The sequence below is a fragment of the Ovis canadensis genome, chromosome 13 (assembly GCF_042477335.2).
Source record: "Ovis canadensis isolate MfBH-ARS-UI-01 breed Bighorn chromosome 13, ARS-UI_OviCan_v2, whole genome shotgun sequence".
Taxonomy (NCBI): domain Eukaryota; kingdom Metazoa; phylum Chordata; class Mammalia; order Artiodactyla; family Bovidae; genus Ovis; species Ovis canadensis.
In genome coordinates this window covers 20,518,325-20,662,503 of record NC_091257.1, presented here as the reverse complement: position 1 = coordinate 20,662,503, position 144,179 = coordinate 20,518,325, and the positions used below count along the sequence as shown (strand labels likewise).

At 43.5% G+C, this 144,179-nt stretch overlaps 2 protein-coding genes across 5 annotated transcripts; one reads left to right on the top strand and one right to left on the bottom strand.

Moving 5' to 3' along the window:
- Positions 1-74,217: 74,217 nt before the first annotated feature.
- On the bottom strand, positions 74,218-107,807 carry BTBD3 (BTB domain containing 3). Of its 4 annotated transcripts, none has more exons than XM_069547096.1 (5): positions 107,604-107,807; positions 82,448-82,730; positions 81,871-81,961; positions 81,197-81,315; positions 74,218-78,165 (listed from the first exon to the last, which is right to left on the bottom strand). In XM_069547096.1, the coding sequence occupies exons 2-5, from the start codon at positions 82,588-82,590 to the stop codon at positions 77,133-77,135; spliced, it is 1,386 nt and encodes a 461-aa protein (XP_069403197.1). In that variant the 5' UTR covers positions 82,591-82,730; positions 107,604-107,807; the 3' UTR covers positions 74,218-77,132. The 4 variants fall into 4 exon arrangements, with proteins under 4 accessions (XP_069403197.1, XP_069403196.1, XP_069403195.1 ...); XM_069547095.1 differs by having other exon boundaries at positions 82,448-82,863; positions 107,604-107,736; XM_069547094.1 differs by having other exon boundaries at positions 82,448-83,209; positions 107,604-107,734.
- LOC138417272 (collagen alpha-1(I) chain-like) lies at positions 102,671-115,660 on the top strand. The gene is made up of 4 exons (XM_069547078.1): positions 102,671-102,782; positions 106,901-107,741; positions 110,423-110,481; positions 113,481-115,660. Exons 1-3 carry the CDS (start codon positions 102,671-102,673, stop codon positions 110,448-110,450), a joined length of 981 nt encoding a protein of 326 aa, XP_069403179.1. The 3' UTR covers positions 110,451-110,481; positions 113,481-115,660.
- Positions 115,661-144,179: the final 28,519 nt, after the last annotated feature.

Here is a 144,179-nt window from a genome sequence, read left to right as displayed (position 1 = left end):
CCAATGCAGGAGATTCAGGTTCAGTCTCTGAGTCGGGAAAATACCCTGGAGAAGGAAATACCAACCCACTCCAGTATTCTTGCCTGGAAAATTCCATGGACAGAAGATCCTGGCTACAGTCCAAGTTGCAAAAGGGTCAGACACGACTTAAGTTGCAAAAGAGTCAGACACGACTTAGCAACTGAACAACAATGAAATCTAATGTGCAGCCAAGGCTGAGAAATATTCACCTAGGTGAGTGTTTCTCTAACACTAATTTACCCAAGAATTAGGGAAGATCTCACCAAATTGCAGGTTCCAGTTCAGTAGATGGGCATCCAGCTAGAAGCGGTGCATTTCCAACAACTCCCTGGGTGATGCTGAAGCTGCCGGTCAGAGGACATTATCAGTCACAAAATCTCAGAGGGAATCAAGTGACAGGTGTTCAGATCCTCCTTTGAAGGGAGGGTTCATCACTGACAGATGGAGCAGATTCTAGACACAGTGGCTAGAATGCCAGCTCCCAGGGTGGGCAGTTGGATATATGTGGCATCATGAAGGTAGAACAGCATTTCTTGGTCCCATTAGCTTCCTCAGCGTCTAAGACTTGAACTGAGATGTTTACATCCAAGTACTTCCTTAAAAAATTAGACCCAACATTTATGTCTCTTTGCTTGTTTCAAAGTACTTACCAGAGCAACAGCTTGGTGGCCTCATCCTCTTTGGAAAATATACAAGAGAGTTACGTGTCCCCGTTAGACATGTAACTGAAGGTCGGGTCTGGCTGCTTGCCGCTCCAAAGCCAGAAGAGTCAGGTTGGTGGAAAGGAAAGTTTGTTTTATTTTGCATACTAGCAACTGGGGAGAGGGGAGCGGGGGGACTCCTGTCCAAAGGCTGACTCCTTTCCCCTGACGATCAGTGGGCAAGTTTTTAGGCTGAGGGCAGGGGCTACATGTAGACACAATACAGGCAGCTTTGACAGTCAGCTTGCAACTGGCCACTGGTGGTCTGAACAGCGGCATCTTGATTGTTTCAGGTACAGTTACTCTTCAGTTCCAGAGTCATTTTGCTCACATTTCCTTGAGGCCAGCTCTCAGAATTATGGCAGCTTATGTCACGGCTACAGACTGGTCATCATGTAACCTCTCCACCTGGGTGGGGGTTTCAGTATCTACAAGACAGCTCACAGGACTTGGCTCAATATACTATCTCTAGCCCTTGGGGAGGAACTAATAATCCCTGACTTTGCCTACTGCCCAAACTATTGTTGTTTTGTCCTATTTGAGTACTTTCCTTTGTTTCTGCATTTTCTCACTTCTCTGATTAAACTTATTCTTTGGTTAAAGTTTTTCCACAGACAAAAGGCAGGCAGAGGACATGGGGTGGGGTGGGCTGGGGGAAGGACCATAACGTCTTGCTCCATTTCAGATGGATGTAAAGAAGGAGGCCCGATGATAATAGATACAGGATCATTATTAAAGATGTTTCTATTAAAGCCAGATGTAGCCTCTAATTTATATTATGATTGATGATGAATCAGTGCTCCTCAAACACTCCTGTGCACACAAATCCCTGAAGTCTTGAGAAAATGCAAACTGATTTAGCAGGTCTGGGTGGAGTCAAGGGTGGGTGGAGATCAGCTTTCAGGTGATGTGATGTCCATGGACCTCACTTTGCGTGTCAAGGAACTCATCGTCAGGCCAGTGGACTCTGCTCTGACATTGAGTGGACTCGGCTTTCGCAGCTGTGGCCTTCTTCTCATTATTCTCCTGTAAGATTAAGCATTTAGCCAACCTAGTGGCTGAAAGATGGACTGAGAGTTCTGTTCTCTAGCACTATTTATCTCCATTAAAAAGTCAGACACAATGCTTTGGAAAAAATGTGTTTTTTCCTCAACGTACCAGTGGGCTGTAGTCCATGAGGTCGCTAAGAGTCGGACATGACTGAGCAACTTCCCTTTCACTTTTCACTTTCATGCACTGGAGAAGGAAATGACAACCCACTCCAGTGTTCTTGCCTGGAGAATCCCAGGGATGGGGGAGCCTGGTAGGAGGCCATCTATGGGGTTGCATAGAGTTGGACACGACTAAAGCAACTTGGCAGCAGCAGCACCCTAAGTTATCTTCCAAAAAATAAAGTGATATGTAGTCTCAACATTTCAGCCTTCAGAATGTTATCTCAGTGCTTCCTATGGGACATGATCTTGCATCACTTGTGTGCAAAGGAAAAGATTTACAAACTCAGTATTGATCCACATCTTTTACTATACTATCACCACTTGAACACAGGTCTCTGAAAAACTCACAATTTCTACTTTGCAAGCATAACCAATCTATATTTCTTCTTAAAATTCACTCTCACCTTTAAAATAAATGCATTCTTTTGGTTTGTGCCAGGAAGAAAGAAATGGCTAACTTTTTAAAAATGAATTCCAAGTTAAGAATTCAGGCAGCTCTTGATGTCAAAATCAAGATGTCAAAAAGGAAGGCTGTGTTTATCTGGCGAAAGATATCAGTTGACAGTGTCCTTAAAAATCAACATCTTACAGTTCCCCAAAGAACTAATAGAAAAGTTTCTCAAAGGTCTCCAAAGCTCTCTTCCCTCTTGTTTTGGGAGGGAGAGAGAAAAAAATCAAACATCATCTCTTCCATACACACCATGTACTCAAACACTCACACTCATTGTTGTCTTTGACTAGGGGAAGGTACCACATTTTTCAGCAATTGACAGAATAATGGTGCTTCCTTTCCCCTCATACAAACCATTGCCTTCCTGTTTGTGAAAGATTTATGGCATTAATAGCCCCAGTTTTGCACTCCTCCCTGTGACTTTGGTAGTGACCTCACACACTGACTCTGGACTTGGCCATCTGACTTGTCTTGGCCAATGGGAGAGCTGCAAACTAGACGCAGACACTCATGAAAGCATAGTATCTGCCTTCCCTCTTCTCCCAGTACACGCCTCCACTGTTCCGTGGGAGCATTATGAGACACATACAGGAGGGTAGAGTGATACTGAGGCAGACCTACCCCGACCCTCCCCCACCTAAGCATGAGAGAGAGCCCAGGGAGGTCAGCCGAACCCAACCCGCATCAGCGGAGCAGCCTGGCTGACTCCTAGACTCAGAAGTAATGCATGACTTTTTTCAAACCACTGTGTCTTGTGGGGCTAGTTCCACAGAAACTTACACTAAAAACACATCTGACATAATCCTCTGAGAGTGGGAGAGTCACATTCTTTTCCGAGTCTGACAAGACTTTTGACTCCTCCCATGAAGGGGTCATAAATCTAAACACCTATAGATGACAAGTAGGAAATTTTAAAATGTGAAACTACTCAATCAAAAGACAGCACAGTAGTCATCTCAGATAAATGAAAACATACAATATATCAAAAAACATTCATACACGGTGCTGCTTATGTCTTTAAAAAACTATATAAGCCAATTAAAAATGTATCAGTTAGCTTAGTATGGCCCATGGGCCCCCACAGCTGAAGTCTAATTTTTAGAAACTCTAGAAAACAGGAATGTTCTGTCTCAGAAACAGGGATGTAAATACCTTGGGCAGATTACTACAAGTGGTTGAAGATCAATCCAGGACTTGAACCAGCCCTCTTTCCACCACCGTACAAGGTGCTGATTTTATTAGCATTTTATTGCTAAAGTCAGTAACTAGTCCAAGATCACACTCCTGGTTAGTGGACAATCTAGGATTCAAATCCAGACCTGTCTAGTGAGCATACTTACTATTCTGTCCCTCTGTACATTAACCATGAATGTTTCAAATGTCCCATACCAGAGGTCAGTGAACCATGGCCCAATCCAGCCACCTGTTTTTATAAATAAAGTTTTACTGGAATACAGCCAATTATTTCCTATGGCTGCTTTCCCACTGGGCTTCCCAGGTGGCTCAGTGGTCAAGAATCCACCTGCCAATGCAGAAGACACAAAAGACACCAGTTCAATCCCTGGGTCAGAAAGATCCCCTGAAAGAGGAAATGGCAACCCACTCCAGTATTCTTGCCTGGAAAATCCCATGGACAGAAGAGCCTGGTGGACTACGGTTCATGGGGTCACAAAGAGTCAGACATGACTGAGCAACTGAGCACAAACCCATGTTTTCCCACTGCCATCCAGAGTTGGTCATTGTGACAGAGACCAACAAAGCTGAAAGCATTGCCTCTCTGGCCCTTCATGAGAAGTCTGTCAATCCCTGGCCTGAAGGCCTCACATCCTCTCTTCAAAATCACAAGGTCTCCCAGATAGCTGGGGTCTCCTGGATAGCTGAAGTCTCCTGGATAGCTGGGGTCTCTGGTTTGCCTACTGATGGAAGCTATAATCCAGGCTCCCTATGATTCTAGGGACATGACTGGCTCAAGGACCAAAGTGGGCAAAGCTGGAGAGAGAAGACAGTGAAAGAGCATTTTAACCTAACATTCATCCTAAAGTTCCATAATCTCAAAGTTCGCAGCAGGAAGCAACCCATTCCCTAACAACCAAATAAACAGCAGCTATAGATAGCATCAGCATAAACATACCTGCCTACTCCTTGGCACTTGAAGCTTTTTGTTTTGTGTTTCATTCAAATATGGGAAGAAACCATCAGCAGGACTCCTCAAAGTTTCCTGTGTCTTTAATCAAATAAATGATGAGGAAAATCTGTCAGTCTTACCAAATAGTAAAGCCCCCATTTTTTTTTTTTTAACTAAAAAAAGGAGACAAAATTGTGATTTGAGCCTACACTGAAGAGAAGGGAGGGAAAGACTTTTAAATAAAATGGTCAAGTGCTTTCACTTTTAAATAAAATGGTGAAGAGTTTTCACTCCATTCTGTGTAAGGTGAAGAGCCAAGTCCAACTGGGTACTCACTCTGGACAGAAACAGATTGCACCTGATAATTCTATTTTCATTTCTTAGAGTAAAGTATAGCTGATTTAGCATGATTCAGGTGTACAGCAAGGTGATTCAGTTATATATATATATATGGAAGTACATATATATATATATATATATATATATATATATGTATATATATATATGAAAGTGAAAGTTGCTCAGTCATGTCCAGCTTTTTTTGACCCCATGGACTGTAGCATACCAAGCTCCTCTGACCATGGGATTCTCCAGGCAGGAATACTGAAGTGGGTTGCCATGCCCTTCTCCAGAGATCTTCCCGGTCCAGAGAATGAACCCATGTCTCCCAGACTGCAGGCAGACTCTTTACTGTTTGATCTACTTGGGAATCAACCACAAACATGTTGCTGAAGTTCAGTCACTCAGTTGTGTCTGACTCTTTGCGATCCATGGACTGCAGCACGCCAGGCTTCCCTGTCCTTCACTATCTCCTAGAGTTTGTTCAAACTCATGTCCATTGAGTCAATGATACCATCCAATCATCTCATCCTCTGTCATCCCCTTCTCCTCCTGCCCTCAATCTTTCCTAGCATCAGGGTCTTTTCCAATGACTTGGCTCTTCGAATCAGGTGGCCAAAGTATTGGAGCTTCAGCATCAGTCCTTCCAGTGAATATTCAGGGTTGAGTTCCTTTAGAATTGACTGATTTTGTCTTCTATATATATATTCTTTTCAGATTATTTTGCATTCTAAGTTATTACAAGATATTGACTACAGTTTCCTGTGCCACATAGTAAGTAGGTCCTTGTTGACTATCTATTATATACAGTAGTGTGTATCTGTTAATCCCAAGCACCTACTTTATCCCTCCCCTTCCTTCCTCTTTGGTAACCAGAAGTTTGCTTTCTGTGTGTGTGAGTCTGTTTCTGTTTATCATATTAGAGAACTGGAAGACTGTGTACCAGGTCCCAAACTCATCTCCACCCAAAATGGCAAAATTCCTACAAGGGCGTAGATTCTATTTCCTCCTTTAAGAGCATGTCCCAACCAGGGTGGATAACGAATTTGTTCTGGAAGGGAGAAGTGGTCTATATTTTGTGAGTAAATCTCCTATTTTCACTTCCCACCTCTCTTGCCCTCTAGGCCCCAGATGGCCCAAAGCTTTGTCAACCAGAGTCTAACATTTCGCTGCCTTGAGGATTACCTGGGTAAAAACTTTAAAATACATCTCCCTGAAAGTGAAAGTGTTAGTTGCTCCGTTGTGTCAAATTCTTTGCAACCCCATGGACTGTAGCCCACCAGGATCCCACCAGAATTCCTTGTCCAAGGAATTCTCTGGAGTGGGTAGCCATTCCCTTCTCCATGGGATCTTCCTGACCCACGGATGGAACCTGGGTCTCCTGCATTGCAGGCAGACTCTTTACTGTCAGAGCCATCAGGGAAGCACGCATCTCCCTGGGCCCCGCCTCAAACTTGTGTCATCAGAACTTGTAATGAGTGAGTTGTAAAGCTTGGTATTTTTCAAATGTCTTGCAGGTCATCGGAGGCCATAGCCTGGTTTTAGATTCAGTCCTCTCAAAATGGTTCCTCCAGCTCACAAATGACTTTAATGAAAACCCACCTACTCTTTCCTCCTTAAAAATAAACAAGAGGTTGCAGTGAGAGGCAGCTTCTCCCCCACGTAAATAAATAGAAAAGCTTTGAGGTTCCACTTAATGCAAATACTATGGTCCTTATTCATTGTTGTTAACTGCTAGACTTTAGAAAATCATGTAGCACTTTCTGGGGCTTTCTCCCTCAGCTGGTTAATTGGCAAGGTTAGCTTAGGTGCTCGAAATGTTTCTGACTATATCGCCCTCATACACCCAGTCATGGAATAAACTCTAGACTATTTGTTTTTATTTATATCCCAAGTCTTACCCACAGACCTGCCACTTTCAAAAGACTCTCCTTGAAGATGGCTCAGTCATCTCTTCCACTCTCATAGCTCAGCTTGGACCTAATGCAGGAAGGAAAAAAGTAAAAGAGCAAAGAGAGGGAGACAAGGTTGGAGGTAGAAGAATTTTCACTCTAATTCAAATCAATTCCTCAAGGTCCTCTGTCCCCTGGGGTCAGTAACTCAATGGTACATATTTACATGTGTATGGCATGCAAAAGGTAGTCAGAGAAGACTCGTAGGTAATACATGTTTGACTATAACTAATGAGAAATTACATTTAAATATGTCACAGAATAACTAAAACCCCAGAAAGGTCTCTGTTTAGGCCAATGAGCAAAGAAAGCTGCATCAGGATAGAGTTCAGCTGGTCTCCACTGATGAAGAGTCTGACAGCCAGACAGACCACAATGAGGCGGAAGTCTTCCCCAAATAAGGGAGGTATCAAAAGGCTCCTTGTGATTGGCGGCAGAAGGGGATGGGTCATTACCACTAGAGTATGGTATGGAATATGCCGTCTGCATTTGTAGTTTACTCTTGGAATGTGGGTCTCAAATGGGTCCAGTAAGATGTGCTGAAGAGTCAAGCAGGCATTGAGTTATGCAGGGGTTAAGCCGAACCAGAAATTTCCTTTATCTACTACAAAACTGACAATAGAGAAGACCATGCTCTGTTGATTGCTTTATGACTTGCCTTTGCACCTCACGATAACATCTTCTTTTATCAAAATATATTAATATTTAACATGCTTTTAATGATGACAATATATGCCATTATAGGAGTGTGCTATCATTTCCACCTACCCTGTTGTTGATACCTAGGTTGCTTCCATTTCTCTGACATTAAAGACAGAGCTTCATTGCAAAGCATCAAATACTGCACAGTCTCTCATCTATTCTCTTAAAAGCATTTCTAGAAATGCAAGTAAACCAAGAATGATAAGCATCCTCAAAACTATATTTACTGCCAATGTTGCCCTCTAGAAAAGGATGACCATTTGGGACTTTCACCCTCAAAGCCATGTGCATCATTCATGTGTGAGATCACTGGCAAGGATAAGCAGAGACTTGTGGGGCCCTGATTCTTCTCTAATGGGGAATAGCTGACCACTGGGAAGCCTGATTTTGTTTTAGGTACAGTTGGGTGCTCTCATAGTCAAGGATTCCCCAGAAGCAGACCTTGAGACAAGGATTCAATTAAAAGTGCTTATTTGGGAATTGATCCCAGGAAATACTATTTGAGGGGAGGAAGGAAAATGCAAGACAAGATATGAAAGACAGTGAATAAAGGATATTGTATCAAGCAAGTGGGGCTTCCCTGGTAGCTCAGCTGGTAAAGAATCCACCTGCAATGCAGGAGACCTCAGCTCAATTCCTGGGTCAGGAAGATCCGCTGGAGATAGGGTAGGATACCCTCTCCAGTATTCTTAGGTGTCCATGGTGGCTCAGAGGGTAAAGAATCCGCTTGCAATGCAGGAGACCTGGGTTTGATCCCTGAGTTGGAAAGATCCCCTGGAGGAGGGCATGGCAACCCACTCCAGTATTCTTGCCTGGAAAATCCTCATGGACAGAGGAGCCTGGCGGGCTAGAGTCCATGGGGTTGCAAAAAGTCTGATACGACTGAGTGACTAAACAGCCCAGGACAGCATCAAGCAAGTGACCACTCTGAGCAGCTGAGACTGATCTTGCTGGATAAGTTGGAAAAGAATGTAGAGTGAGTCATCTTCCTGAAGAGAGAAGTAGCTACAGTATCTGTGCACCAGCTCCCACCAGCCATTGCTTGAGGCTGCTCTGGGAGGCATTGATTCTCCAGCACTTCCTGCCCACTGGAAGCATAGCCAGACAAAGCCAGCAAATTCTGCCATGATATGAGCTGTAGGGCTGCATGGGAGATGCAAGCATGCAAATGGATAAATAATATACTACTTTGCAGTTTGTAGCCAGTCGGCCCTGTTACCTTCCAGCCCCCATATAGCAATGGCAAAGTCTTACAAAGCTACCCTGAATGTATAGCCTATGGTGCAGCCTCATGAATGAGAATGCATGGTGACCTCTATTGAAGTACAATGTACACGAAGTAAAATGCACCCATTTGGAATTTCAGCTTGTAGCTGCCATGGAGTGACAAGGACTGGGATGCCCACCCCCCATCAACTTTAAGTAACTAAAATCTAGACAAAATATATGAAACTATAGTTTTCAGAGATTTGACAACAAACAGTGCAAGGCAGTGGTCCCAAAGAGAAGGAAAACAAATGAGGTGAACCTATGACTGCCCCAGCTTACCATCTAGAGAGAGTTTTCAGGCTCCCCTTTTCATCACTGTGCAGTATCCAGTTGCAGGAAGATGCGATTATTAGTTTATCTATTCAACAGCTGATGAACAGTCAGGTTGTTTCCAGTTTTGAGTAAACACGAATAAAGCCATTCTGAACATTCATATACAGCTTTTTGTTAAAGAGCTTCACTTTTTTTGAGTAAATACTTATGAATGGAATGGTTGGGTCATATGATAAATGCACATTTAACAATATAAGAAACTGTCAAACTGTTTTGTAAAGTAGTTGCTTCATTTTACCTTCCCACCAGCAGGCATGAGAGTTCCTGTTGCTCCACATCATTGCCAACACTTAAAACTGTCAAGTTATTTTTTTTCTTTCTGATTTTAGACATTCTAATTAGTATGCTGTTGTTGTTCGGTCGCTAAGTCACATCTGACTATGCAACCCCATAGACTGCAGCACACCAGACTTCATTGTCCTTCACTGTCTCCCGGAGTTTGCTCAAACTCATGTCCACTGGACCCATGATGCCATCCAATCATCTCATCCTCTGTCATGCCCTTCTCCTTTTGCCTTCAGTCTTTCCTAGCACTAAGGTCTTTTCCAATGAGTCAGCTCTTAGCATCAGGTGCTCAACGTATTACAGATTCAGCTTTAACATCAGTCCTTCCAATGAATATTCAGGGGTGATTTCCTTCAGGATTGACCGATTTATAATAGTATTTAATTATGGATTTAATTTGTATTTTATTATGATTAATGTTGTTGAACATCTTTTCATGTGATTATAGGCCATCCATACATATTCTTTTGTAAAGTGTCTATTCAAGTCTTTTACTCCTTTAAAAGTTAGATTTTTTAAATTATTGAGCTGTAAGAGTTCTTTATATAATCTAGATTCAAGTCCGTTGTTACCTATAGTCAGCAAATTTTTCTCCAGCTTGTGGCTTGCCTTTTAGTTTCTTTTATGGTGTCTTTCAAAGAAGTAGCGTCTTGTGCTTTTTTTTTTTTTTAATGCTGACAATCTCATTTTACTCTCAAAACAGTTACTTAGATGAGTCTGGTATTGTTTTAACATTTTAGAGATAAGGAATCTTACAGGTTCACTGTTGTGTTCAAAGTCACACAGCTTTTCAGAGCAATGCCAGTATGAGACCTTCAGTTCTCAGATTCTAAGTCTATACAGAATTTGATGTGTTGACTCAGGAGCAGTTCAAGGTTTACCTTCTTGTTTGCATCTAAAGAGAACTACTTTATGGGATGACCTAGTCCCTGGCAGATGGAGGATTTCAAGGCTCTCGTGTGAATCTGTATTCCAGCTGCAGCTGTGTGTTCCCACCCACGAAGGGAAACATGGAGAAAGAGCAGGAGCTACCAGCAATTTTAAATTCCTTCAAGCTGAAAGCTATTTATTAAACCAGACAGATGATGGCAGAGCAAGATCCTGCTCCCTCTCATCCCCTCTGACCTCCCATCAACTTCTGTTCCTGTCTTGGTCTTTTAAAAAAAGTGCTTTTTAATGATATCCATAATTCATAAAAAGAAACGATAAAATCAAAACATATTACTACTGGCTTATAAATGCCTGTGCTATTAATTATTAACAGCCCAAGAAGAAAGTCGGGATGGATCCCAAAGGTGAGAGAGATAAAGGCAAAAGTGGGAAAAAAATTGATTGGGAAAAAAAATAAAGTTGATTGGAAACCTTTGGGTACAAACCTTTGTACCCAAAGGTTTCCAGTTTGGACCATGCATATTAATTAGGGATTTAATCCTTTTCTCAAGGAGCAAGCAGAAGTTTAGTGAACACGGGGCCTTAGCAATCACCTAATGAAAAGCTCTCATGTCACATAGGGGAAAAACCTGAAGCCCAAAGCAAGGCCTCCCTTGTTTCTCAAGAGAGTCGTGGATGGAGCTAGCAGTGAGACATGTTTCCTTTAACTGCCAGTCCTGTTCTGTATTCTATTCTGTCTCTTTCATTGCCACACTTGACATCAAGGGAGGATAAGTGTTTTCCAAAATAAAGGGACTCATTTTCTGCAAAGCCTAAGAATCAGTCCCCACTTTCACTGTTTCAAACTCAGGGCCATTTTTCCAATTCAAATAGAACCACTCTCTCCTCCCCTGGAGACAGGGAGCAAGAACCAGCCTGCCTGGGCAGAACAAATCTAATGGTGATTTACCTAAAGAAGATCAATATTCTTAATCCCTCCTAGCACCTGGAATTCTCTTATGGGAATATATTCTTTAGGATGAAGTGAAGTGATGTCAATTTCCCTATAAGTGAGAATTCATGATGTCAATTCCCCTATAAAAACTACTCCTCCCCCGAGTAGTGAAGACTTCTGCCGTGTCCCGCCCACTGTCTCCCGCACATAGTAATGTGTTGCTCCAGGACCCTTCCTGTAAGATCCCATTGTCCAAAACTATGGATGTCCCTGCCCCTGTCTCCAGGCTCTTTCTCTGGTCTTGAGCCTGGGCAACTACAAGGCTTGCAGGGTGCAGCCCAACTAAGGGATGACCGTCAGATGCTAGAATTCTGCTTAGAGATGTTTCAATTGAATAAGGAATTCAGAACGTTGACTACCCAGACTGGATACACCTCTCCCCTTTTTCTTCTTTGCCCAAAGGCAAAATTAACTCCAGGACTTTCCAACAGGACCTCAGCTCTAAGAGGCAGAAGACTGCGGCGTCAGCACTTTCTGGCAGCCTTTCAACCAGGCTTTCACTTCTAGCCACGCTATGATACCGTCTTCTATTTTTATTTTTAAAGTCAAAATGTATGAGATGTTTTCTCTTCACTGTCTCTATTTTGATTTTGAAAGGTACACAAATATGTAACAGCATCTTTTTCTTATTCCTAACATGCATAAGAGAAGACGATCAAACTAAACAATAATGATAAAGACACACAGGTACGTCCACTTGGGACCAGACACACCACCTCCCTGGAAACTCCCACTCACCCTGGTTTCTATGGAAGGTCTGGCATCAATGAGAAAGGTACTTAACACTCTGTGGGGCGGGGGTGGGGGAGCAAGGGCCAAGTTATGTGCTGATGTGCCGGGGCTTGATTCTTAGTGATTTCTCCAGTCACTCCAAGATAGATTGTGTCTTCTATTTTTGGATTCACACTGGAAAGACAATTAAATTAAAGGGCTATTCATTTCACTATGTTTGTCTCCAGGCTAATCAGACAGAAATGCAAATGGCTTCTATTGAGTGAGTTTTCCGCCTCAACGAGAACAAGATTGTTAACACCAAACCCTGTGTACTTCAGAGTTCCACATGCATGAAGGGGGAGAAACACAAATTCCAACCCTGGATGCTACCTGAAAGCTCCTGTGAATGCAAATAGATATTATCCTAAATGAAGGCGTACTTAGCATCTATGGCCACTCATGGGTCCTTAGAACAGTTGTCAGAAATGGGTCTGCTTACTGATATGGACATAACTGGGAGAAAGGAAGAAGAAATTCTTTTTTTCCAACTTCACTCAGGAGAGTGGAGAAATGACAGAAGGTACATACATTGCTCTGTATGATAATAAATAATAAACATAAAACAAACAATAAGTACATAAACATCACTTCTTTAATGTTCCTTCCTTACATAGCAGCAGGTAGCCTTGCATCAAAGAGAGTTGCCAGCAAGCCTACGGCTCCCAGCTCCCAGTTTCAAATCCCACAAAATGGAAACAGTAAACTGTCTCAAAATTTCAAACCAAAGGTCCAGAAATGAGTTGTGCTGGCATGATTGGCCTGACTTACAATGACCAGATCAGAGGCTGAAGAGCAGCTGACTCAACACGTCAGGGCCCACGGTGAAGCCGTGAGAGAAGATGGACGGAACTGGGTCATTAAGGGCTCTTGAGAAAGGATGGGTGGGGAGTGGTGGCTGAAGAGCTGACCCCACCTGTTCACTCCATGTGTATATGGCCAGGAAGGACCTTTAAAAAATAGGTTAACTGGTGGCTTGTCCACAAAAAGAACTAGAAGCAACTAGAATTTGCAATGTTTTCCCTTAGAGAAACATGTAGCATGTGGGACATGAGATTGCCCTCCAGTAGTCCTTGCTCAAAAGTAATTTCCATATTGAACAGATGACCTTCCTTAGGGAAAAAGTAAGACTTTCAAACTAGCCTATAGTCCATAAAATAACAGTCTGCAACCTGCCATTTGTAGATCATTTCAGGGCCTGGCCGGCCCAAATTGAAACTTGCCCATCACCAACGGCAGATGAAATGTGAGGTTCCTCTAATAGCAGGGCCACCAGGGCCTCTGCGATGGAGAGGACGTGGGTTATGACGGTTGTTGTGGCCTTCATTATTTACAAAGACCTATCTGGCAGGATATAATAAGCAGAACAAAATTTGAGACAACAAAAATGTCTCAGTGTTTATGAAAGCCCAAACTATTTCCCAGGAAAAGAAGTCATTTAGAGCAAATTGAAAGCACTTGACTTCATCTTCACTTTTATGAAAAAAAAAAAAAAAATCCCCAACTGAGGACAATTCAACTCAGTCTTTGAAATTCACATCCATCTAAAAATGATTGGAAGGAAGGAAGGAAGAGGGGGAAAGCAAAGAAAAAAGGGGAGGGAGAAAGGGATCAAAGGCTGGTACAGAGCCCAGAATGTGAACAACATTTGACCATCTTGGTAACATGCCTCTCAAGTCTTGAAATCCACTCTTTTTTTTTTTCTCATATAATAAAACAAATGTAAGTTTGAGGCCTAATCTTCTATCAGGTAAATTCTCCTCTGAAAAGTCTGTTGTTTTTTGGCAAGTGCCCCAGCTAGTAAATTGGATCAAAATGAACGGGCAGTGTTTGATTCTCTTCTATTCCTACTACCCACAAACAAAAGCAAAGATAACGGAAAATGCAAGCCAACACGTATCAGAATGTTCACAGCAGGTCTACTCATAATAACCAAAAACTGGAAACAACCCAAATGTTCATCAGGAATAGAACGGATAAATAAATCGTGACACGTGTGCACAACGCAATACTAGCAACGAGAATAAACAAACTACAACTACAGGCAACAACAGGAGACAACCTCATGAGGATGATGTTTAACAAAAGAAATCAGATGGAGTGGAATATTTATCACAATACTTCAATTACACTAAAGTTCAAAAGCAGACAACCAGTTTATGGTGATGAAAGCCAGATCGGTGGTTAACCACCGGGGAAAGGGGACATGCAGGCACCCCTGGAATGTTCGTCAGGTTCTATTTCTTGATTTGAATGACAGATACACTTTGTGAAAATTCATCACGCTACACAAGTATCGCTGGTGCTTCTTTCTGCATGTATATTTTACTTCACTAAATACCTTCCTTAAAATTGTGTATGATATGAGTAAACTTTGGGGGATGATGGAAATGTGCTTTGTTTCAAGTTCGGTGGTGATTACAAGATCATACTAACCAATCCACACAGTTAAAATTGATGAATTTATTACCTGTAAACTATAGTTAGTAAAACTTATTTTTAAAAAGATTTTATGAAGAAGAGTTCTACTCTCTACACACCGAAGCAGTTTGAGAACAATTCAGAACAAAAGCAAGTACTTGCTTTTACTCCTGAGCTTTATTCTGTAGGAGGAACAAATCAAAGCCTCAAATGCTTAAATGTGTATAAATTAACAGAATTGTTGTTGTGTAGTCACTCAGTCATGTCTGATTCTTCGTGATCCCATGGACTGTCACTCGCCAGGTTCCTTGTCCATGGGATTCTCAAGGCAAGAATACTGGAGTGCGTTGCCATATTCTTCTCCAGGGAATCTTCCTGACCCAGGGATAAAACTGGCATCTCCTGCACTGGCAGGTGGATTCTTTATCATTGAGCCACCAAGGAACCATAAATTATTAGAAGTCCTCAAAGGCAGAGATCCTGTTTATACTTGAATCCTGTTTATACTTCGTATTAGCCAGTTGGAAAACTGAGGCTAGGGATTCTCCTTTCAATCCTTATAATCCTCTAAATTTCTCCTAGTGTCACCAATGTGCCTGTTCAGTTCAGTTCAGTCCCTCAGTCATGTCCGACTGTTTGCGACCCCCTGTGCATCACCAACTCCCAGAGTTTACTCAAACTCATGCCCATTGAGTCAGTGATACCATCCAACTATCTCATCCTCTGTTGTCCCCTTCTCCTCCTGCCTTCAATCTTTCCCAGCATCTGGGTCTTTTCAAATGAGTCAGTTATTCACATCAGGTGGCCGAAGTACTAGAGCTTCAGCTTTAGCATCAATCCTTTCAATGAATATTCAGGGCTGACTTCCTTTAGGATTGACTGGTTGGATCTCCTTGCAGTCCAGGGGACTCTCAAGAATCTCTTCCAACACCACAGTTCAAAAGCATCGATTCTTCGGTGCTCAGCTTTCTTCACAGTCCAACTCTCATATCCATACATGACCACTGGAAAAACCATAGCCTTGACTAGATGCACCTTTGTTGGCAAAGTAATGTCTCTGCTTTTCAATATGCTGTCTAGGTTGGTCATAACGTTCCTTCCAAGGAATAAGCATCTTTTAATTTCATGACTGCAGTGTCCATCTGCAGTGATTTTGGAGCCCCCAAAAATAAAGTCTGACACTGTTTTCACTGTTTCCCCATCTACTGCCATGAAGAGATGGGATCATCCATGATCTTAGTTTTCTGAATGTTGAGTTTTAAGCCAATTTTTTCACTCTCCTCTTTCACTTTCATCAAGAGACTCTTTAGTTCTTTTTCACTTTATGCCATAAGAGTGGTGTTATTGGCATATCTGAGGTTATTCATATCTCACCTGGAAATCTTGATTCCAGCTTACGCTTCATCCGGCCCAGCAAGTTAAATAAGCAGGGTGACAATATACACTTTGACGTACTTCTTTTCCTATTTGGAACCAGTCTGTTTTTCCATGTCCAGTTCTAACTGCTGCTTCCTGACCTGCATACAGGTTTCTCAAGAGGCAGATCAGGTGGTCTTGTATTCCCATCTCTTTCAGAATTTTCAAATTTGTTGTGATCCACACAGTCAAAGGCACTGACAGTCAATAAAACAGAAGTAGATGTTTTTCTGGCACTCTCTTGCTTTTGCAGTGATCCAACAGATGTTGGCAATTTGATCTCTGGTTCCTCTGCCTTTTCTAAATCCAGCTTGAACATCTGGGAGTTCCCAGTTGAAGCTGTTGAAGCCTAGCCCAGAGAATTCTGAGCATTACTTTACTAGCATGTGAGATGAGTGCAATTGTGTGGTAGTTTGAGCATTCTCTGGCATTGCTTTTCTTTGGGATTGGACTGAAAACTGACCTTTTCCAGTCCTGTGGCCACTGCTGAGTTTTTCAAATTTGCTAGCATGTTGAACACAGCACTTTGACAGCATCATCTTTTAGGATTTGAAATAGCTCAACTGGAATTCTATCACCTCCACTAGCTTTGTTCAAAGTGATGCTTCCTGAGGCCCACTTGACTTCACTCCAGGATGTCTGGCTCTAGGTGAGTGATCATACCATCACGGTTATCTGGGTCCTGAAGATCTTTTTTGTATAGTTCTTCTGTGTATTCTTGCCACATCTTCTTAATATCTTATGCTTCTGTTAGGTCCACACTATTTCTGTCCTTTATTGTGCCCATCTTTGCATGAAATGTTCCCTTGGTATCTCTAATTTTCTTGAAGAGATCTCTAGTCTTTCCCATTCTGTTGTTTTCCTCTATTTCTTTGCATTGATCACTGAGGAAGGCTTTCTTATCTCTCCTTGCTATTCTTTGGAACTCTGCATTCACATGGGTATATCTTTCCTTTCCTCCTTTTCTCTTCACTTCTCTTTTTTTCTCAGCTATTTGTAGGGCCTTCTTAGACAACCATTTTGCCTTTTTGCATTTCTTTTTCTTGGGGATGATCTTGATCCCTGTCTCCTGTACAATGTCATGAACCTCCATCCATAGTTCTTCAGGCACTCTGTCTGTCAGATCTAATCCCTTGAATCTATTTGTCACTTCCACTGTATAATCATAAGGGATTTGATTTAGGTCATACCTGAATGGTCTATTGGTTTCCCCTACTTTCTTCAATCTATGTCTGAATTTAACAATAAAGAGTTCATGATCTGAACCACAGTCTGCTCCCGGTCTTCTTTTTGCTGACTGTATAGAGCTTCTCCATCTTTGGCTGCAAAGATTAAAATAAATCAGATTTTGGCATTAACCAACTGGTGATGTCCTTGCGTAGGGTCTTCTTTTGTGTTGTTGGAAAAGAGTGTTTGCTATGACCAGTGGGTTCTCTTGGCAAACCTCTATTAGTCTTTGCCCTGCTTCATTCTGCACTCCAAGACCAAATTCGCCTGTTACTCCAGGTGTTTCTTGACACTCTACTTTTGCATTCCAGTCCCCTATAATGAAAAGGACATCTTTTTTTGGGTATTAGTTCTAGAAGGCCTTGTAGGTCTTCATAGACCCGTTCAGCTTCAGCTTCTTCAGCGTTACTGGTCAGGGCATAGACTTGGACTACTGTGATATTGAATGGTTTGCCTTGGAAATGAACAGAGATCATTTTGTCATTTTTGACATTGTATACCAGCACACTGTGGTGACTGTGCCCCAGTGATGCTGCCAAACAACCAAGCACAGAATCTTCTTTACTGCTCACTCTTGTGGCTCAGCTCTGCTGATTGTCCAGGGCTTGCTCCTCTGTCTGGGGTCAGGCTAGCCACTTCCTGATACAAGTGGCCTCAACTGCAATGACCAGGGCAATGTGGCACGGTCGTGGTCCTCCCAGGTGGTCCTGGGGATACTCACCTCCTGAGGTCCATGCCTGTGTGCAGTTGCCTCCCACAGAACAAAGAGCTTCCTGTATAGAATAGAATCTTCCAAAGCTAACATGGGTATTTCAAGGCTTAGTCACAAAAGGCAATGTAACATCTGCCTTGCTCATTTGCATCACATAGTAAGTGAAAGCCAGACAGCATGGCATGGAGATAGACAATGAGCCCAGTGGAGAGAATTGGATGGTAAGGAACCAAGGCCTGAACATTCAACACCAACTCGCTGGACACATTCAAGAGCTGTCTAGCCCCAGCCAAGACTTCAGATGGCTTTAACCCCCGAGACAGCACCAATCAGCTAAACCACACCTGAATTCCTAATATCTTCTAGAAACACCAAAAGATAATAAATGCTTATCATTTTATGCTACTAATCTTTGGGATAATTTGCTATGCTGTCATAGATCACTAGCATTCTGAGCCTACAACACGTAATCCTCATTATTCAATAGACTACCCTGGGTACATTCTCATGAGAGCAGAGATGCAGGACAGTCAGTGAAGGAAGGCCTGCCAGCACTTTCCAGGTCTCTACTTGAATGCTGTCTCCAAAGATCCTTTTGGCCAAATTAACTCAAAAGGCTCAGGTCATCTACTGTAATAAGGCATTATAAAGTTACATGGCAAAAAGCATGGTTGGTGGTTTTGAAATGTGTTCACAAAGTCCTTGACACCACCTTATTTATTTATTTTTTATTGTTGTTGTTGTTGTTTTTTTCCTGCACCTCATGGTATGCAGGATCTTAGTTCCTCGGAAAGAAATCAGATCAGCACCCTCTGCAGCAGGAGTGCAGAGCCTTAACCACAGGATCACTAGGGAAGCTCCAGAACTGCCCATTTAAAAGCAGGGACTATTTTCCTTCCTCTTGAATGCAGGTTGGTCTTACTAACTCTGTTAATTGCAAGTGTCTCACTTCTAATAAATAGAAGGATGGCACGTGAGCTAGGTCATAAAAAGGATAGCTTCTGCCTGGCTTTCCCTCCTTCACATTCACAGGTTTCTTGCTCTGGACAAACCAGCCGCTTGTCACAAGGACAGTGGAGCAGACTTGTAGGGAGTCTGCATGGAGAGGTATGTGCGTGTGCTAAGTCACTTCAGTTGTGTTCAACACTTTGCAACCCCATGGACTGCAGCCCACCAGGCTCCTCTGTCCATGGGATTCTCCAGGCAAGAATACTGGAGTGGGTTGCCTTGTCCTCCTCCAGGGGATCTTTCCGACCCAGGGATCGAACCCGTGTCTCTTATGTCTCCTTCATTGGCAGGTGGTTTTCACCACTGGCACCTCCTGGGAAGCCCACATGGAGGGGAACTGAAGCCAAATACCAACAACTAGCACCAACTTGTCGCCACATTGGAAGTGAATCCTCTAGCCCCTGCTCACATCTTACGTGCAAATGAGATCCTAATATCCAAGCTACTACAGAATATTCCTGACACACAGAAACAGGAGAGGCAGAGGTGTGTTTGTTTGTTTCTGAGAGTTATGTTTTATTCAGTGGGAATTTTTGGAACTTTAAGCCTGGCAGAGAGCATCTTGGTAGCCAGATGCCAGAATCTCTACCATTAATGTCCTAGAAAGCTGGATGTCTTCACAGCTCCCTTCACCTGAAATGGAATCTGTGCCCACTTCATCTTGCTGCTCTCTTCCAGTCACAAGTCTTGTGCAGGTAAACATTGTTGGCAGAGTTTCTTTGCAAAGAAAGATGGGGACGTGAACTGTGAGCTCCCTTCTTAGGAAGGTGTTGTTCAAAAGATTGAAAATATCCCAGGAATAGGCAGGGTGTTGAAATGGCGCTGAGTAGGAAAATTGGCGAATTCTCACTTTTCATCCCCAGAAAAAGTCACCATTACATTACTAAAACATAGATAACTAGAGAAACTACTCACAGGTCTTTCTGTTTCCTGGAACCCAAACTGGCAAATGAGTGTCATCTCCAGAGCCATTTCTAATCATTTGGTAGTGCCTGATTGAGTTGCTAAGAAGAACCCCAGGATCAGGTGAAAAGAGATCCGGGATTGAGTTGTGGTGATGCCTTAGGTGCTGTGTATTTCTGTTAAAATTAGGTACCTGCAAAAATAAATGTCCTTAGTCTCTCTAACTTTTCTCCATGTCTATAAAGAGGGGTGAAACACCCTTTGACCTTTTATAACTGTTTAGATTAAAACTGTCACCTTTTAGTCACCTTTCTGAGGTGGCAGGCAGGCCAATGCACGCCCTCTTTATATCACTCCAGTACTTGGCAGAACCAAACACACAGAACAGCTCTTCTGCTGAGTACAGCCTCCTGCTCGTCTCCCTTTCCTCTCCCCACCCTCATGTAATTTCCCAAATCCCCAACCAACTCTTTTCCTCCCAGGACTCGCTCATTCATCTTATCTTTCTCTCTCCTTTCCCTGAAATTCAGCCAATGGTATAAATAAACTGTGGACAAACAGTTCCTACACTTTAGGCTTGCCATTTTCCTGTTTGGATGGTGTGGTCTTTCTCCATGTGAGTCAACTTGGCTTGATTTCAGTCACCACTCAGAGTCCAACTTTGGGACTGGCCAGAAGTCTACATTAAAGAGGCTTCCCTATCTCAAGACTAAACATCACACCTCTTGTGCAATAGTTTCAGTGGGGCAGATTCTCGCCTCTCCTCAGCCATGTTACAAAGCAGGGCATTTGCCTGGGCCTAGAGCAGTGCTTCTGAGGCTTCAGTGTGCAAACCAATCACCTGGATTGGTTTAAAGAAGATTCTGTTTCACAGAGTAGGGCCAAGACTCTCCTTTCCCATCAAGGTGATGGCAATGATGCAGATGCTCTGGTCCACAGACCACACTCCATCTAGCTATGTTCTGGAAGACCCAGTCTCACCCTCGTCCCGAGAACTTTCTGCAGTTTCTTCTTACCTCTCTCCTCTGGATCACATTCCTTCTCCATCCTTACCCTAATAATGCATGTCCATTCTTCCTCCACCCCTGATCATAATTACTTTACTTATTCGGTGAATCAAGAATCACTGAACACCTGCCATAAGTTAGACACTGCACTGGGCACGAGGGCAAACAACATTACTCCTGCTCATGTGGAACTTAACACTCCAAAGAGAAGACATTAACAAATAATTATTCAATAATTAGTTGCAATTGTAAGAATACCAGGAATGAAAATTGTAGGATGACGTGAGAGCAAATAATGCAGAAAAGTCTAACCAGGCTCCTCGGTCCTTGGAGTTTTCACTTTGCACGATCTCCCCTGGTCTTATATAAACACAGTCTTGTCTACACTGAAGAAAAGCATCCAAAGGTTCTTCCGTGACCTTTCACCTTTCCCCTTGAGCATGGCCACCGGTGTGCAGTTGGTGTTGCACGGCTACCCTCACCTTTGGCAGGAAGACACACGTGGCATGGAGGTTATGGTTGGCAAGAGAGTCCGAGGCTTCCCTAGCTCCAGATTAATCTCGGGCTGCCTCATGCCATCCTTGCCCCTTGGCTCTGCTTCTTAACAGCACTGACCATCTGCACAGGCAAGCTGTTCACTCCCAAATTCTAGTCGGCCCTTCCCCTTCTCACAAAAAGACAGGAAATGTGATGCCCTCGTTTCTTCCCTCTCATGACCTCTTCTGCTGACCGGTGACTTGGCTATTGCCAGCAAATTGTGCTCATTAACACTTGGTCTTTAATAGTCTTTCCTCAAAAATGTCAAGCTCTGGGTCTACCTGTCGTAGCAGAGATGCTGGCTTCCTTGGACTCAGAAAGCTTCAACTGCAGTAGTTGCCCTTTCCAGTCTCACAGAGGATCAGCTGGGCAGAAGAAGGAAAGGCTTGGAGATTACAGAGCCACTGTAACTGGTGTAGGATAAGGTCTTCCATGATGTTTTCCCTATAGTTCATTTCTGTATGGTATCATATTCAAGGAAATAATAACCCACTAGCTAAAGGGTATCTACAGAGCAAGTTGAATCTTTTCTGAAATCTCTTGAAAAAGGATTTGTCCATTTTAACTTAAAAGACAATTTAAGGTCTCGATCGTGATATCTGTACTCTTTTTTAATATATTCACATTTATAGTAGCTTCTCCAATGTCTTCTTTCTACTCCCTCTCTTGAAACTCTCCTGCCTCTCCATCAGAACAGACCCATTGCACTTCCAGGCCCTTCATCACTAACCGTTTCCCTCCCTGGATTTCTTCTGCCAAAGTCTTAAGACGATCGCCCTCCCCTCTCTCCAGCACTGCTCACCTCAGCAAGGCCTACCACTCTGCCCCATGGCCTGAGTAGATCCAGGACCTGGAGGAATATCCAGAGCTCTTCCCCTGAGGATCCTGCCCCCTGGGAGGAAGGGAGGGCAGATGTGGACCCTCCCACCTCGTCTGTGCTGGGTTTTGCTCCTCACTGCCACCTCACTAACCCCAGGAATTAATTCCTTTTATTTCAAGGAAAAAGGGCAGGATAGTTATCAACATTCTAGTGTTCGATGATTAAGAAAATGGAGAAGGGCTAATATGAAATCATTAGCTGTTTATTCAGCTACTAGCACCTGCATTCAATTAAAAACACATCTGAGGGACTTCCCTGGGGGTCCAGTAGTTAAGAATCCCCTGTGCAACGCAGGGGCCGGGTGGACAACCCTGGCTGGGGAACTCAATCCCACATGCAGTATAGCAGCTAAGCCTGGATGCTACACTTACAGAGCCCGCATGCCTCAACCAGAGAGTCTGTGTGCTCTCTAATGCAAAAGTCTGTACAACGCAATGAGGATTCCATGTGCTGCAATTAAGACCTGATCCAGCCAAATAGATAAATAAAATAAACACTCTTTAAAATTTTCTTAAATGCATATATACGTTCAGTTCAGTTCAGTTCATTTCAGTTGCTCAGTCATTTCCGACTCTTTGCGACCCCATGAATCGCAGCACACCAGGCCTCCCTGTCCATCACCAACTCCCGGAGTTCACTCAGACTCACGACCATCGAGTCCGTGATGCCATCCAGCCATCTCATCCTCTGTCGTCCCCTTCTCCTCCTGCCCCCAATCGCTCCCAGCATCAGAGTCTTTTCCAATGAGTCAACTCTTCGCATGAGGTGGCCAAAGTACTGGAGTTTCAGCTTTAGCATCATTCCTTCCAAAGAAATCCCAGGGTTGATCTCCTTTAGAATGGACTTGTTGGATCTCCTCACAGTCCAAGGGACTCTCAAGAGTCTTCTCCAACACCACAGTTCAAAAGCATCAATTCTTTGGCGCTCAGCCTTCTTCACAGTCCAACTCTGACATCCATACATGACCACAGGAAAAACCATAGCCTTGACTAGATGGACCTTAGTTGGCAAAGTAATGTCTCTGCTTTTGAATATACTGTCTAGGTTGGTCATAACTTTTCTTCCAAGGAGTTAATTTCATGGCTGCAGTCACCATCTGCAGTGATTTTGGAGCCCCCCAAAATAAGGCTGACACTGTTTCCACTGTTTCCCCATCTATTTCCATGAAGTGATGGGACCGGATGCCATGATCTTCGTTTTCTGAACGTTGAGCTTTAAGCCAACTTTTTCACTCTCCTCTTTCACTTTCATCAAGAGGCTTTTTAGCTCCTCTTCACTTTCTGCCATAAGGGTGGTGTCATCTGCATATCTGAGGTTATTGATATTTCTCCCAGCAATCTTGATTCCAGCTTGTATTTCTTCCAGTCCAGCGTTTCTCATGATGTACTCTGCATATAAGTTAAATAAGCAGGGTGACAATATACAACCTTGACGTACTCCTTTTCCTATTTGGAACCAGTCTGTTGTTCCATGTCCAGTTCTAACTGTTGCTTTCTGACCTGCATACAGATTTCTCAAGAGGTAGGTTAGGTGGTCTGGTATTCCCATCTCTTTCAAAATTTTCCACAGTTTATTGTGATCCACACAGTCAAAGGCTTTGGCATAGTCAATAAAGCAGATCCTGTATGTGAGACAGCAAAAGAGACACAGATGTATAGAATGGATTTTTGGACTCTGAGGGAGAGGGAGAGGGAGAGGGTGGGATGATTTGGGAGAATGGCACTGAAACATGTATACTATCATGTAAGAAATGAATCGCCAGTCTATGTTCGATGCAGGATACAGGATGCTTGGGGCTGTTGCACGGGGATGATCCAGAGATGATATGGGGTGGGAGGTGGGAGGGGGGGTTCAGGATTGGGAACTCATGTACACCCATGGCAGATTCATGTCAATGTATGGCAAAACCAATACAGTATTGTAAAGTAAAATGAAGTAAAAATAAAAATTAAAAATAAATAAATAAATAAAAAGGCCTTTAATGAACATTCAAAAATTCAATAAAACTGACATAACAACAACAACAAAAAGCAGAAATAGATGTTTTTCTGGAACTCTCTTGCTTTTTCCATGATCCAGCAGAAGTTGGCAATTTGATCTCTGGTTCTTCTGCCTTTTCTAAAACCAGCTTGAACATCAGGCAGTTAACGGTTCACGTATTGCTGAAGCCTGGCTTGGAGAATTTTGAGCATTACTTTACTAGCATGTGAGATGAGTGCAATTGTGCGGTAGTTTGAATACTCTTTGGCATTGCCTTTCTTTGGGATTGAAATGAAAACTGACGTTTTTCAGTCCTGTGGCCACTGCTGAGTTTTCCAAATTTGCTGGCATATTGAGTGCAGCACTTTCACAGCATCATCTTTCAGGATTTGAAACAGCTCTACTGGAATTCCATCACCTCCACTAGCTTTGTTCCTGGTAATGCTTCCTAAGGCCCACTTGACTTCACATTCCAGGATGTTTGGCTCTAGGTGAGAGATCATACCATCATGATTATCTTGGTTGTGAAGATCTTTTCTGTACAGTTCTTCTGTGTATTCTTGCCATCTCTTCTTAATATCTTCTGCTTCTGTTAGGTCCAGACCATTTCTGTCCTTTATTGAGCCCATCTTTGCATGCAATGTTCCCTTGGTATCTCTAATTTTCTTGAAGAGATCTCTAATCTTTCCCATTCTGTTCTTTTCCTCTATTTCTTTGCATTGATCCCTGAAGAAGGCTTTCTTATCTCTTCTTGCTATTCTTTGGAATTCTGCATTCAGATGCTTATATCTTTCCTTTTCTCCTTGGCTTTTCACCTCTCTTCTTTCCACAGCTATTTGTAAGGCCTCCACAGACAGCCATTTTGCTTTTTTGCATTTCTTTTCCATGGGGATGGTCTTGATCCCTGTCTCCTGTACAATGTCGAACCTCATTCCATAGTTCATCAGGCACTCTATCTATCAGATCTAGGCCCTTAAATTTATTTCTCACTTCCACTGTATAATCATAAGGGATTTGATTGAGGTCATACCTGAATGGTCTAGCCATTTTCCCTACTTTCTTCAACTTGAGTCTGAATTTGGTAATAAGAAATTCATGATCTGAGCCACAGTCAGCTCTTGGTCTTGTTTTTGTTGACTGTATAGAGCTTCTCCATCTTTGGCTGCAAAGAATAGAATCAATCTGATTTCGGTGTTGACCATCTGGTGATGTCCATGTGTAGAATCTTCTCTTGTGTTGTTGGAAGTGGGTGTTTGCTATGACCAGTGCCTTTTCTTGGCAAAACTCTATTAGTCTTTGCCCTGCTTCATTGTGCATTCCAAGGCCAAATTTGCCTGTTACTCCAGGTGTTTCTTGACTTCCTACTTTTACATTCCAGTCCCCTATAACGAAAAGGACATCTTTTTTGGGTGTTAGTTCTAAAAGGTCTTGTAGGTCTTCATAAAACCATTCAACTTCAGTTTCTTCAGCGTTACTGGTTGGGGTGTAGACTTGGATAACTGTGATATTGAATGGTTTGCCTTGGAGATGAACAGAGATCATTCTGTCATTTTTGAGATTGCATCCAAGTACTGCATTTCGGACTCTTTTGTTGACCATGATGGCTACTCCATTTCTTCTGAGGGATTCCTGCCTGCAGTAGTAGATATAATGGTCATCTGAGTTAAATTCACCCATTCCAGTCCATTTTAGTTCGCTGATTCCTAGAATGTCGACGTTCCCCCTTGCCATCTCTTGTTTGACTACTTCCAATTTGCCTTGATTCATGGACCTGACATTCCAGGTTCCTATGCAATATTGCTCATATATACATAGGCTATTCAAATATCTTTATGTGTATGCACCCTCGCACACACATGTATAGATTTGGATTTCCTGTATTAAATGCCAATCCTGCCAAGATGATAACTCTCCCCATGACCCCTTCACCACAGTCCCTTGTCCATGGCCCACAGGCTGGAAGCCAGATATTCCTGTCACTTAATTAGCTTAGTGAATATTTAATCACACACTACCAACATTTTAAAACTTCACCTTAACACATTACTTTTCATGAACTCTCCAAAGTGTTCAAAGTTGTGAGCAGATTAAGACTCATCTTGGCCCTAAGCATGTTTTAATTTTAGGATTATTGGAGGGACAGAGTTAATCAAGTTTCTTTGACATGTATCCACCTATTTTGCTCCATAGAAAGCCCCACAAATCCTCACATTGGTGTCAGTGCCGAGCCATCCCTTGTGGATGCTAATTGTACACAACACTAAAGAAGCATGTGGATGGCACTGGCTTCCTAACATGCAGCTTTGTGTCATAATCGCTGTTTACCAGCTGGGACATTGATGGAGCATTTTACAGCACAGCCTTCGCTACCCTCATGAAATATTATAATCACATAAAATGTTATGCTGTAGGATTGTAAGGAATATGGAGGCTGCTCTTGGCATCTGTACCTTAATCACCTCTTTTCATGGCTTTGCTGCCCACTTAGGAGTCCTTGGAAAGCTTCTTGCTGCATGAACAGGGGTGTGGAGTTGAAACAGTCACGCCCTGCAGACAGCCTCATTTCCAATTCCAGTTCGACAGCTCATGCAAGGTGGTGCCAGGAAGCTCTCTCGACTGTCCTGTGCTCTTATTTAATTGGCATTTCCTCAGACTCCAGAGCAATCATTTTTATCACTCAGGTATGAGAAACTCAGGAAGCCCTGATACAGATACTTAAACCAACTTAGCCACACACCTCTCAAAACTTGATCCATAGCTACCATTCAAGCTGCTCTGAGTCCTACCAAGTAGAACCTTGGCACCAGAAAAACAGCCCCAAGTTCTCACCTTAAGCATTAGCGGTGTGGATTGTCTGGGCCAAATACTGGAATCAGTGACAAAATTTTTGTCCTTATCCAGTCTGCAGTGACTCTGGGCAACAAAAATTCCCTGCTGGCTTCCTAAGATTTCAAACAAACTGTGATCCCAATGCAGACACAGTGTAGACTTTCCCCCACTGCCTGAAATCAACCAACTTTCTGGGGAATGGAAGAGCAATTTGTAGCAGGAGCACAAAAAGGCCTCTTGGTAAACTAGAGAGTCCACTTGGAGTATTACTAACTTCTGCAAAAAGTGGAAAATTGGCTCATTCAAAGATGATGAGCTGACGTTCCTGGGTTCAGAGACTAGCTCTGCCCCACCGCCGCCCCTGCCCAGGGGAGCTAGCTTCTGACGCCTTGAGGGGTGCTCTCCCCGGGTCAGGTAGTGAGGGGGCCGGGCGGCCAGCCTGGAGGAGGAGCCACCCACACATTGCTGGTGTGGGTGCTATCATCCACAGAACCAGCGTCCTTCTGATTTCAAGGCGACCGCCTCTTCTTTATGTGGGTGATCCTGATTTTAGCCAAGTCACAAACAGACAGAAGTCAGACAATGGGGCTGGAAGGGGAGAAAGAGCCACTCCTGCCCACGTCCGTCAGGCCTGACCCGCGGGTGTTCTTTCAGATGCTCCAACACTCCAATACTAAATGGCTGGCCCTGTGCCCTTGGGCTCCAGGTTCTGTTGCACGTCCCTATCATCTGGGAGCCTTTTACAGTCACATCCAAAGGCAGGGGGAGGGAGCCAGGCATCGGCAGTTTTGAAAGATCCCCAGAGTGTTCCCACATGCACCAGTTTGGGAACCACAAGCAAAGTGGCTGCGAGCACAGATGGCAGCGACAGGGATGGGTCTGACTCCTCACTGCACACCAGCTGTGTGCCCTCGGACAAACTTCTGAAGCTTGCTGTGCCTCCATTTTCTCATTTATAAGGTGTAGTATTTTAAGAATAGTGCCAGTGTTTACCTCAAGGTGTTTCCAAGAGAATTAAATGGTGTGTTATTTGTAAAGTGCTTAGTTCAGCTCCTGGTACCTGCTAAGAGCTGTGAAAGTTTGTTAACAAGAAAAACACATGCAAGCTTGTTTCTGCCCCAGGGCCTTTGCTCTTGCTTTGGCTGAACCAAACCCTCCCTGAGTGCCATGGCAATAGGCAGCCCACCTACACTAGGTACACTCTTGGTGCCCTTTTTTATTCCATGGCTTTCGGTGTGCATTTATTGAATATGTTTAAGTTGGGCTTCCCAGGTAGCGCTAGTGGGGAAGAACCTGTCTGCTAATGCAGGAGACGTAAGAGATGCGGGTTTGATCCCTGGGTTGGGAAGATCCCTTGGAGGAGGTCATGGCAACCCACTCAAGTATTTGCGCCTACAGAATCCCATGGACAGTGGAGCCTGGTGGGCTACAGTCCCTGGAATCACAGAGTGGGACATGACTGAAGCGGCTTAGCACACACGCGCGTGTTTAAGTTGTCTCTTCCACTGGAATGTAAACCTAGCAAGAGCAGATCTGCCCTCTGTCTAGAATAGCACCTGCATGAATGAGAGGCTGAAGGAGCATGAACACTGGGGTGAACCTGATTCCCCGGGAATGGGAAGGGCAGGTGCTGAGGTCCAGGCTTTGGGACAGTCACCCCTCCACAGGCCACCAATAGTTCATGATTCAGACATAACCTTGGGGCTTATTGTGGGTGCGATATCACTCACACACGTTAGCATCTCCAATTAAACCTTGTGCAAGAGGAAACTTGTTCATAAACAAGAGAAGTGGCCTCTCCCTGAAAGTCTAGACCTGAGGAGACTACACCAGATAAATCCCTCATATGAATTCTCTCACTTCATTTCAGCAAATACTTCATCTCTTTTATTAAGTTTACAGCTTTTCTATTTGCATTTTTATACATTGCTGTCCCCACCCAAATCAGGGTCCCCAGCTCCCATTCACTATGTGGGTCTGAGAAAATAATCATCAAGAATTTTAACAGGATGAAATACATGTGGACCATATCAAAGATAGTGAAGATTTAGATCTTAGATGGATAGCATAGTGTAGTTGTTGGTACCAGAGCTGTCTCTGAGAACCTCACAAGGATTCGACCTTTCCATTTGTGTCAATCATGCTATGGCTATGCTCCATTTCATGTTGTTCTATTGTTCAGTTGCTCAGTTGTTTCCAACTCTGTGACCCCATGGACTGTAGCACACCAGCCCCCTCTCTCCTGTACTATCTTCTGACTTGCTTCTTGCTCAGTCACTCTGTCAAGTGTAACTCTTTTGTGACCCCATGGACTGTAGACTGCCAGGCTGCTCTGTCCATGGAATCTTCCTGGCAAGAATACTGGGGTGGGTTCTCAGGGGATCTTTCTGACCCAGGGATTGAAATCCTGTCTCTTGCACCTCCTGCATTGGCAGGCAGGTTCTTTACCACTGTGCCACCTGGGAAGCCTTTAGTATCTCCCAGAGTTTGCTCAAATTCATATTCATTGAGTCAGTGACACTATCTAACCATCTCATCTTCTGTCGCACCCTTCTCCTTTTGCCCTCAACCTTTCCCAGCATCAGGGTCTTTTCCAATGAGTTGGCTCTTCACATCAGGTGGCCAACGTACTGGAGCATTAGCTTTAACATCCATCCATTTCATAGAAGATGATATGTTCTAACCAGGAACCTCAAGTGGATCTGAGGGTGATTTGAATTAGAACGTCACCTCCCTTTACGGGCACACATGTAAATGAACTGTGAATTCCTGCAGAGGAGAGCTCCCATTTTAGCTTATTTCAGATTGGAGCCACCAAGTGGCCCACTATGAAGTTGAGAACCTAAGTCAGCCAAAAGTCCATGGACATGACAAAGATCTCCTGAGTGTGTAGTCTATGAGATTTCACTGAAATTACTGAAATGCTGATGTTTCAGGAACGGGTTTGTAAAATTTGAACTTATAAACTCAATTCATCACAATGAGAGGCCATATGGCCCCAAGTCTAGTCTTTTCTCAGTGGTTTGCACCATGCTTGGCTGAAAGAATCAGAAGAAACCTCATAGAGGGGGCTCCAGACCCAAGTGCAGAATCTTCTAGCCCTGCCCTTTTGTACCTCCTCCACGTGTGGTGCCCAAACTTCTGTGAAGTGGTGTTTTGCAGTGGGAGATTGCCTAGCAGATATCAGCCAGACAGTTTCGCCCTTATCTTCATTAGTGCACTCCGGAGGTCCAGGGTTCTGTTGCCACGGGGCCACCAGGAGAAGTTGCTACTGATCTGAAAGCTGACTCACAGTCAGGGACTTGGCCTTGCTCTTCCAGCTGCTTTCTGCTCTGTGTACATCTTGAGAACGTCAAATGCAGTGCTAGAATGGGTGTGCTCTGCTCACCAGGCTGAACTATCTCATCTGGCCCTCCTTCCATCCCCCACCTGGCTGCTCCTGGCCACACTCAGTCTCGGGCTTTCAGATCAGTGCTTCCCAAACTTTAATCCACACACACATCACGGGGGATGTCTTAAAATGCAGATTCTAATTCTGAAGTTCTGAGGCAACGCCAGAGACTGCTTTTACAACAGGGGCTGGAAGTGGGGGCAGAGATGAGATGCTGCTGACCAAGGACCACAAGGTGAACAGAAAGTACATAAGCCATCAAAGTCTAATCATTGAAAGTGACCTTTGACCATGAGGGTTCACATTAGAAGGGAGGCTTGGTGCTTTTCCATCCTCGGGAGAATCTGCCATTTATAAGACAAGAAAGGATGGTGTTCCTGTGAAATTCTAGTCTAGGGGTGGTCTCAGTTGGGGGCAGACCAAATTATCTGAAATCCTGATGATCTATGTCATGAGGACACACTTGCACCCTGAGCGGCACCTGTGCATGGTGCTGGTGCCAGATGCTCCAGGGGGGTGGCTGAAGCAAACACAAAGGGCAGGGAAGAGCCCCAGGGGGACAGGACACAAGCTCTCTCCTCCTCCACCCAGTAAACTCTGGACCTGAGCTGCTGCTTTCTCCTGCATCAGGACCACGGGGCAGGAAGCCAGGCATGGAAACCTCTTCTGCAGGCTCAGCTGGCCCATAAATTCTGCTTTAAGACCTATTCCCTGAAGAGACATCACCAGCAAAAAGGCAGTAGGTGGCAGGAAGTGGTTAAATCCAACTCATTGCTTTATCATCAAGAGCAGCTGATGGAGGAAGCCTGCATGAAGCTCCCCAACTGCTCTTTCTCCCTTGTTCTTCTTAGGATTATTTTATTTATAGCTGGGAACAAATAATTACCTACAGCTGCGCTTCTCAATTGCAGGGCACTTAAGGCAGCTTTTCCACCCACCAGGTTGTTCCTCCCGGAGTCTTCTCCTGGGAGGAACTGCCTGACCGCCTTCGCCACCATCCTGTGACCTGACAGTCTTTTTTTAGTCATAAGAGGACTCAGATTATCAACCAAGAATCTTCCATATGGGCCCTCTCTATGACTTGTCTGTAATGCTTAGATTTATTCCTTTAGCCCAGTGCATTATCAGAGGAATAGATTTGAAGACATATACACATAGCTCCCCACAGGGTCCTTCTTGGAATTATGAGAGACCCTGTGTGGTGATTAGTTTAGCAGGACTTAGGAGCTAGAGCTCCAAATAGACTCAGATTGGAATTCTAGTCTGTCACTTCCCTGGTGGCTCAGAGGATGAAGTGTCTGCCTGCAGTGCATGAGACCTGGGTTTGATCCCTGGGTTGGGAAGATCCCCTGGAGAAGGAAATGGCAACCCACTCCAGTATTCTTGCCTGGAGAATCCCATGGACAGAGGAGCCTGGCAGGCTACAGTCCATGGGGCAGCAAAGAGTCGGACATGACTGAGCGACTTCACACACACACAGTTCCTTTAATTCTCAATTTTCTCATCTGCGTAGTGCAGACTATGATATAGTACCAACCCCACTGCTGCTGCTGCTGCTAAGTCGCTAAGTCGCTTCAGTTGTGTCCAACTCTCTGTGACGTCATAGACGGCAGCCCGCCAGGCTCCACTGTCCCTGGAATTCTCCAGGCAAGAACACTGGAGTGGGTTGCCATTTCCTTCTCCAATGCATGAAAGTGAAAAGTGAAAGTGAAGTCATTCAGTCGTGTCCAACTCCTCATGAGCCCATGGACTGCAGCCTACCAGGCTCCTCCGCCCACGGGATTTTCCAGGCAAGAGTACTGGAGTGGGGTGCCATTGCCTTCTCCCACCAACCCCACTGGTGCAAGGATAAAATGAAGGCTTGGCAAGTATTTACTTGCATGTTTGCACATAGGATGTAGTCAACAAATGCTAGCAAGTTACTACATGAGTGGTGGTGAGGAAGGGATACACCAGAGACACCAGAACCACAGAATTAAAGCCGGAAGAGGCCCTGGAGGTCAACTAGCCCAGCACATCTCAAAGTTTATGGGGCCTGAAAATCACCAGGAGAGCAGACTGTTGGGCTCCACTTCAAGATGACTGGACTCAGTAGGCCAAGGGTTATTGTTGCTGTTGTTCGGTCACCAAGTCATGTCCAACACTTTGGACCCCATGGACTGTAGCATGCCAGGCTTCCCTGTCCCTCACCATCTCCCAGAATTAGTTCATTGAATCAGTGATGCCATCCTAACATCCAATCCTCTGTCGTCCCCTTCTCCTCCTGCTTTCAATGTTTCCCAACATCAGGGTCTTTTCCAGAGAGACAGCTCTTCACATCAGGTGGCCAAAGCATTGGAGCTTCAGCTTCAGCCTCTAGTCCATGAATTTGCATGTCTAATAGGATCTCAGATGATGCTTTCAGTGCCAAGTACCTAAACTAACCCTTTACCGGGTTATGAGAATCCCTAGTCCCATCCCTCCTATTCCTGTAAGATCTCTTATAAACTCTATTTTGCAAGTCCTTTGATGGTGAAGAAAAGGAAATCAGTCCTTGTTGGTGATCTATAATGAATCATGGCCTTTACATGTATTACCTTATTCTCACAATAATTTATGGAGCTATTTATGGTTGTTTCCTGTTTTGTTATTTTGTCTTTTCAAGATGAAACTGAGGCTAAAGATAACTTTGATTGCCTCAGACACTTTCACACAGTAAGAAATTGAAGAACCAGGATTTGAACTCTGAGACGTGAATTCCTCTGTCAGTGATGTTCACTTGTATCTGGGAATAATATTTGATTGTCCTGTCGGGCAATTCCTTAAAGTTAGAATATGTTTTCATTTTTCTACGGAGCAGTAAGCTTCCACTGTCAGTTCACAGGGCCTGATTCTACTAGATCTTCAGTAGAATTAAAAAATCTTAATATCATTTCGGTAAAGAGACAATAGTCATTCACATTGTTGCAAATCTGATAATGGTTAAATGTATAGCTCCAAACCTTTTAATAGTATCCTCTAGTTTAAATCTTGACTCTCCCACTTTGTAGCTGTGTAACTTTAGGCAATTTCTAATTTCTCTGTGCCTCTATTTTATTAAGCCTGTAACATGGGAATAGTACTAGTACCTTCATTAGAATGTTGTGAGGAGAAAATAGCTTTATGTATATATATAACAACACAGAAATTTTAGCTTTTATTATTTTAATCCATAAAGTCTTTACAAAGTCTTCATGAAGCCCTTTGTAGCTGAGATCTTAAAAATTGGAGAGGTCAGATTTTTACCCCCTCCTATGTATGGCTACAGTGTATTTAGCTGTGTCTTCTTTGAAGTCCTTGCTTATGATTAGAGGTGATAGATAAAAAGAATATCAGGAGCAACCATATTTCATCAAGAGGTATGAGTTCAACCAACCAACTTGCTATGTAGCTACTTTGTTTCCCTGAAGAGGTGAATCTGCTTCTTGTATTAATACTTTAAAGTAGAAAGATGGAGTCTTCAAGGTGCTAAAGGAGACCCCCCGTGTGTGTCCCAGCTGAAGCTTCCTACAATTCCAGGAGAGTCAGCAGAGGGGAAGATAGAGATACTTAATCATCAGAAGCTGGAGAACTTTTCAAAAATCATTTGTTAAGTTAAAGACATAATATAAACTATGAAGCAAAAAATTAGTATTATTTTTACCTCATCAAGATTGACCAGAAAAAAAAAAAAAAAGAAAAAGCCTGAATACTTTTTGGTCCCTCGCATTAAACAGTGGAGTCTATTTCCTCAACACTAACTCTGAGCTTGGCCAAAATGATGCAGCAGAAATGATGCATGGTACCAGACTTGGTGCTATACCAGCACCAAGCCTGGGCCCAAGAGCCCTTGCTCTCTAGTTGGGCCTTTGCCATCACCTCATGAAGGAGCACAGGCTGGCCTGCTGGAGGATCAGACACACGCCTCCTTTCCCCCAGACGAGGGAGTGAGGCCATCCACGACCAGCCAGCCTCCTCCCTCTTATCAGACGATTATAGACCCCTGAGAAATCCAGTCAGGATCAGGCAGGTCTGGTCTAAAACAGCAGAACCACCCACCTGCTCCAGAGATTCATGAGAAATGATAGGTTCCTTGTTTGGTCCCTTCAAGTAGTTAGGTTTTTTTTTTTTTTTTCAGAGCAATAGCTAACTGATATACCCCCTGCAGTGTTGGTAGGGATAAAATAGCAACGATAACCATATTAAAAGCACAATTTGAACTGTCAGTTTTCTGCCATATTTGATTTGCAAAAATCACAACTTCATGTGGACCAGTGTAATATTATTAAAATCTTCACATGTGTCAGGTACTAAGAGAGACCTTTTTACCTGGATTATACCATTTAATCTTTATGAACACTCTATGAGGTAGGTACTACTATTTCCATTTCATAAATGAGGAAATAAAGGCTCAATAAATAGTTAATGGAGTGAATAAGAGAGTAACATTTCTCAAGGTCACAAGACCAGTGCTCAGTGGGATAGGAATCTGAACTTTGTTGCTGTAGTTCAGTCGCTAAGTCGTGTCCAACTCTTTGTGACCCCGTGGACTGCAGCATGCCAGGCTTCCCTGTCCTTCACCATCTCCTGGAGTTTGCTCAGACTCATGTCCGTTGAGTCGGTGATTCCATCCAACCATTTCATCCTCTGTCATCCCCTTCTCCTCCTGCTTTCAATCTTTCCCAGCATCAGGGTCTTTTCCAACGAGTTGACTCTTTACATCAAGTGGCCAAAGTATTGGAGCTTCAGCTTCAGCAACAGTCCTTCCAATGAATATTCTGGGTTGATTTCCTTCAGGATGGACTGGTCTGATCTCCTTGTAAGAAGATCTGAGCTTAGATTGGCTTGCTTTCTCTAATGTGCTTTCTATAACAGGAAGCAGATGGTAATGACATTTATCAAGACTTCACTTGGCGTCAGGCTGTTCTAAGACCTTTATATGCTTTATCTTGTTTAACCATCACATATAAACCTGTGAGGTTGCTGTGATTTATGCACAGGGAAGCCAAAGCACTGCAACGCTCAGTAATGTAAACAAGGTGATGCAGAAAGAAAACTACCAGGCCAGAATCTGAACCCAGGCAAGGCTCCGGGAACTGTTGTTGACTATACACGGCATCTTTCAGGGAACTGAGAAAGGAGAAAATTGCGTTTTTCATAAGCAGTGTCCTTATAAACATTTTGCATCTCTGAACTTGTCTCTATTATACCAGCTTCACCGTAGTGAGAAACTCTGGTTTTAAAAGGCTCTTCATTCTCAAGAGGGCATATGTAGTCCTTTTGCTTCTATCTCCACATTGCTGCTGCTGCTAAGTCGCTTCAGTCATGTCTGACTCTCTGAGCCCCCATAGACGGCAGCCCATCAGGCTCACCCGTCCCTGAGATTCTCCAGGCAAGAACACTGGAGTGGGTTGCCATTTCCTTCTCCAATACATGAAAATGAAAAGTGAAAGTGAAGTCGCTCAGTCGTGTCCGACTCTTAGTGACCCCATGGACTGCAGCCTACCAGGCTCCTCCATCCATGGGATTTTCCAGGCAGGAGTACTGGAGTGGGGTGCCATATTACATGTCAATTTTGGGGAAACCAGGTTAACCTCCTCACGGAGACATGACAGATGTCTGTCCTGCAAGGTCCTTGGAGCAGCCTCAGAGTTCTCTTTGGAAGCTGACCACCACAGCCTGAGATCAGTATTCTCCATCAGTATAGCATCTCTGAACTAAGGCATTATCGCTAGAAAGCCTTTTTAAAAATGCAAATGTGTTACCTGCGAAGGTTAACATTAATTCATTTGCATTATGCAAACTTAAATCAAGAGACACAAACTTAGGAACCAACAGAGACCAGAAACATAAAGGACATGATGGAAGCAGGCCCCGTGTAGTACAAGAGGGGGTGGCGGGGACTGTGGCAAATTGAGGCATGTATGTCCACTCTAAATGAAGATGCTGGTACTCACATCGAAGCAACTGCCACCATTGCATAGCAGATGTTTTATTTTACAAAAAAAAGATGAAACATCTAGATACTTGTGGGCAATTTCTCCTTAAAATACTGCAAGGAAGAAAATTAAGCTTGAATTGGTCCACAGGAGGCAGATTTGACATCTTATGCTGAGACCCTGTACCATTTCCTTAAAGTGAACCATCCCAGGTATGGTGCCTGTACCAGCGACATCAACATCACCTGGGAGCTGCTTAGAATGGTGAGATTTTAAGCCCTGTTCCAGAGGTCCTGGACCCAGTCTCTGGAAGGGTGAGCCAGGTTTCTGGGTTTGACAAGTCCTTCAGGTGATCCTTTCATACACCAAAATCCCAGTGACCCAGATGCAGTAAGTACCAGATGTGCAGGGTGTGGGCAAGGAGTCAAGGGCAAGATCCAGGGCTAATCAAGTGGAGGGACTCCAGTCCTCAAGGTCAAGGAGCAGAAAAGGGAGGCCAAGCAGGCATCCCAGGAGCTCAGTGAACTGGTCTGTCATCTGTGAGGCCCCTGGGGCCTTGCATGGCCTCTCAGTGGCTGCTCCTCCAAAGCCGAGGTACTGACTTTCTGAGCCTGATACCCCTCCCCTCCCAATTCCCAGGCAAGTGACATTGTGTTCCCCTGTTTGCAGAGCACTGTCAGGATGAAATCTGTCCTGAAGCATGTCTCCAAAGTTGTCACCGTGCTCAACTAATTAGTCAAACGTTTCCATCTGCCTCGCGGCTCACCACACTTTTCATATTAATTTTTTATGCAAATATGATTCTGGGGAAGAATGATGTCAAGCAGAATGGTAGGTACCTCACTGCAGCCAGAACAAGATACATGCAGTCTGCAAAATCTCCAGAAAGGTCAAGTTAAACTAAGCATTTTTATTTGGGCTCCCCTGAGGCTTAAAGATAACTTTAATTAAAGTCATGAAAATGTCTGAGATACATATATATAGTATATATAACGGAGATATTGACATAACCTCCCCACTATAATCTTAACTGTATAAGAAGCTGGCCAAAAAACCAATCATTCAAAGCACAGTTCAATTAATTTCTCGTTCCTTCTTCTTTGATTCACCCTCATTTTTTGCTTAGCCATGTAATTTTATTCTTTCTGTCTTTATATTATTTGCTTCCTTCTTTTTTAAAAATCTAAGTTATCTTCCAATAACAAATTCCACTGTATCCGTGACCTCGAAGATGATAAGGCAGTAGATTAAAGCCCAGGAGCAGCTTGAAATGTCAGGGATGACTTGAAAGAAAGGGTCAATTGTCTAGTATTAATTCAGTAATAACTGGAGAAACGTGACTCTTATTGCGTCCTTCTGGGCAGAACTATCTGGGATCTGATGAAGCTCAAGGCCACTGCAGGGTAAAGGAAAGCAAATCTTGGATAGGGGCCAATTCTGACTCCAGTACTGACCCCATATTCAAATTCCAGCTACAGATAGGTCTTTGCTGGGATGAAAATGAGACTCAGGGTTCTGATCATTTCCTTTCCTCTGTATCAGGGAGCTAATGATGCAGACAAAGCATGCCAACACTTAGTGCCTCAAAACAAGAGTCATTTATTAAAGATCTGGGGGTCTACCCCATGGCTCTGCTGGTCTGGGCTGGGCTCCACCACGTGTCACCACTATGCGGTCACCTGGTGGGTCGCCTATGAACTCACTGGTCTAGTTTGGCCTCACTGGCTGTTCACTCAGCTGCCTACAGAGCCGACCTTGTTTCTGGGGAGACTCACAAAGATGGTATGGCCGAAACTGCTGGCACCCTGCCTCGTACCCCAGGATCCCTTCAGTTGGTGGGTTCCCCATGCCCACCCCCTTGGGTGAGTTGTGCTTTGTGCTTTGTTGCTGAGGAGTGGCCCCAGGGAATCTTCTCAGGGGTGCCCTTGGGGTCCTGGAGCTGGCAGTTGTGAGGGTTGCATCCTACTTTTTTTTTTTTTTCTGCCTGACTAATCTGTGCAGCTTGCATGATCTAAGTTCCCCAACCAGGGATAGAACTCAGGGCCAGCAAGGAAAGCAGAGTCCTCCTCGCCAGACTGGACAAGGAATCCCCAAGTGACAGGGAATCCCCGAGTTACACCCTCCTGACCGTTTCTACCCAAAGCATGAAAACTGAGCTGCCTTATTCAATGGAGATAAACTCCAGAGCATCATTAACGCTTCAGGACAGCCCTCAGAGTCAGGCTGAAGCTGGCAGTTTGCCGGAAATTGAATCTTTGTTGGGCCTCTTCCCAGGCCCTTCCTGCTCCCCTGACTCCCTCCTGGGAGCACTCCCTCAAGAGACCCTTGGCTCACGTACCCTCACCTCAGGGGCTGCTCCAGAGAGACCGTCTAACCCCAACTGCCTACCCAGAGCACAGAGCAGCCTTGCTCATCTGTGGGCTGCATATATGGCTTCCTCACAGAAGTTCACGCGAAGGGACGTTTCCTAGCGGATAAGAATAAAACGACCTCATAAAGCCTGTTTCTGTCACTGAAAAGACAGACACATTGAGGTGAAGCAAATTCGTGGAAGGGACGCAGACCCTGAGGACAGAACATACTAAGGACTTGAGTCACGTTCTGATGCTAACCTGGGGACACCCATTGAATCCCAGGAGAGAGAGAGCATGCGTCCCCCCTGGGGTCCTCCCTCCCCGCCCCCTCCTTCCTCAGAGCCGGCTCCGCCCCCGGGTCCTCCCTCCCCGCCCCCACGATCCTCCCTCCCCGCCCCCTCGGTCCTCCCTCCCCGCCCCCACGGTCCTCCCTCCCCGCCCCCTCGGTCCTCCCTCTCCGCCCCCTCCCCCCTCAGAGCCAGCTCCGCCCCCGGGTCCTCACTCCCCGCCCCCACGGTCCTCCCTCCCCGCCCCCACCTCCTCAGAGCCGGCTCCGCCCCCGGATCCTCCCTCCCCGCCCCCTCCCTCCTCCCTCCCCGCCCCCACCTCCTCAGAGCCGGCTCCGCCCCTTCCCTGCTCTGTTTTGTCCTTCGCTCTCCTCCCCACCAGCCCCTCCTTCTCCCCCTCTGTCCCTTGGGTTGCCTCCCATGCTTCCTGCTCCTCCTCCCTCCTCCCACCCTTCCCGTCTCCCTTCCTCTCCCACTCCGCTCCCTCTCCTCCTCTCCCTTACCCCGCTCCACTCCCTCCTCCCCTCCCCCACTCCCCAGCTCAGCTCTTCATCATCATCGTCATCTTCCTCGTCATCGTCATCTTCTAGAAGGTGCTTTCCCCCGGAAGACTTTTCCTCTATCAATTTCTGTGTATGGTCATCAGTAAGGGCTTGTGAGCCAGCAGTCTGGCTCAACGCACAAATTTGGCCTGACAGTAGCGGGGTAGCTGCTCTGAGGCGTTTCCATCAGCAGGAATGTCATCTCAGAGATTCACGGCCACAAAACTGAAGACGCAGAAGCAGCAGCCCTTTTCCACCAGGATTTTTATTGGTGTTGCAGTTTGCAGATCCAGAAGGCTTGATTTATCTAGCAGGAGATCAATGTGAAAATACTGTCAAGCTTCTGGAACTAGGAAGATATTTAGATCACTCCCCTCATGTACATCATATTTATGAAAGGAAAAGATAGTGGGTGGATTGTAAATTTGAAAAACCTGGAAGGAAAAATTCTATTCTTTCCAAAGTCAGTCTTTTATGAACTTCTTTTTAAAAGGTTGAGCTCGATGGTAAATACGTTGGTTGAGCGTGCCTTAATTTCTGGTTTTCCAGCAGTACTTTGCAAAAGGGGCATCTTTCAGGAATTCTGCCTGGGCCCCTCCAGATCATCCATGGCCATGTATGTTTCTACCCTTTCCCCTGCACCCCACGCAAGGGCAACCACCAAGCTCATCCATACACTGAGAGCTGGAGAAGTCAGAGAAATAATTGTGTCTCTCCACCTTTCTGAGAAAGATGAGGCACACAAAGCAAAGCATATACAGAAAATCCAAGAAATGAACCAAGGCCCAGTCCTGGTCTGAGGGTCAAGGGTCCCATGTCCCAGACCAGATCTATTATTCTTTTGTGACCTCAGGCCCAGCATTGGACCCTGGGGGCCTCAGTGTGGTTGATTATAAAAATGGCCACAATTGAATGTGTTTCCCCCATCTACGCTCTGTGTTGGTTTGGTTTTGAATATTTAATTAATTAATTTATTTGGTGGTTCTGGGTCTTAGTTGCAGCATGCAAACTCTTAGTTATGGGATATGGGATCTAGTTCCCTTACTAGGGATCAAATCCAGACAGCCCGCATTGGAAGTGCTGAGTCCAGAACCTTAACCTCTGGACCACCAGGAAAGTCCCTCAGTGCTCTTTGCATGTGTCTCTCATCTCTTCCATCAGGAAGAGGAGTTGGGCTTCCCTGGTAGTCCAGTGGTGAAGAATCCACCTTGCAGTGCAGGGGACAGCAGTTCAATCCCTGGTCCAGGACGATCCCACATGCAGCAGAGCCACTAACCCCGTGAAAGAAAACCAAACTGTTGGTTGCTCAGTTGTGTCTGACACTTTGCAATTACACGGTCTGTCCATGGGATGCTCCAGGCAAGAATCCTGGAGTGGGCTGCCATTCCCTTCTCCGGGGGATCTTCCGGACCCAGGGATCAAACCTGGTCTCCTCTGCTGCAGGCAGATTTTCACTGTCTGACTCATGAGGGAAGCCTAACTAAGCCCATCTGCCACAACTAATGAGCCACAACTAACTGCCCGTGAGCAGCAGTTCCTGGAATGCACACTCTCTGCAGCCCATGACCCACAACATGAGACTCCACCACAATGAGCAGCCTGCGCACCGCAGTGAAGAGCAGCCCCTCACTGCACCTAGGGAGGGCCGCATGCAGCAATGAAGGCCCACTGCAGCAAAAAAAAACAAAAACAAACCAGAAACAAAGAGGAGTCTATTTCCTGCCCCTTAGTCTGGTGGGCCCTGTGATTTGCTTTGGCCAATAGAATGCAGCAGGATGGCAGTGCCAGGTCTGAGACTAAGCCTCAGGGCCCTGGAACACAGTGGCTCCCTTTCTTAGAACCCTGCCCACCATCATGTGCAAAAGCTCAGGCTAGACTTTGAGGGGATGAGAGGCCGCGTAGAGCCCAGATCCACCATTCCAGCCCAGCCCTTCCTAGACCAGCCAGTTCTCAGCTGAGTGGGCGCTGCCCACAAATGCCCATGTTTAGCCCAAAGAGACAGTGAAAACTGCCCAGTTACACCCATCCCAAATGTGTGGCCAACAGTATCATACACTAAATACGTGACTGTTATTCGAAGTCACTGTCTTAGGGTGGTTTGTTATGTGGCAAGGTTTAACTGACATCCTCGGTTTATCTGCACAAAAAGGGGTAGGACATAAATATCTCATTTGTTAGTTGTTTTCTGAAAAACCAAGTCTAGGAAAAGTTAAGACCCAGAGCTGAGCTGTACAGAACGGTAGCCTCTAGGCACATGCAATAATGTAAATTTAAACTTGATTAATTGACATTAAATCAAAGCGAAAAACTGACTGCTTTAGTCACGCTGGCCACATCTCAAATGTTTAATAGTACCGTGTGGCCAGTGGTCACTGAATGGAGAGCAGGTACCAAACGTGCCTGTGATCCCAGGGCACTGCCCTGGAGGTGCTGGCAGGAACAGCCAAGAGAGTGAGGCTCATGGTGGACCCGACAAGGCCAGCCGGACGTCCTGACCCCACCGTCTACGGAGGCACTCCCAGCACACAGTTCCACGGCAAGCGGTTGCACATCCCCTTGAAACGCTCACATCTATATTTTGAGTCTTCTGCTTCACCTAGAGTCTCTAAAACATCAAGGAGTCTTTGGACTGACTGCAAACAAATTCAGAATGTTAGTAAGACCGTGGAGGAGAGAGGCTCTCCATGTAGCAAAGTCTTCAGACAAGACTGCAAGGTTTCCCTCCTTCAGGGGATTGTCCTAGTTTTTATTTTAAGCGGTTTTGTTTTTTTCTTTTCCATGTTGATTAGGTTGATAACTGACTTTATCTGCATTCAGTCCTTAAAGAGGATTGATGGTTGATTAGTGTGTGGGTGTCAGTGTGTACATTGGAGGTTTCCTCCCAATTCTCTTTCCACTTTTTTCCCCTCTCTAATGCTCAGGGCTTCCTCTGACTTCAAAGAACCAGAAAAGACTCAGAGGAAAAGGGGTGTCTGACCTAATTAAGGATATAGATTGAGATTTTTCTCTCTTGGTTGATAAAAAATTCCCTTTTCTTCACAAGCCTCTTTCCTATGTCCTGGATAAAGGAGACTCAGAGAACCACCTTCCTTCTGCTCCTGGAAGAAGTATTGTCCCTACAAGGAGCCCAAGGCGAGGAGGGCAGATGAGGCCCCGAGACAGTGGCGGTAAGAGGGGGCCATCAGCAGGATGGTGGGGACGGTGCAGCCACCTCCTGCCTCTGGGGCATCCTTGGTCTCATTACTTGTCCTCCTGTGCCCGGGGACCACATTCATTAAGGGAGGGGGGCAGCTGCTCTCACATGATAAGGGTTTGATGGATGAATACAAGAGAGGCCCTGAGGACAGCTCCTGGTTCAGGGCAACAGCTTAACATGTCAGTGCGCCGTCCAGGCCCTCTGAGAGCCAGGCCCTGGTTCGGGGCGTCCACGCCCTAGCTCTCTGCACTCTGTTGCTCACGGCGGGCACCTGAATCCTTTCTCAGAGGCCTGCCCCTAAGCTCCCAGAGCCACAGTACCCACTCAGGCAGGCAGCCTAGTGCCAGGTGTCATCCCAAGCAGTGACTGCTGGGCAGCAGTCACGAAGCCCAGCTCCCTTGACAGTGAGTGCTGCCCTCGGGATCGGGCTGAGGCTAGGGCTCTGCCTGGAATTGCTGCCTTGCTCCTTCCCCTTTTCTGTCCTGCTTCCTCTGCCCCCCAGCCCCCCCACGAGAGCAACTGCCAGTAACCCACGTGCACAGGAATCCTTAGCTCAGGCTCCGCTTCCAAAGAACCAGACCTAGGATGGTAGCAATTACAGGAATAATAATGATGATGATGATCACTATTTTTATTATTTGCAACCCACTGGATGTGCAGCCTGCCAGGCTTCTCTGTCATGGAATTCTCCAGGCAAGAATACTGGAGTGGGTAGCCATTCTCTTCTCCAGGGGATCTTCCTGACCCAGGGAGATTCAGGTCAGGAAGGAATCTGCATTATCAGGCAGATTCTTTACCATCTGAGCTGCCAGGGAAGCCCCTTTATTTTTGCAGTTATGCCATAAAGTAATTTAAATTCCTAAGTAAGGTGATGATCATAATTTCTCCAGCACTTTTCAAAGCACTTTCCTTTTCCTGTCAGTCCATTTTTAAGATCAGATGTTCTGGGAACAAGGATTCAATGAAAACCCCGTCCACTCCCTCTTCTCTTCCTCCCCCTGGCAATGACACAGACACGTTAGTAGATACGACTAAGCTTGATCCTCTCCCTACCATTCTCCAATCAGCCATCTCTTTGGTCCCAGACTGCATCTGTTAGAGCATGGTCCATCCTTAGAAGAACAAAACCTGGGAAAAGACCCCCACGGACCCCAGGTAGCAATGCTTCTGAATCTTAAGTCTCCTTCAGAATTCTTGCAGGGCAGTTAAAACACAGGGTCCTGGGACTTCCCTGGTGGTCCAGTGGTTAAGACTCTGCACTTCCAGTGCAAAGGGCCGGGCTTTGATCCCTAGTTGGGGATCTAAGATCCGACAGGCCACACCACCAAAAATTAAAAACAAAACAAAACACACAGACTCCTGAAGGGTCCTGATTCAGTAGGTCTGGGTGGACTCAGGAATTGGCACCTAACAACCACATAGACAATGCTGCTATACAGACCCAGCTGGAGGAGCATAGGCTTAAAAGTCCTGTGGCTCCATGGGGAGGGGCACCACAGGAGGAGGGCTACAGAGGGGCTGTCTCTGAGTGGCAGGGTCTGGGGCAGGGTCTGGAGCAGGGCCCGATTAGCTGGCTCTCACGTGGTGTGTTCTCAGCCATGCAAGAAGTCCAGAGTCACTCCAGGACTTGGGAAAGGCAGAGTCTGCCACACGGCAAGAACACATGATACTGGTTGCTGGTTGCTACTGCCACACATTATCACCAACTTAGCTGCAAAGCAACACACAAGTTTTTATTAGAGTGCTGGAGATCCCAAGACTGAATTGGGTCTGACGGGGCTAACGTCAAAAGCAACGTGTCTCGTGGAGGCTCAAGGAGAGAATCTACTCTGTCTTTTCCAGACTCCAGAGGCTGCCCCACTCTCTTTGGTTCCCAGTCACATCCATCAGACCTTTGCTCTACGATCACTCCTCTTCCTCCGCCTCTGGCCCTCCTGCCTCTCTCCTGTCTCCCTCTTGCCTCTAGGCCTGGGCTGCCATTTCCTCCCTGCCACCATGTGAGCCAGCTTGGGCTGGGCTGCTGGAGGATTGGACCCTGTGTGGAGTGGAGGTGAGATGTCTGAGCTTACCCTAGACCATCAGCGCCCTGGTGACCTTTCAGATGCCTACAAATGCTTCCATGAGCCTAGCCAGACTCACAAGGAACCACAGTTACTCAATCCATTACATTTTGGGGTGGTTTCTTAAGTGCAGACCCCCTCCCTGGGAGGAGGGCTGGTGGGCAGTGTGGGTGCTTAAACCAGGTCTAGCTTACAGATGTCTCTTACCTGGTCACGATTCAATTTGTGAAGAATCGGGGGGCTTCTCTGGTGGTCCAGTGGCTAATACTCTGTGCTCGCAGTGCAGGGGGCCTGGGTTTGATCCCTGGTCAGGGAACTAGATCCCACTTGCAGCAACTAAGAGTTCACATGCTGCAAATAAGACTTGCTGAGGCCAAATAAATATTTAAGAAAAAAAAGAATTTGGGGGAAATCATTTTAAATTTCAGACTTATAGCTCATTGCAAAATAGTAGAAGAGCTCATGGAAGGGAGCGTGAGGAGGCCTTCTGGGATGGTGAGGACATTCTGGTTATTGCTCTGGGAGGCGGCGGAATGGAGTGTGTTTAGTTTGTCAAAATCCATTGAGCTATACACTTAAGATTTTACTCTTTTCTGCAGATATTTCATACTTTAATTAAAAGTCAAAATAAAGTAAAATTTGTTAAAATAGGACCTATGACACAAATGGAAGGGCCTGATGAATTGAACTCCCTGATCCGGGAGCCCCAGACAGAAAGGAGGTCTCAGCCCTGGCCAGTCAGCTCTCCCCTCACCCCATCATCTCACCCTTGACTCATGATGTCAGGGGCCTATTTCCTACAGGCTTCTGAGCTTGCCAGTTATTGAAGGATGTCTCTTATTAAACCAGCTTCTAGAAGGAACTTCTATGCAAAATACTGTCATGGGTTGACGCATCTCTGAGGGACTTCTCTGGTGGGCTAGTGATGAAGAACCCATCTTCCAGTGGAAGGCATGTGGGTTTGGGATGTGAGATTCCACGTGTCACAGAGCAACTAGGCCTGCTTGCTGCAACCACTAAGCCTACGGATTCTCTAGCTGCAGCGAGAGAAGCCTCCATGATCTACAGCTAGAAAAAAGCCCTATACCACAACAAAGACCCAGCATGGGCAAAAAAAAAAAAAAAAAAGCATGTTACAGAACTAACTTCTATTAAAAACACTGCCATGTGTCCATCTCTCTCTGGTTCTCCTTGTTTGTTTAAATGATTTTGGCAGTAACAGTTGGATCCCTCTTCCCTTGTGGGCGGTTGGAAGGCAGCTGGCTAAGGAGAGATTGTGTTCTCCAGCCCTGCTTGCATCCAGGGATGGCCATACAATGTGAGTGAGAGTGGTGAGTATCCTTTTCCCTTCCAATTCTGAGGTTAAGAAGCAGTTGGAGCTGATTTTCAAAGACATCAAGACCCAAGACACAATAGCCATACAGAGCCCAGGTCCAGGAATCAGCATGGGAAAGGAAACCATCTGCTGATTGGAACACCCCAGCTGGGCTCTCAGGTGAGTAAGCAATACCACATTATGATAAGCCACTGGACTATATTTGTTTCTGCTGCGGGAGTTACCCTGATCAATATGCTATTTCATCCCATGGTTATTCATGCGTTCACTCATTCAATAAATATTCATAAAATCTCATATGCAAGGTTCTCTGCCAGCTTTCTGCCTGCAAGGATCTTATATGCTGGCTTAAATATAAGGACAGGCTACTAATGTTTGTTTGCCTTCCTGTGTGGCAGTCCACAGATACGTGACTTTACAGAAATTAGAACATGTGGTCATCGTACTCATCCTACAAGATAGGTGTCATAGTCCCTCATTTATTAGTGAGGAACTCAAGCCTTGATGGAGTCCAGGAAACAGAACCTTCTGACTAACATCTGTGTTTCCCTCAATACATTATACTGCTTTACACTGTCAGGCGAGGGACTTCCCTGGTGGCCCATTGGTTAAGACTTTGCCTGCCAATGCAGGGGACATGGGTTCAATCCCTGCTTCTGGAAGATCCCACATGCTGCAGAGCAGCTAAACCCACGCGCCTTGACTCCTGAGGCTCGCCGGCTCCAGAGCCCGTGTTCTGCCACAAGAGGACCTGCTACACCGAGAAGCCTGCGCATCACAACGAAGATCCAGTGCAGCCCAAAACAAAGAGATAAAAAGAACTGCCAGGCGGGTTATTGAGGGTTAAATGGCACAAAAGAGCACTGTTGAACTGCTGGGGATGTTCAGAGATAACCGACTCTTTCAATACTCACACTTTCCCTGGGCGCCACCACCCACTGATTCAGCTGCTTCTGTCTGTGCGCTGGCTGAGTCCAATCCTGGACTTTTCTGATGGTGATATTTCAGGGGCCAGAAAGGTCCTGTAGCCACCAAATTGTGCCAAAGTGGAAAACAAACAAACAAACAAAAAATCCCATTTAAGGACTCCACCAAACGGTAACTGCAGTGTCCTTGTACTGAGTGACTGCTCTTGGCATTGCTTTCTTAACCTACCTTTTTCCCTCCATGGAATTGTCTTGGTAAAGCCTGGCTGGATGAGACTACATGTGAAACTACAGAATGATCTTATACATCATTCTCATTCATTCATTCAGCAAATAACTTAATATCTCCTCTGTTCCTGGTGATGTGCTCGATTTTTCTCCCTATCTTAATTAATTTCAGGCACATTCTACTCAGGAATATTCTCAGCATCCTAACTTGGCTGTAAAATTGGAGGCTTTGCATTGCCTTTCATGTAAATACCAGCGGGGGAAAAAACCACATGCAGTTAACAGCATATAGAAGCTTCAGATCTGGCACCTTTCCGTGGGATTGAATTGGAGTCTTACAGAAATGGACAACCCACAGACATCAAGGCTTCCCGTCTTAGTTAAAAGAGATACAAATTGCTTCCCCAGTGCCTCTTCTCGGGGGAATTGCCCAAGATAAAATGCTGAGGTTGCATGAATCCTCTCCAAGTAGAAACCTGAGACAGATGCCATTACTTTTTCATGTCATTCAAATGAGCTTCCTTTGAAAAAATAGCAATGTGTTTGTGCTGGGGTCCTTGGTATTTTATTTATTTTTTAAAATTTTTATTGGAGTACAGTTGCTTCACAAGGCTGTGTTATTTTCTGCTGTACAGCAACACGTATACATATATCCACTCTTTTTTGGATCTCCTTCCCATTTAGGTCATCACAGAGCACGGAATAAAATTCCCTGTACCACACAGTGGGCTCTCATTAGTGATCTATTTCACACATAGCTTCGCAGTACATGTATATGTCAATCCCAACCTTCCAGTTCACCTCAGTCTCTTCCCTCCCTCCATGCCCATATGTTTGCTCTCTATGTCTGTGTCTCTATTTCTGCTTTGAAAGTCGGTTCATCAGTACCATTTTCTAGAATCCACATGTATACATGCACATATGATATCTGTTCTCTTTCTGACTTACTGTACTCTGTATGACACGGCTTCAGTAATGACTTTTTATGATGGCAGAGCAAGACCAGTGGAGCACGAGATGTTCCTTAGACATTTAACAAGAGTTTCTTTTCGCAAAGGCACTTAGGCTTCTCTGCTGATATGAACCTTTGCCGTTTGCCCAGCTTGGAACACTCTCGGTTTCCTCCACTCAAGAGTCAACACATACTTGCGGCACCTGCACGGCTGGGCTCCGAGCAGGGTCCGGGGGTGAGGCGATGTGTGAGTGGCAGTCACTGCCCCTGCCTTTCAAGCTTGGAAAGGCTTTGCCTTTGAGGCTGTGTTCTCCTCGAGAGGCCTCTCCACCCTTCAGTTCGTCCATGCCCCTCCCTGAGGACTGTCCCAGACAGGGGCAGTCTGTGTCTTATCCACCTCTGTGTCTCTAATGGGAATTACAATGCCTTGCTTTTGGGGTGAGGGCAGCTGCTGAGCCCATATCATTGAATGAAGAACTGAATGTTCTACAGGATAGTTTGCTCAGATATTATAAAAGGAACTGTCTATTTTCTATTTCACACAAATAGCCTGTTTTGTTGCCCAGGGCCTAGAGATCAAGAATAAAATGACTGAAATACTCTCCCAGAAGCTCTTCTTTCTGTTCTGCAAGGGGAAAGATGTTCGTTTGTTCATCCTTTCAACAAATATTTATTGACTGCCTCCCAGGGCCATTACTGGGCCATTACTGTCCCAGGTCTAAGACACACACAGCCCTGCACTAGCGGAGCTAGCCTACACGTGAAGAGGAGTGACAGGGACCAGTAAATACACCAATAAATAAACAAGGTGATTTCTGACAGTGATAAACAGTGCTATGAAAAGTAAAAAACAGAGTGTCCTAGTTATTATTATGTCATTCTATCTCCTCCTCCAATTATGTCATACCAAACTGCTCCAGAAGCTAATGGCATTAAACAGACCATTTAACTATGTTCAGGGACTGGGTAATTTAGAAGTTTGGCAGGGCACAGTAGACATACATTGCTTCTGTCACGACACCTAGGGCTTCATCTGAGAAAATTCGGAGACGGGCACATGACTTCTGCAGGCTGCAGGCACCTAGTGTACGTCTCTGGTGGCTGATGCTGACTGTCACCCGGGACCTGGGCTGTGGACACCGATTGGGGCACCTGCTCTGTGGTTTGGGCTTCCTCCAGCATGGTGGCCTCAAGGCAGCTGACCTTCACCTACACAGGCTCACAGCTCCAAAAGCAAGCATCTCAGCAGGCAAGGCAGAAACGCCATGGCCTTTATTTAATGACTTGACTTCAGAAAGTACGTGAGCTATGCCATCATTTCTGCTGCGTCCTATAGGTTTTAACAACATCTTCAAGGTTGGCCCAGATTTAAGGAAGAAGAACTTAGGTCCCATCTCAGGATAAGAAGAGTGTTGCAGTTTATAGACATGATTTAGAACTGCCACACAGGGAATGTGATGGTGGCCAGGAAGTCAGAAAAGGCCACACTCAAAAGTCACTCAGATGCAAGTGACTGGAAAGCCATCTATATAACAATATGGGGAAGTGCTTTCTAGACACAGAACATACTGCCTACAGGAAGCAAGCATCGGGTCCAGTCCTTAGAATAGAGAGCCTACCCAGTGAATCCGACTACAACTGGGTGATTAAGCCTTTCCAAGCTTGAGGCTTAGTATACAGAAAGTCACCTTCCCCAAAATGTAAGTCATATTCTCCAATATCAACTTTATTTAAAAAAAATCCACCTCCATCTGACATTTTTATTTTTGGGGGAGGGGAGTGTGTGCCATGTGGCATGTGGGATCTTAGTTCCCTGACCAGGGATCAAAGCTGAGCCCTTGCAGTGAAAGCAAAGTCTTCACCACTGGACTGCCAGGGAAGTCCCCTCCACCTGTCATTTCTAAAATCTCACTTCTCAGTTGCTTCAAAACTTGGGTGAGGAGGAGGGATAATCTTTATGGATGCCCTTCTGAAAACTTGTAGTGAGTGGAGGAGTGCTCCAGGAACCTGGAAGAACATCAAGGGATGTCACTGGTGGGTCAAAGTGGCAGAGAAGTTCAGGATGCAGGCGGGTGGACACAGAAATTCCAGATGCCTGTGCAGGTCCTGGGGCTTGTCTGTCTTACCGTCTCACTCTGCATGGGTCCTCAGTGCCATGACACAGGCAGGTGGCCCTAAGCCTCCAGTGCCAGCCCCACAAGGCTTCACTCTGATACAGGCTTTGTCCATCAGCTGCAGATGGTGACTGCAGCCATGAAATTAAAAGATGCCTACTCCTTGGAAGAAAAGTTATGACCAACCTAGACAGCATATTCAAAAGCAGAGACATTACTTTGCCAACAAAGGTCCATCTAGTCAAGGCTATGGTTTTTCCAGTGGTCATGTATGGATGTGAGAGCTGGACTGTGAAGAAGGCTGAGCACCGAAGAATTGATGCTTTTGAACTGTGGTGTTGGAGAAGACTCTTGAGAGTCCCTTGGACTGCAAGGAGATCCAACCAGTCCATTCTGAAGGAGATCAGCCCTGGGATTTCTTTGGAAGGAATGATGCTAAAGCTGAAGCTCCAGTACTTTGGACACCTCATGCGAAGAGTTGACTCATTGGAAAAGACCCTGATGCTGGGAGGGATTGGGGGCAGGAGGAGACGGGGACGACAGAGGATGAGATGGCTGGATGGCATCACTGACTCGATGGGTGTGAGTCTGAGTGAACTCCGGGAGTTGGTGATGGACAGGGAGGCCTGGCGTGCTGTGGTTCATGGGGTCACAGAGAGTGAGACATGACTGAGCAACTGAACTGAACTGAACTGAGTAGACTTATTTGTGGAGGCAAAACAGTGAGCACAAGTGAAGGTCTCAGTGAAGATGCTAACCTTGGTCACAAGGCACAACCTGACTCTATGCCACATAGACAGCAAGCGTCAGCCAAGGATTAGGGCTTGAGAAGCAAACGCTATCATGGCCTCAGCAAGGAGCAGCCTCATTCAAGGCAAGATCTCCATGGGGTGGTCTCAGGTGAATGCTAAAGATTACATGCACTTTGTTCTTGGTAAATGAAGGGTTAATAGGGTAGCAGAGATGTGCCTGCAAACGGGTCTCTCTGCTCGGGCTGAGTGTCCTTGCATACGAGGCGTTCTGCCAAAGAGTCTGGACACAGCCTTGAGTTTAATGGTTTGCAAGGGAGCTCCCTCGTTTGCAAGGGAGCATTCCCTTCTTGAGATAAGAAGGAGATGGGGGCTTTGGGCAGACTCTGCAATAGACAGAGATTTCACTCCCCTTTGCTATACGATAACATGTATGCACCTGCGCTGTACTGAAAAGGCTTATTCATGCAGTCTGGAACTCTGCCTAGGGGGCTTTTATAATAAACGCAACTAGTTTTTTGCCCAGTTCTGTTCCTCTGGCCAGAGTGGTGTCCTGTCTGTCTCTTGTGTGTCTCGTATGTTCTGTGTCATTTCACTCATAATCACCAGTAATCTACAGAAAACATCCCTACATCCAAGAGACACTTGGGGAGAATACTTACGCCTAAAGTCCAGTAACAACCCATGGACACTGTACCAGTGTTAGCTGCAGGGCTTGGTTGTGTTAGGAGGTGGGAGAGGGAGTGACGACGGAGGAGAGATGGAGAACAGACACTAATGGCCTCCACTGCACCCACCAACGGACTCACTTTTCAATAAGCATTGATCCTATATTCGAAGAATAGCACAGTGAAGGAAAGACACGGCGAGCTGGCCTCACGCCCATGTGTCATGCTCCAGAGCTGGTTCTCCCTGCCCCAGGCCCAGCCCGTCGTGAAATCCCATGACTCAGAGCACAGCTCTCCACACTGACCTGGAACCCGGTCAGTTTCTACCTACCTGACTTAGTGTCTTCAAGTTCATCTTCAAAAGGGGAGGCGGAAAGCATGCCCTGGAAACTGAGTCACTCACAGCCTTTACCATCACAGTTATTCTCTGGGAAGACAAGGTGAACGGAAGAGTGGAAGGGATGAGGAGAGAGTCGGGCAGAGAGATCCATTAGCAGTGGCAAGAGTTCGTGGAGCTTATTTATTGACGGTGGGAAAGGGCTTGATGAATATTTAAGCAAACAGCTTAGTGGGATGAAGAAACGCCTCTCCCAGGAAGGAGAGGAAATACACGTATCTGACTGATAACTGATTTCTTTCAGTCCGTGAAAGAAAGAGCTGATTGGTGGGTTTGGGATGGACACATCCCCTCCCCTTTTCCAGCCTCTCTGCTCACGTCTCCTGAGAGAGGCATGAGGACAACAAGCTTCAGGGCTTGGGTCCTTCTCTGGGACAACAAAGGGGTCACGATATCTCAGACCCATGTTTTTCCTTAATAGGGAAAAGCTTGTGCTGGGAAACCGAACAGCCAGGGAAAGGAGACACACAGTTTCTGACATTGGATAAGACGGTGCCAACTCTATTAACAAACGGCACAGGGCCTTGAGTGTAGGGATGTCATATATAGGTGTGTATAGTGTACCTGAGGGAGCCATTCACATCACAGACTACGCAAACATTGCTCTCCTACGTTGTGCAGTATACAAACCACACCGCTGTACGTGACTGTCCCGCTGAGGTGGACCTTTGTCAATTATTAAGCTAATGTGAAAATTCTGTGAGTTCCTTTGGTATTAGTCCTTTGAAACACTAACAGCTTTCTATGGGTGAGGCCTTAATCCAAACTTGATCGAACATTTGGAATAGCTTTTCTTCCTGAGAATTTGGGCAGGTCTGTGATTGTATATCATTTCCCAGGCTCTTTTTAGAGTGTTTCCATTCCATGCTTGCCTTCCCATCACAGTGGAGTGAAAACGACGCCCTGTCTTCCCAGCTGTATCACCGGTACTGCTGATGTGAATGCTGTATTATAAACTGCTTGCAGCTAGAGTTCAAGTCAGTCAAAAGTATGGCTTCCTCGTCTTCACTTGAACTGTTGAAGTCTGCGAGTGAGTGAAGGAAAGGACTGATTCGGATTTGATCAACAGGACAACTGTCCTAGGAAGTCCTTATGTGACTTGCCTAAGGCTTCACAGTCCTTCAGCAGCACGACTGGCCTTAGAAGCTTCATGTCTGGGAATCCTGTCAGAGCTCTTGGAGTTTGAAACTATTTATACATCATTTAGACAATGATGACTTACAAATATCCATTTGTTGCTTAAAGGAATGATAAATAGAGTAGACACTTGAGACTTGGGAAAAATATGTCCCAAGGTCCTTTGTGAATCTAGAACTGTTAAAATACTATTAAAGCTATAATTCTCCAACTAGGTGGGGGAGTTTGAGGTCAATGCCCCTAGAGATTTTTGTTGGAATCACAAAGAAATTGTGTATTGTTTAAGAAAAGAATATTCAACATACCAACTGTATTTTTAATATAAGCCATAGAACACAAAGGTCAACAAAATCTCTCGATGGGTGGGAAGAGAGAGAAAATAAGCTGAATGCCTTTCAAAAGACATAATTTAAAAGAAAAAAAAAACAGCTTGAGTAACTGTCTACTGAAACATGTAATTTTTTTCCATAAGAGACAGTAAATTATAACTGAAAATTTTAAGTGACCCATTCAGACTCTTGAATATTCCATAAATATAGGATTAAAATCACAGATGTGAGCTTCTGTTGCGTAAGATATTTTGCTCTTTAATTTATAGGAAACTTTGACTGTCCAACTAAGAACAGTCTCCCATGTACCTCTGCATTCTTTTGATTTCCACAGATGCATTAGCAGCTGAATTTCTTGGGGGTAAGGGCAGTTTTAAGGTAGTAAAAAAAAAAAAAAAAAAAAAAAAGCTATTGTTCAGCTGAATTGCAGTATCATTTAGGTATCTTTTTGTCCCAAAGAGAAAACTCCAATCATACAGGCTGGCACAATATCAGAATTTACTTAATTTGGCTTAAGTATCTGTAAAGTCCAGGAGGAGAGTTGGCTTGATTCAGTCCATACCATCATGAGGGCTGTGGCACCTTGCTTCTGCAATTGTGGTAGTTCTGTCCTTGTTTTGAGGCTGACTTCAAGCAGCTCTTCCATCTACTTCCTTGTTGATAAAGAGAAGTGAGACAGACAGAGGGATAGTCAATCTTGATCTTGACATTTCACTCTGGCTCCAGTAGACTTATTAGGAAAAGGATCCCAATTCTCCACTTCTCCCTGAAACCATGCCCTTTGCAATGTGAGCTTATAGTTCCTCCCATCGTGAAGTGGAGTCTGTATCTCTATTTTTTGAATTTGGGCTGGCTTCCTGACTTGCTTTAGGCAACAAAATATGGAATACGTGACAAGGGGTTAGTTCTGAGTAGGAGCCTCATGAGAAACATTCTCACTCTCACTTGGAATTCTGTCTCCACCATAAGAACAAATCAGGGGCAATGAAAGACTACATGGAGTAGAGATAAGCCATCTTCATTGAGACCAACCTCAATCAAGCTACAACCAACCACCCATATACATGTGAGAGTCCGGCCAGGAGCAGCAGGCCTGCTCCCTGATCTGCAGTGGACTACAGACACGCAGGTAAGCCCATCTGAGGGCAGAAGAACCACACTGCTGATTTGCAGAATTATAACAAAAGCTCATCACTTAAGTTTTGGGGTGGTTTGTTACATAGCAATAGCTAAATGACATGCAGTTCTTTTTAAATCACTTGGTCAACCCACAGCCAATCACTATGACTGACTCTAATCCAATCAAGGCCACCTTGAGCTGTGATGCCAAAAAGTTCATTTGGGTTTTTCCATAAGATGATACAAAAGCCTGAACGAACTTTTGGGCCAACTCAACAGAAGTGGAAACCAGAAAGAACATCATAGGTTATTAGAAAGGAGATAGAAGGTAGCTGGACAGTGGGGATGGTTGCACTGTGCTGTGCTGAATCAGTCATGTCTGACTCTTTGTGACCCCATGGACTGCAGCCCATCAGGCTCTTCTGTCCATGGGATTCTCTAGGCAAGAGTACTGGAGTGAGTTGCCATGCCCTCTTCCATGGGATCTTCCCAACCCAGGTCCCCCCACATTGCAGGTGGATTCTTTACCAGCTGAGCCACTAGGGAAGCCTGGGGATGGGTAGGCGGTGGCAACACCCTGGCTACCACTATAGCTTCAAAAGAGCTCCCAGGTGGGCGAGGATGGAACAGGAGGATGAGGAGTGCGCCTCCCCCTCGGGGTTGAGGGTGAGTGGCTCTTACCCAAAAGCCAGCCACACAGTACATTCAGATATTTCATCTGCCTCCACAAAGTTACAAGTTACTAACAGCCCCGAAACTTCCAGTTGCTTGAAAACTCTTGAAATGAATATGCCAAATCCAACAATGTCAACATTTTAAGTGCAAATGGTTTCTCACACTCCGTATTACAAATATATATATATATAGGCCAAATTCCACGTCTTTTAAGTTCAGAAAGCCTTCAAAGGAGAAAGCTGACTGCACTAACTAGGGCACATTTCCCCATGAGTATCTGATGCAGACTTTCAAGGCCCATAAGTCACACATCATTTTCTTCAGGAGCTTTGTGCAGCTGAGGCTTCCTCCTGCAATACAGATCAGTGCCACAAAACTGCCTTGTAACACTGTTTTCAGGGTTAAATTAAAACACCATCATATTTTGTTTAAATATGGCTTTCAAATTTTCTGTTCTAGGTGTTTTTTCTTTATGCAAGTGGAAAAAGATAAAAATTATGCTTAATATTTTTTTAAAAGGAAAAGAAAGCATATGCAATATAAGCATGCTAACACAACAGGTATAAATGTTGCAAAAAAAAAAAAAAATCACCCAGGACAAAATCAGCAATGGCAGTTGAACTTCAAAAGGGCCAAGAGCTACCATTAAGGAAGGAAGATGGTATTTCTTTCCAGTTGGGGGAATAGATAATCATGGGGTTTCTGTGAGTCCACATCCCATGCACTGCATTTTTTCTCTTGAATCTCCCTTCTGCTTCTGGAAGAAAAAGACCTATTGCATGCATGTACTGGGAGAAGTGAGCTGCAGTCCTAAGAAAATGATTTAAAGGCACTTTAAAAATTGTATTTGTAAGCAGTCAGGCTTTTATTACTAGACAGCGTATCAAAGCTTAGGGGAAGCCTCTGGCAACTGATGAAAGAAGGAATTTTGGTGTAAAAACTGGCCAAATGGACTGGAGTGGATTTAATGTTAAAAACCCTGTGGACATTTAAGGACTCACTCATTAAAACTTATGGAAAATTGGATTAGATTAAACAGCTGTGGAAAACAGGGACATGTGAATAAGAGGCCTTTCATCTTTAAAATGTTCCTATAACTTGATATATTTAAAGCGACCTCAGTAGATTATTGTGGTGCATTAACCATACTGATCGCCTCGGTTCATCACACTTGCCTGTATCCATGTCCTTCAGTGTCAGCCTCCCTAAACCCTGCGCTTGGACATGTGATGCTCTTTGGCTAACGAAACCAGAAAACCTGACACATACAGATGTTTCAAAAGTGCTCATGTATGTTCTCTTTCTCTCTTCGATTCCTCTCATTCTTGTGTTTACAAGCCCAGCCTTGCCTGCTGGAGTCAGTCCATGAAGCCCACAAAGTCACCTCAGTTTCATGGGGCTTGAACCTATGAAAATACTGCATCCAGAAAATCTGGGAGAAGATAGTCATAAAATCTTTAAAGAATCTTTTGTCTGACCTCGCCTCTGCTGCCAAAACCTGTATTAGTTATCACTTGAGACATAACAAAATGCTCTGAAATGTAGGTAATTAAAAAACATTAAACATTTATTATCTCATGGAGTTGCTGTGGGTCAAAAATCTAGGTCCAGCTTAATGGGACTGGTCTGGCTTGGGGTTTCTAATGGAGCTGAAGCTAAGATAGGTGTAGGCAGCTGAAGACTTGACTGGGCCTGGAGCACCTGCTTTTGAGATGACTAACTTGCAAGACTGTTGTCAGGACATCTCAGTCCTGAACCACATGGATCTCTCCCCAGCATGGCTTGAGGGTCCTCTCAACATGGCTGCTGGCCTCCCCAGAGTGAATGGCTGGAAACGGCAGCTCAGTATCGATGGTGTCTTCCATAGCCTGGTTGTCAGAATCCCACACCATTGTGCGATATTCTAGTGGTTTCACAGATTAGTTCCATTCCATGTGTGTGGAACCTCACAGTGATTTGAATATGAGGACATCTTAGAGGCTGACTTCTGCATATGATTTTATAGATTTGATCTATAAGCCAGTGCTCAAAGAACCACGTGTCCTTCCAGATTAGTCTCTTGTATTACCTAATGTTTTCTCACCTTACCAGCGTGCAGGATCCAGGGAATGCTACTTCAGTGGTTTACCCTGAAACCTGCAGACTCACTGGCTACCAGACGGCAAGATCTCAGTCTGTCCCTTTCCTTGTGTCTCTCTGGCAGCCAGCAGCACTGGCAGATGATAGTCGTATTTGCCTCGTTTAATTCTTTATAACCCCTGCATCTGTCAACTGCTGTTGCTTCTCTTACACCACTGGTCCACGTGGCCGTTTCTGCATGGAGCTGTCCTCGGCGCCTGTTCTCTCTGATGCTACTGCTGTTGCTGCTGCTGCTACCTGACCTTCCGTTCCCAGATGCCTCCAGATGCTCTGATGTTGAAGAGGCCTCCAGCAGGTCATGTTCTCAGAGCCACCAGCCCCTCTCTGAGCTGTGGTGCTCACCTCTCTGGCTGAATGGAAGGAACCTTCTTTTCCGTCATGTGTGCAGGTGTATGTATGTGCTTGCGTGCAGATGTGCACGGGGGCTTCCCTGGCGGTCTAAGGGTAAAGAATCCTCCTGCCAATGCAGGAGGTTCGATCCTTGCATTGGGAAGATCCCATATGCTGCGGAGCAAATAAGCCCACATGCCACGACTTCTGAGCCTGCACTCTGCAACAATGAAAGCCACCATTGTGAGAAGCCCATATATTGCAACTCAAAAGTAACCCTCACTCGCGCAACTAGAGAAAGCCCAGGTGCAGCACTGAAGACCCAGCACAGCCACAAATAAATAAACAATTTAACAAAAGAGGCACGTGAAATGCATTTCCCTGTTTTAATCAGCCTACATTTCCCTCCTTACTATGATGCAGAGGAAGGTGGAAGAGGAAATTTTGAGATGTCTGCTTAAAGATTCAAATGAAGTTGTGAGAGGTAGCTATACACATGACCTGGGATTCAGGTCTCGGCTGGAGATATGAATTTAGAACTCAGTATATACATCCCACCCCTAAGCAGTGGAGCTAGCTCTTGAGCTTTGCCATGTGCCTGTCGTTTACACATTTTATCCTGTTCATAGGCTCTGTGGGCCAGTACTGGAGGAAGCACAGTGAGCACAGGTCCTCTCTGCCCCTGATGTCTGGGGCCTCTGCTGGAAGTGATGAAATGGCTGGGGCTAGAGCAGCAGGGCTGCAGAACCCACTTCCAAGCTGGCTTCCCTCTCGCATCTCATGCCTGGGCGGAAGGGCAGACTTAGCTGGGAATGTTGACCAGAACGTCAACATGCAGACTCTCCAGCGTGGTGGTCTCTGGATGTTTCTAATGTGACTATGCAAGGCTCTAGGAGTAAGCATTTCCAGTGAACGAGGTCATGTCCTTTGTTGACGTAGCCTTTGAAGTCACACAGCATCACTTCCGCTGGACTCTAAGGACCACTGGAGTTCAAGCAAGTAGCCATTGACCCTATCTCACACTGAATGGAGTAACAGAGAATTTAGGGTCATGCTTAAAACTGCCATATCTGACTCATCATCTATCTCCTGGGTGGAAAGAAAGCTCTGTGATCCAGGGATTTTTGTCTCTTTTTTTAAACTACTGTATCCCCAGTACCTAGAAATAGGAATATTTGTTGAATGAATGAATAGGGATATAAAACCATGGAAACAGATGAGATCACTTAGGAAGAAAGTACTAGAGAGTTACAGAGCTCAACACTGAGCCCCTGGGGACATGCCAACATCTGGGGTCTGACAGAGGAGGAGGAAGAGACAGAGCTCTTTCCTATGGATCCCCTTAACCCTTGAAAATCAGTCAAGGGGACATGTCTTTCTAGAACATTTGCTTCAGTCTCTGGATCACGTAGTATCTGGTTTTCTGGAATTCTCTGTCCTTGTGGCCTCCAGCTCACTTCTTCATGAGGACAGGACAGGCGAGGACTTGTGCACATGTAGGCCCCAGGGTTGGCCATGGGGTAACTGGGGTTGGACTGGGATGGATGGAGTTGAATGTATGGGCTGAGGAGACCATGCATGAGCAAGGAGGGCCCTGTTTTGTGCTGTGAGATAAAGACAGGATTCCTGGAGAAAGGATGTGGGCTATGGGCAGGAGCCCAGGAGCCAGGGACCCACCTCTCCTCAACCACCATGTTCCCTGGGGCAGGCCTCTCAGGGACCAAGCGTTCAAAATTTGAGCTTGGCCTTACAGGCTGCTACAAAGTCATACTTTTGTCAAGGTAGAATACTAGAACATATTTTACTTAGTGGTTTGTTAGCTGGAGTTACAACTTTTAATATTTAAACATATAATATTCAGGTAGCCACTTGCACAACTGTCCTGGGCTGTATAATTCTTCAGGTTGGGCTTGGTTCAATGGAGGGTCTGGGGTAGAAATGTTGATGGTACTACTTCCAGAAGCCAGAATATCTCAGACTCAACTCCAGTTCAGACAAACACTCACAGCACTTGCAATTAAAATCTGCTAAAATTAGATTAGGTTGCCACCCAGGGAACTATAAGAATGCCCTAATGAAATCACGATCTAAACGTCCAGGCTTCTCCCAGATATGATTAACAAAGATCAAGACTGTAGAATGCTTTTCCCATTTAATTAAGAATTTTATGAAGTAGGAGTCTTCATTTAAGCAACTAAGCATACATGTCAATCCCTGCATTTAAGTGGATGTACATTTTGTTTTAAAATCCCAAAATCCAGCATTTATGAAAACCTTAGGCTACATTATATGATACCAGAGGTGGGCTGATCAGGGACCCCTTTGCCCACGCGTGTCTGAAAAAGCCATGTTTACTTTTAAACATGCTTTCAGCTGTAACTGACTGAATGGGTCCTGTCAGCCTAGCTAATTAAATTTAGGGGGGAAATTGTCTCTGTCTAGGAACTACTGTGCCATGCATGACCTCTTTGATCTGATTCCGACTACAATTTAAAGCAATTTTTTATTATGGAAATTTTCAAGTATATACAAACACAGATTGTACAGCAAAATTCATGTATGTATCTCTCATCCAGTTCAACAATTATCAACTTTCTTTTCAATTTTAAGTTTGGTTGTAATTCTACACTTCCATAATTCTCAAACTGAATCCTCTTCTTGATTGAAAGCAATAAGTTTTTTCTCATTTTAGAATTGCTTTTACATTCAGTTCAGTCCAGTCACTCAGTCGTGTCTTGACTCTTTGCGACCCCATGGACTGCAGCACGCCAAGCCTCCCTGTCCATCACCAACTCCTGGAGTTTACTCAAACGCAAGTCCATTGAGTCAGTGATGCCACCTAACCATCTCAACCTCTGTCGTTCCCTTCTCCTCCTGCCTTCAATCTTTCCCAGCATCAGGGTCTTTTCAAATGAGTCAGTTCTTAGCATCAGGTGGCCATATTGGAGTTTCAGCTTCAGCATCAGTCCTTCAAATGAATATTCAGAACTGATTTCCTTTAGGATGGACTGGTTGGATCCCCTTGCTGCCCAAGGAATTCTCAAGACTCTTCTCCAACACCACAGTTCAAAAGCATCAATTCTTCGGTGTTCAGCTTTCTTTTTAGTCCAACTTTCATATCCATACATGACTACTGGAAAAACCACATCTTTGACTAGATGGACCTTTGTTGGCAAAATAATGTCTCTGCTTTTTAATATGCTGTCCAGGTTGGTCCTAACTTTTCTTCCAAGGAGTAAGCGTCTTTTAATTCCATGGCTGCGGTCACCATCTGCAGTGATTTTGGAGCCCCCAAAATAAAGTCTGTCACTGTTTCCACTGTTTCTGCATTTCTTTGCCATGAAGTGATGGGGCCAGATGCCATGATCTTCATTTTCTGAATGTTGAGCTTTAAGCCAACATTTTCATTCTCCTCTTTCACTTTCACCAAGAGGCTCTTCCCATTGTTAACCAGAGAGGAAAAATGCTTCCAGGAAGAAACTGGAAAGAAGACATCTATTTAACACTGCCTTTGGGGGTTAGCGCAAAATGACAGGACAGTAGGAAGCAGTAGAAAGAGCTCCCCCAACAAGAGAAGCTAAATGATTCTGAGACTGGCTCCCAATCAGGTGTGGCATTGACAAGGCCCTGATAATGACCTGTGAAAGACCGCTTTCTGGTTGCACTTGGTAATTTGTTTCTCTAACCAGAGCATCTTAGCAGGAGTTTAAGAAGAAGGTACAGTTCCTTGTAAATGGCAGGCACATGGCAAAGCCTGAGAACGAGTTCCTTTTATCTTTTTAGGCTGCAAGAAGCCACGTGTGCTGCCTCTCCTTGTCCGCTGGCTGGTCCGAGATCAGGGGTCTGGCTGCAGTCGCCCAGGTTCCCACTTGCCCTCATCATGGGACAGGGGGCCTGTGGCCTCTTCAGGGGGGTCTCTGCCCCTCCCTCTCCCCAAACTGTTGTGAAGTACTCTTGTGTTGTGAGAGGCTAGGGCGGTTCTCATCCCATCACCTTTCCTGATGAATGTGGGCATCGGGTGGGGCAGGAATGGGATGGATTGCCTGAGCTCAAGGGTGAGAGCTGGAAGGCGGGGAGCAAGGGGGTGCTGCCATTGAGGAAAGACACAGAAAAGAGAGGGACACACGCAAGCCAGGAGGGTCTCAGACTTCCCAGATGAGGCTGACTTCAGGAAACTCGACACCATCAGAGGCTCCAGGTATTCTGAGGCTACCCCGAGCCACACTGGGTTCTTTCTTTCTTCTTAAATTTATTCTTATTGGAGTGTTGCTGCTTGACAGTGTTATCCCCGTGACCTCTGCACAACAGAGTGAATCCGCTCTCTGTCTACGTATGTCTCCTCTTTTCTGGATCTCCTTTCCATTTAGGTCACTACAGAGCACCGAGCAGAGTTCCCTGTGCGTTACAGTAGGTTCTCATTAGCTATCTATTTTATGCATACTTTGTACAGACTTGGTTCTTCCTGGTGAAGGACACATCCTTTTAGCGCCTCCAGGGCCCGAGGGCGATGCTTGACAAAGATGTCAAGGGGGGCCGATTTCTTGTCTCCCCCCTCATCCTTAAATAGCCGCTGGGTCCGCCCTACACTCTGGGCTCTATTTGGAGGCCCCAAAGCTGAAGAGCCTCTGAGCAAAAGCCCTGGGGAGGCCATTCACGGAACTCTAACGGACGGCTTGGCAAGCCTCAAAGGCTCCTTGGGGAGCATGGGAGGCGGGCCAGGGAGGGCCCCAGCCCTTCTTGGCTTCTTCTGATTCAGTGCTGTTGTGATCACTGCTTCCCTTCCTCCTCCTTCCAAAGACTTGGCCTCTAGAGGAAGCTCTACATCGGTCTCTCCCTCCCTCTCATTCCTTTCCTGACTAATCTTGCTGCATCTTCCTGTTTCTAGTCACTTTCCTGCTCATTTCTGAAGCCGTCAGGAGTTGGAGGCTAAGGTGACCTGTAGATGGAAGATCTGGTTTTCTCCATCTGGTAACTGTCTGCCTGGAAAGAAGGGAGTTTCTCTGCCATTACAGGGAAGAGCTCTGTTCATCTCCTTCCTGACTCTGGAACTCGGTCTGAATAAACAGTAAAGAATGGCAATAAAACCCACCACAGACACCCGAAATCCACCCCAAGTTAAGAGTTCTCTGCACATTTGGTCAGTCTGGACATGGGAATCTTACCAGAAATGGCTGCAGTCCACTCTGCTTTCTCGGGAGCTGTCTGTAGAGGGAAGCACATTCCTCCTGAGTGTGAAGAGTGGAGGAAAGGCGGATGGGAACCTTCCACCTGCGTCGCTGGGCAGAAATTCGCCCAGGAGATGTTCATGTTCAGCCCAGGCTTCTGATTGGTGGATGGCAGCCAATCTCTGGGAAGCCCCCGGGGCCTGAGGCACCCATTCACATTGGATGCTCCCTCCAAACCAAACTGGACCTATAGTCATGGGGCTTTTCCTAAGGGGAAGGCTGATTTTTCTAGGGCATGAGTTGCTTCTTTCTGGATTTTTGATAAACCCACGTGGCAAATAAATCTGACATTCGGGAAAGGCATGCAATTTCCCCCCAGATTTATAGCAACTCTTTTAGCAACCGAGGCTCTGGCTGGTAACTTACAGTAACCAAGCATAATTCCTCAGTGGGGAACACAGGGTCTAGGATACTCCACCAGTGGAAACTTTCTGTACTGCGGGAGAGGAACAGAGAGAAAGCAGGGACACGGGTGAGGGAGGGGCTCCTCAGAGAGGAGAGGAATGGAAGCAGCATCAAGGGCATTGCCTTATTTTCCAAAAGACCGGAGAGGAAAGAGCAGACTGAGAAATACACATGCGAGGTGACAAAGCAGCGTTACAAAGGCCACACAGAACACTGTTCACCAAGGTCACAGAAGACAGAGCAGGTCAAGCAGGTTCTCGCCAAGCAGACCTTAGGAAAGCAGGCGATACAGCCAGCCCATCAGCTGTTGGGCTCTTCCTAAACTTTTCCACCTGCTGAGATTCTCCTGGGTGGTCCCAGGTCAGGAACTCTCTAGAAGATGTGGAAGTGAGCAGCTCCCAGGAGAGAAGTGACATGATGTTTCCTGCTCACCTGAGACCCCATCCTTCCTCTCTGCTCCTGCTACCTGCCCCTATTTATATCCTCCCAGGACTGGCTGAGCTGTGATTCCCCAGTCCAACTCCCTCTTTCCTTCCTGACCCTCTGAGGGCCAATACTGCCCCTCTTGGTTCCTAGAGGAAGCTCTTGGACCAGCACAGGTTTCCTGGGGTCTTGCTGTTAACAATGATGAAGACATTCGAAAGGGGACTTCCTTGGTGGTCCAATGGTTAACCCACCTTGGTGGTCCAATGGTTAACCCACCTTCCACTGCACTGGGTGCAAGATCAGGCTAAGATCCCACATTCCTCATGGCCAAAACACCAAAACATAAAACAGAAGTAATATTGTAACAAATTCAATGAAGTCCTTAAACATGGTCCATATCAATATTAAAAAAAAAACAAAACACACACACAGAAGGGAAAGGCTCCTTCCCACCCACCTCCACAGCCCTTTCTTAGCTTCCCAGGGCCTGGCTTTTGAGTACAACTGCACAGCAATGCCAAGGGCAGGTATACAAGAGCAGAAGGGATGCTGTAAGTGACTAGATAAACATGACACTGAGGTGTCTACTAGCTCCAGGTGAAGACTCCAGGATGAGGAGCTGGAGCTAGTGGGCAAGAAGTGGTCTGGGGAGAAGACACAGTTGTGCCTGGAGGACTGGGCACCTCTTGGTAGAACAACCAACTAGTTACCTAGGGAGGAGACCTGCTAAGGGAATGTTTCGGCAGTTCAAGGGATTCCTTCTCCTCTCCCCTACAAAATAATCATGTTCATTAGTGCCTTTTGCTCAAGTGGAGTCTCTGTGGACAACTTCAGCAGGAACTGAGCCTAGGGGCCAAGTTAGAAGGAGCACCGTGTGTACATGTGGGCCCCTCCCACATTCCGGGGAAATGTGCTCACTGCCTGCTGGCATAAATGGTCCAATTAAATGAAATTGGGTCATTTGTAGAGACACAGAGGGACACAGAGTGTCCTGTCCTACAGAGTGAAGTAAGTTAGAAAAACAAACATCCCGCACTAATGCATATATGTGGGATCTAGCAAAATGATATAGAAGACCTTATTGGCAAAGCAGAAATACAGACAGATGATAAACACATGGACACCGAGGGGGAAAGGCTGGGGGCAGAACTGGAGTTGACACACATCCACTGTCGATGCTATGCCGTGCCGTGCCCAACTGTGTCTGATTCTTTGAGACCCCATGGACTGTAGCCCGGCAGGCTCCCCACTCCACGGGATTTCCCAGGTGAGAATACTGGAATGGGTTGTTAGTTCCTCCTCCAGGGAATCCTCCCCACCCAGGGATCAAACTCTCATCTCCTGCACTGGCAGGCGGATTCTTTACCGCCACACCACCTGGGAATGCAAAGCAACTACACTGCAGTAAAACTTAATTTAAAAAATTTACTAAAAAATTTTTTAAAAGGAAATGTGAACATAAATAAATGGTCCGATTAGCCGCCCCTACTTACTCACAGCCTCCGCCACATGCCTTTGCTGAACTTCTCAGTAAAGAGATGGAGCCTAAATCCCCCCACCCCCCGTATCGGGGGGTCTTCTGACCTATGCTGGCTGATAGGACACAAGTGATGACTCGCAAATTCTGAACCCAAGCCTCGACAGGCCTCCCCCCGCCGTTTCCTCCTGATGCAGGTGACTTTCCTGGCCTCGGTCATCACCATGGAACCACACCTGGGCTAGCTTGCTGGAGGACAGACAGAGCAAAGTGGCCCAGCCAAAGGTGGCCAGCCCTCACACGTGAGGCTGTCAGTTTGCAGAGCTGCCCAGACTGCCCACAGCAGCTCCAAAACTTAGGAGCACAGAGGGATTTCTTCTGGCCGCTGAGGGTGTGTGTGCTTGTTATGCAAATGAATGTATTATAAGTACCGACAGCTACAGAACAGGCTGGACAGGAGCTTCCACTAGGACCAGGGAGATCCACTGGGCCTGGAGTGGAGATCAGCCTGGGCCTGGAGGCTGGGAGAGGACATGTCAGTCCGAGTGGCTAGCACACTCCTGAAGGAGGTGGAATGTTCCAGAGACAGGGCTGAGAACTGGAGTCCCAAACGTGGGCAGGCACTGACACCAGTTAATGGTGATCTTAACTTAAACAAGTGGCATGGTCCGTGGGCCAGACACTGATGAAAGGGCTGGGTCTCTAAGGTTTGGGGGTGCAGGTTAGAGGGCTGGGGTACAGGGAGAGTGAAATGAGTGAGCCCAACAGGCAGAGAGGTCAGGGTCAAGAGGTCAAGGATTCAGAGACTGGGCCTTCTGAAACCCCGCATTTATTTCATCCATTAACACCGCCAACAGTGGTTTGGTTTTGTTTGGGGTGAACTGGAATGGCACGCCACTCCAGTACTCTTGCGTGGAAAATCCCATGGACAGAGGAACCTGGTGGGCTGCAGTCCATGGGGTCGCTAAGAGTCAGACAAGACTGAGCGACTTCACTTTCACTTTTCAGTTTCATGCATTGAGAAGGAAAAGGCATCCCACTCCAGTGTTCTTGTCTGGAGAATCCCAGGGACGGGGGAGCCTGGTGCGCTGCCATCTACGGGGTCGCATAGAGTTGGACATGACTGAAGCGACTTAGCAGCAGCAGCAGCAGCAGCAGCAGCAGCAGCAGCAGCAGCAGCAGCAGCAGCGTCCATGGTTTCAGAACATAAGCATCAGACTGATTCCAGGGCGTGTGTGATGCCGGAGTCCCCAGCAAGGAACAGAGTGCAGAAGCTAGATGTGCACGTGTGTAAAAGTTTTAGCACAACTTGTCTACACCAGGGGTTCTCAACCTTTCATGGGCGTCAGAATCACTCATTCGTGTTGTCAGCTTTGCAAAGAAGTGACTGGCCCCTAAAAGAGAATCTCTGGGCGTGAGGCTCCTGAAGTAATATTTTGTAAAACAGAGAATACAGAATAAAGGGATCAGAAACGAACTTCCGGGAAACCAGGGCCCAGAACTGATCCTGCAGATGGGTGCATCGTGGTGGGGGGGCGGTGGAGTGCCACCCTCGGGGGGACACGACTCAGCTGCCAGGGCTCCTGACACACCTGTGTTTACCCGAGTAAAAACAATCAGCCGTTGAAACAGTCCCTGTAATAGTCACATCACTCATAAAAAAGGTCAAACCTGCTCTCAACACACAGCAAATAATGTCAAAGCTAAAACCAATTTTAATTCCCAAATATTTGGAGAAGGGGTTATATCCAAAATTGTCTAAGACTCTTAGCCATGAAAAGAGCTTACTTTGACTCTAGCAGAACTAGGAAAGGGGCTATTCTTTTACCTGCAAAACAGACTCCTCCTAGAAAATGTCTTCAAAAGGTCTTTCAAAAACTCACCAAGTACTCTCACACCCAGCTTTTCCAGGGTATGTTTCTGAAGAATCCTAGGTAATTTCCTAGCAGAGAAGCCATTTGATACACTAGAATCCATCTATCTCATTTGCCTCTCATATGGCACCCCACTCCAGTACTCTTGCCTAGAAAATCCCATGGACGGAGGAGCATGGTAGGCTGCAGTCCATGGGGTCGCTAAGAGTCGGACACGACTGAGTGACTTCAATTTCACTTTCACCATCACAGAATATAAATAATTATTAGAAATTCAGTTAAAATATGAGAATTTCACAACAACACAGCTCCTTGTAACTTTATATACTCTCTATTCACTGGATATTTTAAAGGATAGCCACAAAATGACTTTAATTTTCGGCATTGACAACTTCTTGAAAGCGTGTGCAAACTGGTTTATGTACAAGCGTACAGAAGAGGAAAATGCTTGGGTTTCATGTGTGGCCTCATATTTTGTTTCGCATAGCACTATTATGATGCTTCCTGTTTGCCAGGTACTGTCACAAGCTCTTTAGAAATATTAATTTATTTAATCATCAACAACTTTGTGAGGAAGCACTTATTACTGCCCTCTTACGAGAACTGAGGCTCAGAGAAGTTAAGTAACTTGCCTGAAGCCACATGCAATTAGAGCTTCAAATCCAGGTAGTCTTCCTGCAGCCTAAGTTATGAACCAGCACCCTAAATGGACTGTCTTGTTTTTCTTCTTCCTAAAAAGTCCTGAGTGTTCACTGGAAGGACTGATGTTGAAGCTGAAACTCCAATACTTTGGCCACCTGATGTGAAGAGCTGACTCATTGGAAAAGACCCTGATACTGGGAAAAATTGAAGACAGGAGGAGAAGGGGACGACAGAGGATGAAATGGTTGGATGGCATCACCGACTCGATGGAAATGAGTGTGAGTAAATTCCAGGAGTTGGTGATGGACAGAGAGGCCTGACGTGCTGCAGTCCATGGGGTTGCAAAGAGTTAAAGATGACTGAGCGACTGAACTGAACTGAAAAGAATCTTAGAATCAAGGATAGGTACCTATAAACCATCTACAGAGGATGGCAGAATAAAAGCTGTTTTCTTTCCCTCTCCATAAATGTAAATATACGACAAGAGGCTTCACTCCAGTCTCACAACCCCGCTTCTGCCTGGATGTTGCAGCCACTGGACCCTGGCCAGAGTCTCTCCTCTGTTCCTCTGGAATCCTCATCCTCCTCTCCATTTCCCAGCCCTCTCTGAGCTTTGCGTGCGTTACTCATAGGTCCACCCTCTCCTCCTGCCTCTAGTCTGATCCAGGCTGGCCTTCCTTGCGTTCAGAAAAATGGTTTTAAAACATGAAACTGCTGCCTTATCTATCTCAAATATCTTCAATGTCATTGCTTTATTCTGCAGATAAAAGCCAATAATTCAGCCGAACGTGTAAGTGCTCCCCGTGCCTGCCCCGTTCATTATCCTGTTCCACAGCTGGCACACAGGAGGCAGTCTTGTTCTCCCACAAGTACCCTTTACGTGAGCTGTACTAAGCGGTTTCCGATACTATCCCTCTGCTCTCTCTTCTGGAATTCCTTTCATCCCTATCTGTGAGTCTGTGTGTGAGTGTGTGCTAAGTCACTTCAGTTGTGTCCCACTCAGTGACCCTATGGATGGTAGCCCACCAGACTCTTCTGTCCATGGAATTCTCCAGGCAAGAATATTGGGTTGCCATTTCCTCCTCCAGGGGATCTTCCCAACCCAGGATCAAACCCACATCTCTTCTGTCTCTTGCATGAAGAGAGTTCTTTACCTGTTCTTTATCCGGTGGGTTCTTTACCATCAGCGCTACATGGAAAGCCCCAATCCTTATTTCTTCCCTTCTGTGTCACGAGTCTATGCTAGATGATTCTAACACATCCTTCCAAGTCCAGCTCAGCATCGCTTTTCTTCCACCAGAGGCTGATCTAGATGCTCCTTCTCATTGGTAACCAAGGCATTTTTCTACTGCGTCTTAGAACTACTGGTGTATTCCTGCACAGACTCCTCCCTGGTCATCATTCTCCTGGGAGCTACTCAAAGTGTGATCTGCAGACAAGGCTGTCAGTCAGCGTCGTGTGCAGGCTCCCTGAGAGGCCGTTTCTGAGGCTCCACCCAAGAGCCACCAAATCAGCACTTCTGTGGGTGGGGGCCAGCCATGCACAAGGCTTGGCGCTAACAGGAGGGCAGCACCGCACAAGAAGCCGCTGAAAGCACTTGTCTCCTAGCACCTTACTGCCTGGGATGAAGCCAAGGATCCATAAACAGTCAATGAATGAATGAATGTTGAGTTAATCCCCCAAATGATCCATTAAACCTATCTTTCCTGGGAAGCTACAATACTAAAATTCCTTAGTCCACTAATGCCTCCAAATGAGGCAGTAGTATGAGTAGTATGAGTTTTGAACTGGATAAGGCTCAGGTGTTCTGAGTGTTTATTTCAGCACTATTGGACAAGGTGCAGAAAAAAATTTAAGTTTGGAGCTGGTTAAGGCAAGCACAAAAGTGAAAATTCTCTAAGATGTAAAGAAGAGTATTTTTATGGATTCTACTATATAGCAGAAGGTGACACTCTCCATTTCAAGCTTTGAAAGATTATTTGAAGCTTCCTTAAATAGTTATTATCTTCCTTTGGATTACTTTTTGAACATAATAGTTTAGGAAGGAAAATGCAAATTGTACAGACACAGTGAAGACTGCTACATATCAAAATATTATTTTTGTACTTTTCTAGTTTCTCGCAAGAGTCTTTATGCTCTATGCTGGTCATGAAGATTTACAGTAGCACTTTTTGATAAAATGAACAAGGCCTTCAATGAGGTAACACCTCAAATCAGTCAGAATGGCCAACATGCTGGAGAAGGTGTGAAGAAAAGGGAACCCTGATACACTGCTGGGGGAGGGGGGCGGGTGGAATGCAAATTGGTACAGCCACTGTGGAAAACAGTATGGAATTTTCCATAAAAGACTGAAAATAGAGTTGCCATATGATTTAACAATCTCACCCCTGAGCACGTATCTGGACAAAACTGCAATACTAAAAGATAAAAAAAGATAATTCAAAAATATACTATATTCATAGCAGCAGTATTTACAACAGCAAAGACAAGGAATCAACCTAACTGTCCACCAACAGATGAGTGGATAAAGACGAGGTGCGTACACAATGAACTACTACTCAGCCATAAAAAAGAATGATGTAATGCCCCCTGAAGCAACACAGATGGACCTGGAGATTGTCATACTAAGTCAAGTCTGAAAGAGAACACCACGTGATAAAGCTTACGTGTGGAATCTAAAATACAACATAAATGAACTTATCTCTGAAACAGAAATAGACTCACAGATAGAGCACAGTCTTGTGGTTGCCAAGGGGAAGGGGCTGGGGGGTAGGATGGATTGGGAGCTTGAGATTATCAGATGCAAACTGCTATATAGAATGAATAAACAACAAGGTCCTGCTGCATAGCACAGGGAATTGTATTCCCCAACACTATAATAAGCCATAATGAAAAAAGAATGTATGTGTATATGTTCAGCAGAGTCGCTCAGTGGTGTCTGACTCTTTGTGACCCCATGGACTGCAGCACGCCAGGCCTCCCTGTCCAACACCAACTCCAGGAGTTTAATCAAACTCATGTCCATTGAGTTGTAATGCCATCCATCCATCTCATCCTCTGTCATCCCCTTCTCCTCCTGCCCTCAACCTTTCCCAACATCAGGGTCTTTTCAAATGAGTCAGCTCTTTTCATCAGGTGGCCAAAGTATTGGGAGTTTCAGCTTCAGCATCAGTCCTTCCAATGAATATTCAGGACTGATCTCCTTTAGGATGGACTGGTTGGATCTCCTTTCTGTCCAAGGGACTCTCAAGAGTTTTCTCCAACACCACAGCTCAAAAGCATCAATTCTTCAGTGCTCAGCTTTCTTTATAGTCCAACTGTCACATCCATACACGGTGACTGGAAAAACCATCGCTTTGACTAGACAGACCTTTGTTGGTAAAGTGATGTCTTTGCTTTTTAATATGCTGTCTAGGTTGGTCGTAACTTTTCTTCCAAGGAGTAAGCATCTTTTAATTTCATGGCTGCAGTCACCATCTGCAGTGATTTTGGAGCCCAAAAAATAAAGTCTGACACTGCTTCCATAGTTTCCCCATTTATTTGCCATGAAGTGATGGGACCAGATGCCATGATCTTAGTCTTCTGAATGTTGAGCTTTAAGGCAACTTTTCACTCTCTTCTTTCACTTTCATCAAGAGGCTTTTTAGTTCTTCTTCACTTTCTGCCATTAAGTGTGGTGTCATCTGCATATCTGAGGTTATTGATATTTCTCCCGGCAATCTTGATTCCAGCTTGTGCTTCATCCAGTCCAGCATTTCTCATGATGTACTCTGCATAGAAGTTAAATAAGCAGGGTGACAATATATAGCCTTGAAGTACCCCTTTCCCGATTTGGAACCAGTCTGTTGTTCCATGTCCAGTTCTAACTGTTGCTTCCTGACCTGCATACAGATTTCTCAGGAGGCAGGTCAGGTGGTTTGGTATTCCCATTTCTTTAATAACTTCCCACTTTGTTGTGAACCACACAGTCAAAGGCTTGGCATAGTCAATAATGCAGAAGTAGATGTTTTTCTGGAACTCTCTTGCTTTATTGATGATTCAATGGATGTTGGCAATTTGACCTCTGGTTCCTCTGCCTTTGCTAAATCCAGCTTGAACATCTGCAAATTCATGGTTCACATACTGTTGAAGCCTGGCTTGGAGAATTTTGAGCAATACTTTGCTAGCACGTGAGATGAGTGCAATCATGCAGTACTATGAGAATTCTTTGGCATTTGTATATTTATACACACACACACACACAGTGTGTGTGACTGTAGCTGTACAGCAGAAACTAACAACACTGTAGATCAAGTATACTTCAATAAGTTAAAGAATACAAAATTCAATTAATAAGCCCACTAGTATGATTTATTTTAAAAATTTTCCAGGTATAGTGTAATTGTTCTCAAATAAACTGATGTAAAAGAGATGGTCTATTAAATATAAACTGTTCATCAAAGTCATAAAAACAAAAAATACACTTCTATTTTGAAAGAATTTCTGTACTGCTGCTGCATGAAGTGAAAAAATCATCCCTGCCATCTAAAGCACAGCCCCTCCTCTTACCACTCAGCTTGGTTACTACTGGAGTTAGTGGCAACAAACCAACAATTCAGGGGTAGCAGTTTAACAGGAAACGTTAACTATGTCCTATACACAAAGTACGGATTTGATACAGTTAATCGTGGGTTTTCTGTTTAACTATCTCTCTTGATGTTTGGCTTTTCAGATGGCCAAGTATAAAACAGTAGCATCTGCTGCTACAACTGCTGTCCAATGGATATTTTAAGTAAACAGGCAAATAGAAAACTACCATTATAAGGACATTTTAAGATCTGCATAAATAGGAATGGTACCTTCCCCACCGCCCCCACTCAAAAAGGCTGAGAAGAAACAACAGAAGGGGTGCCCACGTTAGGCAAACGCACCCAGACTCCTCGGTGACTCATCTACAGATGTTAAGAGTCATATACTGCGTGCTGTGTGTGACCAAGTCAACCACTGTCTTCCTCACAAATATTTACACTTAGCAAACTGTATCTTGGCTGAGAAAGGTTTCTCACCAGCCCTTCGGGTAGTTATAGAAATAAACAAAGAGATTCTATTGTTGAAATTTCCCCCTGGTTTTAGTTTTGTTAGATGATCTTAAAAAAATGGAGGATAACGTGAAGTTTTGAGCAAAGCAAGCAGCTAGCCAATAAATGTAAATGGCTCAGAAAATATGCTGAAACGTATTGATTAGAAATTTAAAAGTACAGTAATCTTCTACTGCAGCACCTCAAAGGCACACACAGTCCTCTCTAATACAAGATACTGCAGGCGCCACTTGCTTGTTTTGGCCTCTTTCAAAGTGAGTTTCATGCTGCTTACTTCCTCAGGAATAATTTTTCTCCTTCCTGTTTTGTTTTTTCTCCTCAACGTTAAGTCCATGGCTTTTGTAGGGAAGTCAGAGTCATTGGGAAGAAAGTATAATTTCAGTGAAGTATGGATCCTGAACGCCAACAGTAAAGAAGGATCATTTCCAATTGCCTTGGGATATTGAAAACAAACACATGTGGGTTAAGCTTAAAGAGCACCAGAGAGGAGATGACGGCTAAGATTTTGCTGGATTAAAGATCTTTGCAATTCAGACTGTAATTAAGCTGATAAGAATGGGTATTTCCAGTTCTCTCATTCTATGGAATAATTCCAAAATTCCTTTGAGCAGGTTATGTTATAGAAACTGAACCAAGTACAAGCAAATACACAGGGCTTTACAATAAACTCTAGTACAAAAGTAACAAAGTTATACTGAAAAAAGTTATAGTGAAAAAAATGCATGTATATAATTATGTGTGTATATAAATGTACTTGATATAAGGAAATATAACGGAAAACCAGTTGAGGACATAAAATTATATTCATCACTATCATGTCACATTGATCTTTCTTCCTAGATGTAAGGTATTCTAACAGCAGGGATAAGCAGCACTGGCCACACTAACGCTAGATGTGATTTGCCATCAACAGCAGTGAGCTCAGGGAGCTCTACAGGCATGTGAGCAACGAAACCATCAGAATGCCAGCCAACTACAAAACTCCGCAACTGGAACATAAACGCATCCACTCACTCTCTCCCACCGACTTAACACTCAGGTTTTCAACAATGCCACTGATTAACATATTCATTATTCTATTATTCTTTACCGGATTTTTAGTTCTTTAGGGATCAATGATATGTGAGTAACTTAGCAAACAAATGCTCCTGCAAAAACCATCTCTGTAAAAGGTTAAGTGGCACCAAAATGCCAGAATGGGTTTGTTTTTTTTTTACCACTTTAAGGAACCTTCAAAAATGTTAAGGAAGACAAATATATGAACAGGTTTTATTTTATTTGCATTTAACATGATTATACACATTCATGTGTCTAACAAGATCTGCACTGTTACATTAAAAATACAGTACAATAACATTCAACATGAGGTACTTCATATTTATATATTTTTCCTTCATAAATAATGCTGTAAGCTCCTGAATTCAAGCACTCTAATGCACAACTGGCTAGTGTCTTGAATTAGCAAGCTTATTTAGACACCTTAAAAAAAAGACAGTTCAGTGCAATAATTATGTAGAAATTAGACCATTTACTTAAATACTATATTAAGATATGCTTAAAGAATGTTACATTAGAACTGCTAGCCTAGTTCCCCTTATCCCCAGGATATAAACGACAACAAAGACTGCCAGATACGTGGGGAAAAGCATCTACAGGGCAGTGTTTAATAATATTAAATTGTGTTTATGCATTCCAGTTGCTTGCCTTGTCAGAACAATGATTTCTAGTTTTGAAAGCTACAAAATTTTAGATTATCAAAGAAAACAAAGCAAGCACAGTAGCCTTAATTCCATGTCACTGAAAATGCAGAAGGGAGAATAGGATTTAAAAGATAACATTTTTTTATTTTAAATACAATCTTCAAATTTATAAAACAGCTCTTGGCACCAGCCAATCAGATGACGGATTTCTTTTTCTTCTAGTGACAGCGATTATCATAAAATTAAGTTCTTCCATATCCAGTACAAAGGATCTCATGAGGCTCTCACGCAGCAGTTTCCCAGCCTCTGGAGGGCAGCTACTAATAGGAGCACTGGTCATGGGTGTTACTGAATGAACAAGGTTATCACACTCCTCCCCGAACAACAATCTAGTATAATGAAATTAGTGCTAAAAAGTTTCTTCTCCTCTGGCTTATAAATAAGTGCCTTCCAATCAGGTAAATCTATAGTCTACCAAATGTAAGGTAGCTATGAGTTACCGAAATGTTTAACCATACTTTATACACAAAACCCTCTGTAGAAATATTTTTTTTAATTGAAAACCTACCTCCGTTTCATGGACAGTTTGCCACTACTACTATCTGTTATCCTGCTAATAAGAAATAACTGTTAGATAATTTTGGAAGCTTGTCCTGGGAGCGCTCATCTGTTAATCACTGGTAACAGCTTCTGACCCTCCATGCTAACAGACATAGGTAAGGGCAAAGACGATTAAAACATTTCTGTAATCCAGTGTTTTTCCCCATCGGGGAAGCCGGCCGAAGCAGCAGCCCACGTCTACGGGGGAGAAGCGGCCCGGAAGCACAGGCAGTCCCCCTCTGCGGGCTGGGTGGGCCCGGCAGGGGGACCCTTCTGTCCCAGCCCTGCTGGCCGGGCAGCAGGAGACAGTTCCTGAGCCGGTGCACACGCACGTGCACGGGCACCCACGCACACACCCACCCCGGGACTAGCCCCCGCTCCAGAGCCAGCTTCGGGCTCACAGAACAGGAGAAGGAGGTGGCCAGGGACCACACTCTGGGTGGCGGGGAAGCCATCTCAGGATCACACTGCGCAGAAAAGTTGCCCAGAAACACACGGATACTTCAACTGGGAGCGACCACAGTGTACACCACTAGGGTCCCGGGCACTAAGCCAGCACAAGCCTTTGCCGAAGGAGAATGTTTTGATGAGCTTTTCCCTCCTTTGTTTACACCATCCATGGGGGGAAAAAAGAGAGGAAACTGGATGTGATGCTGAGGCAGTGAACATTGAGGTCTCACCAAGTTTATTGCTCCAGACCACTTTTAAAACCCTGCAGGCACATACTGGCTCGCTCAGATGGTCACAGGCCAGATTCTAGCAGTCCAGGAATGGGACAGAGTCATAATTAACGAACAAGAGAGAGTGTGGTCAAAGTAGATTAAGTAAAATATACTTCAGATTAAAAAAAAAAACAAATGCATAAAGTATCTTATTACATTAACATGTGGCACTACAAAACTACTGTTATTCTACTCATCTGAAGAAATCGTTTGGTCCTCTTTTCACGGGAATGGGGGAATAGGAATTCTATACAGTACAACTTTTGAAAACCAGCAAGTGGCAGGGATCAAAAGCTAAGCAGGGAGAAAAGAGCCTGACTTTTTCAAACTCTGGATTATAATGTGCCATCAATTAAACTATTTGTCATGTGGGACTTTTTCAGGCTTCCTTTTAAGACTATTTTAGTTTCAATTAACAGACTTGCAATTTTTCTCCAGTTGACAATAAAGTTTTGCAATTTAGTTACTTCTAAAAGAAGCCTCTGTACTGGAATTGCCTGTCTTCTAAACTAAAGGAACATAAATCTGCTTGTAGCAAAAGTTGTGATCTAAAACTTCCAATTTCTTACTTGCTTTACCTTCCGTTGACAGCTGCAGTTTAAAAATTTAACAAACTTGTGAATTTAGGATTTAAGAAAACGCAATGTCCAAAAGCAAATGCCCAAAATATTTAAAAGGAAATAAGAAGGTAAAGATGACTACTGTCTACTTTCTAAATTATTACTTATTATCAAGCAAAATGTCTTTCAAAATTGTACACTGAGGTTTATCTGTTTGGGGAGAGGGAGGGTTTCCGTTTAAAAACAATTGCTACTGTTACTTTAGAGTATTTCTTTCTCTTTGTCAAAATAAAGCCCAAAAGGAAATCTGAGGTGATCCAAAAATCTTCTTAAACTGGGAGGTCAGTGGGGCAGTTGGAAAAGAATGCAAAATCTCCCCGGGTGGATATATGCAACTCTAAGAACCACAAGCCTTGCTAAGAATTTGGCTTTCCGGCATACAGTTAAAAGCTGAGTGCTGCATTTTTGCCTGTACATAGCGAAAAAGGTTGAAAGAAATCAGAACCAGCGCACAGCTCCGTTCCTTAAGAACAGCCCGCGCCGATGGCTGGCTGCGGCCGAGCTGAGCGTGAAGCGGAGAGCCAGCGCGCTCAGGCGTAGAAGATGAGCTCGGGGATCTGGCCGCCCTGCACGCCCGTGCCGTTGGTGCTGTCCGACGAGCACTGGAACTGCACGGTGACCTTGCCGCACTGCACCTCCGTCATGCCCTCCTGCCCGAAGTAGCTGAGCTCATTGCCGTCCAGGATGACGCTGGCCGTGTAGAAGGTGTCCGGCTCGATCTGCACCGGGTACTCGAACCACACGGGGAACGTGCTGCTTGAGCCGTCCGAGAAGTACTTGCTGAGGTTCTGCCCCAGGACCACGCCCTGCCGCTTGAGCTCGATCTTGGCGCTGTACTCCGCCGAGCCGCAGCTGGAGCCGTACAGCCCGAAGCCTGCGATGAAGACCCTCTTGTCCACGGCGAACTGGATGCTGTCGCAGCGGCCCCGGTAGCGCCACTGGTTGCTCCGGTAGGCGCAGGACTGGAAGCGGTGGCAGCGCTGTGGCACCAGCCCCTTGCGGGCCTTGCTCACGAACTGCAGCTCGGGCTTCTTGGCCGCCGTGTACCAGAGGAAGATGTCGTTGGTCTCGTTCAGAGTCAAGACGCCGGACTGCGCAGCACCGTTGGCGAAATCGTCCAGGGCCATGGTCGGGATGCGGATCAAGTAGAGCGCCTTGCCCAGCACCTTGCGCTTGTTCTCGATGCTCAGAGCCAGATCCTGCCGCTGGCATTCCACCTCAGCCCAGTTGAGAGCGGCCTCGAAGACCACGATTTCTTTGGCATTCAGAGTTTCCCTGCGGAGGATGCTTTCCAGGGTCTGGAAGTCGATGTCGCAGAACCCCTCGGACTTGAGCGCCAGCTCGGCCTGGGCATCGATCACCTCCCAGCAGCGCTGGGTGAGGTCCGGCTCCTCGAACAAGCAGCTCTGGGACAGGAGCACACAGGCGTTCTTGGCGCTCAGGCTGGTCTCCAGGAAATTGACGCAGGCCCTGGCGAGGTGAGGGACGATGTACTTTTTGGCAGCATAAAGAGTGGCCAAGACTGTGTCAGCAGCCAAGTCAATTTCATCACAATAGATGTATCTGCAAGAAAGAGTCTGGCGTGTAAATGGAATTTTCACCAAATGAGCGTGTCCAGCAAGAAAAGATGCAGCTACTTTCAAATTAGTTCCAAGAAAATCATCTTAAGTGACAGTTATTACAAAAATGATTAGACATTATAACAACATCTGAAATACATTCATAAATCATGAACACTTCAATTTAGTAGAAAGTGTGTATAATTAAAGACATTAACTTCATGTAATCACTCTAGCCTCTATTTTAAAGCTATGTTCCCTGTCCTCTCAAAGAGGGAAAAAGAAAATTGAGGATTCGAGAACTGTTTGAGAAAGGACTGAGATCAAAGACAGTTAATATTAGGGAAAAAATAGCAAAATTATATATATATACACTGAATTATAATTAGAAATAATCCCCATGTTTTAGGAAAAATATATGTATACAGTTTTACTTAAAAATGTTTCTGTGCATTCAGATGGAAACAAATACATTTAATTCTATAATGTTAGCAATGACTGCATCTTGATGCTTTTAATTAAGAATGACTTGGATTTTCCTGAAGCACAAAATAAAATCTGATCTTAAAAAGATATTTTTCAAGTAGTCCCAAGTTCTATGGATTTTTAAGTATGGGCTTCGATGCTTGATGCTATCTCACAGTTAACTTTATGTAGAATCCAATGCAGGCTTTGTATCTGCCTTTTTTTTTTAACTCTAAATTCTTTCTTCTCCACACATTCCTTCTACCTTCAGAATTAAAGAATATATTATTTCTAGATATATTTAATTAAAAGACAAATAAAGCCTAAATATGCACTATTTGTGTGCTTCTCTGAAGTGTCTGTATTTCAGGAAACACTTCTTACTGTTTTGGGAGACAGTGGCAATCTCCCAGGATGGTATGTCAAGGCAGAAATCATCTGCTTCTTTCATATTCTATTGTTGACCAAGAGAGGTCAGTGAGAACTGCGCACAGGTGAAAAATACATATTAATAAACAATTTTTAAAAAATTTCTAGCTAAGGTGCTTAGCAACTTGCTATTAAGTTTTCCTTAGTGAAACAAGAAATTAGAGGGCTTCTGGAAGAAAATACAAAAAAATATAAGGATGGCAATGAGAAAAAGGACCGCAATCACAAATGGAAGCTGCATTTTTGCTCCGAGGAAGCCCTTCCTTGTCTCTGAGAGACTAAGACAGCAACTGGCAAGATGGCAAGACTGCTGGACAAAATACCCACAGCAGTGATGCTCTGACCGGAGCATGGGGACCGTAGGAGGACTCTGCGGCACGGTCAGCACTTTGCAGCTCTCACCCTGGAACGGGCAAGTGAACAGTTTTCTCTTCCTTCCTGACAATGCCCTTTTCAGTAGTACTGGTGCTTCATCCCCAAGGCAGGGGTGAAGCCAGCCTGGCCTCCGCTCCCCCAGGTGATCATGCAGTGCTGATCCAGCATGGCACGGCAGTAAATGGCACCTGCTATGCTTCTGATTCTCGCCGCTTTACATGGACTGCACGTATAATTTTAAAAGCTGTGTCAAGACATATTCTAGGCAACACATTTATAAGAAAAGATGCTTGTCAAATGATGAATCAAACAGCTTTGGTGAAATGGAACTTTGTGACTAGTACTCGGGCTTTCTAATTATGTACATATTTCTGCAGCAACAGAACACTCTACTTGACTACAGTGACGCCAAAACACCAAACTGGTGTCAGCATTCTCCTCTGCAACAGAAACAATGTCAAATATACAAAGCTAACCTCACGGGGGGGGGGGGGGGGGGAACAGCACACAAAAGTTCCTAAAGGTAAGACAGGTTTCTGCAAGTAGATCTCTAAGAGATTACAAAAGTCATAAAGTCTCTGTTGGTTGAAAGTGGTGGATTAGTTTATGTTGTAGTACTTTACATGCTCCTTTGCCTCTAATTTCCCAACCTCTCCCACTGTGAAAGTTCTAAAGAGTAGCAGATGGATTTCAAAACTAGACTATAAATAAAGAATTACAACACTTTAAAGTTCAGGAATTAACTATAATACTTATTTTTCAGTAGGCAGAAAACAATATATATTAACATTTTAACTGTTTGTGGGATTACTGTCCAACTTGATCCAATGAATAATTTTTTTTCAACAAACACTGTAATGCATTTCAATGACTCAACATCCCCACAGCAGCACATAACCTTGAACTCTGATACACTTTGGTCTGCTAGAATAAGGCTCAACAAAAATCACCTAAATATCACTTAGAATAATCACTGGACTCTAATCACACACTGTAGACTATAACACTCTCCAGCATCAACCCATGTCAGAGAAGAAGATTCTATTTATCTGTTTAACATGTACTGGATTCTGAAAAAGACTCATGAGATAGAAAGCTATTTTTTAAATAAATGTACATCTTATAACTGTATTTCTGAATGACCAATTAAAGTTTTTCCAAAGAAATCCATATAAAACTATAGAAAATTAATCAGATCTTTCAAAAATTTCTCCTTTACTACAAAACGCAAATGCTTCTTACCCTTGAGAAATGGTCTGTGACTTTACGTGAGAGCATGTGTATGTACATGTGCATCAAGATCAGATAATTAACTTTATATTTGCTGATAGGAAACAATAACTCCTAGAAAACTTTAAAACCTCCTAACTGGTAGAGTTTAAATAATGCATACAATTTCTGGAATTGTGACACCAAAATATAATTTATGTGTTTTTAAAGACTTCACACAGAGAGAACATACTCTATTAGATAATCCTTAACCAGAAAGTTATTTTTAATTATAAGCCATTAAAGATGAAATCACTGTGTGCCTCTTGCCCCCAAATCCCATGCCAAGGTGTGATTAGAAACGCCTGCTTCATTCCACATGCTTTCCATGGAACGATGCACAGAAGTTTTCTTTGAAAACATTTATTAGGTAAAGCAGCACCCTCTTTCTTCATCGGCCTCTCTTTTGTATTACCTGGAAGTTACACTTAACTGTGAAGCCAGCAGAGCACAAACAGCACAAACAAACTCTTTCCAAACATACGTGTGACGCTTACTTCAGCATGGCGAGAAAAGCAGCAGGGTCGACATCTGGTATACGGATCTCATCTTTGTCCTCGGCAAGTTCTCCGTAAAACATTGCATGGAACACAGAGCTCCCAACAGCTAAAACGTACTGTGGAGAAGGGGAAATCTTATTTCATGCACCAAATTGAAAACATTTTCAGCAAATCATTCCAGAAAAACAGCTCTAAAGTGATCAGCTTTAGCGAACACAGAGTACCTAACACCTGCTCTACTGACAAAGCCAAGGTCCAGAGGATCTGGCTGTGAAAGCAAAAGACAGAAGTTCATGCAAACCAGTCTCTGTGCTGCTAGTTATCCAGGCTTTCACAGGTTAATACACAAGGTCCCTCATTATAAAGTAAATGAAAGCACATCTAACTGATTTCTAGAAGGGTCAGCATATGACTTTCAAAACCTATCACAACAGCTTCCCATGACTGGGGAGTGAAGAGGGCATGTTTTTGTGGGGGATATAAAGCAGGGTACAAGGAAACAAAGAAAAAAAAATTAAGCATGGCCAGGGCCCTCTGGAGAGGCTGTGCCTGCTCTGTGATGGGGGGAAACCAAGCACTGCCTACAAGCTGCCCAGCCCCGTCCCGGGCTCAGGGAGAGGGTCCCTCTGTGGAGAGCTCAGGGCGAAACCGGTAATGCAGCTGTTGCTTACTTTGTGTCCTGGCAACCGCTGAGTCCCGCCTGGTGGCCCAACCACAAAATGTACATCTGCCATCAGATCATTATTGAACATCACCGCATTTCTATAAACAGAGGCAATTCATTAATTCACAGCATTGTAACACCCCCTCCCCAACATAAAAACCCAGGAAAGAGTCGCAAGATAAACAACCGTTGAGTAACTTCGGGGTAAAACTACAAATAAAGGTTCCAACTATACAACTGCATTTGTAATCACTGCAAACACATGGAAGTAACTAAAGTTTATTTTTTTTTTAAGTTATCCAAACTTTTTTTTAGACTTAAGGACAAAATAAGAGGTTTCTGTCTCCTATAACCCAAAGAAACAACCCTGTCACTTAAATGTTACAGCTTACAAAAACATTTTTATCTAAGAGGAAAACAGCTGTACTGCTCTGGAAAAGATACAAGGCAGTTTTCCATTACCAATAAAACTGCTGGGAAAAAAGGAAACACAGATTTATGTTAAAATACATTACAGGTTGTGCAAAAGCAGAGACTTCAACACAGGAAAACTTTTCAAGTAAATATGCTGGCCGGGCACTTACCTCTCCCTAATGGTGGGATAGAGCCCCTGCCAGTTCGGGGCGGGAATAAGGTTGTTGTTACTGAGATTCTGCTGGTGGTACTGCTGGACAGTGGTGCTGCTGGAGCTGGCTGGTTTTTTGCGGGGGAATATATCAGCAGCCATCTTCTTCTTCTTCTTAGTCTTCAAGGTAATTATTTCATAACAAACTGGAGGCAACTTGCTGCTGCTGTTGCTGCTGTTACTGCTGCTGCTGCTGGGATTTGTTTTCTTCGAGCTTTTCTTGGACCTGTTCTTTACCGTCTCTGGAAGCATCAAGAAGAAGGTGAGACATTTCATGTTCCTTTCCTTGTCATCTACCATGAGTACAGTAGGTCTCTCTTTAGAGCCAGATATCCCAAGTCGGTGCGAGCATCAGGGAAAAGAGGCTAGCACGAGCTGAGATGAAAACAGAAACCAACAAGCTGATATTTTGCTTCTTTTCTCAGGCAGGCAAGGTGACCTTTTTACTATGTTGAATGAGACACTGGTTTTAAGTTTTATCCAGTACTGGGTCTGTTAAATACATCCCCATCATGATTCCTGTTTCTCTTATTTGCTCATAAAAATAACCCAGTTTCCTAGATCACCTGAAAATGCTACACTGAGAGGAGACGACAGGCAGAGAGAGCCGTAGTGCTTGTTTTCTGAATTAGGTTATCAAGATGTGCTGGAGCTGCGTGAGTCTGTTCAGCCGGCTGAAGTTGTGTGGTGAATGGACCGGAGGAGAGTAGGTATTACAGCCCTGCAGATGGAGTCAGACAGCCAGTGCTCAGAGCCAATAGCTGAAGTCACCAACCATGATTGGACCAAGCCAAACAGTGACACCTATTGTAGCGTGCATAGTTCTGACGTTAAAGGAACAGCAGTTGCATTCTCTTGGCTACTATGTGTACATTTAAATAAGATAAACACCTATGAAACATATTTGAAAACAGGAAGAGTTTATGTCCACAGATTTCTCTTCAGCAGACGTGCATTTTTATTTCTCCAGTTAAACAGGCAGGATCAATTAACAAAGCTTAGGGACTGATATCTACTCTCTGTTTCTAGTAAAATCCTTCTCCTGGCAGCATTTAGTTTCTAGTACTTCAAACAAAGCCCTCCATTTTACCAGCTAAAAGGGATTACACATAGAGAAGTCATATTAAACTCATTTATTAACGCTTAACATAATAAAAGAATGAAATTTTTCTTTTTCCATTTTTAGTCTCTTTTAATGCAAGTTAGAGTCTAGTGCAAAACAGGAGATGAGGTCATGTGTTCATTTTACCTCCCAGGGTTTTCTAGCTCTTATAATGAACTTTCATAGGAGTCCCAGATCACAAAATACTGTTAATTAGACTGAAATGATACCAGCAGGTTTAGCTGCACTGAAAAATAAAACTCATTCTGGATGTAAAAATAAGATTCAAATGAGACCAATCTGGTAATCAGCATTTAAAGGTTACAACTCACTAAAAATATGTGAAATGGGGCCCTGTTCAGAACTTTGAAAAATCCAAACTAAATGGTATGGTTACATTTAGCTTCATCACAATTTTAAAGAATATAATCCACAAATTCTAACACACATTCATTAACAAGGCTATCCAAAATGATGTGTGTTCTGATGCTGTGTAGTTGAGATGCAAACAGGTTCCCTCTGCTTTGGATCAGAATAACACCAACTCCTGTGTGGTTTTCCGGAGAAGGCGATGGCACCCCACTCCAGTACTCTTGCCTGGAAAATCCCATGGACGGAGGAGCCTGGTAGGCTGCAGTCCATGGGGTCATGAAGAGTCGTACACGACTGAGCGACTTCCCTTTCACTTTTCACTTTCATACATTGGAGAAGGAAATGGCAACCTACTCCAGTGTTCTTGCCTGGAGAATCCCAGGGACGGGGGAGCCTGGTGGGCTACCGTCTATGGGGTCGCACAGAGTCGGACACGACTGAAGTGACTTAGCAGCGGCAGCAGCTGTGTGGTTTTCACAGACGTGAATCCTCCAACAGTTTCTCGCTTTGCTGAGTAAGGACAGGCCCCACACACGCATAGGTACCTCCAGGGGGCCTGATGAGACAAGCTCTGCACTTTCGCTGCTCCCAAGGGCCGCCCCATCTGCCGCCCCTTCAGAACCACAGCCCGGGGCTGCACCAATGCCGTCTGAACAGCCAGTGCCTGACAGCGAGGGTCCGTGAACGGGCCCTTCGGTCACTGTTCCAACCAACCATCTACAAACAGAGCACACTGGAAACCAGACTTTAACTCCCTGGGACTCTGGGTCACTGAAGTCAGTCGACGAGGGCCCTGTTCACTGTCATCACTGTATTCTCAGACCTGTTTACAAAGCCTCTGCAGGACAGACTGTGAGCAGAGCACCACGGTCTTCAGCACAGGTTCTTCATCCCTGGTTCGTACAGACCCTGACGCGCTGCTCTTGTGCTACGTGTACTGCCTTCTCAGTCACAGGGTGAACAGACACGTGAACATGTGCGTGCGCACGCGTGCACACACACACACACTTCCAACTGCCTGCAAACACACTTCACCACAAAGTGCGTGTGTGAGCAAGAACGACAGAGAGGGAGAGAGGGAGTGAAACACATGGAGAAGGGCACGGAGGAGGAGGAGCGCGTTCCACCAGAGACTTCTCAGAATACAACTAGACCAGAGGGTCTCCGCAGGCTCCAGCACCACTGAGCTTCCTGACCCCCACCGTCCCAGGAAAGGCTCCACGCCAGGCAGCTCCTTTTGACTAGGGATAATTCCCTGCGTATTTCTAACAAATCTAGTAGCTGGCTTTTTAGGTCAGAAGTAATCAATTAGAATGGAAGGGAAACGAAGGCTTTTGAGACAGACTTACCAGCAGCTGGAAGGACAAAATAGAAAAAGTATAACAGGCAGACACAAGCATGTAGTTTTGTGGGTTTTATTCATTTTTGCATATAGTTCAACAGCCTTCACCTGTGCCTAGAAAAAGCACTGCTCTTATGTGGCTAGAATAAAAGAGAAAGCGCACCTGATAATTTAAGAAAGAAAATTATATAATATTTTAGAAAATGCTATTTAGAAAATTAAGTTTTGCGGAGAAGCTTGGAAATGTGTGTTAAATTGGAATCACCTAAAACAGTGCTGCAAAGAGAAGTCTTGCCTTCCTCTCGGATGTGGGGACTGAGGAGCATGGCTGTTTTAAAGACGTGTCTTTCACTACAAAAACTAATCCAGTTTTTAAAAAATAAGAAAGACATTTTAATTTCTGTAGCCAATTTGGAAAGCCATGAAAACGCTAATACAACCCTGACAAGAGCTTACTGAGAGTTCCCTCTCACCGCGGCAATGAGGCAGTCAATACACGGCCTTGCTCCTGCACACGTGGTCCAGGGCGCAGCAGCAGCATCTCCTGGGGGGACGGGGTGGGGTGGGGGGTTGTGCTAGAAACCACGGTCCTGGCCTGCTTCTGCATCAGAATCGGCGTTTTCAACAAAATCCTCCAAGTCATTTCTGTGACATTCAAGTCTGAGAAAACCTCATACAGATGATTAAGGGAATGTTGTAAGGTCTTCTCAAGGATCAGTATCAACATCCGGGGCCATATATCATATTCAGTTTTCAAACGAACAGACAGATAATTCAAAATAACTTCATTTTGAACCTTCATGTCTTGTTCTGAAATTCTGATTAGCCCCTAAGAGTCAGATGCTATGAGTCAGATGCACAGACTGAGAGGGCCAATGGGGAGGCCCCCAAATACTTTTCAATACTCAGGAAAAGAAGCTCAAGCCCAAATTATTTTAAAGGGTGATGAAAGAGACAATTACTGGGAACAATGAAGGATTAAAAAAAATGCCAAGTGTGGAACAGATGAATAACTTAATTTTTAAAAATAACCCACCTCACAGCTACATTTCAAAAAATTAGCACTGTGGTGCAGCACAATTAGCAATCCAATAGTCTGGTTCAGTCCTGGTTTTACAACTTAGAGCTCTGTGTGTGTTTACGTGCGCATGTGTGCTGGCAGGGAGAGTGTCTGAACAAATCATTTAGCCTTTAAAGCGCCTACACAGTGAAGAGGTTCATCCAGAATTGATGAGTGTTTCTCAAACTTTATCCTCAATCCACAGTAAGAAATCTATTTTTGTCTTCAGACCTAGTACTGACATAAACACACAGATCTCTGCACAAAGAAAACACAGGTTATAAAACTAAACGCCTGCTTGGCATGTTGTGAAACACTATGGTATTTTCTGTTTCATTCTTTTCTTTTAGATATTGGTTTTGATACAGTCACTTGACTTAAAGACGACAGCTGAAGCAACACTGGTCTAGGTTATTTCTAAGGACTTCTAAGACTTAACATCCAGGGTTTTTCCTACCGAGAATTTGGATTAAGAACCACCAGATAAGGAAAAGACAAGGCTGCATCAACCTAATGGAGCCCATGAAGCCCCTCAAACTGCACACAAAATTGGGAGTTTGCATTTATTGTTTTTGAAAAGAGAAGCCGTATCTGTCTTTTAGAATAATTTATGATGCAGAATACCATAAAATGTTATGGAAATCTCAGATTAATTTGAATAGTCAAAATATTCATCATATCACTTTTATTTTCTGCTTTTATTTCTGTAGTTTATTTATTAAACACAAATAATGGCTTCTTTCCTTCCCTTGAAATTAACTTCAAATAGTTAAAACCCCCTCTATTGAATCTGTAACCCAGAAACACCACCCACTGGGTTGAAGAATAAAGAATACCAGCCTGGTATCTACCATCAAATTTCACCTCTAAAATGTCTTTCTGTCTAGCATATTACTTGTTCCTACATGTCCTGAATTTTCAAAGCTGTTATGAGACATGGTTAATTTGCCCTAATAAAGTAAATAGATAGGTCAAGTCAAGAAGCCCATCAATTTTTATGAAAGTATTCTCAAAATACAACATGCTGATCATCCAGTGTAGCAGGTGTTGGGCATGCAAGGGAGACCAAGATTAGAAGCCAGGCTTAAAAGATTAGCTAACAGCAGTGGATTTCAGGTAATTTTATAACTGCTGGAAAGTTCAATCACTTTTATCTCTTTCCATCCAATTCTCAGTAATAATAAAACTATGAACAGGATTTAAACTCACTTAGTTCATCTTCCTGACCACTGGAAGGTTTGCCAGACACCCTACCTTCATATCCCTTGGACTGCAAGGAGTCCCTTGGAAAACAAGGAGCTCAAACCAGTCAATCTTAAAGGAAATCAGTTCTGAATATTCACTGGGAGGACTGATGCTGAAGCTGAAACTTTAAAACTCTGGTCACCTGACGCAAAGAACTGACTCACTGGAAAAGATCCTGATGCTGGCAAAGACTGAAGGCAGGAGGAGAAGGGGACGACAGAGGATGAGATGGCTGGATGGCATCACTGACTCGATGGCCATGAGTCTGAGCAAGCTCCGGGAACTGGTGATGGACAGGGAGGCCTGGCGCACTGCTTCCACAGGGTGCGCAAACAGTCGGACGCAACTGAGCGACTGAACTGAACTACCTTTATATAGGAGAATCTAGTTTATTCAGTTTGGGGACTGGAGTAAGGTTTGGAACTAAAAAGATGAGAGCAATGATTTAATGCAACTCTGTCCCAAAGATAAGGTAACCAGGGGGCCCAGAAGATTAAGGGATTTGAGAAAAGGCCAGAGTTAGGTTGTGGGCAACGTCTGGACTAGGGTGCAGATTCCCTGAGTGCTTTTTCAACTGCGTCTATTCTACTCACTCTAATTTTCGCCCACAGTAATCACCCCACATCCTTATGTAATGCTTTATCTTTGTGTTTCCAATCTACTTTAAAAGAAAACTACAGGTCCAAATTTACAGCTTTGAAAACCATGAATATACACATACTCTCTGCCCTGCAGGAAGAAACTGCTGGACAAATGTGAAGCCCCTTTCTGGAAAGAAATGGAGGGGACCTTAACAGGAAGGAACCCAGGAGCACAGCAGTCATGGGGAAGCAGTAACAGAATAGGCTCTCCAACAAAATGAAAATTAGAAAACCAGCTATTCACGGTTAGCACCCACAAATCCTATGTCAACAACTAACAGCACTGGCAACTCTTGTTCAACTTGCTCTAAGCCTGCACTCCTGCCTGGACTTGTGTTTGGTTTACTACAAGACCTAAACAGCTACAGCAGGGAAGGTGACTGAAGTTTAAAGAAGGCAGGCTGGACACTTCCAGAACCTAACAGAGAAGAGCAATGTAATCTGATACATTACGATGGAACAGTGTTTTGGTTTTGCTTATTTTTCTCTTCCACACTGAGCAAAAGTTATGCCTGTGATTTTCCCCTCCTGTGATTTTGGAGGGGAAAAAATACATATATAAGTGATAAAATGTTGACAGTTCCTAAAGATAGCAGCAGCTGCTGGGAAACAAGACTATATGTATGCTAAATTTGGAAATAAATATTGAGTCAAGCATTGGCAACACAGTATAGTTAAGCACCAATAATACATGACCTTAGGGTTAGTTACTCAGAATCTGTGAGCCTCATTCTCCTAGTCTGTCAAATGGGGTGATTCCACTCAGCTCACTCCTTTCAGGATGAAAGGCAAGATTATAGGTCTGTGAAAGCATTTTGATAAAAGCTGAGAACACTCTGCAAAGGTAAATTTCCACTATTAGCAACAATGGTACCCAAAGCAGGGAACATCAGTGATACAATCTTCCAGAACACAAACACCCAAAGATTCATCTGGCTGCCTGCCCTCCTCATCTCCCTGCTTTACAGCATGGACATTCATCCATCAGCAGGCTCGTTCGGCCCCACCGAGCTGGCCCCGGGCTGCTGCGCCTCTCCTTCCGAAGCTGCAGGTGAGGCTCAATCAGGATGTCTGTGGTGCACTGTGATCAGGCCCCACCCAAGGCTCGACTGTGCCCCTGGAGGACACACTCCAGGCTGAGTGCCCTGGACTTCAAGACTACCAATTGTCAGATGCCCAGCTGTGCCCTCCTCCTGAGAGAGCCCAAAGCAGCAGGCAGTCCAGAGCCACTCAGCAATGTCCACAGCAGCAACTCAGTTTGGCCTCTCAACAACGACCCGACGTGAATTCTAGCACCAAGTACAATGAAGCTAAGACAAACCCTTGGGCAAGGCGTGCCTCCGTGTGGCTGGAGGAGGACGCTCACGGGCTGTTTCACTGCATTTCCTTCGGGTCGTTTCCTCCTCACCAAGTCCCATCCAACCTTAAACTGTACATTACATTTGGGTAAACTGTCCAGAGGCAGAATGTGACAGTTCTGTGAAGGCAAGAACAATGATTCTTTTAAAATTTCATTTAACAGTTAACACGACATTTGATGATTATAGCTGTGTCTGGGTGTACTTTGTTTGGACTATTAACTCATCTAAATGCCAAATCATTCTCTATCATATGTTAAATGAGGTGATCCTGAAAAAGACCGTATAAAATATATCATACAAGATACTCTAATGATAGATATTTAAAAGACTGCTGCTATGATCTCTTTTGTCAAGTTTAAGATACTTTAGTACACCAGGTAATCAATTGCTAATTTACATGTACTCTGTGTGATCTCATATTAAGTTTCCTCATGTGTAAAATTGCTGACTACATAATCTCTTATCTAGATTTCTAGAATTAAAGAATCTGTATAATGTTTGGCAGAAATAATGATTTACTTAATATAGTCTTCTTTATATTTTAATATTATGATTATGATCAAGACCACCTAAAACTTTATGTATTATATAGACATGTATTACAATTTACTGATTGTAAGATTCCTTTTTCTCTCACCGCCCCCCCAACATTTTAACATCTCTGAAATTGGGTTGAATCTTATAATCGATGGCATTTTATAACTTTAAGCTCCTCCATGTTCTTGTTGGTACATAAAGGCATACCTTACAACTGATGGCTCCTTACAGTCAGTGAAATAAAGTAAAAGATACATAATTCAAAAGGAAAAAGAAAAAAAAGGGCTCTCTTCTTTAGGTTGGCTAATTATTCTGCTAACCAGGTAACATGACGGCTCAGAATTCTGGCTGAACTACATCAGAATAATCGAGCTTTCATCAAGTAGTTACTTGATCAAGTATTAATATATAATCGAAATTCTCAACTGACACTACTACTGTTGACAACCGACGACACGGTAAAGCTTATTTTGGATAAACTAAAGCCAGGCCTCAGGAGGTCTCTTCTGAGAAGGCCCAAGGCGGGGGCTGCTCAGACCCCAAAGGGGACATTAATCCCATCAAAGACACCAAAAGGGAAGGCCCTGCCCACCACGGCTGCAGCTTTCTCCAGGTTTGCTGTTGGGTTTAGTTGACAGAGGATGAAAATAATGTTTTAGTCAAAAGAAAAAAAGTTTTTCCTAAGTATTTTTTTTACTTTAGCTAGTGTATATATATATGTGTATATATTCTGATATTTGGAAGACAATAACCAAAAATATCTCCATAATTAGATCATTAAAATTCAAAGGCCTCTTCACTTATGCACTTAACTAAAGAATGTGTGGCTTTATCAGATGAAGTCACCCTTTCCCGGAGGGCACATGGAACGGGAAGAAGAAATCCCCACAGCCTTCAAACCAGGTGTTCCGTATCAGTTCTGATGGTTAACAGGGTGAGTGCCTGCATGCTCAGTCGTGTCCGACTCTTTGTGACCCTACGGATTGTAGCCCGCCAGGGTCCTCTGGCCATGGGATCTCCCAGGCAAGAATACTGGCGTGAGTTGACATTTCCTTCTCCAGAGGGTCTTCCCAAGCCAGGGATCACCCCTGAATCTCCTCCTGCGTTGGCAGGCAGGTTCGTTATTACTGGCGCCGCCTGGGAAGGCCTCTTAACAGGGCAGGTGTCGCAAACCAACTTCCCCAACCTCCACAAGGGAGTGAAAATGCTCTGCAAGATGAAATAAGATTCCCAAATACCAGTCACGTCACCGTGTGTGTTTGCCCTAAGTCACTCAATGACACTTAGAAATAAGCACTGCTCTGGTGGCTCACAAGGCAAAGCATCTGCGTACAATGCGGGAGACCAGGGTTCAATCCCTGGGTGGGGAAGATCTCCTGGAGAAGGAAATGGCACCCCACTCCAGTATTCTTGCCTGGAGCATCCCACGGACAGAGGAGCCTGGTGGGCCACAGTCCATGGGGTCGCACAGAGACACGACAGAGCGGCTTCACTTCACTTCTCTCCGCCAGAGCGTCCCTGGTGACTCAGCAGTAAAGAATCCGCCTGCCGATGCAGGAGATGTGGGTTCAATCCTTGGGTCAGGAAGATGCCCTGGAGAAGGAAAGAGCAGACCGGTATTCCTGCCTGGGGAATCCCGTGGCCAGAGGAGCCTGCCGAGCTACAGTTCACGGGGTGGCGAAAGAGCTGGACATGACTTAGCAACTAAACACCAGCAGCAACAACAGCACAGCTCTGCTCCTCGGTGAACCACACTGCCCGCAGCACCTGCAGGAACGGTATGCACTACCTGAGACACTTTTACCACTGTAAAAGCAGGGGGATACTCTTGGTAAAGGCAAGGCCAGATTAAAAGAAAAAAAAAATTCACTTCCTATGTAGCAAAGCCACACAGAAAAGACTAGTTACCAGTTTTGTGTTTTGACCATCACCACACATGTCCACAAGGGCCTCTATTAATTACTATTTAATGAAATGCCTTCCTTCATTTCTATAATGTTCGTGACTAGAATGAAATATAGTTATTTTAGGCAAACAATACAAGATCTAAAAATAAGAGAGGTGCTACACAGAGAGAAACCATGCTACAGGAAAACACAAACACATCTCAAATTACCAGGCATCTTCACGCCCAACTTTTAACCTATGTTTTCTGGAGTGGAGACCACCACATGAAAATGAAAAAACGCACATATATTTCTATACTGAGTCACAAAAATATCTTCTAACAAAAAATCCAAGTAGGATTAGAAGCCTGTGACAGAGGGTTATTATGGAAACCAGCTTCTGGCAAAAACTCAAAGTAAAATCTGTTTCTGCTTTGAATCCAAATAACAAAAATGTTTTATGCTACTTTTAATTAGGTTTAAAGTCTACAGTCCCCCCACGATGTTCTGAAGGACACAATACAAAGGCACACTGACGGTAAACGTGGGCATAACCTTAACTGTATCAACACCAAGGAACATTCAGAGACAGCCACCATTTGATGCAGGAATCATCTTTTGGCACCACTGAAGAGCCCCTTGTTGCTTCCATCTCTCACGCTGTTCTAATCAGAATTAAAGTTGAGGGGTTTCTGTACTTAGTTTCATTGCATGTGTCAGAACTAAGAAAATCAGGTGTTTCCAACAAAAATTCCATTCTAATGATATATTCAGCAAGTTTTTCTTTAGTTAGAAGCTACTCTGTAAGTAGGTCAATACTTGAACTGCCCAGAGATATAGAATAAAATAGCTGTTGTAAACCAACGCTCGAGTAAGCCTCACTTAGAAAGTCAAGACTATTCATGAAAATATGTACTCAGATTTGGGTCTCCCCAGTCTCCGCACCCATAAAAATAGGCAGAGTATTTACATGTGCACCTTAACTACAATGAGCAAATTAAAAGCATTCAAGTCAAAATACATCTTCAAAAAGAAGCAACTTAATTGTTAGTACCTCAAATTTTTGGCTTGGGTTTTTTTTTTTTAGTTAACACTCAGAGAGGCAACCATTTCATCACAGTCAAGAACTCATACAAGAGCCACTGTTATGATGATGACTGGAGCCAAACCACGGCAGAGCTGACAGTCTCTGAAAAGGGTGATCAAATTTACAAGAGCCAGGCCTCCGCACAAGCACTCCACTAGCCAGCTGTAGGGACGCCGCGATCCACTGGACGTTCAGTACAGGAGACCTGGCCAAGGTCAGTATTTCTTTAATGCAACACTGCTCCAAAGAATTTAAAACATGGCACAAAAAGGAAATGAAAAGTGATATCTAAGTAGCACATGGCCAGGTCTTCACTAACTGCTCTGTGCTGCTCTTCCTAAAGAGGTCATCACGGGAAGAAGGGTGGCCTGTCTCCATATCAGCATGCTAGAAGTGCGCACCAAGCACTTATCCAGAAAAAAATAAATAAAAGAAATCCTGCCTCACCTTTCTCAGTGAGGGGAAGCCACAGTTTGCAGTGCATTCTGGATCTCCACGACCTGCCTCCAAGGCCTGTGACCTGTCCTCTTCACTGACTCCCTTTACGAACAAGACTGTTCTCGAACCGAAATGAGCCTGCTGCTTCCTGCCGTCCTCACTGTTAGGAGCCTTCCGTCCTTCACACTGCAGTCCTGAGACACCTTGACAGGGAGGGTCTCCGGGCCTCCCCAAGACGCACTGCCTCACGTTTCACCTGCCTCAGGAGGTCGGACAAGGTGAGTTCTCCGAGGGCCTCCCAGCAAGCCCCGACGGCACCACTCCCACAGCCGGCTTCCAGCTGCTCTACAGCAGCAAACAGCGCGTGCACACTTCTCAATCCACCTGGAACCCTAGACTGCCTCGGGGAGTGCAACTGGCCCTGGGCTGAAGAGGAGGGCGGCCAAGCCTCTAGCTTTCTGAGACGCGGCTTCACAGAAGAGACACCGGTGAAGAACCGAGACATCTGGGCAACAGTGTCCTGAGGCTTGCCGAACATGTCTGGGCACAAACACAGCTTTACAACCCTGCATCCACCGAGCATCTAGTCCAACTGAAGATATTACAGCTCAACTGAAAGCAAGTCCCCACATGCGCTCAGACCAAGACTTCGCTTCATTACCATCTAAAACTTACTGGAAGACAGATCTTCACACACTCAGAGAGAAGTGTGGGCTAATGAGGAGCAAGACTCCGTTACCCGGACAAAGCTGCCTTTATCAACTGGTCTCAGCTCATGGTCTAGCATATTTATTCATAGCACCAGTAGAGAATTTTAGTGATTTAATGAACTAGGAAGGATAATAAATTCTCAGCGACTCACATGAAAGGAGGAAAGCAGTCATATGAATAATCTTAAAAAATGGGTAATTAAAAAGACGTTTATATGCGGCTTTGAAATGTGTTTCATTTGTACTTAACGCTGAATGGGTGAATTTCCACTACATTAGACACACCCAATCTTCAAACAAAGTAATAAAACAGGCTTGTGTGTTTAGGGCTGACTATATGAACAGTCTGGAAACTCACCCCCATCCTGCAAACAAGCCACACAGCTAGGGACAGGCAATGTCACATTCCAGATTACTGCACAGCATAGGCACAAGCAGAAAAACTCACTTCTTAACATGTGTGTGTCTCCATAAAAACATTCTCCTCTAAAGAACTGGAGTGTTAAGTGATCACGTGTTTGTTTTTTTCCCCCCAAAATAAAGAATTCTCAACTTCAGTTTACATACTATCTGACATTACTGGAGTAAGCATTAACGGAAATGATCCCATCAACAGTGGAGGAGCTGAACAGCCTAGCCATGGCTGCAGGCTCTTGCTGGTGTGTTTATTCCAGTCTTACCACCAGCAGCGATTTTTAAAATCACTAGTAGGGTTAAACTGCTAAGAAGTAATGGCTTGAATTGTGCACTGGCAAAAAATATACCTTGAATTTCTAAATAACAAGTTCAACTGGCTGGAAGAATACATTTTTTTCGAAGGTGGGATGAGGTGAACACACTGTTTTGCATCTGTTGGTTAAAGTGTGCGTGTTTTAACATACTAAGCATTTTAAGCAGGTCTGAATTGCACTGGTTCAGAAGGTAACTGACACAGGTACTGAAGCCCTCTGAAACCGCCTTGTGTCACTGGTGGTGGTGATGCATGACCAAAAGCCCTGCCTTCTACTCCAAACGGAAAAGGGGGCTTCAAATACACAAGGACTGGTCCACCACCAGGCTCGGGGACTCTCTTCCCTTTTCACAGCTGAAGTTGCTGGTTCCTAAACCTGGATGGTCACTCCAGTGGACCCTCAGCAGCCAGAGTGAACATCACCGAAAGGCACGTCAAGGGGTCTTGACCTCCCCATGCCTCCCCAACTCATACTTGGGGGATTTGGGGGACTTAGGAACCATGATGAAACAGCTTGTGTGAAGGCAGATTAGCTACCGTGTGTTCCTTTGCCATAATCAATGGACTATCTCACGGGGAATCTTCGGGAGATCCAGCAGTAAATACTTTTGATTTTATTAAATCTCAACCCTTGAGTATACATTTTCTTATATGAGTATACATTTCCATGAAATGGAAAGTATGCTTAAAGCACTTCTGTTGAAACTGAAAAAGAATGGTTGGCATGGGGAAAAAAAAATTGTGTGAGAGCTGAACCAGCCACTTATTTCATGGAACACCAATGCACTTGAGAAAATATGCAAAATATGCTTATTCACACTTAGGTATTTAGAAGACATTTCTTAAAAATGAATGCAATGAGCTGACTACTTATTGCAAACGAAAAAATTCAAACCTTAGAGCAAAAGTTGGGATTTTGGAATTCTTGATTATGCCAATATGAGCTTGATCGCTTCCCAAGACTGTCACAGACTTCTTAAAGACCATTTCTGATTAACGGTTGGTGACATTAGTTTTTTAACATTGTATAAAGAAACATGTCAACATTCTAAAGATCCGCATAACTCAGTGAACCAATATTTTCTAATAGTATTGCAATTACATTAAAGAATCATGCATGTTGGTAAAAGGTTCATTCAAAGTATACAACAGACCAGTGGATTTTAGTATAAGAGGAATACAGAAAGTTCACTGATGATTTCATCAGTTGATTCTACACAGCAATCAACTTTTAAGAAATTATCATTCAAGTTTCAATGAGGTATCAGAGAATATCCACAATTATCTCAAAAGACTATTAAGATGCTCAGCTGCTGTGTGAGGCCATATTTTCTTCATAAGCTTCAATCAAAACATTTATTTCTAAACAAATAAATATATAAATTTTTTCTTTGTTTTCATCTTTATTTCAGTAAATATTACATAAACAAAAGCTCGCTGGGTTTCTTGAAATATTCAAAAGTATAAGAATCCTGAAGTCAAAAAGTATAAGAACCATTGATGCCCACTTGACATAAGGAGTTTGGATTTTACTCTAAGTGTAATTGTGGTAAGCTATTAGCAGTGAAGATTCCTTAAAAAAAAAAAACCAAAACTTTAAGTGATCAGGGCCAGGGTTTTACACATAGCTGTTTTTTTTGGTTCTACTCTTCCAGAAAATAATAATTAATTTCCAGAGTATAATTCTCAACTATTAGGTAGACAGAACAGAAGACACGAGAAAATGACCATCTCTGTCACAAAAACTTAACAGCAGTCCTGGAGGTAATATTCCATGTTTTATTACATTGCTTGGCATCTTAACTTTGTTCCATCCTCAGAAAATTCAAATGCAAGCTGCAAGATATAGACATATTATTCAACGATCTTAAGAAAAAAATTTAAATGAGCTTTGAATAGACTGTTGTCTCTAGTAGCATCACATAAACCAGCAAGAAAGAAGCAAGTTTCTCTCTGATAGCTTGCTCTCTGCTACGGGAAAATGAGTAGTAGTAACTTCTGCAAGGTAAGCATGGTTGCCAACATTTAGGAGAATTTGTTCACATTTGCCTTCATTTAGAGATACATTTGCCTGGAGACTCCCAGGGACAGGGGAGCCTGGTGGGCTGCCGTCTACGGGGTCGCAGAGTCGGACACAACTGAAGCGACTGAGCAGCAGCAGCGGCAGCAGCAGCAGAGATACATTAGATAGAAACTGCCTGCTCTTCCAACACATCATTTTAATTGTGATTTATGTAGTATCAAAATATTCCTCTAAATAACTGAAAACAGTGCGATGGAAATAAAGTTTAGGTTAGGACTCTGCAGAAGTCCAAACAAAGAGAATACATCTACCAGCTGTGACTTTTCATTTAAAAATTGCCTTTTCTTAAAGGGCTGGTGTTCACTTTCTGAAAAGATTTTAGAGGTGGTGTCAGTAGGTTTGATTCTCCTCCCTACCTTACGTTCAGTAATTATTATTAAGAAAGACTCTAAAATCATACAGATTGATCTGATCTCAAGAATATGATTTTCCTATAGTCCAATCCAAACACCATTAAGTTTAGACATCTCTAACTGACACCCTCCTGATCGAGTACATCGCGATCTGGTGAGGACTTTGAGAATGTGATGGGAGCTGTGTGCTGTCCCGGAGTCCAGGCCCAACTCTGGCATTTTGAGGCATCCTTCCTGGCACGGACAGGGGAAAGCAGCTAACAACACGGCTCAGAGTCTCAGGAACGCATGGGCTGATCCCATAGTCCCAAAGAAGACTTGTTCAATAGTGTTACATTAACTAGAAAATCTACTCATTCCCATAAATGCTTTCTCCAGCGTTTACTAGTATGTGTTGAAATCCTCCAGCGGAGGGGTGGGGTGTTGGCCGCCAGAGACCCAGCCAGGCCAGCTTCTAGCTCCTCAGCTCATCTCCTGAGGCTGCAGGAGGGGTGAGGGAAGAGATGGGAAGGGTGGGGGGGAACCTGGGGTGTACACAGTGGGTGTGTTACATGGGTTGGGGACAGGCAAGGGCTGTGCCAGAGAGGAAGCAACAGTCAGAACAGTTGTTGGGTGTCTGAACCGCCAAGGGGATCAGCTTCTCACACTTTTAATGTGGACGTTAACATTATTTTAAGAAGAGAGGCCTGCTGTAACCCCAGTCAAGAATTTTATTATTTTCTCAACTTTCTAGGAATATAGGTCATTTGACTTTCCACTACACATCCCATGAACACAGGTATGAAAATAGGTAATGGTCTAGATGCAAGCCCTTGTCTTTGCAGAGGCTCACAGTATAATGGCTGATGGCCAAAACCAGCCCGTTGGTACAGAGTAGGTGTGTTTGCTGGTGCTGGACAGGCAAAATCACCACTTTTAAAAAACTGGCAGATATAAGAAAAGGTGGCAATTAAAAAGAAAATCTTCACGAAGAAAACAAACATTGTACTTACCCAGGTCCCCAGCCCAGGTGTGCAACTATAAAAAGCAAGGTGTGCTTTCCAAGTGGGCTATCCATTAACAGCCTAAACTAAGGGCTATTTTGTAATTCAACAGCAGAAAAGCAGTGCTTTCCATTCAACCTTGGCCAACAGCACTGACTGTTTAAGAGTTCAAAATAAACTGTAACAGTGATAACTCTTAAAGAATGAATCTCTGTACTAACAAAACACAAATACAATGATCGGAGCTTCAAAGACAACACAGATTCTTCAAGTGACATATTCAGAATAGTGGTGCTTATGACATTTTATTTCTAATATGTATGGTAATCATGGCTAAAATGTTTCACCTTCTAAATATGGGGACCTACCCTGTTCACATCACTATTACTGAAAAGTTAAGACTTAAAATAGGGAACTCGATATGTTTTGTAGGAAACAGTTTAGAAATTGAAGGACATGTTTTTTGTCTACCTCACCGGTACTGGATTTATGCATTTCTAGAGAGAACACACATCACGGTTTTGGTTTATTGTCTATTCTTTGGCTGCTGACATGATCCCTAAAATCATCTTCTTCTGGCACATGACACCACTCAATTGTGCCAGCAATTCCAACAGTACAAAACACATGAATATTTCGTGCCCTACAGAAAGAGAGGGAGCCTGACATCTCTGAGACGTACTGAGACATGAAGCGCAGCAAAGGAGACGCTAGGGACGAAGGGACTGTACACGGAACTGGGACGACTGCTCTGCTGGAGGGATGGCCACAGCGCACACGTGTCGGGGAAACAGGGCAAAGGCCTGACTGCCTTTGATTTTGCGGATTTAATACCATGTTCAACTACATGCTTCTCTGTGGCTCTGAAGGACTTCAAAACCATCTTATATAAGAACTTATAGCTAGAACATTGGAAGAAAAAGGACTTAAAGATGGGGAGAGAGATGGGCTTAGAGATGGGGAGATATCTGAACAGCAAGAAAACACAGAAAAGAGAAAATAAGTAGCTGCGTCCTATTCTGAGATGGGTTAGAGAGTAAACAAACCGTAGATCACTGATACTCACCAGGGATAGCAAGCCCCTTTATTCTGAAATGTTCCTCACCCCATTGGTTAAAAACTGAAAGCCAAAGAGGGCAGATTCTAGAATTTAATTCACATCATTCCGATGTGAATTAATGCAGTTGGCTAAGACTTTCTGACAGTTAAGTGGCCTGTTCCTACACTCTGGCAGGGTTCAGCACTTTACAGACAGTACCCTATTTAATCCTCATAACCACTCTCTGTATTATTATACCCATTATGAATTATACATGTTCTGCAACTTCTGTTTTGCTGGGGGGATGCTAAATCACCAATGTTGGATCCAAAGATGCTATACAACTACTCTGCTTTATGAGAAAGTCATGGGAAAAAAATGGAGTAGACTATATTCATTTATTCAAAAAAATTTTACTGACCACATTCTGTGTATCAGACACTTGAGACACATTAATGAACAGACATAAAAATACTTGGCCACATGGAACTTACTGTCTAGCAGGACAGGGAGAGTCACCAAAAATAAGAAATAAATAAGTCATACAGAAATTTAGACGCTACAAAAAATGGAAACAATGCATTCCACAAAGGACACAAGGCAGTTTGCCTTTGTAAACACCGGGGACATCACTGCTGAGACTGCAGTTCAGCGAAGACCTGAAGGTGCAGAGGGACACAGGCAGAATGAACACCCTGGATAAAGATCTCAAGGGGGAATGTGCCTGCAGGGTTCCAGGGTCAGTCAGGAGGGAAGGCTGGCTGGACGGAGAGCATTCCATTCCAGGGAAAGGACTGGAGGGGAGGTCATAGTGGGGGAAACAGAATGCACTGGGCTTTGCGAACCATCATGAGACTCTGACTTTTACTCTGAGGGACATGGAAAGCAGGTGAAGAATCTGAAGCATATCTGACCTATGTATGAAAAAGATGCCTCCAGCTGTTAGGCTGATAACGTACTAAAGGGAAGTCAGGACGATGAAAGGAGAGGCCACTGAAACCACCCAGGCAGGAGATGCTGGAGACCTGCAGGAAGGCGCCTGCAGCAGAGCTGGGAAAATGGGCTGAGCTCCTGGGTGTATTCTGAGGACAGGATTGTGGAAACATCCAGAAGACAAAGCAGCAGGATCTGCTAACAGCCTGGATGTGGAGTGGAAGAGAAAGAGAAGAGTCAGGATGATTCCATGGTTTCTGACTTAAATAACCTGAAAAATGGAACTACCCTAACACAGAAACTGGGGCAGGCTACAGGAAGGACAGGTTTCCAGAGGAAGCTCAGAAATTCTGCTTTAGTCTTTAAAAGTGAAGTATCTTTTACATATTCAAGTCAAGAAAGTAGATGGATAACACACATCAGGAATTTAAGAGTGCCACCCCAGCTGGAAGTATACACTGGGAGTCTTAAGAAGCTGCATGGTATTTTATTAAAATCTTACAATTATTTGTGACAGAAGCCCTACAAAAACTGAGCCCTAAGCACTCCAAATTAACAGGCTGGTGGGGGGTGGGGGTGGGAAGCAACATTAAAATTTTAAAATGACTGAAAAGCCAGTGATACAAAAGGAAAAGCAGGAGACTGTGGTGTCCTCAAAATCAAATGAAGAACGTCAAATTAAAAAGGGAATGACCGATTCTATCAAGTGCTGCCAAGAGATAAAGATGAGAGATGACTGTTGCAATTTGCAATATTTTCTTTTGAAAAATCCCTGGAAAAACCCCACTCAGCCCCCATCCCAGAAGACATGAATATTGTATTAAATACGTTATCTTTTTTCAAGATTTTTAAAATAATGTATCATTTTATATTGACATAATTTATAATTATATAATAATTACTGTTATCATGTAATTAAATGTGTAATTTATTTTTTACGTTGGTCTCTGCTGCTGCATGGGCTTTCTCCAGCTGCAGCGAGCCAAGGATCCTCTCTCCCCGCCGCGCATGGGCTTCTCTGGCTGAGGAGCACAGGGTTCAGGGCGCGCGGGCTCCAGTAGTTGTGGCACAAAGGCTTAGCTGCTCAGCAGCATTTGGAAACCTTCCTGGACCAGGGATCGAACCCACCCCTCTCCTGCGCTGGCAGCCGGATTCTTTACCACAGAGACACCGGGAAGCCCCGAATATGACGTTACCTTTTAGTTTTGTCACGAACGGAATTTATTTTTCTAAAGAACTATTCAAAAGGGAAGGATTTACTCCAGTTTAATATTTGAGACTCAAGTCAGTAGATTTGTTAAAGAAATACTAGTGATAAACTGTAGCTGCTAACAGTAATCTGCTAATATTCCATTCCTCAGTTCAGTCTCTCAGTCGTGTCCGACTATCCGTGACCCCATGGACCACAGCACGCCAGGCCTCCCTGTCCATCACCAACTCCCGGAGTTTACTCAAACTCATGCCCACTGAGTCAGTGATGCCGTCCAACCATTTCATCCTCATCCCCTTCTCCTCCTGCCCTCAATCTTTCCCAGTACCAGAGTCTTTTCAAATGAGTCCTATCTCTTAAAAAAAAAACCCTCTAGGTAAATTGGAAATAAAAGGATAGATTTTCTCTGTCCTGATGAGAAATTATGATAAACAAAAGCCAATACTGTACTACTGTTTTTCCTATTAAAGAACAAAAGTTTGCACATTATTGCCATTACTATTTGATAATGTTCCAGAAGTATTTTATAATATTCCAGAAGGCTAATACTAGAGCAGTCTGCCATACAACCAAAATAAAAGGTATAATTATTAGAAAGAAGTAGATTCAAGTGTCACTATATACAACTGATTATATAACTAGGAAACACCAAAAAATAAACTGGAAAGCTCTTAGAATAAGAGCCAGGTATAATACAAAGAACAAAAATCAACAATCATCTTATACCAGCAATAGCCAACTTGATGAACCCTTCACAACAGCAACAAAAACATAGATACCTAAGAGAACCCTAACGAGAAATGTTAGGACTTAATAAAGATTAAGCAAGCAAACAAAACACCTCTGCTAACAGACAGGTCTGTGTAACTTTACACATCCCTTCAGGAAAACAGACTGTATACATGACGGTCCCTGTCAAAGAAGCAAAATCACTGGACACTTCTCAGTTCTAAGGATTCATCTGCAGAGCCCTCCAGGTTAAGACGGCATGTTTAACAAAACATCAAGCATTCAAACATCCTCCTCCTGCATTCCACACAGATGTCAGTGAAGAGAGCTTTCCAGAAGCCATGCATCAGGCATATGAGACCTGTCGTGAAGATGACAGCACAATCAGGACAGCGGGAAGCAGACAGACAAACAGCAACTCTGCAGGCCTGAGAGGGGGACGCCCCATCACCCGTGAGGCGAGCTGAGACGCACTCCAGTCTGCTCAGACTGGAGGAGAAAGGGTCAAGGCAGGTAAACTAAACCCTACTTCCTGGATGCCCTTCCCACCTTCTCACTGTGGAGTTCTGCCCCACAGTCCCAGAGCCCTAACAAACTGGACCTGATTAAGTCTTCAGACTGCGAGAGCACCAGAACCTTCCCCAAAGTGAAGAGGATGATAAGACTCCAGCCAGAGGCCTCGGGATCACTGGCAGCTGGACCCTCTCCCAGCACAGGGTGCCACCAGAGGACCAGCCTCTGACTAGCCCAAGAGGAAAAGATCATACTTGTGGTCCCAGGGAAAAACTCAAAAAACCCATCAAGAGCCTAAAGGCTGCCACTGAGGAGCCTGACGGGATGGAGAGATGGCCACTTACTTTAAGTAAGTATTTTAGTACTCTTAGATTTAATTACATGCATGTATTAGTATAAAGATAATAAGATCATCTTTACCTGAAAGGACAGATGGCTATAAGTAGGATTTTTAAAAGAACAGTGTGACTTGCTCTAGCAGATATTTCCATATATCCTAAATGTACAATTAAAAAGATTTAGCATTGATTAAGATTAGAGATCAATCACTGATGAGTAAGACCTCAAACAGACCCAAAAGTTAGTCAAGATCCTAAAATATAATAGAATGGAAGACCACAACCCAGTGAAGAAAGGGCAGACTGTCTAACAGATCTGCTGGTAGACAGGGCTGACTCAGGAGGAGAGGGTGCTGGAAGACAGTTCACACCCATGTGCTAACAGAAAATTAAATGTACAAACCTGTACTGTGCCAAGTCACTTAGCCGTGTCCGACTCTGTGACCCCATGGACTGTAGCCGGCCAGATTCCTCTGTCCATGGGGATTCTCCAGTTAAGAATACTGGAGTGGGTCGCCATGCCCTCCTCAAAGGGACCTTCCCAACCCAGGGAAGATCTCCCTCATTGCAGGTGGATTCTTTACCAACTGAGACACCAGGGAAGCCATTGTACAAATCTAATACATGTTAAACAGACATTTCAAAATCATTTTAAAAAATCATCAATTAAGAATAAAACGGGCAAAGTACCTGAACAGACAATTCTCAAAAGGCAAATGAACGAATAAAAAGCAAATTACTAATTTCACTAGCTACCCAAAAAATATGAATTAAAGTAAGGCCACATTTTTCCTGCAAATCAGGAAAGATCAAACACTGGAGTGCTGACACTACAGGAAGACCATCTAGCGCGTAAGGGAATCGATGTGTCCTGATATAAGCAATTTGGCAGCAGGCCTCAAGAGTTATAAAGGAGTTCACCTTTGCCCCAGGAATTCTGCTATAAATCTAGCCTGAGACATCAGAGACAGCGAGACTTTCAGACAAGCGCCTTTACCCCAGCTCGACCTGTGTGTCTATTACTTTGTGAGCCTACCTCCTCTGCCAGACTCTGCTGAAGACCTTGCTCTATTTCTATTTGGTTCATTCCACTGCTCCAAAACTCTATGTTGCAGGCACAATTATTACCCCTATTCTATGCATAAAGGAAGCACAATCAAATAATTAGGTAATTAAGGTCACTTAATCGGAAAAGGCCAAGATTTGCAACTAGAGTTTAATACCATATTCCCAAACACTAAAAATGGAATATGTCAAAGAAGAGAAAACTAGTTAAACAAACTTTGACATATCCATCGTTTAAAGTTTTACTTTTGAGGACGATTTAAGGGCACAAGAAATGTCTGTGATATATTAGCAAAGGGGCAATATTTAAAACTACAAATGAAATTAAAATATCAATTTTGTTTAAAAGTGTATCTATGCAGACAAATAAAATGGGACAAACGGAAGCACATCATGCCGTGTAGAGCTGTTTATTTCTGGATGACACTGCTGTGATTTTTATGTCCTTAAGATTAGGTGAAGAAAGCTGAGCGCCGAAGAATCGATGCTTTTGAACTGTGGCGCTGGAGAAGACTCTTGAGAGTCCCTTGGACTGCAAGGAGATCCAACGAGTCCATCCTAAAGGAGATCAGTCGTGGGTGCTCATTGGAAGGACTGATGCTGAAGCTGAAACTCCAAGTCTTTGGCCACCTCATGTGAAGAGCTGACTCACTGGAAAAGACCCTGATGCTGGGAGGGATTAGGGGCAGGAGAAGAAGGGGCCGACAGAGGATGAGATGGCTGGATGGCATCACCAACTTGATGGACATGAGTTTGAGTGAACTCCGGGAGTTGGTGATGGACAAGGAAGCCTGGTGTGCTGTGATTCATGGGGTCTCAAAGAGTTGGACGCGACTGAGCGACTGAACTGAACTGAGGATCAGGTAAGAAGTTACCTTCTTAGCTGCACAGCTTAACTGCTGAACTACAAGGTCCATCAAATCAAAGGGTTTTCCACTATTTTTCTTTGCTCAGAGTAAAATGGGGAAAATCAGCCTTACAAAATTTGCTTGACAGTCCAAAAGTTAACTAGCACATAAAACCAGAGTAGAGAAAACTTCTTCAATCCCTAATACATGCTGGAAATCTCTGTACTACCATAAGCATTTTGGATTGACTGATCAGATTCTGATCATCTACATAGCAAAGTTTGAAAGATTTCAAAACACGGACAAGCCTGGAGACACGTCTGAACTATTTTACACGAACAGTTTTAAGAGTTCCTTGCAAAATAAACTGGAATGAATTGGCGAGGGAATGGGAATAACTGTTTTGTGCATAAAAGAACGAACATTTTTTTAAAAACCTGTCTTTGTTTAGATGTGTGTGTGTTGGGGAAGGGAAGGAGTGGGTGAATCTGTAGAAGAACTGTGCCTTTCCTTCCCTATTTTAAAGTATAACATTACAAGTGGTCTAACTTTTGGCAAAGAATCATGGCAAAGAACTTTCTAGGAATTAAACAATTTACAAACTGACAATGGTATCTAGTCACAAATTAGCAAAGGTTTTGGCAAGGATGTAGGGTTATATTTCACTTTTAAAACTTCTTGAGTATGTCTTCAGACTTTAGAAAAATGACGCTTACCCTTCGAAGATGTGTGTGCCCCAAAGGAAAATCAAGGGTTCTTTTTAAAGGTGCTTTTCATCTCTTTTAGAACTTTGTTACACAAGTTCTTAGTGCAGAGATTGGTAAAAGAGAATCTCTTCAGGGGAGAACAGCAGAGCTGTTCGTATTGTCACTCCATACAACAGCACTGATAAATAATTCTGTAATCACTTAAAGAAAACCTGGGACTGTGTGAACACACCTTTACCTGAGCCGAGGCCAAGAAAAGGGGGATTCAAACTCTTTAGAAAAGGAAGCGTCCTCTGCAGCAAACCAAAGGTAGACCCGCCCACTTCCCCTGGAAGACCCGTTGCTATGGTAACCCGCAACTATCACACACACAACCCCGCCCCCCCCCCCCCCCCCGGAGAGTCAGAACTTACTGGGGGAGGGGATCCTCCCAGAGGCTGTGGGATGGATGGCTAGAAAGGGGGAGCTGGGGAAGGGTGGGGAGGGAGGCTGAGAGCGAGTTAGAAGAAGCCAAGGCAGGGGTCAGAGAGGGTGGCCTTACTACTAAGAAATTCAACGCAGTAGTTAGAACAATGCCTGGACGCCGGAGTCGTGTTTAGCCGAAGTTTGAACCTTTAGAGACGCTTCCCTCCGTCCCCTGGCGGGGAACAAGCTACTCTTTGTGAGTTCCTGCCTATGGAGAACGAAGCTAGCGTTTCATCTCAGCAGTATCAAACTGCTACTTCGCAAAACTCAAAACCTGACTTTCTTATATTAAACCGGTGCTTCCCAAACTCTGCTGCACCGCTGGAATCACTGAGGGAACTTTACATACCGCGTTTTACTTGGTCTTCAGTTTTGAGCCTAGAGTTTTAAAACTCCCCGGTGACGCTTTCGTGGAGCCAGTTTTGGGAACTACAGTACTCCAAGATGTGGCTGAGAGTATTTAAATCAAAGGATGAAAGAGAGACAGAAAAGGGGGTAAAGAAAGCACAATCATCGCTCTTTGTCTTTTCACGGCTAATAATAGAAATTAGCTAGCTTTCTCCAAGCGCACACAGGACAATAGGTTTCTTGATAAATAGGAGTCCCCGGCATGCCCTAACAATACTTTCTTTGAGATAACAAGACCAGGCAATATAAGTCTATTCTCCCCAAGAGAGCAAATACCCTTCTTACCAAAACACCAAACCTGCACATCTATCTCAAGAGCGAATGGGCCGTGAACACCGCTCAGAACTTGGAGGACGAGCTGCAGGACCACAAGGAAACCGAACTGGCAGAAGCCCAGCAGCGTTTGCCTGGGCCCCGCAGCCCCCGGGGCGGCCGAGGGCGGGGGTCGGCCCCCGGGACCTCCGGCGCCCCGGGACAGTCACTCAGGGGAAGTTTGCTCGCGCTCAGCCCTCGGCTCCCAGGCGGGGGGCGCGGCCGCCACCTGCTCGACGGCCCCTCCCGGACCGCGGCCGCCTCCCGGGGTCGCGCTCGCGGCGGGCGCCCGAGCGGCCGGCAGGGCCCAGGGGGCTCGCCTCGGCCCTCCCCGGGGTCCTGGGCTGCAGCGGGCCCTGTCCCGAGCCGGACGCCGGGACCAGAAAGGGACCGGCGCCGTCCTGGGGAGCCCGTCCGAAAACCGCCTCCGCGGCCCGCGCCCCCAGAGCCGGTGCCCCCCACACCGCCCGCCGCGGCCCCCACTCCGCCCGCAGCCCGGCCCCGGCCCGCCGCGCTCGGCCCCTGCGGCCCGCGGTCGGGCGCGCGCCCCATCTCGGCGGCCCGGCGCTGCGCACGCGCGGAGGCGCCCGCCCGCCCGCCCGCGGCGCCCTCACTCACCGCGCGCCGGTCCCGTCTCCGCAGGCGGCGCCGCCGTGAGTACCGCACTCCGCCCGGGCCGGGGGCAGCTGCTCAGGCCCGGACCAGGGCTCTCGGGGATGCGGCGCCCAGCGGGCTCGGCGGGGACCCGCACGCAGGGTACGCTCCGTGGGGCCGCGCGCGCGCCCGAGCTCGGGGGGCGGGGTCGAGGAGTGCGCGCGCCCGAGCGCCGGGGGCGGGGCCGAGCGGTCTGCGCGCCCGGAGGCGCCCCTGGACACCGGGCATGCGCACTGCCCTGCCTGCCCCTGCCCTGGCGGCAACGGGCGCTGACCCTGCACCAGTGAAACCTAGGCCGGTGGACGAGCGCCAAAAGGCACCCTTCACGGAGAGGCAAGGTCGCCGTTATCCCACAGGCTGCAGTCTTTTACTCGGTGTCATTTGTCAGTTAAAAGTGTTAAACATCTATTGAGCACCTACTTTGGTAGAGCCTTCGTGCAGAACGCGGAACATACTCAGGTCATGGGGAACCAATTGCATTTGGCTTTGGGATTCCTTTTCGGACACTGGTTCCAGTCCTCTCTTTGACCAGATGAGAAAAGCGCATAGAGATTCAGTTAAGTCGCTCAGTCGTGTCCGACTCTTTGCGACCCCGTGAACCGCACGCCGGTCCGGTCTCCGCTGCTCCCTGTCCATCACCAACTCCCGGAGTCCACCCAAACCCATGTCCATTGAGTCAGTGATGCCATCCAGCCATCTCATCCTCTGTCGTCCCCTTCTCCTGCCCTCAATCTTTCCCAGCATCAGGGTCTTTTCAAATGAGTCAGATCTTGGCATCAGGTGGCCAAAGTATTACCCATTACCTGAATCTGCAAACCTTAACAACACTGTTAAGCAATTTGGGGAATGAGACTTGCCGCTGGCTAGGGTCTTGAGAAAACTTAGCCTAGAGGGGAAAGAGATGGAGTCAGAAGATCAGATCACCTGGATTCTGCAAAGGCAGAAATCACACACAACACACACAAAATCAAATAATACATGAACTTTTCTTGGGGCCAAAATTGAACCTGAATGTTCATAGTGAAGGGCAAAAACGGTGGGTAGAAAGGTATTGATGCTCCTTTAGAAAAGACTGTTGATGCTTCACTTCAAATTTTCAGCTTTTTTCATTAGACAATTGATAACTACTAGAGATGTCAGGGAGAAGGGTCCAGTGGTGTGGGGGTCTGATTAATGCTGAATTTTGGAACATAAATTGAAGACCAGACATGAAATGCTATTGAAGTATTAGGGTCCTGAATTCAAGTGTTGGCCTCAGGGAATGCGTGGATACGTTTTCAGAGATTGTGAAAGACAGAATTTCCTAGTTTTTGTCACTGCTTGTTTGAGAAATAGCTCTCTATTTCTCATGACGATACCTACTTTATTAGACTTGATCATCAACCTTGGTAGATATTTATTAGTGGATAAATTAGACCTCTAAAATATACAGCTACAAACCCTAAATATTGGGTTGACCAAAAAGTTCATTTGGGTTTTTCATAAGATGTGATAGAAAATCCCAACAAAATTTTTGGCCAACCCAATACTTCTTTTAAAATGAATTTGGCCCTGGGAGAATATACTTCTTCTTAATTGAAAAATAAAAGCAACAACAACAACAGCAACGTTAATTTGGGAGATAGTACACAAAATGAAAAATAAATCGATTTTGAAAACAGAAAGTTCTTTTATAAACTCCAGATCCTTCATAGCAAACTTTTGGATGTTGTGCAGTTGTTCGGTGCTTATTGTATTCGATTGTAATGTCAGGGAGGAAGAAATTTCACTCTACCCTTCTGGCTGGTCTAAGAATTAGGTTGAGACAGAGTAACAGGAGAAAATCAAAACAAAAGTTTAATAACGTATTCATGGGAGAAAGCCAAAAAAATTGAGTAACTCACCAAAATGGCTCAAACCCCATCTTAAATATCTTCAGTTTAAAAATAAAAGTTGTTACCAACTGTGGCTGGGACTTCAGAGGGGAAGAAGACAATTCTTATGAAGGTGGAAAAGCAAATGTTTGGTAAATAAATGTTTTCTAGGCCCTGTAGAGACAAGAAGACACTGAGTAGACTCTGATCTGTAAGCTGTTCCCCTACCACCCTTAGCCCATATATTTTTTTGGTTGGTGTCTCTGGTAATAGCTCTGTTCCTGGAATATGCCTTTTATCTGAAACAATTAATTTTTTTTTTTTTTTTACTGCACTGCACATCATGTGAGACCTTAGTTCCCCAACCAGGTATCTCACCCAAACCCGTTGCATTGGAAATGTGGAGTTCTAACCACTGGATCACCAGGAAAGTGCCTGTTTGTCGCAGTTATGGGGAAGGTCAAAGTTTCTTCCTGAGTCTTTTGGGTTTGATTGTTTTCAGTCTGAAAAAAATCTGCATACCAAAGAGACATTTGGGATGGCAAGTTTTGTTCCCCTGCAGTAGCATGGAATCATAATATTTACTTTGTATGATGGTTAATTTTATGTGTCTATTTGGCTAGGCCACTGTACGCAGGTATTTGGTCAAACATCGTCTGCATGTTTATGTGAAGTTGTTTTTTTCAGGTGAGATTGACATTTAAGTCAGTGGATTTTGAGTCAAGCAGATTGCATTCCATAATGTGGGTGGGCCTTATACAACAGAATAAGACTGAACTCCCTTGGAAAAAAAAATAATTCTGGACTTGAACTGCAGCTCTTCCCTGGGCCTCCAGCATGTCCGCTCACCCTGAAGACTTTGGACTTGTCGTCCTCCACAATCATGTGAGTCAATTCCTTATAAGTCTCTCTCTTTTTCTCTCTCTCTAGTTGGTTCTGCTTCTCTGAAGAACCCTGACTAATATACCTTGTGTGGTTATGAATATAAGGTAAGTTAATTATCATCTGAATCTAAAAAATGGGTATTATAATCTTTAATTTATAAGGTTGTGTAAAGTTAAAATAAAAATGAGTAAATCACCCAGCAGATGTTAGGGTCTGAATAAATGGCAACTACTATTACTTTTGAATGAATGCCAAAGGTAAAAACCAAAAGAGAAGAGAAGGTGGCTATTGAGCCTGTGAGATTTTCCTTAATTCCCTGGATAATACTATTAAATTTTAAAAATTGATTTAGGAGATAACAAAATTTTGGTCTCCCTAGTTGATATAGCAAAAAAGGTGATACACCGAAAAGGTGATAACATATGAAGATTTTGATTATTTGCAAGTAAATGCCTAATGAGTCATTAGCTAAAGATCGCTGTACCAGACATGCAAAGCAAAGACATGAGTTCACATCTGAGCATTTTATTTCAGTTCAAGTGCCAGTTCAATTAACTCTACTGGCTACCAGGAAGGAGAAACCTTAGAAGTGTTTACACTGGAAATAATTCCCAATCTTAGAGTAGGTGCGTGATACAGCACCCAATCAGTGTGTTTATTGAATCCCTTTTGAGACAAGGCTATAGCTGTTAGGAGCATGCAAAAATGGATAATATATTCCATTTAATCTACAAATATTGCCATTTATTACATACTAGGCAACATTCCTGATCTCGGGGAACTGATCAAATAGCCTGTGAGTAACCATAGCTGTAATTTAAGACAGAATGTGGCAAGAGCCTCAGGAAGAACATAGATGATTGAGCTATTTGTACCTTGTTCAGGAGGCTGATGCTGGGGGCTCCCCTTCCTCATCCTGCCTCCATTGTGAGCCCCAGTTTTGCACAATTTGGTCTGATGCAAACCAGTGAAGTAGAGGAGTATCTTTTAAAAACGTTTTGAGCAAAGTGATGAATATTAAATAAAATAACCTTCTCATTCCCCTGACTCACTCACTTCAGAGCTTACAGGGTATAATAAGAAAGGGTGCGGCAGACCTCTTCAAGCCATTCAGAGGTGAAAGCTGCTCTTTTCCTCATTGTCTTTCTTTTCATGTCAAAGCTGTTGTTTTGTTTAAAAGGGAATTTACTTTAGAGTTAAAAACAGAAAACAAAAACAAATCTAAGGTAAATTCCCCTGATCTCATGAAGATTTATGAGGAAAATACATTAAAAATGAACATGACAATAGCAAATGGTGGGGACTGGTGTTCCTAAAAGGACAGGGAATATTTGAGTTGGAAACCATGAACCAGGTGGCCAGAGATGGCCATCGTGTTTACCTGTAGCTGCTGCCATGATGTGACCTCCTTTTTCCTTTTGGCTGAGAATAAAAGATTCCACCGTGGATGAGAATAAGCCAACTGTAGGACTGACAAAAGCAAGTGATTGAGGGGGAAATACACAGCAATTTTGTCATTTTTAAATAATCAGGATGTTAAATTGTATCATAAGAATTTGTGAATATATTCATTTCAGGAGTTTTGCCACAGTGAATGGGAAATAAATTAATCTGGGATTAAAGGAAACTCTATACTAGAAAAGGAAGAGTTTTAATAAAATCGCAAGGAATGGCCTCCAGCCATGGATGTTAATTATCATCTGATGAATAATAATGATAATAATAGGAGATGTGAAATAAGTTAAAAGATACATGCTGAGTCAAGTTTTTTAATTTTTTAAAAAAATTACCAACCCTGGAATGGTCCATTGCAAATTTAAGCAATGCGCTGGCATTAAATGGTTTACAATTAGCTGAAAACACAATTAGCTCTACGCTACAGTTTCATACACAGCATCTTTTTTCTGTGATTTTTAAAAATTATTACTTTAAAAATATTCAACTTGATTAATATCCTGAGTGTTGCCTACTCAATAAAGAGAATTGCAATATACTTATTTCTTGTTGTTGATGTTGTTTAGTCATAAGTCGTGTCCAATTATTTTGTGACCCCATGGACTGTACCCCACCAGGCTTCTCTGTCCATGGGATTTCCCAGGCAAGAATACTGGAGTGGATTGCCATTTCCTTCTCCAGGGGATCCTACCAACCCAAGGATGGAACCCAAGTCTCCTGCATTGGTAGGCAGCTTCTTTACCACTGAGCCACCTGTGAACTTACTTCTTTCTATAAGAATATTTGATTATCAAAAATCAAAATTTGTCAGAATGCCCAGCAGGCACATTTGCTGTTATTTTTTAGATCTGACTTTCCTCTTCCCTGTTAATATTTTATCCCACTGACAAATGTCATTGATTGACACACAGCTTCTCAATATGATGACTTTGCACATTTTAATTATACTTGGAATTTTAAATGCTAAGTAAACTTTCCATCAGAGCTCTTATGATGGCTCAGTGGTAAAGAATCTGCCTGCCAGTGCAGAAGATGCAGGAGATGCAGTTTCAATACTTGGGTCGGGAAGATCCCTTGGAAGAAGAAATGGCAACTCACTCAGTATTCTTGCCTGGGAAGTCCCTTGGACAGAGGAGCCTGGTGGGCTACGGCTGATGGGGTAACAAAGAGTTGGACATGACTTAGCAACTAAACAACAATGAATTATTTTCCATAAGCAATGATAAAAACCATGTGGCAAACCCAGGACTGGGTTACAGAGGGTTATTTCTTTAAAAATGAACTGCCTACAGAATATTATATCTAGTTTGCCAATGTAAACACATACTTCATTAAGCAACAGTTTGTAAAGTCACATGAATATTAAAATTATTTATATTCTAGTTTAGTGGGAGAGTTGAGGTGAGTACTGTCTGATGGAAAGACGTGTTAGCCACAAATTCGAGCTACATATGAAATTTAAAATTTTCCAGTAGCATTTTAAAGAGAAAGACTAGGTGAAATAACTTTAATAATGTCTTTTATTTAATCCAGATATTCAAAATATTATCATTTCATCATGTAATGTGTGTAAAAATTTATTAATGGCCTATTTTACATTTGTTTTCGTACTGAATCTTAAAATCTGGTTCGTATTTTCCTCTTATAGCTCATCCTAATCCAGACAACAGTTTCAAATAGTCCTTGATAGTAGCTGCCTGTGACTAGGCACCGTAGAACTGGACAGCAAAGATCTAGGACTCGGGCATTGGTTCTGAAACGTGGCTGCACAGTGGAATCACCTGAGAAAAGATGAAAAAATGTTGATACCTGTGTCATGGACCCATGATTCTGGTGTATTTGCTCTGGGCATTGGGAATTCAAAACCAAATTCAGGTGATTCTAATATGCAACAAAGTTTGACAATCACTATTTTTATTTAAGGCTTTAATGTTATGAAAGCACTGTCAATTGTCCTTGAAACCAATAGAATTTAAAAATCATGCTGAAACATACTAGTGATATGCCATATATGGCACATGTCGATCACTAGTATTTTTATTTCTTTTTGGCTGCACTGGATCTTTGTTGCTTCTTGCAGGCTTTCTCTGCTTACGGAAAGCGGGGTCTGCTCTCTGGTTGCTGTGTGTGGGCTTCACATTGTGATGCCTTCTCTTACTGCAGAGCATGGGCTCTAGGGCGCGCAGGCTCCAGTAGTTGCAATGCCTGTTTCTCTGTGGCACGTGGGATCTTCCCCAATCAGAGATCAATCTCATGTCCCCTGCATCGGCAGGTGGATTCTTATCCACTGTACCAGCAGGGAAGTCCACTAGTATTTCTTAATAAAATTAACAGTTGCTAATAAGATTTCAAGTTTTGGTTATCTGGCCATGAATTCGGCTGTAACGTGGACAATTCCAGTCAAGATTTAACTTCAGTTCTCAATGAGAACTGTTAAGTATGGCATTTCTGTATTTGTTCCCTGGAATTTTTAACTTTATGTTTGTTTAGCAAATCTCCTAATAGAGAAATCAACTCTGACAATGGAATCACAAAATTTGTCTATGATATCTGCATTTATTTAATATGTTTAACTCTTGTGTCCAATTATTTAATATGCTTAACTCTTATTTTCTTACTGAAAATATAAGAGCTAACCCACATTCATGACAAATATTTCCCCTCCTTGTTTCTACTCCATGATTGTTGATTATCTGTACCTCATATATCAGATATATTCTAATACTGCTTAGTAACAAACCACTTTAAGAGTTAGTGAATTTAAAACAACAACCTTTATTATCAATACTTCCATCAAGCCTCTGACTCTGCTCTGCAATTCTGCTCTGGGCCAGGCTTGCCTAATCTTGCCTGAACAATCTCAAGCATCCTCATTTAGCTGGTGGGGTGGGTGTCTGGAGGCTAGTTGGTCTAGACTGGACAACTGGAATAACCCAGCACTGTTCCTTGTTGTCTCTGATCTTCCAGCAGACTAGCCCAGTGGGTTCTCAGAGTAGTGGTGGCCTTCCAAAAACTAAAAGTATGAAGGCACATTTTAAAGCGTCTGACTGCATGAAGTTGATACTGTTTCATTGGCCAAAGTAAGCCATTGGCAAGCCCAGAGGGGATACAGGCAGGTTCATTCAATCTGCCAAGCCTTGGTCCTATTTGATTAGTCTTATCACACTTGATTCTGTGTATTTCCAGGTGTTGTTACTCCGCAGGGTATGTTGTTGTTATTTGTTTTTTATAAATCTGTTCTAGGTATTGCAATGTTGAATATCTCTTCCTATTGTAGATAGGATTTCTCTTTCTCTGAATGTTGCTACTATCCTTCTGTCTTATAGAACTTTTCTTTGGGGTTTAGTCATTTTTATACTTTTAAAACCTCTTTTTAAAACTGATTCTATAGATGAATGACAAAAACAAATACAACCTTTGATCAGCCCAAAAATCAGTAAACTGATATAATATGTTCAAAAGACTGTGCATTGTATTGAGTTCCAAAAATGTTTCAAATGCTTTATATTTCATCAAAATTCTTAACCTGATTTCAAAATCATTAAGTAAACCAATACTTATATACATACAGTGTTGATAAATACTTCCTACTTATCTGTTATACATTTAACATTTGTAGTTCATATGTGTGTTTTCCAATGTATTTATTTGTAATTAATGGCTCAATTCAGCATATATAAAATCATTTCTGGTTGAATTTTCAAGAAATTAGAGTAAAGAGTAATATAGAGAGATTTTCTCAAAACCAGACTTTAAAAGGCATTGGATCTTATCACTTGGTTATATGACTGAGCTGTGTTTTTAAGAAATAAAAGCAAGTACATTTCCTTCTCTGGGTTTACTTACTTGGCATCTGTGGAGGTTCAGAGTCCTATAGAAACCTTTATCTTTTTTCTATTTAAACAGTCATTGTAAACTGTTTGTTACTAGGCTATAACCTTACAAGAGTAAATTACAGTTCATGGAACTGTGAATTACCACGCAACATTCTATGCCTACATGAGTAATGACAAAAAATAGATGAAGAAAACACCACCTACTTGTATTGCTCTGTTTGCTGTTCTCAAAAGGGTTATTACTGTGCAGCTTCCCATAAGCTGGAAAAGGTATTATTGCTGATCAAATAACTTGGAATAGAAGCCCTGAGGAGTCTAATTCTTCCAAGGTTAGCTTTGTAAGTTGGGAATATTCTGGAATGTGATAGCAAGAAGTTGTATCCTACTGGACATTCTTGGGGTGATTTTCCTCAGAAACCAAGCCCTCCAAACAATTTAAGTGCAAGTAGTGTTGTTGGAGGTGGTCCAAGGAAACACTGATGGTGAAGTGAAGCACGGGGAAGTGAAACGCTGAACAGGAGCTTGGTGCTTTGGGTGGTGGAACTGGAATCATTATGCACCGATTCTCCTCTAGACCATAAAGAATGAGGTTCTGCTCCCAGTTCAGTTCAGTTCAGTCACTCAGTCATGTCTGACTTTGCAGTCCCATGAATTGCAGACCACCAGACTTGCCTATCACCAGCTCCTGGAGCTTGCTCAAACTCATGTCCATCAAGTTGGTGATGCCATCCAGCCATCTCATCCTCTGTCGTCCCCTTCTCCTCCTGCCCCCAATCCCTCCCAGCATCAGGGTCATTTCCAATGTATCAGCTCTTCGCATCAGGTGGCCAGAGTATTGGAGCTTCAGCATTAGCATCAGTCCTTCCAATGAAAATCCCAGACTGATTTCCTTTAAGATTGATTGGTTGATCTCCTTGCAGTCCAAGGGACTCTGAAGTCTTCTCCAACACCACAGTTCAAAAGCATCAATTCTTCAGTGCTCAGCTTTCTTTATAGTCCAACTCTGACATCCATACATGACTACTGAAAAAAACTGGCTTTGACCAGACAGACCTTTGTTGGCAAAGTACTGTCTCTGCTTTTTAATATGCTGTCTAGGTTTGTCACAGCTTTTCTTCCAAGGAGCAAGTATCTTTTAATTTCATGGCTGCAGTCACCATCTGCAGTGATTTTGGAGCCCAATAAAATAAAATCTGACACTATTTCCATTATTCCCCCATCTATTTGCCATGAAGTGATGGGACTGGATGTCATAATCTTCATTTTCTGAGTGTGGAGTTTTAAGCCAGCTTTTTCCCTCTTCTCTTTCACTTTCGTCAAGTGGTTCTTCAGGTCCTCTTTGCTTTCTGCCATAAAGGTAGTGTCATCTGCTTGTCTGAGGTTATTGATATTTCTCCTGGCAATCTTGATTCCAGCTTGTGCTTCTTCCAGCCCAGCATTTCTCATGATGTACTCTGCAAATAAGTTAAATAACCAGGGTGACAATATATAGCCTTGACGTACTCCTTTTCCTATTTGGAACCAGTCTGTTGTTCCATGTCCAATTCTGTTGCTTCCTGACCTGCATACAGGTTTTTCAAGAGGCAGGTCAGGTGGCCGCTTCTGAGTTTTCCAAATTTGCTGGCATATTGAATGAAGCATTTTCACAGCATCATCTTTTAGGACTTGAAATAGCTCAACTGGAATTCCATCACCTCTGCTAGCTTTATTTGTCATGATGTTTCCTAAGGCCCACTTGACTTCATATTCCAGGATGTGTGGCTCTAGGTGAGTGATCACACCATCATGGTTATCTGGATCATGAAGATCTTTTTTTTTTTTAAATAGTTCTTCTGTGTATTCTTGCCACCTCTTAATATCTTCTGCTTGTTAGGTCCATACTATTTCTGTCCTTTATTGGGCCCGTCTTCACATGAAATTTTCCTTCGGTATCTCTAATTTTCTTGAAGAGATCTCTAGTCTTTCCCATTCTATTGTTTTCCTGTATTTTTTGCATTGATCACTGAGGAAGGTTTTCGTATCTCTCCTTGCTGTTCTTTGGAACTCTGCATTCAGATGGGTATATCTTTCCTTTTCCCCTTTGCTAACTTTAGCTTCTCTTCTTTTCTCAGCTATTTGTAAGGCCTCCCCAAACAAGCATTTTGCTGTTTTGCATTTCTTTTCTTGTGGATGGTCTTGATCATCACCTCCTGTACAGTGTCACGAACCTCCATCCATAGTTCTTCAGGCACTCTGTCTATCAGATCTAATCCCTTGAATCTATTTGTCACCTCCAATGTATAATCATAAGGGATTTGATTTAGGTCATACCTGTCTGGGCTAGTGGTTTTCCCTACTTTCTTCAGTATCAGTCTGAATTTGGCAATCTGAGCTCCCAGGAAAACTGATTTCTCTGCACTTCCATTCAACTCTTACTTGTGAGTTAAAGGTGGTTCAGTGACCAGAAAAAAAGGCAAAGAATCTCAATTGCTGGCAACTGGAGGCGAGGTACCTTGCACTAGTAAGTGTGAGGGGATGTGAGCAGGGCAGCTCCACGTGCGTCAGGTATACATGGACACAGAGGGGCATCATCAGGCCTGTCCCAGGGGCCTGGGAAGCTAAATATTGTTTTAATTTCCCTCGATGATAGTCTCTTGTCCCTTGATTTCTTCTCTGATCCTCTCTGATTTCCTCAACCTCTCAGTATAGGAATGCCCTAAAGATATGCATAGCAGATAGTGACCCACTATTCCCTGGTTGCTCAGATGGTAAAGAATTGTCTGCAATATGGGAGACCTGGGTTTGATCCCTGGGTGGGACAATCCCCTGGAGAAGGGAATGGCTACCCACTCCAGTATTCTTGCCTGGAGAATTCTGTAGACAGAGGAGCCTGGCAGGCTGTGGTCCATGGTGTCACAAAGAGTCGAACATGATTGAGTGACTGACACTTCATGCCCAGGACAGAAATGGGTTTGCCAGATGACCCGGTTACTTGCACACCTGAGCAGGGCGCCTTACATCCAGATTGTTTCCAGAAAGTTTGGGAAAATTGTACCAAGGTAGCAATACCTTGGAGATGATCTGAAGAAAAGGCATTAGTCAATTTCCATCCAGGCCAGTTGTTCTCACCTGGAGGAAATTTTAACCTGCTTTTCCTTCCTGGAGATGTTTGGCACTGGCTGGAGACCTTTTTGCTTGTCTCATCATGGGGGGGAGCATGGTTGGAAGTCAAGGCTGCTGCTGAACATCTTACAATGCACTGGAGAGCAGTTCCCATGCCACAGAGAATCAGCCATCCTAAAAGTTCAGTTGTGATAGCCTTCAGGGACTCTGATCTAGAGAAAAAACATCAGTGGGAAAGGAAGAAGCTACAGGTCGTTCATTCCAATTTCGTCTCCTAATCTTTACTCCCAATTTTTGCTCTAACAAAGTTTCCATTGATTTCTAAAGGTGTTTCTAAGCATGTTGGGAGGCTCATTATGTTTGTGAAACTTGAGTAAATTGAATAAAGGAATAGCATTCTGACCTTTTAAAATGTTTTCAGATGCTGGGCACTGAATTGAAATGTTAAATCCAAAGAACCAACTAATGCCGATTAGCAGTGATATGGCAAAAAGGGCAGTTTTCTTTTGACAAACCAAGTCACGAAGGACAGAAAGAGACTGACACTCAGTGATTAATTTCTGGAAATGTGGCTGAACGAATCAAATTATGGATCATTTGATGCCATTAAATTTGAGTTCCTGCATTATATGTGGACCTTTTGCTTTTCAGGCATTCTCAGTGTGTGAAATTGAATGTGCCTTTACAAGCTATCATGTAATTTTCTGTTTTCTGAAACAAAGGCAACAATCTGGGTACATTAAAGACCATTATATAATTGACAAACCTGCTTTTTAAAACTTGATCTAAAACACAATTACTGTCATATGCTAAAGAGAGTTATCCTTAACAGTGAAAAAATCATTTAAAAGTTAAAATTAAAACCCTCTTTGCTTTATTCCAACAAAAATGTCTTCCTTGTGTATGCATTTTCACAGTTTACAGAGTTTCTTTTTTTCATACCTGTTAACTCACTTGATTTTCAGATTAACCCTGTGAATAGAGTAGATATCATTTTTCCCATTTTTAAAATTAGGAAGCTAAAATTCAGAGAACATAGTTTACTGAAATAAAAATTTGGTTGTCAGGAATTCACTGGCAGTCCAGAGGTTAGGACTCTGTACTTTCAGTGCCGAGTGTGCAGGTTCAATCCCTTACCTGGGAAATAAGATCCTATATCCTGCAAGTCAAGCAGCCACCAAAAAGAAAAAAAAAATTGGTTGTCTTACAAGTAGTGAACACTAAGGGCTTCCCTGCTGTCTCAGATGGTAAAGACTCCCCCTGCAATGCAGGAGACATGGGTTTGATCCCTGTGTTGAGAAGATCCCCTGGTGAAGGGAATGACTACCCACTCCAGTATTCTTGCCTGGAGAAGTCCATGGATAAAGGAAACCGGTGGCCTACAGTCCATGGTGTCACAAGGAGTCAGACACGACTGAGTGACTAACACTTTCTCTTGTATCAAAACCATATGGTGTTGCTATTCGTAAGACAAGCAAATTTTTATCACATCATATTGTATATTTCTTTGACACTGTTTAATATCAAATTTTAAAAATGTTATCAAAGTATATATAACATACCTGTGGAAAGGTATGCAGATCATAATTGTGCAAATCAATTAATTTTTGCAGCCTAGAAGCATCCATGTCACTAGCAGTATTCAAAAGCAGAGACATTACTTTGCCGACTAAGGTCTGTCTAGTCAAGGCTATAGTTTTTCCTGTGGTCATGTATGGATGTGAGAGTTGGACCGTGAAGAAGGCTGAGCGCCGAAGAATTGATGCTTTTGAACTGTGGTGTTAGAGAAGATTCTTGAGAGTCCCTTGGACTGCAAGGAGATCCAACCAGTCCATTCTGAAGGAGATCAACCCTGGGATTTCCTTGAAAGGAATGATGCTAAAGCTGAAACTCCAGTACTTTGGCCACCTCATGTGAAGAGTTGACTCATTGGAAAAGACTCTGATGCTGGGTGGGATTGAGGGCAGGAGGAGAAGGGGACGACCGAGGATGAGATGGCTGGGTGGCATCACGGACTCGATGGACGTGAGTCTGAGTGAACTCCGGGAGTTGGTGATGGACAGGGAGGCCTGGCGTGCTGCGATTCATGGGGTCGCAAAGAGTCGGACACGACTGAGCGACTGAACTGAACTAGCACTCAGACCAAGAAGCATAGCTTGACCATCATTCCCAAAAGCCCACCTCACACCCATTTTGAACACCACTACACAATTCCCTAGGGTAACACCTCACTTGTTTCTGATGGTATTGGTTCATTTTGCCTGTTTTTAGATTTTCTATAAATGTAATCATACGTTGTATCTCTTTTCTGTCTTTCTTTGCTCAGTATTAAGTTTCTGAACTCCATTCAGATTTTGGGTTTGGTCGTAGGTCATTCTGATTATTCATCCCATGTGTGGCTATTTCAAAATTTCATCATCCAGTGTGACCATTGATGAGCATGGTGGCTGTTTTCCAGCCACAGTGGTGTACATGTACATGTCTTTGGTGAACACAGGGACATATTTCCATTGGACTTAAACCTAGAAGGGCAACCCACTCCAGTATTCTTGCTTGGAGAATCCCGTGGAGAGAGGATCCTGTCCGGCTACAGTCCATGGGTTTGCAAAGACTCCCACAACTGAGCAACTAACATGTATATACCTAGAAAGAGGATTGCAGAGTCAGAGGATTTGTGTATAAGACAGCTTAGTAGACATCACTCAACAAATTTGTTGTACAGATTTACAATTCCAACAGCCATTGTGTGAGAGCTGTCTCTTATCCTTGCCGACGCTTCATCGTATGTCATTTTTCACCTTATTCCTTCTGTTAGGTGTGGTATCACCTCATAAAGATACTGCACTTTGTTTTAATTTAGTCTAATTTTTATTTTTTAATTTTATTTTTACTTTATTTTTCTTTACAATACTGTATTGGTTTTGCATTGACATGACATTATTTGTATTGCCATGAATCCACCACGGGTGTGTACGAGCTCCCAATCCTGAATCCCCCTCCCCCCTCCCACCCCATATCGTCTCTCTGGATCATCCCCATGCACCAGCCCCAAGCATCCTGTATTGTTTAATTTTTTAAAAGCAGATTGTCTTTTATTTGAATACTTTGTTGGTACAGAGCGTGTGGAGGAGGAAGACTTTTTAAGGAAAAAATACCACTGGCAGCAATACAATTAAAATGGAAAAAAACCCCATAATTTCAAATATAACACAAATGACAGATACATTAGCATTCTCTGAAGCCCACTTAGGGCGGGCCATCATCATCTGATAAGTTGTAGTTTAATTTAAACACACTTAAAACATGAATATTTGGAACTGTCAAAAAGAAATACCACAGTTATGAAAGATGACCCAGCAAATCGAAGAGTGTATCATGATTAACTAAATATCTTTATTGGAACCAGCATGTGAAAATTAGAAAACAGTGAAACCATTTGCTTAATAAAACACCGCAAACAGTGTTTGTTTTATGAAGTGAAAGTGAACGTGAGTTGCTCAGTTGTGTCTGACTCTTTGCGACCACATGGACCATACATTCCATGGAATTTTCCAGGTGAGAATACTGGAGTGGGTAGCCTTTCCCCTCTCCAGGGCATCTTCCCAACCCAAGGATCAAACCCAGGTCTCCTGCATTGTAGGTGGATTCTTACCAGCTGAGCCACAAGGGAAGCCCAAGAATCCCAGAGTGGGTAGCCTATCCCTTCTTCAGCAGATCTTCCCGACCTGGAATCGAACTGGGGTCTCCTGCATTGCAGGTGGATACTTTACCAACTGAGCTATCAGTTTGTAGCATAAATAAGACTGTGTTGGACATTTCATATTGAAATTTATATTTCCAATACAAAGAATAGGCTCTGCCTATTATAGCAGGATGACACAAATTTAGTTTTCAGCTTCTCCAGATTCCCAGAGTGAGACAAGAGCAGCAATGAAACAAGTCTCAGGATCATCTGAGACTTCAGCCAGCAACCAGCACAGCTGGTGTAATTTTCCCAGATCTCCTTGAACGTCACCCTCATTACGGTGGCCAGGAACAAAGCTGTTAGAGTGATAGTTTACTGTCTCACTTTTCACTGGAGACACAGTAAGCTCCATTGTTATTGTTCGGTTCCTCTGTCATGTCCCACTCACTCTTTGTGACCCCCATGGACTGCAGCATGCCAGGCTCCCCTGTCTTGCATCATCTCCTGTAGTTTGCTCAAACTCATGTGCATTGAATCAGTGATGCCATCTAACCATTTCATCCTCTGTAGCCCCCTTCTCCTCCTGTATGCACTCTTTCCCAGCATCAGGGTCTTTTCTAATGAGTTGGCTCTTCACATCAGGTGGCCAGATTATTGTAGCTGCAGCTGCAGCTTCAGCATCAGTCCTTTCAATGAATAACCATAGTTGTTTTCCTTTAGGATTGACTGGTTTGATCTCCTTACTGTCCAAAGGACTCTCAGTCTTCTCCAGCATGACAGTTGGACAGCATCAATTCTTCAGCACTCAGCTTTCTTTGTGGTCCAACTCACATCTGTGCATGAATACTGGAAAAACCATGGCTTTGACTAGATGGACCTTTGTCAGTAAAATAATTTCTCTGCTTTTTACTATAGTGCCTAGGTTTGTCATAGCTTTTCTTCCAAGGAGCAAGCGTCTTTTAATTTCACGGTGGCAGTCACCATCTGCAGTGATTTTGGAGCCCAAGAAAATAAAGTCTGTCAGTGTTTCCATCGTTTCCCCATCTATTTGCCATGAAGTGATGGGACTAGATGCCATGATCTTCGTTTTCTGAATGTTGAGTTCTAAGCCAGCTTTTTCACTCTCCTCTTTCATTTTCATCAAGCGACTCTTTCGTTCCTCTTCACTTTATGCCATAAGGGTGGTGTCATCTGCATATCTGAGGTTATTGATATTTCTCCTGGCAACCTTGGTTCCAGCTTGAGTTTTATCCAGCCCAGAGTTTCCCATGATGTACTCTGCATATAAGTTAAATAAGCAGGGTGACAATATACAGCCTTGCCGTACTCCTTTCCCGATTTGGAACTGGTCTGTTATTCCATGTCCAGCTCTAACTGGTGCTTCCTGACCAACATACTGGTTTCTCTGCAGACAGGGAAGATGGTCTGATATTCCCATCTCTGGAATAATTTTCCACAGCGATGTTGTGATCCATACAGTCAAAGGCTTTAGGATAGTTAATAAAGCAGAAGTAGATATTTTTCAAGAATTTTCTTGCTTTTTTGATGATGCAAGGAATGTTGGCAATTTGATCTCTGATTCCTCTTCCTTTTCTAAATCTAGCTTGAACATCTGGAATTTCTTGACTCATGGACTGTTGAAGCCAAGCGTGAAGGATTTTGAGCATTACCTTGCTAGCATGTGAAATGAGTGCAATTGTGCCATAGTTTGAACAGTTTGGCATTGCCCTTCTTTGGGACTGGAATGAAAACTGACCTTTTCCAGTCCTGTGGCTGCTGCTGAGTTTTCCAAATTTACTGGCATATTGAGTGGAGCACTTTCACACCATCATCTTTTACGATTTGAAATAGCTTAGCTGGAATTCCATCACTTGACTAACTTTGTTCATAGAGAGGCTTCCTAAGGCCCACTTGACTTCGCATTCCAGGATGTTTGGCTCTAGGTGAGTAATCACACCATCGTGATTATCTGGGGTCATTAAGATCTTCTTTGTATAGTTCTTCTGTGTATTCTTGCCACCCCTTCTAAATATCTTCTGTTAGGTCCATACCATTTCTGTCCCTTATTATGCCCATCTTTGCATGAGGTGTTCCGTTGGCATCTCTAATTTTCTTGAAAAGATCTCTAGTGCTTCCCATTCTATTGCTTTCCTCTGTTTCTTTGCCTTGTTCACTTAAGAAGGCTTTCTTATCTCTTCTTGCTATTCTTTGGAACTCTGCATTCGGATACATACATCTTTTCCTTTCTCCTTTGCCTTTCACTTCTCTTCTTTTCTCAGCTATTTGTAAGGCTTCCTCAGGCAACCATTTTGCCTTTTTGCATTTCTTTTTCTTAAGTATGTTCTTGATCTCTGCCTCCTGTACTGTGTTATGAACCTCCATCCATAGTTTTTCAGGCACTCTGTCTATCAGATCTAATCCCTTGAATCTACTTGTCACTTCCACTGTGTAATCGTAAGGGGTTTGATTTAGGTCATACCTGAATGGTCTAGTGGTTTTCCCTACTTTCTTCAATTTAAGGCTGAATTTGGCAATAAGGAAATCATGATCTGAGCCACAGTCAGCTCCCAGTCTTGTTTTTGCTGACTGTACAGAGCTTCTCCATCTTTGGCTGCAAAGAATATAATCACTCTGATTTCGGTGTTGACCGTCTGGTGATGTCCGTGTGTCCATGTCTGTGGTGTTGTTGGAAAAGTGTGTTTGCTATGACTGATGTGTTCTCTTGGCAAAACTCTTTTCCACTTTGCCCTGCTTCATTCTGTACTCTAAGGCCAATTGCCTGTTGTTCCAGATATCTCTTGACTTCCTACTTTTGCATTTCCAGTCTCCTGTGATGAAAAGGACATCTTTTGGTGTTAGTTCTAGAAGTTCTTAGAGGTCTTCATAGAACTGCCCAACCTGGGGATCTAGCAAACAGACTGGGAATCCACAGGTAATCTGACTGTGAAGACCCATGGGATTTGATTACAGAACTTCCGCAGAATGAGGGGAAACAGAGACTTTCCTCTTAGGGAGCACAAGCAAATTCCTGTGAGTGCCAAGACCCCAGAGAAAGGCACAGGGACCCTACAGGAGACTGAACCAAACCTACCTGCTAGTGTTGGAGGGTCTCTGGTGGAGGTGTGGATCTGTCCTGGCTCACTGTGGGGACAGAGACACTGGCAGCAGCAGTCCTGGAAGGACTGGGGGGGAGGGGCCCTGGAAGGGGCCCCTGAGTGTAAGTCCTCTTGGAGGTTGCCATTAACCCTACCATAAAGCCCATAGACCTCAGGGCCATGTTGCCTCAGGCTGAACAACTAACAAGGAGTGCAACCCCACACTTAGACGATGATTGGATGAAAGCTATGCTGATGGTGGCCTTGCCCCACAGAGCAAGACTCAGTTTTCCCAACTACCAACCCCTCCCATCAGGAAGCTTACACAAGCCTCTTAGCCTCCTCCACCAGAAAGCAGACAGAAAAAGCAAGAAGACCCACAATCACACACCAGCTAGAACCAGAACTGCATCACAGAAAGTTAACCAGGAAGACAAAGCAAAGGGTTTTGTCCAGATGAAGGGCCAAGGTAAAATCCCAGAAAAACAATAAAGTGGAGATAGGCAACCTTCTGGAAAAAGAATTTAGAATAATGATAGTGAAGATGATCCAGGATCTTGAGAAAAGAATGGAGGGAAAAATAGAGGAGATGCAAGAAATGTGTACCAAAGACCTAGAAGAATTAAAGAACAAACAATCAGAGATGAACAATCCACTAGAAGGAACCAATAGCAGAATAACGGAGGCAGAAGGACGGGTACTGGAGGTGAGAATGGTAGAGTATCACTGCCACATAACGGAATATGGAAAAAAAGAATGAAAAAAACAAAAATAAAAGAAGGTGGCCTAAGAAGACTTCTGGGACAACACTAAACACACCAACATTTGCATTATGGGGGTCCCAGAAGGAGAAGAGAGAGAGAAAGGACCCAGGGAAATATTTGAAGAAGTAATAGCTGAAAAGTTCCATAACATGGGAATGAAATAGTCAACCAAGTCCAGGAAGTGCAGAGAGTTCCAGGCAGTATAAACCCAAGGTGAAACACACCAAGACATATAGTAATCAAAAATTATAAAAATTAAAGCCAAAGGTAAAATATTAAAAACAACAAGGGAAAAATGACAAATAATGTTCAAGGAAACTCTCATCAGGCTATCAGCTGATTTCTCAATGGAAACTCTACAAGCCAAAAGGGAATAGCATGACATATTCTAAGTGATGAAAGGGAAGAACCTACAAGCAAACATACTCTACCCATCATGGCTCTCCTTCAAATCTGATGGAGGAATCAAAAGCTCTCCTGACATGGACTGGCTGGGTAGATAAGAAAATGTGCATGTATGTACTTCCACTTAGCACATCACTCTACTTAACTCCCCAAATTATGTGTGATTATTTCATATTTTTAGGTTAATCATGTTTCCAGTGTGGCTTGCAATTGTAATTATCTTCTGTTTTTTTGTCTGTCTATTGATTGTGAGAACTGATAAACATCTTTTAATTTGTGATTATGTAACTATTATTTGCTTAATACCATTGTATCATGATTGGTCAACAGAAAATAATAGAATTCTATGTCACTAAAACTAGCATTTAACAGAAAAACCTGTAATCACTTTTTAAAATCTAGATGCATACCGGATTTATCTCGGAACTTTTTGAAAAATACAAATGCCCAGGTATGGCTATTCTTATACAAGGTCCAGTTGTGTTTCTAATGAGCAGCCATGTTTAAAAACAACTGGACTATATGATGATCTTTTATTTTTATCTAGTTTGTTTCACTTTATCCTTTATCTATTTCATACTCAGTGTTCCCATTTCATTTAGGTTTATGTTTTCCAGTTTGTCCATTTCTTTTTGTTGTTGTAATTTTTTAAGCTTTTATCAAGCATAGTAGAAAAGCTTTTGTATACATATATATGGGGCTTCCCTGGTGATTTAGCAATAAAGAATCCACCTGAATCCATTCATCTAGGAGACGAGGGTTCAATCCCTGGGTTGGGAAGATCCCCTGGAGAAGGAAATGGCATCCCACTCCTGTATTCTTTCCTGGGAAATCCCATGGACAGAGGAGCCTGGCAGGCTACATACAGTACATGGGATCACAAAGAGCTGGATATGACCTGCCAACTAAACAACAATATACATAGATACATATACATATGTATGTATAATATAATATATATATTTTAGATTTTATGAATTTTTGCTAGTTAAAAACTTATAACCTTTTGATTCTACTTGTTTGCTTAGTGTGAATAGAATACTTGATTTCTAATTTATATTCACTCAAAATCAGGATATAGTTTCATGTATTTTGGCATCTAATATTACTGCTAAAAGTCTACAAAGTTCATTATCTTAGTGATTAAAAAAATTTTGACTAAGACTTGAAACATCTAATCCACTTCTGAAAATAATAGAAATACTATGTTGTAAGGAAAAAACAAACAAACAGGAAGTTAACAACTGATACAATATTATTAACTAAAATATAGGTTTTGTTCCTGTTTCACAAAATTTTATTCTAGTGACCACTGTTTGTTTCCCTATGTTATTCAAGACCCCATATTGTATTTAATTGCATTGAAAGGGCTAGGCTGCCCACTCCAGTATTCTTGGGCTTCCCTGCTGGCTCAGTCAGTAAAGAGTCCACCGGCAATGCGGGAGACCTGGGTTTGATCCCTGGATTGGGAAGATCCCCTGGAGGAGGGCATGGCAACACACTTCAGTATTCTTGCCTGGAGAATTCCCATGGACAGAAGAGCCTGATGGGCTACAGTCCATGGGGTCACAAAGAGTCGGACATGACTGAGTGACTAAGCACAGCACAGCACAGCTTTAGCTGTATGCAACAAATCCTGGTAAACTCTCTTTACATTTTTGTTCTATTACAAGTAAGTCCTAGTTTTCCGTGTTATGGCTTCTTAGATGTACCCAACATTTAAAAATGAACATTTAATTTCTAAATACATGGGATTTTGTTTGAAGTACCTTTAATATTAATCTCTCTTACTTCAGTTCAGTCACTCAGTCGTGTCCGACTCTTTGCAACCCCATGAACCACAGCACGCCAGGCTTCCTTGTCCACCACCAACACTGAGAGCTTGTTCAGTCTCATGCTCATCAAGTCAGTGATGCCATCCAACCATCTCATCCTCTGTTGTCCCCTTCTCCTCCTGCTTTCTCCCCAGCCTCAGGGCCTTTCCTAACGAGTCAGTTCTTTGCATCAGGTGGCCAAAGTATTGGAGCTTCAGCTTCAGCATCAGTCCTTCCAATGAATATTCAGGACTAATTTCCTTTAGGATTGACTGGTTTGATTTCCTTTCTGTCCAAGGGACTCTCAAGACTCTTCTAAAACACCACAGTTCAAAAGCATCAATTCTTCGGCACTCAGCTTTCTTTATGTTCCAACCCTCACATTCATACATGACTACTGGAAAAACCATGGGTTTCTGTATACAGACCTTTGTCGGTAAAATAATCTCTCTGCTTTTTCATAAGCTGTGTAGGTGTGTCATAACTTTCCATCCAAGGAGCAAGCGTCTTTTAATTTCATGGCTGCAGTCACCATCTGCAGTGATTTTGGAGTCCTCAAAATAAATTCTGTCACTGTTTCCATTGTTTCCCCATCTATTTGCCATGAAGTGATGGGACTGGATGCCATGATCTTAGTTTTCTGAATGTTGAGTTCTAAGTCAACTTTTTCACTCTCTTCTTTCATTTTGATCAAGAGGCTTTTTAGTTCTTCTTCACTTTCTGCCATAAGGGTGGTATCATCTGCATATCTGAGGTTATTGATATCTCACTGGCAATTCTGATTCCAGCCTGTGTTACATAATGTCTGGCATTTTGTGTAATACACTAAGCATATAAGTTAAATAAGCAGGGTGACAACATACAGCCTTGACATACTCATTTCCCAATTTGGAACCAGTCCATTGTTCCGTGTCCAGTTCTAACTGTTGCTCCTTGACCTGCATATAGATATCTCAGGAGGCAGGTCAGGTGGTCTGGTATTCCCATCTCTTTCAGCATTTTCCACAGTTTATTGTGATCCACACAGTCAAAGACTTTAGCATAGCCAATGAAACAGAAGTATATGTTTTTCTGGAATTCTCTTGCTTTTTTGATGATCAAACAGATGTTGGCAATATGATCTCTGGTTCCTCTGCCTTTTCTAAATCAAGCTTGAACATCTGGAATTTGTTGGTTCATGGACTGTTGAAGCCTAGCTTGGAGAATTTTGAGCACTACTTTACTAGTATGTGAGATGAGTGCAATTGTGCAATAGTTTGAACATTCTTTTGGCATTGCCTTTCTTTAGGACTGGAATGAAAACTGACCTTTTCCAGTTTTGTGGCCACTGCTGAGTTTTCCAAATTTGCTGGCATACTGAGTGCAGCACTTTCATAGCATCATCTTTGGGGACTTGAAAGAGTTCAACTGGAATTCCATCACCTGTACCAGCTTTGTAGTGATGCTTCCTAAGGACCACTTGACTTCATACTCCAGAATGTCTGACTCTAGGTGAGTGATCACACCATCATGATTATCTGGGTCATAAAGATCTTTTTGTACAGTTCTGTGTATTCTTGCCACCTCTCCTCAATATCTTCTGCTTCTGTTAGGTCCACACCATTTCTGTCCTTAATTGTGCCCATCTTTGCATGTTCTCATGGTATCTCTGATTTTCTTGAAGAGATCTCTAGTCTTTCCCATTATATTGTTTCCCTCTATTTCTTTGCACTGATCACTTAGGAAGGCTTTCTTATCTCTTCTTGCTATTCTCTGGAACTCTGCATTCAGATGGATATATCTTTCTTTTTCTCCTTTGCCTTTCACTTCTCTTGTTTTTCTCAGCTGTTCATAGTTTAGTTCAGTCACTCAGTTGTGTCCGACTCTTTGCGACCCCATGAATTGCAGCACACGAGGCCTCCCTGTCCATCACCATCTCCCGGAGTTCACTCAGACTCACGTCCATCGAGTCCGTGATGCCATCCAGCCATCTCATCCTCGGTCGTCCCCTTCTCCTCCTGCCCCCAATCCCACCCAGCATCAGAGTCTTTTCCAATGAGTCAACTCTTCGCATGAGGTGGCCAAAGTAGTGGAGTTTCAGCTTTAGCATCATTGCTTCCAAAGAAATCCCAGGGTTGATCTCCTTCAGAATGGACTGGTTGGATCTCCTTGCAGTCCAAGGGACTCTCAAGAGTCTTCTCCAACACCACAGTTCAAAAGCATCAATTCTTTGGCACTCAGCCTTCTTCAGAGTCCAACTCTCACATCCATACATGACCACAGGAAAAACCATAGCCTTGACTAGACGGACCTTAGTTGGCAAAGTAATGTCTCTGCTTTTGAATATACTCTCTAGGTTGCTCATAATTTTTCTTCCAAGGAGTAAGCGTCTTTTAATTTCATGGCTGCAGTCACCATCTGCAGTGATTTTGGAGCCCCCAAAAATAAAGTCTGACACTGTCTCTACTGTTTTCCCATCCATTTCCCATGAATTGATGGGACCGGATGCCATGATCTTTGTTTTCTGAATGTTGAGCTTTAAGCCAACTTTTTCACTCTCCTCTTTCACTTTCATCAAGAGGCTTTTTAGCTCCTCTTCACTTTCTGCCATAAGGGTGGTGTCATCTGCCAATCTGAGGTTATTGATATTTCTCCTGGAAATCTTGATTCCAGCTTGTGTTTCTTCCAGTCCAGCATTTCTCATGATGTACTCTGCATATAAGTTAAATAAGCAGGGTGACAATATACAGCCTTGACGTACACCTTTTCTTATTTGGAACCAGTCTGTTGTTCCATGTCCAGTTCTAACTGTTGCTTCCTGACCTGCATACAGATTTCTCAAGAGGCAGGTTACGTGCTCTGGTATTTCCATCTCTTTCAGAATTTTCCACAGTTTATGGTGATCCACACAGTCAAAGGCTTTGGTGTAGTCAAGAAAGCAGAAATAGATGTTTTTCTGGAACTCTCTTGCTTTTTCCATGATCCAGTGGATGTTGGCCATTTGATCTGTGGTTCCTCTGCCTTTTCTAAAACCAGCTTGATCATCAGGGAGTTCATGGTTCATGTATTGCTGAAGCCTGGCTTGGAGAATTTTGAGCATGACTTTACTAGCATGTGAGATGAGTGCAGTTGTACAGCAGTTTTAGCATTCTTTGGCATTGCCTTTCTCTGGAATTGGCATGAAAACTGACCTTTTCCAGTCCTGTGGCCACTGCTGAGTTTTCCAGATTTGCTGGCATATTGAGTGCAGCACTTTCACAGCATCATCTTTCAGGATTTGAAACAGCTCCACTGGAATTCCATCACCTCCACTAGCTTTGTTCGTAGTGATGCTTTCTAAGGCCCACTTGACTTCACGTTCCAAGATGTCTGGCTCCAGATTAGTGATCACATCATCATGATTATCTGAGTCGTGAAGATCTTTTTTGTACAGTTCTTCCGTGTATTCTTGCCACCTCTTCTTAATATCTTCTGCTTCTGTTAGGTCCAGACCATTTCTATCCTTTATTGAGCCCATCTTTGCATGAAATGTTCCCTTGGTGTCTCTAATTTTCTTGAAGAGATCTCTAGTGTTTCCCATTCTGTTCTTTTCCTCTATTTCTTTGCATTGATCGCTGAAGGCTTTCTTATCTCTTCTTGCTATTCTTTGGAACTCTGCATTCAGATGCTTATATCTTTCCTTTTCTCCTTGGCTTTTCACCTCTCTTCTTTTCACAGCTATTTGTAAGGCCTCCCCAGACAGCTATTTTGCTTTTTTGCATTTCTTTTCCATGGGGATGGTCTTGATCCCTGTCTCCTGTACAATGTCATGAACCTCATTCCATAGTTCATCAGGCACTCTATCTATCAGATCTAGACCCTTAAATCTATTTCTCACTTCCACTGTATAATCATAAGGGATTTGATTGAGGTCATACCTGAATGGTCTAGCGGTTTTCCCTACTTTCTTCAATTTAAGTCTGAATTTGGTAATAAGGAGTTCATGATCTGAGCCACAGTCAGCTCCTGGTCTTGTTTTTGTTGACTGTATAGAGCTTCTCCATCTTTGGCTACAAAGAATATAATCAATCTGATTTCAGTGTTGACCATCTGGTGATGTCCATGTGTAGAATCTTGTCTTGTGTTGTTGGAAGAGGGTGTTTGCTATGACCAGTGCATTTTCTTGGCAAAACTCTATTAGTCTTTGCCCTGCTTCATTGCGCATTCCAAGGCCAAATTTGCCTGTTACTCCAGGTGTTTCTTGACTTCCTACTTTTGCATTTCAGTCCCCTATAATGAAAAGGACATCTTTTTTGGGTGTTAGTTCTAAAAGGTCTTGTAGGTCTTCATAAAACCATTCAACTTCAGTTTCTTCAGCGTTACTGGCTGGGGCATAGACTTGGATAACTGTGATACTGATTGGTTTGCCTTGGAGATGAACAGAGATGATTCTGTCGTTTTTGAGATTGCATCCAAGTACTGCATTTCGGACTCTCTTGTTGACCATGATGGCTACTCCATTTCTTCTGAGGGATTCCTGCCCGCAGTAGTAGATATAATGGTCATCTGAGTTAAATTCACCCATTCCAGTCCATTTTAGTTCGCTGATTCCTGGAATGTTGATGTTCACCCTTGCCGTCTCTTGTTTGACCACTTCCAATTTGCCTTGATTGATGGACCTGACATTCCAGGTTCCTATGCAATATTCCTCTTTACAGCATTGGATCTTGCTTCTATCACCAGTCACATCCACAACTGGGTATTGGTTTTGCTTTGGCTCCATCCCTTCATTCTTTCTGGAGTTATTTCTCCACTGATCTCCAGTAGCATATTGGGCACGTAATGACCTGGGGAGTTCCTCTTTTGGTATCCTATCATATTGCCTTTTCATACTGTTCACGGGGTTCTCAAGGCAAGAATACTGAAGTAGCTTGCCATTCCCTTCTCCAGTGGACCACAGTCTGTCAGCTGTTCATTAGGCCTCCTCAAACAACCGTTTTGCCTTTTTGCATTTGTTTTTCTTGGGGATGGTTTTGCATCACTGCCTCCTGTACAGCGGTACAAACGCCCATCCATAGATCTTCAAGCAGTCTGTCTATCAGATCTAATCCCTGAAATCTATTTGTCACTTCCACTTTTTAATCATAAGGGATTTGACTTAGGTCATTCCTGAATTGTCCATTTGATACTAATTTCTCATTTAAATGCTTTCTTTGTAATCACCCCTTGTGTTTTTTACAGTCTAATTTATTGGAGACTTTCCATGGCTAAGTCAAAGATCTCTCTTGGTAAATGTCTCACTGACTCAAAAATACGTGAGTTATTTTCAAATATCTTTTGATATTGGTTTCTAACATAATTCCACAGTAATAAGAGAGCAGACTCTGTGTGATTTCAGTACCTTTAAATCATGAAATGTTTGTACCTTGTGTTTTGTCCCTGAATGTGTTTCTGTTTATTCTAATTTACAGTCTATGGGAACTTGAGTAGAATTTGTATCCTACTGTTGTGTTAAAACTGTATAATTCTTGATTATGTTGAAATGGCTAACAGTGCTTTTTAGGTCAACTATATCTTTCTGCTTCTCTGTATATTCATTCTATTACTTTTTGAGAGTTTGATGTCGAAACTCCAACTAAAAACCTTAATTTAAAAGAATGATTGTATTATATAGTGGAACTATATGTAACCTTGCTGTGTATTTTCCTCTCCTGTAAATATGCTATCATGCTCTCATAGTTTAAAAAAGTTAAAAAAGAGTAGAAGAGCCTAACCCTTCTCAGAAGACACTGAACTAGATAGAAGTAACTCCACACAGATAGATAGAAAATATTGAGGATGACTTCAGACAGATTATGCACTTTTCTTAGGGGAAAGTGGACTAGGATTGGTGAATACAATACAATACATGAAAAGACTAGGTTTCTCAGCTACAATGCAGATCACACTGGCATCCAGGGTGATAAGTGCTTCCACTTGGACCGTGGAAAATTCGGTGGAAATCTGTGTATTCCCTACATGGTATGTTAACTCACACTGTTTAGGCATTAGGTCCTGGGTTTGGGCAGCTAGTCATAAAGAACTTAATGGAACAATATTAAAGAAAAAAATCATTTCCCTGAAATATAATTTGTAAAAGAGTGATAAATTTATCTGCTATTCCTTTCAAGTATAATTGACACGCTCTTCAGAGTCCATAATAAGTTTTCATTCTTTCCCCTAGTAATGTAGATTTGTAAGGAAATTCAAGATTGATTTACTCTCTTGAGCAAAAGGTAGGCAGGGAATATAAATGAAAAGATAAAGTGAGCTAGAAATGTGGACCTTGCCCTTTGTAAAGGAAACAGCTCAGTTTCCAGCCCCTGTCTATAGTTGCTGTGTGGTAATAAGAGGCCTCATGTTATCAGACCTTCTGAGAACTCAATAAAAAATGGAAATTTGAACACTTCTAATATTAAAATTTTGTCAGTTATTAAAAAAAAACTACTACTCTGCTAGCCAAACCTCATAAACTGTAAGGACATGTTTTCACAACAGAATAAACTATGAAGTTATTGCTTAATTTTGAAGTTATTATACTGAGGTTTATAATTAACTTTTTGATATTGAATTTGATTTATTGCTTAGTTTTAGCTTACATCTACTTTTTTTCTCAGCCCTTTGCATTCTCAGTGTTATGTTTACAGTCCTGATATAAAACCAGTCCCTTGACCAATATCTGTTAATCTGCTCTCTTTTCTTGGGGCTCCAATGTTAGAAGTATCTTTAGTGTACGTAATTGTCCATATGACCATCTAAACATCTGTAGTCAATAGGAAAGTGAAAAGAACAATAAATAGAATTTAAAACTTGCATTCTGTTCCTGTGTAACCTCTGTTTCTTGTCCATGGAGACAGTATCATTGGTTGCTATATAACACTTAAAGTCTTTGGAGAATTACAAAAAGGCTTCTTTGAGTGTTTGTTATTGTTCAGTTGCTAAGTCATGTCTGACTCTTTACAGCCCCATGGACTGCAGCACGCCAGGCTCCTCTGTCCTCCACTATCTCCCAGAGTTTGCTCAAATTCATGTCCATTGAGTCAGTTATGCTAACCATCTCATCCTCTGCTGCCCATTTCTCCTCTTGCCTTCAATTTTTTTCAGCATCAGTCTTTTCCAGTGAGTTGGCTCTTCGCATCAAGTGGCCAAAGTATTGGAGCCTCAGCTTTAGCAACAGCAATCTCTAAACTATGTGACCTAAACATTTATACTTCCTAATATAAAATAGAAAATTTTCAAGGTCTCTTATTTTGCTCAAATACAAATATAGTTCAGTCCCACAATTTGAAAAAAAATGAAAAGTAGTATTTTACTGCTTGGGATAGCAAATATTAGAAAAATTACTAATAGTAACTTTTGATGTGGATTCCTTTTGATCTGAGTCTTGGGTTCTCTTTCACTTCAGGAAGAAGTGTAAATTGGCATAACTTTCAGAAACTCAGTTCAGTGTTGTGCTATCTAATGAAAAAATACGCATACTTAACCTTTGATTTAGTAATTCTACTTTTAGGAAGCACATTATAGCACTGTTCATAATCATAAAGCAAAAGCAGTAATTCAAATGTCGTCTTAATAAGAAAAACATTGTATAAATGTTGACACAGTCAGTAGTATATTTTGCATTCACTGTTGATCTAAATTTGTTCACATGGAAATAGTATATATGAAGCAAAAAAGTAGGATTCACAACATTTCTATTATGATGCCATTTTTATTACAGTGGCATGTGCTGATCTGACATAGAGAAGAGAAGAGAGAGAATGAGAGAGAACAAGCAGCCTTTGCTTTGCACGGTAGTGTGGCCTATAGAATGGGACTGTGAAAACTGTTCCTTGCCACCTGTTTTAATTGTATAAAGAAATGAAAAAAAATATCTAAAATTTATATCTGTCTGGGTGTGTGTCAGTCACTCAGCCACGTCTGACTCCGTGTGATCCCAGGGACTGTAGCCTGCCAAGCTCCTTTGTCCGTGGAATCCTCCGGGTGTGAACACTAGAGTGGGTGGCTATTTCTTCTGCCAGTTCTATACCCAGGGATTGAACCCAGGTCTCCTGCATCGTGGGCAGATTCTCTGCCATCCGAGCCACCTTAGAAGCATTAAGGATTGAAGTGTTTTATTTCTTTAAACAGTTATCAAGTGCGGTTTGAATAATGCCTGTCTGCTTCTCTGTCATATAACTTACGATGTGGAACAGCCATCTTTGCTGTGTTGTGAATTGTCATTCTCCTTTGAAAGTCTGAGTCATCTTCTAACATTTTACTCTTTGTACCATGAATCATGACATATGTCTGAGAGTTTCCTTACCGGCATCACTTTGGGACAGCTTCTTCTTAGAACTACGTTTCTCATTTGTGTCTATAAATGTCCCTTCATTGAGCTCCTCTTCAACGGTAGCAGTGTCAACATTCCACTGGGCAGCTATTTCTTCCGTGTGTGTGCTCAGTCGCTAAGTCATGTCCAACTCTTCTGCAATCCCATGGACTGTAGCCCACCAGACTTTCCTGTCCATGGAATTTTCCAGGGAAGAATACTGGAGCAGGTTGCCATTTCCTTCTCCAGGGAATCTTTCCGACCTGGTGTTGACGTCTGTTGCGTCTCCTGCTTTGGCAGGTGAATTCTTTACTGCTGCACCCCCTGGGAAGCCCATTTCTTCCATAGTCCATTTATATTCTATTCTTACTTCACTGCTAACATTATTCCTGGTGGTCCAGTGGGTAAGACTCCGAGTTCCCAGTGCAGGGGGCACAAGTTTAATCCTTTCAGGGGCACAAGTCAGGGAACTAAGATCCCAGGGGAAAAAAATTATTATTTTTTTTTGCTTAACTTTCACTTTGTTGGCCAGTTTCCTCTATTATTCATTTTTGAAAAAAATGTAACCATTTTATCCCTGGAAGACAAAGAGGCAACACAGCTACAGACTTTGCTGTCTGTGTGAATGGAATAGCAAATGCACAGTGATCCATCCCTGACAGACTTTGAAGGAAATAATATCACTGGTCGCTGACCATGATGCATGTGTCATTTGTGAAGTGGTTGGTGGGCTCAAGAGCTAGAAGCAAAGTTTGCACTTTCTGCAATTACTCAAGGTCAGTAGAACAAGAAAACTGAATTTAGATTCATGGTGTTGGGGGACTAAACAACTAAAAACTAAACCTTGGTAGCTGGAAGTTTTGCATGTCAATGTCATGCAGATCAGGGACTGCATGGAAAGAGCCTGGAAGAGCTTGCAGCAAGATGTTAAGTGGGAGTGGCTCTCTCTGGGTTTTGTATTTTTAGGTGGTTTTATTTTCTATTCAAAAAATACGTCCTTGTGTGTATCCTAAGTTTCTCTACAATTAATATGTTATTGATATAATATAAAATATAAGCTGTTAAGAAAAAATGTAGTGCTTACTTTTTTCTCTTATAGAAGCTGATAGATGGAGATTGTCCAGAGCATATGGTGGCAAATAGAAACTGTTCTTTAAAAATTCTAGGAAGCACACTGGAGGAAGAGAGATGAAAGTTGGAGGGGAGATATTGGTTGAAGGAGAGTTATGGTTTAAGTGGCACAGACTCTTGAGCATGTCTAAAAGCTATTGGGAAGAGTGTGGTTTAGAGTATGAATAAGAAGAAAAGGATAATTCATACTGTAAGACCCCTAAGAAGGGATGGGCAGGAGTTCAGGCATGGGTGGAAAGGCTTGATCTTGGTTGGGGAGAGGGACCCCTGTTTCATTGATTCAGAAGAGGGTGGAGAGAGAATGATTTAGTGGAGACGCGCATAGCGTCTACTCTCTCCTCAAATGGGTTAGAGCAGTGGTTTTGAGCCAAGCACTGTCTTAGGTGCTTGAGATACATGCATGAATGACACAGACAAAGACCTTATGCAGTTAGAGTCAATTTTGATCATTTCTCTTTATTATTATTATTATATTTTTTATGTTAATGTGGCTGCCAACAAAGGTCCGTCTAGTCAAGGATATAGTTTTTCCTGTGGTCATGTATGGATGTGAGAGTTGGACTGTGAAGAAAGCTGAGCGCTGAAGAATTGATGCTTTTGAACTGTGGTGTTGGGGAAGACTCTTGAGAGTCCCTTGGACTGCAAGGAGATCCAACTAGTTCATTCTGAAGGAGATCAGCCCTGGGTATTCTTTGGAAGGAATGATGCTAAAGCTGAAATTCCAGTACTTTGGCCTCCTCATGAGAAGAGTTGACTCATTGGAAAAGACTCTGATGCTGGGAGGGATTGGGGGCAGGAGAAGAAGAGGACGACAGAGGATGAGATGGCTGGATGGCATCACCAACTCAATGGACATGAGTCTGAGTGAACTCCGGGAGTTGGTGATGGACAGGGAGGCCTGGCGTGCTGCAGTTCATGGGATCACAAAGAGCTGGACATGACTGAGCGACTGAACTGAACTGAACTGAACTGAACTGAATGTGGCTGCAATTTTTTTCTTAGAAGTTAGTCGGGCTCTTTCTGGAAGGAGGCTGGCGGAGAGTTGAGGAGGCCCGAAGGGAGAGTATGAAATCCTTGTCACTAAGGACAGAGAAACTTACACCATTTAGGGGAACATTGAGGAGGTCCTTTTGAAGTTGACACCAGTGCCTTTATGCAGAAGCCATTGTGTACACTGTTAAGCAGCTCTCTCTCCCCAGCCATGCTTGGTTCAGGCAGAGATCTACAGAAGCAAAAAGGAAGGTTTAGCTAAAAGAAGACTCAAATTTCTTTTTATCTCTGTGCATTTGTTCCCGATTTTATCTCTACTTGTTTATGCTTTATCTCATTTTTCTTGAGTGCACATGACAAAAGTTTATCTATTTTATTGATATATTCAAATAATATTCTTTTTTTTTTTCTTTTTATCTCCAATATATTGTTTTCTATTTGGTCAGTTTAACTCTCATTTATGTTTGTTCATTACAATGAATTTTTTTCTCAGTTAGCTATCCATGAATACATATTTTATTTATTTTTTTCCTGCTTAATCATGAAAAGCATTTATTACTGTACATTTTTCTAAAGATAACTTTGGATGCATGAAGTTGATTTTAATATATACTATTGTCCAATCTGTAAAATTTTTATAATTTAATTATAACCTTCCATTTTCTCCTTTTTTCCCAAGAGTTATTGAAATAGAATTTTCAGATTTTCAGTGGGTTAGAATCAATTTTGATTCCAATGGCTTAGAGTCAAATATTAGATATTTGGCTTTATTACATTATGGTGAAAGAATGTGGGGATATAATTTATCCTATTACCAAATTGATTAAGGTTATGTGTATGTTTCTTCCAGTCCAGCATTTCTCATGATGTACTCTGCATATAAGTTAAATAAGCAGGGTGACCATATACAGCCTTGACGTACACCTTTTCCTATTTGGAACCAGTATGTTGTTCCATGTCCAGTTCTAACTGTTCCCTCCTGACCTGCATACAGATTTCTCAAGAGGCAGGTTACGTGGTCTGGTATTTCCATCTCTTTCAGAATTTTCCACAGTTTGTTGTGATCCACACAGTCAAAGGCTTTGGCATAGTCAATAAAGCAGAAATAGATGTTTTTCTGGAACTCTCTTGCTTTTTCCATGATACAGTGGATATTGGAAATTTGATCTGTGGTTCCTCTGCCTTTTCTAAAACCAGCTTGAACATCAGGGAATTCAGGGTTCACGTATTGCTGAAGCCTGGCTTGGAGAATTTTGAGCATTACTTTCCTAGCATGTGAGATGAGTGCACCTGTGCGGTAGTTTGAGCATTCTTTTGCATTTCCTTTCTTTGGGATTGGAATGAAAACTGACCTTTTCCAGTCCTGGGGCCACTGCTGAGTTTTCCAAATTTGCTGGCATATTGAGTGCAGCACTTTCATAGCATCATCTTTCAGGATTTGAAACAGCTCCACTGGAATTCCATCACCTTCATTAGCTTTGTTCATAGTGATGCTTTCTAAGGCGCACTTGACTTCACATTCCAGGATGTCTGGCTCTAGATGAGTGATCACATCATCATGATTATCTGGATCGTGAAGATCTTTTTTATACAGTCCTTGTGTGTATTCTTGCCACCTCTTCTTAATATCTTCTGCTTCTGTTAGGTCCAGACCATTTCTGTCCTTTATCGAGCCCATCTTTGCATGTAATGTTCCCTTGGTATCTCTAATTTTCTTGAAGAGATCTCTAGTGTTTCCCATTCTGTTCTTTTCCTCTCTTTCTTTGCACTGATCTCTGAAGAAGGCTTTCTTATCTCTTCTTGCTATTCTTTGGAACTCTGCATTCAGATGCTTATATCTTTCCTTTTCTCCTTTGCTTTTCACTTTTCTTTTCACAGCTGTTTGTAAGGCCTCCCCAGACAGCCACTTTGCTTTTTTGCATTTCTTTTCCATGGGGATGGTTTTTGTCCCTGTCTCCCATACAATGTCACGAACCTCATTCCATAGTTCATCAGGCACTCTATCAGATCTAGGCCCTTAAATCTATTTCTCACTTCCAATGTATAATCATAAGGGATTTGTTTAAGGTCATACCTGAATGGTCTAGCGGTTTTCCCTACTTTCTTCAATTTAAGTCTGAATTTGGTAATAAGGAGTTCATGATCTCAGCCACAGTCAGCTCCTGGTCTTGTTTTTGTTGACTGTATACACAAGCTGAAATCAAGATTGCGGGGAGAAATATCAATAACCTCAAATATGCAGATGACACCACCTTTATGGCAGAAAGTGAAGAGGAGCTAAAAAGCCTCTTGATGAAAGTGAAAGAGGAGAGTGAAAAAGTTGGCTTAAAGCTCAACATTCGGAAAACGAAGATCATGGCATCCGGTCCCATCACTTCATGGCAAATAGATGGGGAAACAGTGGGAACAGTGTCAAACTTTATTTTTTTGGGCTCCAAATTCACTGCAGATGGTGACTGCAGCCATGAAATTAAAAGACGCTTACTCCTTGGAAGAAAAGTTATGACCAACCTAGATAGTATATTCAAAAGCAGAGACATTACTATGCTGACTAAGGTCCATCTAGTCAAGGCTATGGTTTTTCCTGTGGTCATGTATGGATGTGAGAGTTGGACTGTGAAGAAGGCTGAGTGCCGAAGAATTGATGCTTTTGAACTGTGGTGTTGGAGAAGACTCTTGAGAGTCCCTTGGACTGCAAGGAGATCCAACCAGTCCATTCTGAAGGAGATCAACCCTGGGATTTGTTTGGAAGGAATGATGCTAAAGCTGAAACTCCACTACTTTGGCCACCTCATGTGAAGAGTTGACTCATTGGAAAAGACTCTGATGCTGGGAGGGATTGGGGCCAGGAGGAGAAGGGGACGACCGAGGATGAGATGGCTGGATGGCATCACGGACTCGATGGACGTGAGTCTGAGTGAACTCTGGGAGATGGTGATGGACAGGGAGGCCTGGCATGCTGCGATTCATGGGGTCGCAAAGAGTTGGACACGAGTGAGCGACTGAACTGAACTAAACTGAAGATGCCGTGAGTTCTATAAAAAAAAAAACAAGGAAAAGAGTTGAGGTGGAGATAGCAGGCTGCACTCCATTTTCATTGGTGTGATCAGGAAAGGTCTCCAGAGGAACTTATACTCAGGCAGAGTAGTAGAGGATAAAGGTTTGTGGGGAAAGCTTTCCCTGGAGAGAGTATGGAAGAGAAACAGGGAGCTGGGGGCACTTGCAAGGGAATAATTACAGTGAAAGGTCGTGCTCTTGGGATTAGACAGATAAAGGAGGAAGAAATACGCCGTCAGAAAATTACGGGCCAATATTTCAGCAATCTCCGAAGAACTGAAGAACTTTGTCTCTCAGGGTTTGTGACTTAGCGAAGTAGGTAGAGCAAAGGTGGTGGACAGAGTTGGATGTTTGAACTGAAGATTTTAGCGACAGTGCCGTTTTCGGTGATGGTATTATCTAGGATGTGACGTGAGGTGACTTAGTTGGACTCGAGAATACATTGGTGGTGAAGGGATAAGGTCTAGGGATCTGGAGTGTTGGAAAGTTCATCTTTACAGCTGTCATTTAGGAGTCTGGGCAGAGAGGAAAACTGATACCAAAATAAGTTTATTTTACTTTATTGTTAGATTCTCTATGTTTTAAATAGACCTAATCTGTATGACTTGTTGACTTCTCAGCTTTCTGTTAAATCTTCATGCTAGGTGATTATCATTTTTTGTTTTGTTTGTTTGATTCTTGTCATTTTTATTACCTGCATTTTAAAAGTCCCTGGAAGACTGAATTAACAAAGACGTCATTGCTCCCAGGGGAAATTTTAAGTCAGTTTCCTGCAAGCCTCTGATCACATTTTTGTCCACTGATCAATATATAATCTTATTTTATATATGTTTCTGTTTAAAGACATCTTATTTAATATGCATTTCGGTTCATTAACATTGAACTCATGGCCAACAGCATCATAACTTATGCCTGAATGAAGTGCATCTGCTGCTGCTGCTGCTGAGTCGCCTCAGTCGTGTCTGACTCTGTGCGACCCCATAGACGGCAGCCCACCAGGCTCCCCCACCCCTAGGATGCTCCAGGCAAGAACACTGGAGTGGGTTGCCATTTCCTTCTCCAGTGCATGAAAGTGAAAAGGGAAAGTGAAGTTGCTCAGTCGTGTCCAACTCTTAGCGACCCCATGGACCGCAGCCTACCAGGCTCCTCCATCCATGGGACTTTCCAGGCAAGAGAAGTGCATCTAACACCACCTATTTCGTCTATAAGGTGCATTCAGCCTGCTTGTGCTTAGAGGCTTACTGGCAGTTGAGCTTTTTGCCTAGAGCCATTTTAAACAGTGAAATCACCAACAAAAGCATGGAAATGTGAAAAACATAGCAGTATATAGACCATAAAAAGGACACTGGCTTATAGTCTGAGAGCTGAAACAGGGAAGCAGAGCAGAACCGGATGACTTCAGCAGAGAATTGCACATTGGGAGACCCAGTTTTTATGCCACTCTGTACATATTTGTGAATGACTGCAAAAGTGCCCCAAGTATAGATCTGGGGTTTATAAATACATTTTTTCAAGGAGGAAAATTCACAAATATGGACTCTGTGGACAATAAGGAGCAGCTGTACACTGTGAGATTATTAATTGGCTGATTGCTGACTCTAATCTTTCAATGAAGTTTTTATAATTTTAGAAAATTAAATGAATCCCTTTGCCCAAATTAAAACTTCCTGTCTCAAAAGCTTAATTTTGGATAGTACTTGCTATTCTGTATTATATATATTGTAATAGCTATAATATTGTTATTCTTTTTTTGTTCTGTTTGTATTTTCCTGGAATGTGCTTCTCCATATAGTTAAATTTTATTTTGAAGAGAGTCTGAGAATCATTGCCATATAATAAACAATTTAATGAACACACGTTTTTATAATTGCTTTGGCTAATTTCATTTGTACAACCTTCTATTTTGACTTCAGGATTTCCAAGTTTTGAGGGGGATTTCTTTATTTTCTTCTTCCATCTCTGTGCTACATGATCAAACTTCTGTTTTTCTTTCTGTGGTCACTTAAAAGTTATACATTGTAATTCTCTACTACTAGTGATAACTTTAGCATTGATTGCTGTTTTTTTAATCAAAAATTGAGTAGATACAATAAATATGGTATAAAGCATATGAGGATATAAAGAGTAATAATGCAACAAAACCCTAGTACCATTGACACA

Coding starts and splice junctions, on each gene's coding strand:
- BTBD3 (XM_069547095.1), bottom strand. CDS start 82,788: ATGGTAGATGACAAGGAAAGGAACATGAAATGTCTCACCTTCTTCTTG. Junction 81,316..81,870: donor AGCGGTTGCCAGGACACAAA/GTAAGCAACAGC, acceptor CCTTCTCCACAG/TACGTTTTAGCTGTTGGGAG. Junction 78,166..81,196: donor GCTTTTCTCGCCATGCTGAA/GTAAGCGTCACA, acceptor TCTTTCTTGCAG/ATACATCTATTGTGATGAAA.
- LOC138417272 (XM_069547078.1), top strand. CDS start 102,671: ATGCATCAGGCATATGAGACCTGTCGTGAAGATGACAGCACAATCAGG. Junction 102,783..106,900: donor AGGGGGACGCCCCATCACCC/GTGAGGCGAGCT, acceptor ACTTTCTTTGAG/ATAACAAGACCAGGCAATAT. Junction 107,742..110,422: donor GGCGGGGACCCGCACGCAGG/GTACGCTCCGTG, acceptor CTCTCTCTCTAG/TTGGTTCTGCTTCTCTGAAG.